Source organism: Lithobates pipiens, unplaced genomic scaffold (genome assembly GCF_037356315.1).
Source record: "Lithobates pipiens isolate NorthernLeopardFrog02 unplaced genomic scaffold, aLitPip1_a1.2 Scaffold_8, whole genome shotgun sequence".
Lineage (NCBI taxonomy): Eukaryota > Metazoa > Chordata > Amphibia > Anura > Ranidae > Lithobates > Lithobates pipiens.
The window spans coordinates 233,960,333-234,087,514 of NW_027507903.1; the positions used below are offsets into that span (position 1 = coordinate 233,960,333).

General features: G+C 43.9%; 2 protein-coding genes across 4 annotated transcripts in view; both read left to right on the forward strand.

Moving 5' to 3' along the window:
* E2F7 (E2F transcription factor 7) overlaps positions 1-10,902 on the forward strand; it is a 16,499-nt gene extending 5,597 nt beyond the window's left edge. The window contains exons 6-13 of the mRNA XM_077474105.1: positions 2,230-2,388; positions 2,473-2,610; positions 2,719-2,904; positions 3,420-3,504; positions 5,760-6,171; positions 6,283-6,487; positions 8,054-8,463; positions 9,244-10,902. Coding sequence (XP_077330231.1) covers positions 2,230-2,388; positions 2,473-2,610; positions 2,719-2,904; positions 3,420-3,504; positions 5,760-6,171; positions 6,283-6,487; positions 8,054-8,463; positions 9,244-9,411 — 1,763 coding nt within the window. The 3' untranslated portion in view covers positions 9,412-10,902. The remainder of the gene's footprint in view (positions 1-2,229; positions 2,389-2,472; positions 2,611-2,718; positions 2,905-3,419; positions 3,505-5,759; positions 6,172-6,282; positions 6,488-8,053; positions 8,464-9,243) is intronic.
* A 47,597-nt stretch (positions 10,903-58,499) lies between these two features.
* CSRP2 (cysteine and glycine rich protein 2) lies at positions 58,500-121,517 on the forward strand. Of its 3 annotated transcripts, none has more exons than XM_077474109.1 (6): positions 58,500-58,628; positions 104,814-104,932; positions 110,282-110,450; positions 116,110-116,239; positions 118,326-118,419; positions 121,097-121,517. In XM_077474109.1, the coding sequence occupies exons 1-6, from the start codon at positions 58,621-58,623 to the stop codon at positions 121,171-121,173; spliced, it is 597 nt and encodes a 198-aa protein (XP_077330235.1). In that variant the 5' UTR covers positions 58,500-58,620; the 3' UTR covers positions 121,174-121,517. The 3 variants fall into 3 exon arrangements, with proteins under 3 accessions (XP_077330235.1, XP_077330234.1, XP_077330236.1); XM_077474108.1 differs by lacking the exon at positions 58,500-58,628 and adding an exon at positions 67,996-68,158; XM_077474110.1 differs by lacking the exon at positions 58,500-58,628 and adding an exon at positions 102,102-102,124.
* Positions 121,518-127,182: the final 5,665 nt, after the last annotated feature.

A 127,182-nucleotide genomic window follows, 5' to 3' on the forward strand; every position in this document is an offset into this window, starting at 1 on the left:
AGGGACAAACTCCAAAATTGTTCTTGTATGGGAACAGAGCAAAGGATTTTCTTTCTGTGTACCATTTCCAGGAAAAAAAAAAGTCTGCACATGATAATAAACAAAAAAAAAAAAAAAAAACTTTGGCGTACGAGAACTTTTGTACATTTTCTTATAGTGTGTTCCCCACTTAACTCTTCTACTTTTTGTCATTGTTTTGTAAACAACTGTGATAAACAAGAACACCACTGCTGTTTTATGGATGCTCAAAATAGTGTTCATACCGAGGCCTAGCCGTTTAACATCCCCTATGCATGGGGGACCCTTCATTTCTAAGAGTCTGATCTTGGTTTAACATAGTTGATGGAAGATAAATTTGGGCAGCCTCTGCCTATTTTGTACAAATAGTAAGGTGTATAATGGAGCAGATGGTTGGACGTACAGGTACTGATCACCTGCCCACAAGCTGCAATGTACCTTATGGGGCTCCCAACCTGCTGGTCGTAAATTATCTCAGTAATTGCTGGTTTGTTTCCTCTGTAATTGCCGCTCCTTCTGTCTCATGCCACGTTTGATTTCTTTAGTTTACTTTGTCATCACACTAGCTGTCACAACCCTTGGCAATTTAAACAGAATGTGATGCAAATAAGCAGTGGTTGTCTGACAATGATCAGTAAATCTAGAGATGCAAGCGGGGGAAGAAGAGCCCTGTAACGTCAATGACTGGTATCCTCGATGACCAATGGGAAGATTCAGATCCAAGCAATTAAACTCGATTTGCATATCATTTCAGAATAGTATCTCTTCTCTACTCGTTTTGACATGTGGTGTTGTTTTTTTTTGTTTTTTTTTCACTGATAACCTATACTTATGGTTTTTGTTTTCGTCTTAATATTCAAGTTAAAAGGCTTCAAAATTGCTGTAGTTTATGGTCATTGGTCACTTGTAAAGTAATATTAGCTTGTTATAGAGGACCTGGTATACGAGGCTTTCCTGCAATCAGTATGTTCAGACTCCAGCACTGTGATGCACCCTGGCCACTGCAGTTATTCAACCCTTCCAGGTGATAGAATACTTGCCAGAGAACCAGAATACGACCCGACAAGATGTACTTCACCATGTGGCTGGTTGAGAAGGTGTTCATGCAACAATAAGGCTCCATTCACACTTGTGAGACTTGTCATGCGACTTTGGACATAAAAATTGCATGCCACATCGCAGCCCATTCTTTTCAATGGCACTCGTTCAAATTGGAGCGCCTTAAAGTTGCAGTGATTTTGAAAAGTTGCCTGCACTACTTTGGTGCAACTTTTGATGTGGCTTTGGTCCAGAGAATGTAAAGCCTGATCCGGCTTTACGTTCTCTGGCCCAAAGTCGCATCAAAAGTTGCACCAAAGTAGTGCAGGCAACTTTTCAAAATCACTGCAACTTTAAGGCGCTCCAATTTGAACGAGTTGCACTGGAAATCGTACATCTTTGGAGACACGCTAATGTGAATGGAGCCTAAGGGTTGGATTTACTAAAACTGGAGAGAACAATATCTGTGCATAGAAACCAATCAGCTTCCAGGTTTTTTTGTTCTGTTTTGTCAGCTTAATTGAACAAAATGAAAGTTTTGAAGTTAGAAATGCTCACTATACCCTGTAAAACTTAAGGTGCTTTGGTAGATCCAATGTCTCACAGAAATCTAAGAGTGCAGGCTGTCTTGTGCTTAATGCAGGAAGTATAAGGGAGTGAGAGACCCCACACACAATTAGCTCCACAGGTGAAAAGAGACATGAACGGTCGGAACCTTGAGGTCCTTCTGAGCCCCGTCTGATGCATTAGGGCTTGATTCTAGAGATATCTCTATGTTTAAGCCCCGATGGGCGGGGAGCGAAATGCATCAGTGATGGGGCTTAGACCATTCACATCTCTTCACCTGTTGAGTGCTAGTGCTGTGCAGTGCCTCTCATCCCCTCAAGCTGAAGTTAGTAACTGATTGGCTACCATGCAGAGCTGCATCAGATTTTGCACTTTCCAGTTTTAGTAAATCAACCCCTAAGTGTGTAATACATTTAATCATAAAAGTGCTGGCGTTTTAGCACACGAGCAACTAAAAATGTATGCATGCCTGCTCTTTTTTATAGGCTCTGCTTACTTTACAAATGACACATAATTTTACACACTTCCATAAAGAGATTATATTCGATCTTTCAAGTACTGATGTATTAAAATCATTTTTTAAAATTTATAATTATTTTACCCTAGCATCTGCCAGCAGTCGCAAGGACAAATCACTTAGGATTATGAGCCAGAAGTTTGTCATGCTGTTCCTTGTATCAACCACCAAGATTATCACTCTTGAGATAGCAGCCAAAATCCTCATTGAGGAGAGTCAAGACATTTCTGATCACAGCAAATTTAAAAGTAAGCAGTCCTTTAACACGAGAACGTTTTGTATTCAGTACTAGTGTGGACGGCATGTATTCATTCTTTGTTTTCTCTCTGCAGCCAAGGTACGACGACTTTATGATATAGCTAATGTCCTAACCAGTCTTGGGCTGATTAAGAAAGTCCATGTAACAGAAGAGCGTGGAAGAAAACCTGCATTCAAGTGGATTGGCCCTACTGATTTCAAGATGGAATGTGGTAAGTTTTGTGTTCTATCTTATCTGCCTCTTTGCTCATTACATAATTTTGTAGAACAGCCAGTGAATATCCAGATTCATTGATGAAATTCTGTTTTATGATTTGTAGACCAGAAGATGGAAGTCACAACTACTACTCCGTCCCCAGATTCTAAAAGAGAAGGCTGTATTTCCACAGCTGATAGCAGTAGGCAGAGGCTGCTACGTCATTCCTCATTTAACCACATTCAGGCTATTAATACTGTGAAAAGAAAGGTCTGCTCTGAGCCCAGTAGCCCTCACAAGTGTCAGAAAGGTAAATCTTCTTTTTGTGCTGTTGAATCAAAAGCAGCAACTCTTTAGAGTTACAAAAATGGCAAAAGTGAAACCCTGTGAAGAGAATGGCTTATCACTTGACCAGTTTGCAGGAACTTTTCCCTGTTGCAGAGCTTCCGCCACTCATTATATTCAACTCCTTGGCCCAGACCAATAGCGGGTCCCTACTGTGGTTCCTTCTGCTGACCTCTTGTTACTGCAGGAGGTTGCCAAGAGGAACCAAAGCAATAAGCAGGGGAAATACTACTTCACAAAATTGGAAGCTAGCAAACTGGACAGGCAAATATAAAACCATTTTTTTCACAGGGTTGCTTTATTTGGATTTGTATACAATGTGGGTAGTCAAATGGTGAGACCTAACCAGAAGACATGAAGGCCAGCCAAAAAACATGGGACTATGATAGTCTATTACATTGATCTCAGTAAAGTACTGAAATTGATCTATTTCCTGAATCCTAATGCTATGTTTAAACAAATATGTTTTTCTCATTTTAGTTTCTGTGGAGAACGTTGATACTTATTCTTCCAAGATGGCACATTTAGCAGCTATCTGTAGACAACAGATTGAAGACGACTGCAGGTAAGTCAAGCATTACGAATTTCCTTTTTAAGGGTATGTAACGTTGGCTATAGACAGAGGCAGTGACACTTTGGGTACAACCTGATTTACCCTTGAGCATCTGTATCTTCTAGCAGGGTCCTAAACACAAATTGTCAACCTAGAAAACTATTCATGATTTCACCTATGCACAGGGGAGAGGCAGAAGCACTGCAGATGCCCCTGAAGCCAGATTATTGGTAGAAATGCCAGTGTTTGACTTGGGTTTTTGCTTGATCCAGGTTAGAATGGGCAGGTCTGAAACCTCCTTTTAATGTGTATGCTACATCTAAGCACCCTAGGTTTGTAGCAGGCAGACCACACAAGCTTCTCAGCCTCATGGGAGAGGTCCCCCAGATGTCTTCCTTTTTTATTCTCCACTTCATCAAGTGAAGGTTGGGGGGGGGGGGGGGGTTAGCACTTCTGCTAAGATGCCTGTTCTCTCTCAATGGCTGTGGGTGGTTTTGCTGGATCTGGGGAGTTCAGACGATTCCAAGACCATGGCTTGTGCTCATGATATGGCGACTTCTGCAGAGTTCTTCTGCCAGGTCCTAGAAACACCCCTGAGTGTTAGGGAGGATGTTTTAGCTCATCCTAAATTGTTTCTTTTTCACCGGTGTAGGAAAAACTTCCATTTCTGGCTACCATTATGTGGGTGCAATCTATGCCTCTTGTACCTTCAGTCAGGTTGACTTTGTGAGGCCAGATTGTTTTGTTGTATAGTGGTCTCATGAGCCTCTTCTTGCCCCTTGTGTTGTGCTGATGCCATAAATTCTCTTATATTTCACTTAGTGATTTTGGTTTTCTGGCTAGGCGAGTCATTCCTTTTCCTTTTTGTTACAAGAATCCATCATTTTACCCTAATTATTAGTGGTGCAGGGCCTAGGCCTTCCTATGTAGACAAGCTGGTCTTTTCTTGTTTGAACTCATTCTTTTGTACCTGCTGGGTGTTTCCCCTAGTTTTCCGTTGCCCATATTAGTTTGGGGGGGGGGGGTCCCACCTTATCCGGCTTTAGGTGTTGGTCCTTCAGGTGGTCTGCTTTGAACAACCCCAACCTGTATCTGAAATCTGGTGTCCCTCAATGGAGCCCACATAAAAGGGATCTATTATTATTCATGATTTATATAGCACCAACAATTTGTACAGCACTTTACAATACAAAGGGGACAGTACAATTACAATACAGAAGGGATAGGAGGGCCCTGCTCATGGAGCTTAAAATCCTAAAGGATTTAAAGTGGATGTAAACCCTCACATATACCCAGTGAAGTGAACAGCCTCAGATGATACACAGGGATGAAACCAATCTCCCTACATAAGTTTTGTGTGTGTGTGTGTGTTTATATACTGTCTTCTGCTTTTATATACTGTTTAGAAAGTGCACGTGCTATTAGATTTTTCTCTTCCTAATTCACCTGTGGGTGTGGATTCTTGCCTGAATGAAGGAAAGGCAAGCACCCCTTCTTCACACAAGAAGAAACCATGCAGAGCTGTGCTATGAATAGACCAGCTATCTGCTAATCTATAGCACCCACCCTGACACAAAATTCAGCCTGGTTTTATCTGTTGTCAGAGAACTTGTCAGCTGTTATGCTGATAACAGAAGAACTGAGCAGGAGACATGGTGCTTTGGGGAGAGATAAAAAAACACTGCAGATATATGTGCCCAGCTCAAATTTCATGAATCACTTCTACTTCATCCTTTATAACTCTCATAAGCAGCCTATTTACATAAAAGTAACGTGTTAGTTTACTAATTCCTTAACATGACCTGTAAAAGCTTTTGTCCTTTAATGTCACCTTTGGGGTGTGTTTCCACTTTTACAGGCAAATTTGACTATGTTTGTGTTCCCATTCACATACCATACAAAAAAATATATTAAAGTGTGTGTGTATAATTTCTCACTTTTTTTTTTTTTTTGTTCATTTTGATTCCCATACTGTGCAAGAAGCCCAGCTTCTAAGTCTTTAACACTTTGTTAGAATAGATAAGGTTCAAATCTATTTTTTTTTCAACTGATGGCTAAGCTCTGCCTGCCCAATACAGACAGGGTTATTTATGGCAGACACATATGCCTACCCTCCTAAGGGGTGTTTTTTTTTTTCTTGGTCATGCTATGTGAATTAGAGCATGTAACAAATATAAAGTAGGTGTTATCTCAGGTTGGCTGCAAGCATGGTGCCATGCATTATTTTGTTTCCTTATCATTTTTTTTTTTTTGTCCATGTCTTTTAGGACTCAGAGGGTTACTACAGATAAACTGTCCAATGGGAACCTTGGCCCGGTGCCATTTTCAGTTGTTGTGCCGGTGCCTGTGAATTCGGAGTATAGTGTCAGGCACCATGTTGACCAGGAGGGCTCCATTGCTCCGAATGATATGAGTGCGCTAAAGTTTATAGCCCCCTCTAACCTGGATCAAAGTTGTCATGGATTTTTACCTAATCAGCCATACATGTATGTTCCATCTACATCTGTCTTAATGCTCTGTGGCAATCATCCTGGAGGGAAAGGTTTGGATACACATCACAGAGAAGGAAGTACACCTCCAATTCTAGATCTGGGGAACATGTCTGAAAGCAACCAACCAGCCATAACACAAAGGACTGACAGTAGCGATGAGGCCCCTCTTTCTTTGGTCAAACCAAAGGTAAGGATAAGCACTTTTCTGTTATGCTAAGCTAATATGTTTTGTGCACTTCTTTCATGTAACCAGTATTTAGCATTAATGGCAAATATCAATGTGTTTATTTTTTCTTAGAGCATTTGGGCACATCAAACTCCTTTTTATGAGACCAGTATTCAGCATAAATCACCAGATCGTGTTGGAGAGGAAAAGCATATAGACTCCACTCATACTGTACAGAATGCATTTGAGCCAAATGGCATTCAACATGTCTTAAATACAAAAGATGAGACCCTGCAAGCTGCACCACCACAGTATCTGTATTTTCCTTCAACACCTGGTAAGTTCAAGCTCCAGTTTGTATTTTTGTAACTCCTATAAAAATATTTTGTAGTAGTAAAAGGAATTTAGAAGTTTACAACTTTCTTTTACACTGATGGGAGGTTTCTGCCCTTTTGATTCTGAACAGGGAATGCTCCTCCAGAGAACAGTGAGATATCACACCAGCACAAACTTTTCAGTGTGTGTGTGTGTCCTTAAGCCTTGTACTTTTCTGACGGGAAATGCATGATGACAGGCTGCTCCCATCAGAAAATACGATCGTGTTTACGAGGCTTAAGGACACACACACTGAAAAGCTGGTGTGGTATCTCACTGTTCTCTGGAGGAGCATTCCCTGTTCAGAATCAAAAGGGGAAAATCCGACTGTGTGTATGCTCCACCGGACAATTGTTGGATTTTCCTCGGACAAATGTTGGATAGCATGGTTTTTAAATTTTTGGTGAACAAATGTGTGTTGTCGGATTTTCCGAGCATGTGTACACAAGTCCGTCGGACAAAAGTCCAAAGTAGAAACACGCATGCTCTGAAGCAAGGACAAGCCAGAAGCGGTCGGTCTTTTAAACTAGCGTTTGTAATGGAGAATTAACATTAGTGACGTGGCAAATTATGAAATCTCAAAATGCAGCACACATTCTCTTCTCTAATGGGGTAATAATGAAGTTGCTTTGCTGGTGATACTGATGGAGTTTTTGCAAACGAATTTTCAAGGCGCTTTTTTTTTTTTTTTTCTTTCTTTCTTTCTTTCTTTCTTTCTTGTGATATCAAGAATAATATGCTTGCTTTTTTTTTTTATTACCACAAAACTATTATCCCATAGTTTTTAAGATCAAAGATACAACTATGTTGGTGTCCCTTGTTCATTTTACATTGTATGTATTTTTTTTAAAATGTAACTGCCCACTCCCAAAATGTAATTTGAAGTAAAACACATAGCCATGTATTATTCGCCACAATTTTTTTATTATGCATTAAAAAAAGAAAACAAATAAAATTAGACATGCTATCTGCCAATAAAACTTAACCAAAAAGTGCATTAGCAAAAAAAAACATTTAGTACGTCACTATGTTTGTGATTGTTGGCCAACAATAGTGTGTAGTGTGTGTATGCAAGACAAGTTTGGGCCAACGCACTTTGGACAAAAGTCCACGGTTTTGTTGGCGGAAAATCCAATCGTGTGTATGAGGCTTAAGTCTTAAGCCCCATACACACTATTAGATTATCTGCTGAGTTTTTCCTTCAGATTTACCAAAACCATGTAGTAGAAGGGCCTGCCTGGTTGCATACACATTGAAACTCCTAAGGTTTGTCCTCATATTATATGGTTTTGGTAAATCTGAAGGAAAAACTCAGCAGATAATCTGATAGTGTGTATGGGGCTTTACTCCTGTTCAATTTCATTGCATAAGCAACTTTAACAAAGTAATACTTTGGGGGTGGGTGGGAGGGGGAAGTTCATGCAGGATGCCACAACATTGATTCTACCTAATTTATTTCTAGTTGTGCATTGTTTGCATATACTGATTTTAAATATTTCACTTTTTTTTTTTGTTTGTTCCTTTTTAGGATTAAATGGGTTTAATTTCTTTCTTCCTGCAAGTCAAGCTACAGGAGCAATGGGGCTTTCTCAGAATAATCTACCGCAGGTTAATGTTCCCTATGTAATGGTGCCATCAACCGCTCTTGCTGCATTGCCATTCCTCTGCTCTTCTGCAGTTGCCAACCAAATCTCTGCTGTCTCCAGTGGGTCTGCTGTTAGTCCTGGCAGCATGAATTACAGTCTACCTGGCGTGCCTTCTTCACATATCATGTTTGGTGCTTCACCCGTAGTATCTCCTCAATGTGAAACTTCCCTGGAACCAGCACCAGCTCTTCCCCCAGTGTGTGGGAGTCCAGTGCCTGAAAAACTTGCTAGTTCTACAGCCACAGACCCGCCTGTGTGTGTGGTCCAACCTGTTCCTATCAAACCAAACCAGGTAAGGAACCCTTTGTTTGATTATAGAAGAAAATTATCCGTGCTTGAAACTATATTGGCAAATGAAGATGGTGACTGCCCCTGTTGAGTTGAATAAAAGGTGAATGCTGTGGAAATGTCATGCTTATCCTTGTATTGTCTAGTGAGTTACTACCCCTAAAACAAACATATGCATGCCAGTTGTACAACTGCAGACTCCTGGGTATGTGTTGTCCAACCTGTTTCTCTCAAACCAGCACGTTCTGGGTTAGTGACTCATTAATTGGTGAAGAAGGGATAAAACCGATAGACAAGGAGCATGCACCTTCAAACCCAATAGCTTCTATATTTCTGTTCTCTTTTAAAGGACGTTCTAGTCCCTGGTGTATATGGTTAGGCCCTGCATTTTATTTATTAGCCAATCTTATATGAAAGCACATGTAAAAGGCTGTCTCTATCAATGAAAAGTTTGTGAATAAAGCTGGCCATAGAAGAAGCTATTTATTTTCTTCTATGCAACCACGGTTAGTGCTGATGAGGGAATCCCCTCCAGCAAAGCCATTGTGTTCTATAACAGCCGCTAGCAATAATTGCATGTAAAATCCGATAGGCTGGTTGATCGATTGATCAACTGGGGTACGTACCAGCCTGCCACTACATGGTTTGAATCTCAGCCAGTTCAGCAGGATTCGAATCGTCTATGGCCAGCTTTAGTTGTGTTAATATTGTTTAAACTGTAGGTCTTTTCAGTTGTATTAACCTTTTTTTTTTTTTCTTTTTTTTGTTCCTTCTCTCAAATCAGTCTCCATTAACTCCAAAGAGTTTACATCCAGTTCATAAAGACACATTCTTCATGACGCCTGGCAGTTTAGGAGTTTCTCCAGCTCTTCAGAAGAATGAGAGGTCCCTAGCCAGGAACTCAAGCTCTGCCCAGAGGAGATTGGACATCTGCAGTAGCTCAGATGATTGAATTGATATCCTCCAGACTTTTTCTCTAGAACTGTGTGGCCTTTGGAACACTGTCCTCTGCATTCCATAATTGTATAGGTGCCAGAAAATCTCTTCCTTTTTTACCTAGAAATTAGGTAGAACTTCACTTATTATCCTACTTGTGTATGATAATCAGTGTAACATTTTGGTGGGTTTTGAGATACCTGGAAAAACCAGCCAGCACTTAACCAACACTGACTTGACCAGTTGTCTTGATTGCTGGATGTCAACAAGTAATTGTGTAAGGGTCATTGAGTTTACATGTTAAAATTGCTGTCTTATTCAAATGGTGTGAATGGGAGCATATGTTAAAGCTGTAAATTCCACTTGTCTCCATAACAACACACTAACTGTTATATGGTTTGGGTGAGATACTGTTACTAGTCCCAGATGCTCTTAAGAGCAGTTGCTTTGCTACTTGAAAATGAATTGATTGTAGCTTATTTGTTATATTAGAAAACTTCAGTATCTGAAGTTAAAGGAAAAACTACACAATTGTATTTTCACACCAAATAAAATGTGATTTTATATATATATATATATATATATACTTTTTTTTTTTTTTTATCCTAGATGTATTGGTGTACAGCCTTACAGGGCATATATAACACTTCTGTATTGTAACACTTCTACAGTACCGTGTTCACATGGTAACTTTGTAATTGGATATATTTAATTTGTTTAAATTGTGGATTTTAGGGGTTCAGTAATGATAAATATTTATAATCAGTTAGTGTACTTGTCACGAGCAGGATGGATCAAATGTCCTCTATCATTATTTAACATATGTTTTTGTATGTCCAAAGCTTAAGGGCTCCATGGCCCAGAGTCCTGTCATGTGTTCACGTTTAAAGGGGCACAGTGAACAGAATATACTGTGTTTCATAGCTATTAACACTACAGTAGTAGTTATGACCTTTCGTGATGGACTTGAATAGTATTTCTAACAATGTGTTTTTTTTTTTTTTCTTCTTATGTTCATTTTAGATATTGCTCATTATTCCATTTTTGAAGGAATTCTTAATGCTGAAAATCTTTTGATGTGCCTATATTTCCCAGTTTTACTGTGGTCACTGTTTTTGTAGCGGTAATACTGTTTTTGTAATAAGCTGATGCTTATTTGCACTGACTGAGTTGCATATTCCTAATGTGACAGGTTATATGATTTACCAGTTCTTTTTATCTGTTAAATGTAAATGGGCTATCTAAATACTTGAATGTGTTTTTTTTTTTTTTACCATGTTTACACAAATCACATGGTGCTATTTTTTCCATATTCAGCGCTGCTTAGTGTAATATATTATTGCACTGCTAGTTTTTATGTATTTCTGCTGCTTGTAACCTCTTATCCTTTTAGGTCTTATTATATGTGCTTTCTAGCTATGTTTGTCATAGCTCTAAACAAATGAATTTGAATGTACATGGTGTATTATAATGTTAAAAGACCAATAAAACACTTGGTACTAAATGATTTGTTTGGTATTGTGCGAACATTACAATTGGGGTTCTGTGGAAACGAAGAAATGCATGTTTCTCGAACAACTGAATTATGTTGAAATAGATTTTATGATCGCTTACGCATTCAGCATATTTGTACATTGTTTTACAATACATTCTCTACATAATGACTAATGCTTCGTTTTAGAGCCACTGCACTAATTACAAAACATGATCATATATGGATGGATGGATGGAGAGAAGAAAAAAAAATATATATTTATATAAATATTCTAGCCATTTAATTGTCCAAAGAGATCATTACAAACTATATACTGAAACATTTCTTATTCATAAGCTACCACACCTGGATAAGACTTCATTTAGTTGATCTCTATTAACGTGTGTGGTTTTTATAAAATATGTACGCACGCACATACAGTTGTGCTCATAAATTTACATACACTGGCAGCATTTATGATTTATTAGAGAATATGAATGATGATAACACAAACTTTTCTTTCACTCCATGGTTAGCATTTGGCTGGAGCCATTTATTATCAATGAAGCTGTTTACTCTTTTTAAATCATAACGACAACAGAAACAACCCACATGACTCTGATCAATAGTTTACATACCCCAGTTCTTAATACTGTGTATTGCCCCCTTTAACATCAATGAAAGCTTGAAGTCTTTTGTGGTATTTGTGGATGAGGCTCTTTATCTTCTCAGATGGTAAAGCTGCACATTCCTCTTGGCAAAAAGCCTCCAGTTCTTGGGCTGTCTTGCATATGAAATGCACGTTTGGGATCTCCCCAGAGTGGCTCAATGATATTGAGGTCAGGAGACTGAGATGGCCACTCCAGAACCTTCACTTTATTCTTCTGTAGCCAATGACAGGTTGATTTGGCCTTTTGTTTTGGATCATTGTCATGTTGGAATGTCCAGTATGTTTCATCGGCGGCTTCCTGGCTGATGAATGCAAATTTTCTTCCAGTATTTTTTGATAACATACTGCATTCAACTTGCCATAGATTTTTACCAAATTTCCTGTGCCTTTTTGTAGCTCACACATCCCCAAAACATCAGCGATCCACCTCAGTGTTTCACAGTAGGAATGGTGTACCTTTCATCATAAGCCTTGTTGGCTCCTCTCCAAATGTAGCGTTTTTTATGATTGTGGCAAAAAAAGCTAAATTTTGGTCTCATCACTCCAAATGACTTTGTGCCAGAAGGTTTGAGGCTTGTCTCTGTGCTGTTTGTCGTATTGTAAGCGGGATACTTTGTGGCATTTGCGTAATTATGTCTTTCTTTTGGCAACTCGACCATGCAGCCCGTCTTTCTTCAAGTGCCTCCTTATTGTGCATCTTGAAACAGCCACACCACATGTTTTCAGAGAGTCCTGTATTTCACCTGAAGTTATTCGTGGGTTTTTCTTTGCATCTTAAACAATTGTCCCGGCAGTTGTGGCTGAAATTTTAGTTGGTCTACTTGACCGTGCTTTGGTTCCAACAGAACCCCTCATTTTCCACTTGATTAGAGTTTGAACACATATCTTATATCCCTTTCCTGTTTTATACAGTTCAACTACCTTTTCCAGCAGATCATTTTGACAATTATTTTGCTTTCCCCATGACTCAGAATCCAGAAACGTCAGTGCAGCAATGGATGAAAGATGCAAGGGTCTGTCATGAGTCCAGAAACTCATTGACCCTTTTTATAATTTTTTTTTATTATATATACACACGTTACAAGCAAGCAGATCACAGGTGAGGTTAGCCATTCAAACCCTTTTGTGTCAACTTGTGTGCATGTTATCGGGTAAAGAATCAACAGGGTATGTAAACTTTTGATCAGGGTCATTTGGGTAGTTTCTCTTGTCATGATTTAACCACTTCAATACCAGGCACTTACCCCTTCCTGCCCAAGCCAATTTTCAGCTTTCTGCGCTGTCTCTGTTCAAATGACAATTGAGCAGTCATGCTACACTGTACCCAAACAGAATTTTTATCATTTTGTTCCCACAAGTAGAGCTTTCTTTTGGTGGTATTTGATCACCTCTGCAGTTTTTATTTTTTGCTAAACAAAAAAAAAGGCCGAAAATTTTGAAAAATAAATACATTTTTTGTTTCTGTTATAAACTTTTGTAAATATGCAAGTTTTCTCCTTCACTGATGGGCAATGATAAGGTGGCATCAATGAATGGGCACTGATATGTGGCACTGGGCACTCATGGGTGGCACTGAAAGGCTGCAAAGAGGGGTACTTATGGGGGCACTGATAGGCATCTCCGGTGGCAGTGGTAGGCATTGTGAGTGGGCACTGATTGGCAGCTGCCTGGGCATTGATTGGCAGCTGCCTTGGCACAGATTTGCATTTCCCTGGGGGGGGGGGCATACCTGGTGGTCCAGTGTGGATGGTGGTCCTGGGTGGGATTCGAGGGGGGGCTGTGCTGATAAACAATCAGCACAGACCCCCCCCCCTGTCAGGAGAGCAGCTGATCGGCTCTCCTCTACTCACGTCTGTCAGATGCAAGTGAGGAAAAGCTGATTAACGGCTCTTCCCGTTTACATTGTGATCAGCCGTGATTGGACACGGCTGATCACGTGGTAAAGAGCCTCTGTCAGAGGCTCTTTACCGAGATCGGTGTAGCAATGTGTCTGACTGTGTGTGACTGACACACTGCACCACCAATCGCCGCAATGGGCACGCAGCAGCTATTATCCTGCTTTACGTCATATGACGCCCAGTCAGGATAACTGAACCACCGTCCGGCCATCATTCTGCTATAGGCCAGGCAGGAAGGGGTTAAAGAGTAAACAGTTGATTGATTAAAAAATGGCTTCAGCCAAGCACCAACCATGAGTGAAAAATGTTTTTGTTTTATCATTCATATTCTTTGAAAAATGACAAAGAAGTCATAAATTCTGCCAGGGTGTGTAAACTTATGAGCACAGCTGTGTGTGTGTGTATATATACACACACTATATTAATAAAAGTATTGGGAAGGACTGCACCAGAGAGGAGGAGAGCCAGCCCAATATGTACACTATAATAAAAGTATCGTGACGCCTGCCTTTACATGCACATGAGCTTAAATGGCATCCCAGTCTTAGTCCGTACGGTTCAATATTGAGTTGGCCCACCCTTCGCAGCTATTTTACCTTCAAATCTTCTGGGAAGGCTGTCCACAAGGTTTAGGAGTGTGTCTATGGAAATGTTTGACCATTCTTCCAGAAGCGCATTTGTGAGGTTAGGCACTGATGTGGATCAGATTGCCTGGTTTCGCAGTCTTCACTCTAATTCATCCCAAAGATGTTCTATCTGGTTGAGTAAAGGACTCTGTGCAGGCCAGTCAGGTTCCTTCACCCCAAACTCGCTCATCCATGTCTTTATGGACCTTGTTTATGCACCGGTGCACAATCCAGTTGGAACAGTGTAATGGATTAGAACTATAAATCAGTTCTTGGTTATCTGCTGCTATTCCTAATTAAAAAGTATAAATGTGCATGCACATTAGAAGTAAACACTCTCTGAGATATGTTCAGCTCAGGCTACTTCTAAATACTGATTTATTCGTGGGCGGTGTTAATATTTTATACAGAAAGATACGTCATTACTATGTCAGTCTAATTGGTACATCTTATTGGTTACAATACAAGAGAAATGAAGAAACTTGATGCTTGAAGTTTGGTTGAAGCTGGTTCCCTTATCTCGAATGCATTCCTCTAACGCGGGGGATGTAGGGGGTAGACGCCATCTTGGCTCCGAACAGAAAGTCAATCTGTATATTACATAATAAGTAAGGAACATGTATATACATAAGCAAATAGACATTTTCTGATTATCATTATGTACATTGGATTCCTTAACAGTCCCCCCTAAAATGGCTATTTTCTTCTGTCCCTCATCTAAAAGGTCCTACTCACCTGGCTCATTCTCCTCAGCAACTCTTTTAGGCTGTATATAGAGTTGGGCAGCAACTAGTTCACTACCCCCCTCGATACAGCTGGAGAAGGGCAATCAGGTGCTATCTACCCCTATAACCCTAGAGGATTGTGAGATTTTGGACAGAGAGTGACTGTAGAGGAGTAAAGGGTTTGTCATCCTCCATCATAAGAGGGTCCTCTTCTTCTTGGTGGAGAAATGTAGGTGGGCTGTTGTCTACAGCCTTGCTCATTAACTTCTTTACGAAAGGTGGAATACAGCATACAATCGGGGGGTAAAAGAACCAGGATTATTAGTACCGTTACCCCTATCTGGGCGACCACCTTCTGCCACCCACTCATCCAGCTAAAATATTGATCCCACGGGTCTGTAATACTGGAGTTCTTCTTCAACTCCAATGACAGATCCTCTAATTTCTTTATAGCTAAAGTTACTTTACCATTTGGGCCGGTATTATCAGGAATGTAGGTGCAACAGGTTCCCGTTTTTTCTATTTTTACAGACACTTCCTTTCTCAGCTAACAGCATGTCTAAGGCCATCCGGTTCTGGAATGTCATGTAGGAAGTGGGGGGTAACTGGCCAGCAATTCCCTGGCTTTGAATTCATCAGGGACCCCCCTTGGGACCCCTATAGCATCTATGTACACATGAGGGTCAAAGCTTCCGGAGAGAGCTGCTCGCTTCCTCCTCTGACTGTGTGCTGGGTCAGTGTATGTATCAGGGGTATCTTCTGCTAGGATATGGAGTGGGATAATCACCTTTTCAAGGGCACATTCACCGGTCCAGATACCCTCTAATCTGGTCCTATGTTCCAACCCACTGTCCCTCCCAGGAACCACAATTCTGGCCCCAGTAACTGTCTGTAAAACACACATGTATATCCTTACCATCAGGGATGTCACTGTACCAATGGCATTGCCATGAAAGAGTCAAACGGACAAGGTACTATGTCACAGTAATCAAAGGTAAAGGTGGTCACATGTGTACCTGAAGAGTTGTACCAAAAATGTAATTATGTTATCATTTTTTTGTGATGACCCCCTCCTGGGCCTCCCCCCTAGACCAAACAGAAAAAGGATATGCAGCATGGTCGTCATGAAGTGGGAGGGATCTTGTCCTCGGGGGTGGAGCTTTCTTGCAGTGGGAGGCGTGTATTCAGGTATTCTTCCCGGCCAATTCCACTGAGGTGGCTGTGGTCAGCAAAACTTGGAATGGACCATCATATCTGGGTTCAAGAGAATGTTTTCTCACAAATTTCTTTACCAGCCCCCAATCTCCAGGCAGTAGTTGGTGTGTTCCTGTATCTAATTCAGGATCTGGAATGGAAGAAAACACCTGGACATGCATTTGGGTTAATTCTCGTGATAATGAGGTCACATAATTAGTCAACACATCAGATTGCAACTGTAACTGTTGTGGAAAGTGACAGCCAAGTCTGGGGGCTGAACCAAACTAAATTTTATAAGGGGATAGGGCATATTTCCCCCGGGGTGTGTGTCTGACACTGAACAGGGCAATGGGCAAACTGTCTGGCCGACTCATGTTAGTCTTTTGGGCCATCTTTAACATCCTGTTTTTCTAGTGTCCCTTTCATCCTTTCTACCTTCCCGCTACTTTGAGGGTGGTAAGGGGTGTGTAGAGCCAACTGAACCCCCCAGTGCTGCCCTAATCTTTTGTAAGGGTTGCTGTGAAGGCTGGGCCTGATCGCTCTCTATCACCTCTGGGACCTCAAATCTACATACTATCTCACTCAGTAGTTCCTTAGCTGTGGTCCTGGCAGTCATGTCCACCTCCACTAGGGGGCGTATTCGAATCTGTCACTCCTTTGGCATTTGGGAGTGATCAATTTGTATCCTCTGGAAGGGGTATAGAGCTTTTGCCAGGTGCTTCTTCTGTGCCTTTTCTGTACATTCTGGGTTACATTTGTCGCAGATAGTGCATGATCTGCAGAAGTTGTTGGTCAATGAAGTAACTCATAAGTTCATAAGAGTCTTTGTCAAGTGGGCAGTTCCATTTCCCCATTGCACCATGGCTGGGTACATACTCCTGGGTAGACAAGGCTTCTTGTTGCACTCGCATAGTCCATCTCTGAGAGTTCCTCCTCTCCGTTTTCCAGCTTTTCTTCTCATCCGGACTTGCTACTTCCTGTAATTATTTCAGATAAACTCTGTCCACTGGGAGAGTCTGTAGGATAAGCACAGGGTGGTCTTCTTCTACCACCCTGCTGTCCACTTCCCGTGGAACACTGCCTGTCTGTTTGGCAGCTGAATCGTCTAGATTGCCTCGAGCTTCCTTCGAGTTTAGTTTGTCGTGTGCTTTACTTTAGAATAGTCACTTGGGTTGGGAGAAGCAGGGCGTCCAAGTCCTTGATGGCTGAGCTATGTTTCACAGGTGTTCCTGCAGCCATCAGGAACCCTCTGTCCTTCCAGATAACACCAAAATCATGGGCAACGCTGAAAGCATATCTTGAGTCCGTTTGAATGTTGGCTCTTTTTCCCTCTGCCAATTTACATGCTGTAGTAAGTGCTTGCAGCTCTGCCACCTGTGCAGACATCACCGGCGGTAAGGTTTCAGTTTGGAGAACCGAGTTTTCAGTGGTGACCTGGATCCTGCAGGGGTATTTCACTCACGGTGGGGAGATGCGTGGTTTCCAGCCGCATTAGTTCGATGCAGTCATGGGGTGACAAGTCAAGACTCGACTCCTCCTCCTTACCCCCCTCGAGAAGTGGAAGAAGGGTGGTAGGTTTCGGTGTTTGACAACGTAATAGAGTAATGCTGTCTAGAAGGTAGAAACACAGGAGTCTCAAGTGTCTGGCAATGGACAGATGTTTCGGCTGGATCTTGGTGGAGTATGGGAGCAATGTCATGGGAGCAAGCAGAACGAGGCAGAGTCCGAGAGCCAAGTCCAAAGTTTTGTCAAACAAGGCTTGTGCAGCAAAGACAGCTCACAGACACGATGGGCCTCCTCTTGCTATCGCATCCAGCCGACAGGAATAATATCCTATAGGGCGTAGGCAGATGCCGTGTGATTGGGCGAGTACACCTGTAGCATGTCCCAGATGTTCGGATACAAAGGGCTTGAACGTTTTGTCGTAGTCTGGGAGCCCTAGCGCCAGAGATGGTGTGCTTGAAGGCCTCAAAGTTGGATATTGCTTCAGGAAACATCTGGAAGGGGTCTGATTTCAGGGCATCATACAAAGCTTGCATCAGTAGGGAGCCTTCTGAAATCAATGCTCTGCAATACGAAATTAGTCCAAGGAAGGAATGAAGGGGCTTCTGGCCTTGTGGCAGTGGGATGTCAGAGATTGCTTACACCCTGTCTTCAGTGAGGTGTATTGTCCCATGGGACAAGACAGTGTCCAAGAACAATTACAGATGTTGAGCACCACTGCAATTTGGGCTTTGAGGTTTTGCAGCCCTGTTTGGCAAGATAGCACAACTGGCTTTCTGAGGTGACTTCAACAGTGGGTAAGTCAGCTGCACAGTGGAGAAGGTCATCAACATATTGGAGGAGAATCACTTCCAGGTGATCCTCTTGTTATGTGTCAAGGATGATAGCCATAGCGTTTGCAAACTAGCTTGGAGAGTTCTGTGCCCCTTTTTGGCATAACTGTCTGGGTACGTTGCTGCTTCTTTTCGTGGGAGAAGGCAAAGAGGTACCTGCAGGAAGGATGCAGGGGTGCACTGTAGAATGCATTTGCCAGGTCCACCACAGTGAAGTACTCAGCCATTGGAGGTACAGCTGATAATAAGGTATGTGGATTTGGCACAATTGGGGTGTCCAACACTGTGACTTCGTTAATTGCTCGCAGATCCTGCACCATCCTGTATCTGTCAGGTTCTCCCTTAGGTGTTTTCTTCTTGACAGGAAAAAGAGGTGTATTACATGGTGAGGTACAGGGGATCAAGGCCCCATTCTGGATCAAGGCAGCTACATGTTTCGAGATAGCTTCTGATTGCGCCAACTTAAGTGGGTATTGTGGTTTCCGGGGCAATGATGCGCCCTCTTTGAGCTTGACTGAAACTGGTGGCACTTTTAAGTGACCAATGTCTTCCGGGCCTGTGGACCATAGACACGCAGGAATTCTGTCAAGTACTTCTTTTTGTATTGAACTTGGAGTTATTGCTTCATGAAGTGTCATCAGGAGAGGCAGAGAATACAAAGCAGATGAGTCTTCCAAGGATAGGGGAGTATGTAACTTCACCCCCCCCCCATAGGTGTGAAAATGATTGACGCCTGTAGTCTGGACAGCACATCAGCTCCTTGTAGATTCAAGGGACATGTAGAGGACACCACAAATCTGGTAAGCAAATCAGGAAATGTCCTCACTTGGAGAGGCTCAGTGAGTGGACTGGAGCGGGGCACCCCATCCACTCCCACGCAGGGAACATCAATAGTGGAAAGGAAAGAATTATCAGGCAGGTCCTCAGCCCTCAACACACTCCTGGCTGCACTCATGTCAATGAGAAAAGTGGTAGGTTTTCCTTGTATAGGTAACGTGACCTTTGCTAGGGGTCCCCCAGTCTCATTTGAGGACACTGTCATAAGGGGTGACACGGGTTTTCTCATTTCCTAGCATGAGTTGGGGCGTGGTGGTGGAGGTTCATGTCCACGTTGCACTTCGCGGGGATCCCTGTCTTGTCTCAGATGTCTTGGGGCTCTGCGTACTCTTCTGATGTGACCCCGCTTCCCACAGTTGTAACAGATGATCTTTTCCCTGGTATTGGGCAGTGGTGGTGGACGAGTGTAGGCAGGATCTTCGTCTTGTGTTACCATGAGGGGCGTTGTTTTTTTTTCCTTTTTGGTTTTCTATCCCTCTGGCCACCAACAGTAAATTGGACATTTTCATTGAGTGATATTCAGGGTGGGCCACCATCAGGCTTTTTTCTGATATCCTCTCTGAGTCCTGAGACAAAAGCAGATGATAACGTGTGTGTGTGTGCCTTTTCATAGAGGGAGAAGCCCAGATCATCAAAGGCCTGTATGAGTCTAGCATGATACTTCTCCACAGACTCCCCTTTATCTTGGGCAATATCTTGGAGTGTGGTGGTCTGATCTGCCAATTTCTCCTTTGCCCAGTCGCGGAGTTGTGCACAGAACTCCAAGCCTGAGGTATAAGAAGTGGCACTTGCCAGGCAGGCATCATTGAAGGCTGTCTGCATGACTGGCCAAAAGACATGTCCTGCTTTAATTTGGCATAGGCTGATCAAGTCTCTCCAGGCAGCTGAGTAAGCTTCTTGTATCTGCACTATCCTGCGGTAGAAGGGCATTGGCTGTTTCTCTGGGTCAGGCAGACTTGTCACTAAGATTGCTGCTTGTGATGGGGTAAAAGCGACATACATCACCGGTGCCCCTTCTGGTAACCGAGACTGGTGTTGGGGCAGGGAAGGGGCACTGTTCCTTATGGTTGTCAGCATATGTTTGAGATCCTCCCGGAACTGTGAGTCCGGAGCCGGATTAGGGATTAAATCAGCAGGTGGCCTTGCTGCCTGTTGTTGGTCTTCCCACTCGGACGCTTCTTCATCATTAACATATCCGGCCTGTGAAGGTAGTGCTTCCATATTAGGGAAGACAGGTGTGTGGTAGGAACCATCCTGGTTTAAATGGGAAGAACTGGTTATATGCCACGGCTGGGCCTATTGGGTGTACCAAGATGGCCGCCGGCAGTAAGTGCACTGGGCTGTGCCTGAAGCGAGGGCTTGGGTGTACCAAGATGGCCGCCTGGGAGTGGTCACAGTGGGTTATGCTCGGGTTGGGGTGGTGAGAAGGGAGTGGGCGTTAGTTGTCCCTCTCCTCCTTCGTTCCAGTTTTTTTGTATATGGGGGCGGTACAGCCACATTTAACTCTGTGATACACATACATAGCACAATTTGCATCTTTCTTGATTTCCTCTTCTATCCAACCTTCTTTGTGCAATGACCTTGCCGTCCTGTACCATGCTTCTGCCACATCCAATAAGCCGTTATCACACATAGCGCCTCTTTTTTTTTCTCTTATCAGCACATGCCATTCCTCTGCTTCTTGCAACAACTTCTCTCCTCTTCTAATATCACATTCTAGCATTCCCTTCTCTCTCTCTCTCTCTCTCTCTCTCTCTCTTTCAGCGGACGGCTTAAGAGGAGAATACAGGCAACAAAGTGGTTAATACTCCTCTGACTGCTGTCTTATCAAAGAATTCCTAGGGTGGGGGCTCGCATCCCTGCGAGAGATCTGTCTCCTAGCACACTCCTGACTATTCTATCTCTTCGAGGGTCAAAACTAGCACGTCAGTGGTGGTGTGGAGCAGTGGCTTATGGCCCAACTGAATCTCCAGGTAGCCACCTTCTCTCCAACCCTCTTCGTGTATATCAAACAGTAATGGACAAATACACACAGGACATGACACCTGACACTCTTTGAACTGCAAAGATAGCTCTCGGGAAAAGCTCACCTGAGTCACAAGACTGCCAAATTCCAGCTAGCCTTCTTTCAAACTGCCCTCATTCACAGTTTGAGATAAACCCTCAGGAACGCTTTCCCGAGCAGAACATTCATAGACGGTTGCAAGACTGCCACATCCGCAAGTCTTCTTTCAAACTGCCCTAATTCACAGTTTGAGATTAACCCTCAGAGGTCCTACACAGCCAACCTCGATTAACCCCGTCTATAAATGCCTGCAGAATTCCACCCCACCACCAGAGATACAATCTAGGGGTGAGGATGGACACACGCCTGCAGCTGCACTTTCAGTCTGCTAAATTTGCAGCCCTTCAGAATGACAGACACTGAACAGATAATAGTCAGCAGAAAACCATTAGCAGGTTCGTTAAAACGGCTTCAGGCCAGAAATAAGTTACCTGCCTCTTTGAACAATCGAAAGGAGCCAACAAGACCAAATCAACCAGGCAAACCAGAGAAGTCGTACAAATGGTAAGGATAAATATGCTTACCGTACTGTTAGGGCTGCGCGCTTAACCCCCTTCTCTGATCTGGCCAGCCGTTCAGTCCTGGAATGCGGTCTCCCTTCGATTGAAGCCTGAAAGCCCCCACAGATTTGGGCGCCAGTTGTAATGGATTAGAACTATAAATCAGTTCTTGGTTATCTGCTGCTATTCCTAATTAAAAAGTATAAATGTGCATGCACATTAGAAGTAAACACTCTCTGAGATATGTTCAGCTCAGGCTACTTCTAAATACTGATTTATTCGTGGGCGGTGTTAATATTTTATACAGAAAGATACGTCATTACTATGTCAGTCTAATTGGTACATCTTATTGGTTACAATACAAGAGAAATGAAGAAACTTGATGCTTGAAGTTTGGTTGAAGCTGGTTCCCTTATCTCGAATGCATTCCTCTAACGCGGGGGATGTAGGGGGTAGACGCCATCTTGGCTCCGAACAGAAAGTCAATCTGTATATTACATAATAAGTAAGGAACATGTATATACATAAGCAAATAGACATTTTCTGATTATCATTATGTACATTGGATTCCTTAACAACAGGAAGGGGCCATTCCCAAACTGTTCCCACAAAGTTGGGAGCATGAAATTGTCCAAAATGCCTTGGTATGCTGGCACATTAAGATTTACCTTCACTGGAACGAAGAGGCCAAGCCCAAACCCTGAAAATCAACCCACACCATAATTCCCCCCCTCCACCAAATTATTTGAACCAGTGCACAAAGCAAGGTCCATAAAGACATGGATGAGCGAGTTTGGGGTGGAGGAAGTTGACTGGCTTGCACAGAGTCCTGACCTCAACCCAACAGAACACCTTTGGGATGAATTAAAGCAGAGACTGCAAGCCAGGCCTTCTCGTCCACATCAGTGCCTGTCCTCAAATGTGCTTCTGGAAGAATGGTCAAACATTCCCATAGACACACTCCTATACTTTGGACAGCCTTCCCAGAAGAGCTGAAGCTGTTATGGCTGCAAAGGGTGGGCCAACTCAATTTTGAACCCTACGGACTAAGACTGGGATGCCATTACAGGCCATTTTTTTTATATATATATATATATACCGGATAGAGTTGAGAAAGTCAAGAACTTATCCAGGTGCTATAAAATTAGCTTGTGTTCATATAAATCCTATATAAATAAAAACACGGGGTGCAAATTTGGTGTCCAAAGTCGCATGACAAGATGCACAAGATTGAATGGAGCCTAATGCCACGTACACGCAATCAGAATTTTTGTCGGAAAAAGCTCTGATGGTTTTCCCGATGGGGATTCGCTCAAGCTGTCTTGCATACACACGGTCATACCAAATTCCGACCATCAAGAATGCGGGGACGTACAACATGTACGACGGGACTAGAAAAAGGAACTTCAATACCCAGTAGCCAATAGCATCCATCTCGTAGTTGAATCTGAGCATGTGTGAGGTTTTTGCGCATCGGAATTACATACACACAATCGGAATTTCCAATAGAAAGTTTTTCCTTTGCAAAAATTGAGAAAATGCTCTCAAATTTTTGCTGGCGGGAATTCGGCCAGCTAAATTCCGATGGAGCATACACGGTCAAATTTTCCAATGAAAAGCTCTCATCGTTCTTTTGCTGGCCGAAATTCCGATCGTGTGTACGTGGCATTAGTCCTGACAGGAAAAACATGGATTGGCTTGTGTGGGGCTTCCTGTCACTGCTGTGGAAAAGAGTAGGGAAGTATAGGTAGTATACAGTTTAGAGTTTATGTAAATTTATTGCTATACTATACATGGGCAAATCAGAGGTTTGACTACACACAAAATGCAACACCCTGCACTGCCACCTACTACAGTCTCCAGTGCTACTGGAACTTATCTTATCATCAATTATTGTAAAACACATATACAGCATTTTCTTAAAAGTACCTTGATCCTATTAGAATTTTATATTCAGTTGGGGGGGGGGGGGGCAAAAAAATCTGTAGCAGAAAAGTAAAGACATTTGGTACTTACAAGAAAGGTGTACATATTGTATGTTGTGCGGTTTACTTGTAGTATAATTCTAAGTATACAGTTTTTGCTGGTGCCCAACCTGCTTCTCTTTGTTGGCTCTACTGTTTGGCCTTTAAGGGAGACAATGGTATGTTTTGGTACTAAAGCTGGCCAAAGATGGATTATTTTTTGATCAGCTAATCAAAAAAGAAACAAATTCCCATATTTGAAGTGGAAAGAGGAATCCTCCCCACTGTTCTTTTGTATTCTGGCGGCGGGGACTCCTCCGCTGTTGGGATACACTGATCAGCTGCATCGCTGATCGAAGGAAAAGTTTCAAAATTTCCAGTTCGAGAGAAGCCGATCATTAGATCAACTTTCTCTTAAGCGGGAACAGCCATATATGGATTGAAAATCGTCTGGTCCTTGCCAGCTTTAAGCCTTGTACATACGGTCGGAGAATCCGTCGGAATGTGTCGTCGGATAATCCGACTGTGTGTGGTATGCATCGGACTGATTCCGTCCGAATCTCCGTCCGATCCAATTTTCCAATATGTTGGAAATATTTCCCGACCAACTGGGCCGGACGGACCTAATCCGATCATGTGTAGATCATTTTCATCGGACCAAGTGCCACGCATGCTCAGATCAAATTCCTACATCAAAGCTATTGGCTACTAGCCTGAATCTAGTCCCATCGTAAAAAAATTACGTCATCACGTTCTGAAAGATCGGATTTTTCTACAACTTGGCCCGACTGTGTTTATGCAACAGTTTCGGACACAATCCGTCGGACTAAATCCGACGGGCAAAATCCGACGGATTTGGTTGGCAGAATCTCCGACCGTGTGTACAGGGGCTTACTCAGACTCAGATGAAAAAGTAGACTCTAGTACAGTGATACTCAACCAGGGTTCCTCCAGAGGTTTCTAGGGGTTCCTTCAGCATTGGGCAATTTCTGCCTCTCTGATAAGTTCCCACTGACACCATGGATCTTTTTAGCTATCTGTAAGGAGGTAATTCTTCCCAATGACCACAAGTGTAAGGACCATTCATCTCACTGACCATCACACTAATGTATCATGAATTGTAGATTTAAAATTTTTATCAAGGGTTCCCTGAGACCGTAGAACTATTTCAAGGGTTCCTCTGTGTTGAAAAGGTCGAGAAAGGCTTCTCTAGTATTTAATGGTTTGTTTTGCTTTTTACACTATTACTTTTTTTTTCTGTGCTGTCCAAGCGTTTTTGTTTTGTTTGATCTTTTATAATAGATTTTGATAAAACATATCAAATCTTGCACAAGTACCTTTTTAGGGGGCTATAGGGAGCACAAAGGGGGAATAGTTAACTTGTAAAGGGGCAGTAATAGCCGTGATCTTTAATAGTCTCATGTAACATGTCTCCAACTACTTCTATAGCATGGTTCGTCTCTGACCACCTCCTGTTGTATGTCTTTAAACTCAACACTTTTGTGTAGCCTATTAAAATGATGTCCAGGCCTTTGGCGATGTCAGGATGACAAGTTGACCACCACTATTTTGTCTTGCATGTTTTTTCCTCCTACGCCACATGATGGCAGCATTGCTTTCTTTTATAGTTAGTGGCAAAGTACTGTAAACTGTCACATGATAATATAAATACCTAACTGAAATTCATTACTGATATTAACTAGTAAAAGAGTTGTACATGTGTGCTTAATCCATAGCACCCAGTTATTAATTAAAAGGTCCTGGACATAAGAAAGATAAAAGGAGTTAATCCAATCTCTTTTTGTATTTACATTTTTTAATGTTGCAAATATAATTCAAATTGTACACAGAAAATACATTATCATTATATTTGAATGTACTTATATTAATATAAAATTGGATTTAACTAACAAAAATACATTTAGGTTTAGTTCTACTGACTTACAGTGGCTATAAAAAGTCTACACACCCCTGTAAAAATGGCAGGTTGACCAAAATAAATCAATTCAGATTTTTTTCCCACTTTTAATGTGCCTATATAATTAAAATAAAAAACAAACTGAAATTGTTTAGAGAGGAAAAAAAAAACTAAAATAATGTGGCTGCATAAGTGTACACATCACTTGTATTACAAATGTGGCTGTGTTCAGAATAAACCAATGAAGTGTCAGTTCACACTTATGCGAATTCTATGAGGATCAGATGTGATCCGAAAAGCATAGATTTGCATGTCATCTAGAAAAGCATTATTTACAATGAAGGCTGTTTACATACTGTATATGTGGTGCAAATTTGCTCTGGTTCAAAAAATGGGTCCTGTGCGAGTTTAGTGCGGTGTGATGCGAATTTAAGCTCCATAGACATCTATAGGACCGAGTTGAAATCACAGTACAGTGTTCACATCACTGTAAAAGATTTTATTTTATTTTTTTGCCTAGATCTATAGAAATAAAATCGCAAGATGTGACCACTCCCCTCACAAATTCACACTAAATTTGCAATGAAATCGCACATGGCAAGCAGAAATTGCAATGCAAATTTGCATTAAAACTGTAAATTTTCACTGAATTTGCAACGCATAAGTGTGAACTGGAACTCCAACTATTGTTAAGCCCAGGTTCAAATTGAGGCCGGGTTTGAAACCGTGCGAGTTCAGCTGTACTCACACAATTTCAAACTGGCAATGCAGTCTGACTTGGGGGGGGGGGGGATTTGACAGACATCTGTGCGGCTTCATTCACAGATGTCTATTAAAATCGCCACTGAAGTTGCCAAAAGTAGTATAGGAACTACTTTTTGGAATCGGTGCATGTCAAGTCGCATGTCAAAACAGCCCGATGTGAATGTGGGCTAAATAATAGTACACACCTGCCATGAATGAAATTGACTGATTAAGCTTATATCATGTCCAGCTGTTCTAGTAGGATGTTTCCGACATAAAGCTTAGGTTCACACTGACAGCGGGAATGAAATTGTGTGCGTTCAGCTGAGCTTGCACGATTTCATTCCCACATGTCAGTCCCGATTTTGGGGTGATTTCAGAGACATCTGTGCAGGTTTCTGCACAGATGTCTATTGAAATCGCACCCCGAAGTCGCCAAAAGTAGTACAGATACTACTTATGGGAATCCGTGCGGCGCTGCACCGATTCAGACGCTGAGTCTCTGTTCACATCTAGTGATTTGGGATCGCGGGCATGACTGTCTTCACTGTGTTTCACGGTATATCTAATGGCTTGGAAATCCTTTTAAACCCTTCTCCTGACTGATACTTTCCAACAATAAGATTGCTTTGTAAGTTGTTTACGCACCATGGCTTTTGGTGTAAGAGGCAACTGAGTAAGACCCCTTCTGGCGATTTGGGATCATGGGCAGAATCGCAGCGAGTCCAAGACACCATACGTGTTTGAGGTACCATTAAAAATGAATGCCATCCAAACGCAGTGTGGTTTCGACATAATTATCACGTGGCTATTTTTGGAACATTTGCAAGAAGTTTGTCCCCAAAAACGAGCAGGAGCTCCTTTTGGACTACAAACTCTGTGCAATGCGCTTTGCCGTGCAACAATCATGGCAAAAGCACATTGCATTTGAGTTACCATTAAAAATGAATGGCATCCAAACGCGCAGTGCAATTTGGAATCACTGCAATTCTGCCCATGATCCCAAATCACCAGAAGGGGTCTTAATCAGTTGTCTCTTACACCAAAAGCCATGGGGTGCAAACAGCTTACAAAGTGATCTTATTGTTGGAAAGTATCAGTCAGGAGAAGGATTTAAAAGGATTTCCAAGCCATTAGATATACCGTGAAACCCAGTGAAGACAGTCATCAAAAACTGAAAAAAATATGGTACAACTGTGAAAATACCAAGAACTGGACATTTCCTCCAAACTTGATGAAATAAAAGAGGCTGGGAGGCTGCCAGAAAGCCTTTAGCAATGTTAAAGGAGCTTCTTTAAATAACGATGTGCCCATGCAATAAAAACATAAGTAACAAGCCAGCACACTTCTGTGTATCACCCATAGATGAAAAAACAATATGACATATCAAATAATTTTGTGCAGTGCCAAACAATAGACGTTAATAAATTATATATGAGTGTCCTTAATGGGGTTGTAAAGGTAAAATAATTTTCACCTTAATGCATTCTATGAATTAAGGTAAAAAAAACATCTGACAATACTGCCCCCCCCCCCCCCGTTATACTTACCTGACCCCTCGAAAGTCCCGCACTCTTCCCCGCCGGGTGTATCACCGGAGCGCGCCCGCAAGCAACTCCACATCGTGTGAGGGAGCTTGCGTGAAGTTGTGGAGTCCTTGCGGGAGGGAGCCGAGACAGCCGCCGAGGGACCCCAGAAGACCAGGTTCGGGGCCACTCTGTGCAAAACGAGCTGCACAGTGGAGGTAAGTATAACATGTTTGTTATTTAAAAAAAAAAAAAAAAATTCCTTTACAACCCCTTTAATCAAAAGTTCAATTTCTATCTTCCAAAATCCTCTGTGTTACAAATAAAGGAGTTGATTTAGTAAGTAGAGCACCAAATTTGGTGCAGCTCTGAATAGAATCAGCTGCCAGGTTTTTTTAGTCAAAGCTGACTTGAACAAGCTAAAGATAGAAGCTGATTGGCTACCATGCACAGCTGCACCAGATCTTGAACGCTCCAGTTTTAGTAAATAAATCACAAAGTGACATAAAAGTTCATTCTTTATAGACTAATGCACTTTTACAAATCTGTTTGTGACCAGGTGAGTACCTTCTCCAACACTCACACACACACGTGTATGTGATTCTGCTCATCTTGGATTTGACCTCCAAATCAAGACAGCACCATATATATATAAATTAACCAACACTCCACGCTTCTGCCTTCAATGGTGACATGGATTGACGCTCCAACTCTCTTCCACGTCCGCTCCATTTCAATTATAAAAGGTTCTCAAAACAATAAAGCTACATTTAGTGCTCTCCATATAATCTTTAATTCCTCAAGTAACAAATACACATACTAACAAAAGAAATTGTCAGCCAGCATATAATTCAATCCAGAAAGAATATATCCGCTTCCCCTGGTGATTGGGACCAATAAACAAGGACACCTGATAAGAGAACCACCACTTTGCAATACACAATGCGAGATGATGTCAATCCATAGGCCCTGCCCTTACGTGTTATGTCCCTGGAAAGGGGACTTTTTCATAGGAATTTCAGAGTTCTTTGAATTGCAGTGCTGGCTTACATTTTCCTATATGTCTGCCTGTTGGTTTTTCCATGTTTTTTTCCATGAAAACATTGGCACCTTTAGAGTGCCAGAGCACCATGCTGGGCAGGGATGGCCTTCTAGACAAAATGATGGTAGCTGGGTACCTGCTACTATTGTGTAGCACAGATCATAAACTTGCAGGAGGGGCTGTTTCCATGAACTTTAGTGGGAGCAGCCATAAAACCAACAGCTTTTTCAAGCTGACATTGAGATGCTGGGCATGGGGGTAATTTACTTAAAATTACTCAAAATCAAAATGTAGGGACATTAATTCTTCTCATCTGGCAGCTGCAGAAGAGGCACCTGCCTTGGGGAGGATGCTGCTGAAGACAGTGAGATAGGTGTAGGTGAAGTACTTGAAACATTTGCCAGTACTCAAGATGGCCACAGCCAGGAATGCCTTCCTTAGCATAGAACTATGATCTTCTTCTTATCACTGCCTCTTGCTGCTGCCTGCCTGATGTCCCATCCCTCTATGGTCCTGGCACTATCTCCCTCATCCTCAATATCTGAAAGGAGGGATGCATGTGCATGCCAAAATTCATCATCCTGTTGGAAGTCGGTGATCAAATAATTTCACTGATTCCTCATTGCCAGTTTTCGGGGCTATGGTGGGATTAGCAGAGGAGGACAAAGAAAATTGTACATTAGTAGCAGTTGCCGACAACTGGCTCCTCTATGCCTGGGAGAAGAAAGAAGAGGAAGGCTTTGCCAGCCATGCAACTGCCTCTGCCACTTTCTGTGGCTGTATAGCACAGCCGCTCTGAGATAGAAAAGGCAAAAATGCGCTGCCTCTAGATGGTGCAGCCCAACTACAGCTTTGTTTACCCCCTACTACATCTGTGTATAGGACCTCTGCCTCTCAATTCAGGCCTGCCTGACATTTTTAGTCAAAAGGATTGCCTAAACTTACAGGGCAACTACAATTTTGTTGGGAAAAAAAGCCAATAAACATATAAGTTTGGGAGGGGGGGGGGGGACAACAGTTAGACAACAACAACAATTATTGCTTCAGTCCTTAAAAGGACTGTTGGGTCTCTGAACTGTTGTTCCACTGGACAATTTATATGGTCAATTAGAGTAATCTTGTATTTTTTTCAGCGATATGCCAGGATATCTGACAATAAGGTGTTAACTTTCTCAGTTGGATAACATGAACTTCGAGCAGCTAAAACTTTTATTCAAATATATTCCTCAGTCACAAGGGATATAAACCCACATTGTGCTCAACAATTACTTTTATAAGGCTGGATATTACCATGTAAAAGTATCAGTGGCATCATCACTGTACCTGCGCGGAGAGCAGAAGTGTTGGTGGGACCCAGCAGGACTTCCCACTACAGTCTGATTGCAGAAAACAGAGGGGGCAGATACAAGACCGGTCAGTGGAAATGTTTAAATGGTAACTGTATTGCCAATTTTTATTTATTTTTATCCAAACAGCAGCGCTAGATCTATGACCTCCACTGCTATTTGGTTATACACACTGGCTCCTGATTGGGCAATGAAGGAGCTGCAGCTCATTTATGATGTAATCCTTGCATGGAACTTAATTAGAGCCTGATTGGCTGCCAGTGCTGGACACTTCCTTTCAGTCTGAGCACTACTCTAATTTAGGTTGATTCATGCTGAATTAGCTGAAGTAATCAGTATTCTGACTTTTGTTGAAGGAGTCAGGTGGCAACATTGTTTGTTCTGATTGTTTCAATCAGATCAAAGCAATGTTCAGGTATTCTGAGAGTTGGCGTTGCTAGCTGTCAGAATACAATAGCCTGCAACTCACAGGCTGAATGACAGAAATCTATATGTGTGGGGCCAGCTTTACAGAAGGCTGGTGTCCAGAAATAATCAGTTATTTATGTTATTTGCACTTTCAAAATACATTTAAAGTGGTTGTAAAGGCTGAAGGTTTAAGCAGTGTGGAGCCCCCCATTCAGCCCCCTTAATACTTACCTGCACCTGATTGAGATCCAGCGCTGTGCACGAAAGCCTTGGCTCTCCTGGATCTCTCTCACCTCATTGGCTCCCGCTGCTGTCAATCACAGCCAGTGAGGAGAGAGTGGGGGCAGGGCCAAGCCATGCTCTGTATGTCTTATGGACATCCAGGGCCGGCTCAGGAGCCAGCGCGCACAAGTGCCCTCAGAGCAAGCAGCTTGAAGGGGCCAGGAGCGCCGGTGGGGGGCCCAAGAACAGAAGGATTGGGGCTACTTTGTGCAAAACAATTGCACAGAGCAGGTAAGCATGACATTTTTATTTTTATTTTTAAAAAAAAGAAACGGTAGGGGGACCGGAGGGAGGGCCCTCTCCCTTACCCTACCTTGTCCCCTACCCCCTCATCCCCTCCCCTCCGAGACTTTCCCACCTTCACTTCCCTCACACTACCCCTCTTCTTTTTCCCTTTCCCTTCTTTTCTCTAGCTCTGACCTTGGTTCCTGCCTTCTTAGCCCACGTACACACGGTCGGAGATTTTGCCAACCAAATCCGTCGAATTTTGCCCATCGGATTTAGTCCGAGGGATTGTGTCCGAAACTGTTGCATACACATGGTCGGGCCAAGTTGGCGAAAAATCTGATCTTTCAGAACGTGATGACGTAATTTTGTTACGATGGGACTACATTCAGGCTAGTAGCCAATAGCTTTGATGTAGGAATTTGATCTGAGCATGCGTGGCACTTGGTCCGATGAAAATGCTCTACACATGATCGGATTAGGTCCGTCCGGCCCAGTTGGTCGGGAAATATTTCCAACATGTTGGAAAATTTGGTCGGACGGAGATTCGGACGGAATCAGTCCGATGCATATCACACACAGTCAGATTATCTGATGACACGGTCTGATAAGACTCATTCCGACAGATTCTCCGACCGTGTGTACAAGGGCTTAGGGTTCTTGGACCCTCGGGTCAAACCTGGATACATGTCTAATACTGAAAATTCCAAACTATTAGTATGGGAGACGTGAATCGCTCGGAGACTTAGTTCTCTAGCTGGGGGTACGGAGGCCATCGGCCCACAGTTGAGAGCACTTAAGTTTCCAGTTGGTACCAATGGGCTGAGATTAACCCCCCCCCCCCCCGGCTTACATAATTGGGTTGTCCCCTGCATGGGAGTATGCAAAACTGTTACCATACTGTTATTCTATATACTGTTATGTTTCCAACATAAATAAAGAATTTATAAAAAAAAAAGAAAAGCTTTACAACCACTTTATTTCATTTGCAGACCCAACTCCCTGAGTGACAGCTTTTGACATTTTTTATTAAAGTATTTGAGCAAAAAAACTTTTATGTCACATTCAGTTAAATGTTATTTTCCTATATCATGCCAAAGGGTATAGGTAAGATATGCCTTCTAGCATCCACAAAAGTTGATCATGGCCAAAGGTGGACAAAGATGGGTTGAAATGGGTGGGATGAAACAGGAGTTGAAGACTCTGGAGCAGACACCTCCTCCACATTTGTACCCTTAAAATATCGTCTGTGCCCCTTATAATTTTGTCACTGGTCATAGCCATCCCTAAACATATTACTCCAGATCCAGCTGTACCTGTCTGGGCACAGAGATTCTGGCTCCATCTCTTTCCTTTTGCGCAGTAACCCTGGTAAACATTGCCACTGGGACAGGTGTACACACTAACTAACTCACTAACTTACTTATTTGGCAGCCCTATGGGTCAGAAACACATAAGATACTACTACCAACCTGGAGGATATTTTGATTATTGCTACAATATTATAATTACTTACTGTCATATTATAATTACTTTATTCATGGGTAATTATTATAGTTTATAATTGGGGGAGTAGGATGATTAATTGATGTTTTGAGTGTTGTTGTGATTAAACCTGCTGGCTTTTTTAGGGGGACCTGCTAAAATTGTGGGGTTATGTTTAATTGTTGCCTTGGGGTAAATTGTTAAAATTCTTACCTGGAGAGTGCAAAATCTAGTGCAGCTGTGCATAGTAGCCAATCAGCTTCTAACTTCATGTTGTTAAATGAAGCTTTTCCAAAAAAAAAACTGAAAGCTGATTGGTTTCTATGCAGAGCTGCACCATATTTTGCACTTTACAGTTCTAGTAAATCAACCCCATAATATACACCAATAGAGCATTTTGTGTAACATGTTACCTCTGTAAAATGGCTTAAACCATATAATGCTGTAAAACATGGTGCCACTTTAACATAGTATAGAAAAGATGGCACACTAACCTATGGAGATGGAAAAGGGGGGGGGGGGGGGGGGGTTGCCTTCATATATAGATAATGCAATTGCCTTCACACATTGGGGATCATTTACTAAACCTGGAGAGTGCAGAATTTGGTGCAGCTGTGCATGGGAGCCAATCAGCTTCTAACACAATTTTTATCAATGAAGCTTTGACAATAAAACCTGGAAGCTTATTGGTTTTTTGCAGAGCTGCACCAGATTTTGCACCCTTCAGTTTTAGTAAATAACCCCAATTGCTTCACTTGGACATTGTGCTATATGTTCTATACTGCACACCTCTCCATTCTACCTATGGTATGCTTACCCTCCACTGTGCATTATGCTGAACATTATAAGCCTCATGCACACAATACTTAAAAAAAGCCTCTGTTACAAGCGATTTACTTTTTTTTTTAACAGTATGTAAAAGCACCTTTATTTTAGCTTGCGTATGTGTCTGTGCACACATAGGCGCTTAAAGCCGAGGTTGAGGAGCATTTACAGGCTTATATAAACATCACCAACGCATTCAGGAGAGGAGCTTTTGGGCAGAAAAACGATTGACGCACATAAATGTGTCTAAATGCCCCTAAACGCTATACACATTTAGTCCTTAGCGTTCATTTAATACAATGGCCAGAATAAATTATTATTCTGCCCAATGGAATCCATAAACACTCAAACTCTTACCCCTAAAGAGACACAGTTACCTTGCCCATGCAAGGCAAAGGGGCCTCCAAGATCCCTTATACTTACCTTGTCTGCGGTCTTTGCCACTCCTTCCTCCATTGAAGCTGGTGCTGAAATCAGTGTTGGCGACTTGGGGGGTCTCCTTTGGTCATGTAACTGTGATTGGCTGCTTGGCCCAAGCATTGTTGATAAGGGAGTAAGTCATATGCTTCACTATAGCTGTATGTGCCAGGTAGAGATACCAGCTGTGATACAGAAGGGAATGTTAACGGAGGACAGGTAAGGTGAGTATAAAAAGGCCAGACGAGGTCCTTTGCCCAGACACTGTTCCTTTGCCCTGAATTTGCAAGGTGATAATGTCTTAAAGGAAATGTTTAGTTGTGTGACTACTATGATTAATGAAATGCATACATTCATTTTGTGCTTTTGTGTCCATTGAATAAAAGTAAAGTTTCATGGGAACAGTTCCTGATTGTTGACCACTTTTGGTCCAGTTATTGTTTTACTCCTGAGGACATTGGTTGGTGGGGAAGAGATTTGTTATAAGGGAGGGGTTGCTGTCCTTTCTGTTTGTAGACCTACAGTATAGCATAGGTTCTTCCACTGTCCATTGTCCCTTCTCTGACTTCTTAGACACTGGATTGCTTTCATTGCCACGGTCCCTCATGTGCTCAAATGGGCACACTTTTTCTAGTTATAAATGAAGGCTATTGTTGCTTGTTTGGGAGTAAACCCACAACATGGAAAGTTTTATTCTTCTGGTTTGAAAGAATAAATTCTCATTGTCACTCACTGTTTGTTAAAATAGAAAACGACCAATGCCACATATTCCAGAAGATTCTGCTGCTGTTCTCGAGTTATGATTCCTTTTATACAGCCCTTGGCTGTATCCTATGAAATTTTCATGCGAAATAAGCCAGATTCAAACTATCGGGTCAACTATGGGTCGAGTAACAAGTGTTAAAAAGAGCATTTGGGTAAATAAAAAGTATTTATTACAGAACGTGCAAATATTCCAACAATATGCATAAGTTTAATCTGCTGAGAACAATTGTAAAAAGATATGTTAATTTTGAGTTATGAATCCACAGCTTTGGCATTGTTACAGGAAAAGGCAGCTGTCAAAAGATTGGCACCTGTGTGTCAGACCGAAGACTAAAGCAGTATGACTGCCAAAACTTGTTTTACTCCCACAACAACCATTTGCATATCGTAAGACAGATATGAGCGCATTTGTCAATACGTTTGACCTGTGAGTCACATAAACTGAACTGAGAAGGCCCAGTAATAAAGTTCTGGCTGAACTTTCCATCACTCTTGGTTTTCTCCAGTGGTGCTATTCCATTGCTGTCTATAACTTTTACCACTAATGCGCAATCAGTATTAAATTGTAAGGTATAGTCCACTGGAGAATTGGTGGGCTCTAAAAATCTAAATTGTAGCCCACTAATGGCCTACATTTTCAAATGAAACAATATATATTTACATGATAGTTGCAATGATAAAACATGTATGTATTTAACTGTACAAGATATGCAGAGTTTCTCTATATCACTAGAACATGTTTCCCTATAGGTATACATATGTACAGTTATTCTTGCAACTAAGCTGATCTTTGGCAACATGAGTACTGTTAAATGTATCATTGGCTCATATCTGTGTTTTTCATTTTTGGGGTCATTCACGCACAAAACAAGACTCAGAACTCATTAACCACAGCTTTTTGGTCACTCCAGATCACCGCTGTTATGAATTTGGCAATAAATGTGGACACCTACTGGCAAGCAGTCCTATAGGGTTTGTCACCACTGTTATGAATTTGGCAATAAATGTGGACACCTACTGGCAAGCAGTCCTATAGGGTTTGTCACCACTGTTATGAATTTGGAAATAAATTTGGACACCTACTGGCAAGCAGTCCTATAAGGTTTTGTCACCACTGTTATGAATTTGGCAATAAATGTGGACACCTACTGGCAAGCAGTCCTAGAGGGTTTGTCACCATTGTTATGAATTTGGCAATAAATGTGGACATCTACTGGCAAGCAGTCCTATAGGGTTTGTCACCACTGTTATGAATTGGGCAATAAATGTGGACACCTACTGGCAAGCAGTCCTATAGGGTTTGTCACCGCTGTTATGAATTTGGCAATAAATGTGGACACCTACTGGCAAGCAGTCCTATAGGGTTTGTCACCACTGTTATAAATTGGGCAATAAATGTGGACACCTACTGACAAGCAGTCCTATAGGGTTTGTCACCGCTGTTAGGAATTTGGCAATAAATGTAGACATCTACTGGCAAGCAGTCCTATAGGGTTTGTCACCACTGTTATGAATTTGGCAAAAAATTTGGACATCTACTGGCAAGCAGTCCTATAGGGTTTGTCACCACTGTTATGAATTTGGCAATAAATGTAGACACCTACTGGTGAGCAGACATACCCCCATTGCCGCCTACATCCTTTCCATTCTTACCCAAAGAAAGAAATTTGTTTATAAACCTAAGGAGGTTTCCCATGTTTTTAAAGACATTTGCATGTCCTTCTACCACACTATAGCAAAATATTCTGGTTTGAGGAGAAGGGACCTTCAAAAAAAATAACTTACATAAGACTATCACACCGCATTACATTAGTCAAAGTCTCTATTCCCCCTTCGCTCTAGGAACTCAAGGCCACAATCAACAACCTTTCAACAGGTAAATGCTTTGGCTCTGATAACTATACAGTTCAATTTACAAAGTGTGTAGAATTCTAGCTCCATTATACATTAAAAGGTGTAGTGGCATATCTGCTACCTGCTCCTTCTAACCAAAAACCCTTGCGGCCCACATCACCTAATTCCCAAACCAGGAAAAGACCCAACTATGTGTGGGAGCTACAGAGCAATCTACCTCATAAATCTAGATGCCAAATTATTTGAAAAATTGATCATCATTCATCCCTAACCCATTTTAATCCAGAAGAGAGAGGCAAGAGATATCAAGACTAGAATACATTTGACCTCTGCTCTCTTATACCTGACCTTTGCTCTCCATGTGTTATTTATATCTGACCACTTCTCTCCTTGCTTTACTTACACCTGACCTCTTCTCTCCTTGTGTTACTTACACCTGATTTTTGCTCTCCTTGCGTTACTTACACCTGACCTCTTCTCTCCTTGTGTTACTTACACCTGATTTCTGCTCTCCTTGTGTTACTTACACCTGATTTCTGCTCTCCTTGCTTTACTTACACCTGACCTCTTCTCTCCTTGTGTTACTTACACCCGATTTCTGCTCTCCTTGTATTACTTACACCTGACCTATGCTCTCCTAGGGTTATTTTCACCTGACCCCTGGTCTCCTAGTGTTACTTACACTTGACCTCTACTCACTGTGTGTAACTTACAACTCATCCCCGACACAGATGCTAAGTAACTATTTAATTCCACAATAAAAAAAAATATTATCAAAACAAGATTTTATTTTAGTTTATAAGAAAAAGATTGAGTCCCTTGGGGCTCTGTTGCTGCTATTAAATAATGCTCCTCTAGGCAAGGATAATAATGGGATTGCTAATTCACATACAACAACCTGTCCTGGGACTACATATCCCGGAGGGGTTGGACCAAGAGACATCAAGGCTTGTGAGCTCTTTCTACAAGGAATCGTGCCCCTATAAATGCCATGAATACAGAAATTATATGTACTTATATGTAAGCATATTTATCTCATAAATGTGTTGAAAATATACACTGTATACTGTGTCATTTCTGCAACAGAGTTTGAAAATAGACAATAAATTGAAAAGGTAAATGGAAGGCAACATTACATCCTCCTAGTAGCAGGCTATAGAAGTTACGTGTATATTTTAGAACAACAAAAATATCTAAAGGAGTACATCAAACACAATTGATTCTTCATATATTCATGCATGCCAAAGCTTTTAAAGTGTCTTCTAAACCAGTCATCAAATGCATTAAACATCATTAGATATATAATTTTAAATAATATAATCTGTCTGCTATGGCAAAAGTAAATGTAAAGCACATTATGCCATGTCACTGGTGCTTTTTAAGAATGTGACCGCATTGCTTCTGAATTCCTAGGGACCGGTTAAATACATAATGCACAGCACCCCCACGGTTTGTAAAAATAAATAATTTTAGACAAACTTCAATACACCTGAGAGTCTCCCTGCTAGATAAACCAGATTGGAATAGTGTGTCTGGGGTGACTACCACCACTGCATTGTTTCAGATACCAGAAGTACAGGAACAAAACAGTGGCAGCGCCGCTAATTCATGGGAGCAAAGCTTCTTTTTTTTTCCTTGATTCAGACCTAAGTCTTGACATAAAGTATGACCACACAAAGGTCTTAACCATCTTAAAGGGTCCCTGGCTTAATGATAAAACGCAAATAGCAGTAAAATAAATTTCAGTTCAGGAACATTCCTAGATCACATTAATCTCTTATCACAGTCAGAAGAAGAGAGGGTATTTCTGAATGCAGAGTACTTAACCACTTTAGCCCCGGACTAATTTTCAGCCTAAGGACCAGAGGTCTTTTTACAATTTTGCACTGCACTGCTTTAACTGGTAATTGCCCGGTCATGCAATGTTGTACCCAAACGAAATTTGCGTCCTTTTCTTCCCACAAATAGAGCTTTCTTTTGATGGTATTTGATTGCCTCTGCGATTTTTATTTTTTGCGATATAAATGGAAAAAGACCGAAAATTTGGAGAAATAAATATATTTACTACTTTTTGTTATAAGAAAAATCGAATAAACTCAATTTTAGTCATACATTTAGGGCAAAATTTATTCAGCCACATGTCTTTAGTAAAAAAAATGGCAATAAGCGTATATTTATTGGTTTGCGCAAAAGTTATAGCATCTACAAACTAGAGTACATTTTCTGGAATTTACACAGCTTTTAATTTATGACTGCCTATCTCATTTCTTGAGGTGCTAAAATGGCAGGGCAGTACAAACCCGACCCAAATGACCCCATTTTGGAAAGTAGACACCCCAAGGAAATTGCTGAGGGGCATGTTGAGCCCACTGAATATTTTTTTTTGTCCCAAGTGATTGAATAATGACACAAAAAAAAAAAAAAAAAAGTTTACAAAAAGTTGTCACTAAATGATATATTGCTCACACATGCCATAGTTATATGTGGAATTGCACCCCAAAATATATTCTGCTGCTTCTCCTGAGTACGGGGATACCACATATGTGGGACGTTTTGGCAGTCTAGCCGCGTACGGCACCCCGAAATCCAATCACTGCTTTCAGGGTTTCTAAGGGTGCAAATCTTTGATTTCACTCCTCACTACCTATCACAGTTTCGAAGGCCATAAAATGCCAAAATAACACAAAACCCCCCCAAATGACCCCATTTTGGAAAATAGACACCCCAAGCTATTTACTGAGAGGCATGTTGAGTCCATGAAATATTTTATATTTTGCCACAAGTTGCAGGAATTTTACAATTTTTTTTTTTTTTTTGCACAAAGTTGTCACTAAATGATATATTGCTCACACATGCTATGGGCATAAGTCAAATTACACCCCAAAATAAATTCTGCTGCTTCTCCGAGTATGGGGATACCACATGTGGGGGACTTTTTGGGAGCCTAGCCACGTACGGGACCCCAAAAACCAAGCACTGCCTTCAGGATTTAAATATAAAACGCTACCAAAAAAAACTGTTAGCGATCGCAGGGATCAGGCCTGACTCTGCGAACGCTGCAGTTATGTGTTTAGTGTTTTGTAAGTGACAGCGATCGATCGATACTGCACTTGGGTGGGCTGGGCGAAGGGGCAAAACGCAGGTGCTAGCAGGTATCTGGGCTGATCCCGCTAACAATGCGTTTTTTTGGAACCCTAAACTGCTGGGGACGCTAGTATAGATCTGATCAGATCAGATATTGATCTGTTCAGATTCTATACCACTACGGGAGGTTTATGCTTTGCGCGTGGGTGTTAGCGGTACTGGCACTAACCTAGCGCTGCCTGGGGCGACTCAGACCCAGACCCTAAAACCTAATTGATATCACCCGCTGGGTGATCAGGGGGTTAAACCTTTATTGGGTAATAAATGGTGGGTGCCCTGATGCTATAAAAAGCAAACTAACTAACCAGAGTCACCCGTAACACTTATACGGTGATCACCGGTGAAAGGGTTAACTAGGGGCAATCAGGGGGTTCAAATTGTTATTAGGTAGTATATGGGGGTCCCTGGCGCTATATAAAAACCTGACGGGGAACCTAAATAACTAACTGGATAACCAGCATCACCAGTGACACTTATACGGTGATCGCTGGTGAAAGGGTTAACTAGGGGCAATCAGGGGGTTAAAACCATTATTGGGTAGTATATGGGGGTACCTAGCGCTATAAAAACCTGGCGGTGAACCTAAAAAAATAACTAGCTACCTAGCGACACTAGTGACACTAATGCAGCGATCAGAAAAATGATCGCTTAGTGACACTGGCAAAAGGGGGTGAAAGGGTTAACTAGGGGCAATCAGGGGGTTAAAACCGTTATTGGGTAGTATATCGGGGTACCTAGCGCTATAAAAACCTGGCGGTGAACCTAAAAAAATAACTAGCTACCTAGCGACACTAGTGACACTAATGCAGCGATCAGAAAAATGATCGCTTAGTGACACTGGCCAAAGGGGGTGAAAGGGTTAACTAGGGGCAATCAGGGGGTTAAAACCGTTATTGGGTAGTATATCGGGGTACCTAGCACTATAAAAACCTGGCGGTGAACCTAAAAAAATAACTAGCTACCTAGCGACACTAATGCAGCGATCAGAAAAATGATCGCTTAGTGACACTGGCAAAAGGGGGTGAAAGGGTTAACTAGGGGCAATCAGGGGGTTAAAACCATTATTGGGTAGTATATCGAGGTACCTAGCGCTATAAAAACCTGGCGGTGAACCTAAAAAAAAAACTAGCTACCTAGCGACACTAGCGACACTAATGCAGCGATCAGAAAAATGATCGCTTAGTGACACTGGTAAAAGGGGGTGAAAGGGTTAATTAGGGACAATCAGGGGGTTAAAACCATTATTGGGTAGTATATCGGGGTACCTAGCGCTATAAAAACCTGGCGGTGAACCTAAAAAAATAACTAGCTACCTAGCGACACTAGCGAAACTAATGCAGCGATCAGAAAAATGATCGCTTAGTGACACTGGCAAAAGGGGGTGAAAGGGTTAACTAGGGGCAATCAGGGGGTTAAAACCGTTATTGGGTAGTATATCGGGGTACCTAGCGCTATAAAAACCTGGCTGTGAACCTAAAAAAATAACTAGCTACCTAGCGACACTAATGCAGCGATCAGAAAAATGATCGCTTAGTGACACTGGCAAAAGGGGGTGAAAGGGTTAACTAGGGGCAATCAGGGGGTTAAAACCATTATTGGGTAGTATATCGGGGTACCTAGCGCTATAAAAACCTGGCGGTGAACCTAAAAAAATAACTAGCTACCTAGCGACACTAGCGACACTAATGCAGCGATCAGAAAAATGATCGCTTAGGCCGCGTACACACGGGCGGACTATCCGTCCAACTAAGTCCGTCAGACAATCCGACAGACAGTCCGTCCTACTTTTGAATGAACGGACTTGACCACACACGACGAACAGACAGTCCGCTGAAAGCTTGCACGATGACGTGTACGGCACGTACGACGGGACTAGAAATTCGACGTCCAATACACTGCAATGCAACCTTCGGCCGTGTAAATCCGTCGAACTAGCCTACTCACGAGCGGACTGTCCGCTGAAACCAAGTTTGGACGGACAATATTACGGAAATTCCGAAAGACTTAGTCCGCCAGACTGTCCGCTGAAAAAGTCCGCTGAAGCCCACACACGAGCGGATTGTCCGCTGAAACACGTTTCAGCGGACTAAGTTGGACGGACAATCCTCTCGTGTGTACGCGGCCTTAGTGACACTGGCAAAAGGGGGTGAAAGGATTAACTCTAAGGGCAATCAGGGGGTTAAATCTTTATTGGGGGGTGGTAGGGGGCTACCCTGGACCTAACACTAACTGCCCTGACAGTTTTTACTGTAAGGCCGCGTACACACGGGCGGACTGTTCGCCCAACTTTCAGCGGACAGTCTGACGAACAAAGTTTTTCGGAATCTCCATAAGACTGTCCGCTGAAACTTGGTTTGAGCGGACAGTCCGCTCGTGTGTAGGCTTGTTCGTCAAACTAAGTTCCGCGCATGCTCAGAAAGGATTTACACGCCGAAGGTTGCATTGCAGTGTATAGGACTTCGAATCTCTCGTCCCGTCGTACGTGCCGTTCACGTCATCGCGCAAGTTTTCAGCGGACTGTTCGTTCGTCGTGTGTGGTCAAGTCCGTTCATGCTAATTTTGAACGGACTGTGTTCTGCTACATGTCTTTGGTAAAAAAAAAATATTAATAAGTTTATATTAATTGGTTTGTGTGAAAGTTATGGCGTCTACAAACTAGGGTATACAGTATATACTGGAATTTACACAGCTATAGATGCTACACTAGAATGGCAGTGATCAGCAACTTATTGTGGGGTTATGATAGGGTGGCAGACAATCTGGCACTAACAGACTCTATCTGGGAAGGTCACTAACTGACACTGACGTTGCTAGTGATACTAATAGAGTGATCAGTGATAATACTGTACACTGACACTGTACTGACACTGGCTGGGAAGGGGTTAACATCTATAGGCAATCAAGGGATTAACTGTGTGCCTACAGCCTGGTACATACAGGCCGAATGTCAGGAGACATCGGCCAGTTAAAAAAAAAAAATGCCTGATATTTGGCCCGTGTGTATGTCGGTCTGTCAGATGTGCATGCTGGTAAACCAGCAGCTGACCGACTCCCGATCAATGGACTTGGAGCGATGATCAGAGTGTTCTGGCGGGGGCATGCCTCTGTCTGTACACAATAGCTCAACGGGGGCGATCGCTATACTAACTTTGCATAGTTAATATAGTGCCTCCAACTGGAGCTGACAGTTTTTTTTTTGTTTAACCTGCTAGTTTGAATGGAAAATAATTAATAGTGTGTACCAGGCTTAAAAATGTATAATGTGTATAATGTGTGCTGTTTTAAATTTACTATCTGGCTGTTTTTCCTCCCTGATGGAAGTAGCCATCAGAAGATGGGTACACTGTAGTCATAAAGGGATAGACATGGTCAGCAACAATACTCAGGTAGGCCGTGGAGTTTAAACGAAGCTCATTTGGTACCAAGGCACCCAAAGTATGTCAAGAAAATATCCCACACACTATTACACCACCAGCACCAGCCTGAACTGTTGCCACAATTCAGGATGGATCCATGCTTTCACATTATTTGCGCCAAATACCGACTTTACTATCTGAATGTTGCAGCTGAAATCGAGATTTATCAGACTAGGCAACGTTTTTCCAATCTTTTATTGTCCAATTTTGGTGAGCCTGTGCGAATTGTAGCCTCCGTTTCCAGTTCTTAGCTGATAGGAGTGGTCTTTTGCTGCTTTAGCCCATCCGCTTCAAGGTTCGATGTGTTGTGCGTTCAATGATGGTATTCTGCATACCTTTGTTGTAACGAATGGCTATTTGAGTTACTGTTGCCTTTCTATCATCTCTTAACCTGTCTGCCCATTCTCCTCTGACATCAACAAGGCATTTTCGTCCACACAATTGCCGCTCATTGGATATTTTCTCTTTTTCAGACCATCCTCTGTAAAACCCAGAGATGATTGTGCATGAAAATCCCAGTAGATCAGCAGTTTTTGAAATACTCAGACCAGCCCATCTGGCACCAACAACCATGCCATATTCAAAGTCACCAAAATCCCTTTTCTTCCCCATTCCGATGCTTGGTTTAAACTTCAGCAAGTCGTCTTCACCAAATCTAGATATCTAAATGCATGGTGGTGATGCCATGTGATTGACTGATTAGCAATTTGTGTTACCAAGCAATTAAACAGGTGGACCTAATAAAGTAGCTGGTGAGTGTATGTCAACACACTGATATCTGTCCCATTCGCAGGGGATCTGCTCACTGTACTTGAAGAAGTAAATATATGGGATTCTTCAAAAAGTCAATTTTTTTACTTTAAGATCATTCAGATTAATTTAAGTTGTCTAGAATTAATTGAAACTCAATGCTGAAATGAATGTATGATTTAAATACTTGACCATTGATGCACTTTAAAAATGTGTTTGACATGCAGAACCTATAAAAAGTATTTTTGAAATACTGAGGTTATTTCTAGGATCTGTAATAGAATAAATATTTAACAAAAAAATAAATGACTTTCAAAAAATGTTACATTGTAATTTTAAGCTTAACTTTTTTGTTTTGATAGTGCCGGGAAGGGTTAAATCATCTGCCTGGGGAGTTCTCCTTTCATGCACTGGTGAACGTAGTCACTGGTAAGGAAAGTATGGAGACTCTCCCTTACAGAAGTACACACGGATAAAAACCTGTGTGTTTTTAATAGCCATTCAATGCTGCAGAAAGGGAGAATTTCAGAAATGTCAATCAGTGGAAAAAGTCATAGCTAAGAAATGTGTCATCATTCTTCTACAATGTCCAGTAGCACAATACTGAAAGGACCAGGAGCTGCTTGTGGTTTTGGTTTTGGGCGCTCGGTGACATACGCTTATATAATGGAATGTGACTCATGGAAACATTATTGTATGGAATTCCAGCAATTATGACACATAACATCCAGCCAGATTAAGTAAAAATGTAACGTGTACACGTAAGGAAAAAGGGAGTAGCGATGTAAATGACAAGAACATCGGTTCAGAAGAAGTAGTGTTTATCAAAATGTTACCCAAAAGGGATATTTTCATTGCAGGTGGAGCTTGTTGGGCTTTTTTATGTCTTTGAAACACCAATAGTGAGATCTCCCTGCCGTAGTTTCCAATCTGTTTCTGTCCATCTGAGTGCTTTTTTGTATCACTGTTTGTCTTTGCAGGTTATATCAACTTCTGTTGATATAACCTGCAAAAATTCAAAACGGAAACAGGTCGAATAGGAACCTCTACTAATGGCAGCAGGAACTTGTGTACATATATCTAAACAATCCAGTCCAGTGCAGATAAAATAAATTATTAAGTGGCGTCAACTAGAAGTGTATTTATTAATCACTAGCTGCCCAAGCCAATTTTGACCCTTCTCTCATACATGCCTAGTGCACCCCTTAAGGAGCCACAAGTAGAATGGGATCCCCCACTCTGCACAGCCAGGCACACCACATTTTCACAGCACACTTTGAGGCAAGGAACAGTGCAGTGCTTTGTTTTGTATTTTTATTAGGGGGTTAAGCTTGGGTAGGGAGAAGGGTAATATGGGATGCCCACTTGACTTTAGCAGAACTTTCAGGGACAAACTTCCTCTGTACATCTATTTACACTCCTCAGCTTCCTCCGGCAAAACTCTTGCTTGAAGCACTACAACTCCCAGGGCCAGCTGGCACTGTTGGATAGGTAGCAAATGCCCTTTACAGGCAGGAACCATGGGTCCCTTGTTGGTGTAACAAAGTCCTAGTGCCCAGCTGTCCTTCTGTGGCTACTGATCCCAGCACCACCTCTTCAGGCACTGTCAGCCCACCTGGCTGCAGCTGCCCCTTTCTCCAGCCCCCTTGGCTGAACTTCCACAGTGCTCCCAGACTGACTCTGCATCCATCTCAGACTGCTCCCACCCAGTCCTCTCGGGCTGCCTCTCAGTCCTTCCTGGCTGTAACACTCACCAGCTCACCCAGCTGTCTTCCCCCCTGGAGATTTGTCCAGTAGTGTTCTCCTGCTGCTGTCCTTCTCCTGCTCCTGTTCCTTCAGTTAGGACACCCCTGTGGGATGTGAAGATGTGTTGTGCAATCACCGTTTACATATGCGTGCGGGATTGATGTATTAAAGTGGTTGTAAACCCTCCCCCACAACTTTGTCCCATGTAAATCAGCATAAAAAAACCCTAATGAACACTGCTTCTAGATATCTCCTTACTTGCTTAGTATTGTTGTAATCCTTTTTGTTCTTTAGAATGAAGTCACTGAGCATGCCCAGATCTCCCCTGATTTACGGCACACTCTCTGTCTTATCTATCTGTTATCAGGACTTCCTACGGCACAACCCTTAAAGAGGAGGGCCGGTTAAAATAAAAAAAAATAAAAAAGTCAGCAGCTGCAAACACTGCAGTTGCTGACTTAATAAACACACTCACCTGTCCAGGGCGCCCGCGATGTCGGCCGCCCAAGGCCGACCCGTCCCTCGGCTCTCGGGTCCCGGCGCCGCCATTCCCTGTAAGGGAAACAGGCAGTGGAGCCTTATGGCTTCACTGCCCGTTTCCTACTGCGCATGCGCGAGTCCCGCAGCTACTGCGCATGCGCGAGTCCCGCAGCGCTTTCCGAATGGGACGCGCTGTGTTCTGGAACACACAGTTCCCAGAACACAGCGCGACTCATTACCCAGAAGACGCCGCGACGAAGACAGAAGACAGAAGATCTCCGCGGAGGAGGAAGAGGAAGATTAGGATAAAGTGCCTAGCAACAGGCATTTCTGGTAAGTAAAAAAAAAAAAAATTTTCATTTTTTTTTTTTTTGATTTTTTTCTAATTTTTAAAATGTTTTTGTTTTTCAGGGTGGCCCTCCACTTTAACTCCCAGGAGACTTCAGACTCATTCAGAGCTTCCTCCTACACACCATGTGACCATGTGGCATGACATACAATGTAAACCTGGCCATTACTGCAGTCTTATCAGCTGAAGCTGATAAGACTGACAAAGGAAAGCATTAGACATCGGCACAAGTAAATACTATGAAACAAAACAAGTCAGCTATGAACAGGGAAGCAGGGATGCCATAGAAACATTGGATTGAGAAGGAGGCTTGGTTAACAGTACAGGAAGTGCTCAATGTAAGGGCGGAAATACACTCCACTGTGGACTCAGAAAACAATACTTAAGATGGTGCTGCCTAACCCCTGGAAACAAGTTTTTTAAAGTTTCTTTAAACAGTAAGTAATATGCGATTTGGGCTGGATTACAGTGGCTATGTTCTGATAATTACTTATTATAATGGACGAAATGAAGAGAAGCATCAGAGTGGGAGAGTTTACTTCCTCTTTAATTCGCCTTAAGCATTGGGGGGGGGGGGGCAGGACGCTTTTTTTATTAAGTTTTTTAGCAGTTTTATTTCTATTAAAAGGGATGAACAACATCTCTTCTGATATCATGGGCTGTGACAGGTCCTCTTTATGAATAGATCTGGGCTTGATGTTTGAATGGACACATGGAACTGTGTCTTGGCTTGGGTGCCCCCATAGCAAGCTGCTTGCTGTGGGGGCACATGTCATGGGGAGGGGCCAGGACAGACAAAAAGGGACCTGAGCAGTGGCGGCTGGTGCTCCATTTTTTCGGGGGGTAAACAAACCCCCACACCGCCAGCCTTATCCGCCCGCCAGCCCCGCTTGGCAGCCCCAAGTGCCCCCGCTCACCTGCCCCAAGCGCTCCTGCTCGCCAGCTCCAATCGCCCGCTTGCTAGCCCTGCTCGCAAGCCCGCCTGTCCCACACTTTCCTCATCGAGGTCCCAGGGGGGGGCTTTGGCGGCTTCTCCTCACGGCCAATCTAGTCTCAGGACCTGCTTCCTGTCCTGATTGGCTGGGATGAAAAGCAGGAAGACAATATCGAATGCACCCTGAGCCCACCCTTTCTGAAGCCAATTAGAGCCGTAAAAAAACAAAAAACTTAGAACTCTATGCGTCCAATACCCTGTATGGAGATTAGGGGCTGGGTGCATACAGATTAGGGGGCAGCGCCCCTGTGCCCCTTATGTTCGGGCCACCGCTGAACCTGAGAAGAGGAGGATCTGAGCTGCCCTGTGCAAAATCACTGCACAGAGCAGGTACAGTAAGTATGACAGGTTTACTATTTTTAGGCAAAAAAAAAACAAGACTTTAGTATTACTTTAAGTAATCATTCCAAAGTCAGATTTCACCACATTCAGTGGCGTTGCTATGGGGGTGCGGGGGGGGGAGGCTGCAAAAGGTGGCACACGCCAGAGGTGTGACACTGGGGGCCACCGCTACACGGTACTATATTGCTTCTGCTTGCAGAGCTGCGGTGGAGCGGAGCAAGCAAGGCACCAGGCTGCCTGTAACACTCCCCCATGTTAAGCTGTCCCTCAGGGATCTCCAATATCTCCGGAAAATGCCAGAGTTGGTGGGCGGAGCTGGGCGTGTGGTTGACTCCTCCCACAGACTCCTTCACTTCATTCCTTCACTGATCCTGCAGCTGGAGGAGAAAAAGGGGAGAACACAGCAGCCCCTGGGTTCCTTTATCTCTGGGCATGCTGTAAGTTACTGCACACTGTCTGGCTCTACATAGAGTCCTAAACTGCCCTATGACACCCCAGCCTGCCCCACAGAGCAGGTACAGTAAGTATGACATGTTTACTATTTTTAGGCAAAAAAAAAACAAGACTTTAGTATTACTTTAAGTAATCATTCCAAAGTCAGATTTCACCACATTCAGTGGCGTTGCTATGGGGGTGCGGGGGGGGAGGCTGCAAAAGGTGGCACACGTCAGAGGCGTGACACTGGGGGCCACCGCTACACGGTACTATATTGCTTCTGCTTGCAGAGCTGCGGTGGAGCGGAGCAAGCAAGGCACCAGGCTGCCTGTAACACTCCCCCATGTTAAGCTGTCCCTCAGGGATCTCCAATATCTCCAGAAAATGCCAGAGTTGGTGGGCGGAGCTGGGGGTGTGGTTGACTCCTCCCACAGACTCCTTCACTTCATTCCTTCACTGATCTTGCAGCTGGAGGAGAAAAAGGGGAGAACACAGCAGCCCCTGGGTTCCTTTATCTCTGGGCATGCTGTAAGTTACTGCACACTGTCTGGCTCTACATAGAGTCCTAAACTGCCCTATGCCACCCCAGCCTGCCCCATGCCACCCCAACCTGCCCTAGGCAACCGCAGCCTGCCCTATGCTACCGCAACCTGCCCTATGCCACTCCAGCCTGCCCTATGCCACCACAACCTACCCTATGTCACCGCAACCTGCCCCATGCCAGCACAACCTGCCCTATGCCACTACAGCCTGCCCTATACCACCCTAACCTTCCCTATAGCAACCTAACCTGCCCTATACCAACCTATACTATCATTTACAGGGGTTGTTTGGGAGTGCGCCTTGTGACCATGCACTGCCTGCAGGGTGCTGGGTAGGATAGACAGGAGGGGGGGGGGGGGGGGTGACACTATGTTTTGCTGTACCAGGTGATACCAACCCTAGTGACACCATTAACCACATTCACTAAATTTTGGAGCAAATCCCTTAGCAAAGTGCAACTTCCCTTGCAAACTGAACAGCCTATTTTCCTTTAGTAAATTAGCCCTAATGTTTGGGATGCTGGGTGAGAGCTCTCACCCTAAGATTTAAAGTTTTGTGCAAATTCTGCATTAAAACTCCATATGATGGTGTTAACAAATTCTTCATAATGCAAAAATGTAAAAATAAATGTTCAGTTATGAGAGCATTACATCTCTTTATGGCCCTGTGGGAGCATTACAGACATAAATTATGTGCCATTACAGTACTTGAGCAATACAAAAAAGTCTGCAGGCTACGGGCTGCACCAATGCACACATAAAATTAAAATATCAGTTTAGGGCAGAGTTGGCATTTAGCTGTTTCCCAATCAGCACAGCGACCGGACATTGTTCTTTTTATAAATTCTTCATTAGCTGTGAATGTCATATAATCAGCTATGCACGTCCACAACATCATTTCTCTATAGACTGTCTGCAGAGACATAATACATCTCTACTTAAAGGTTATAAGGCTATTGCTTATCTTTTGAAAAAAAAACAGCTTGTACAGTTTCATGGAATTAATGAAGTGAAGCAGTAAATAGCGATAAGCTGATAGCAAATATCCCACTTCTCCAGATTATTCAGATAAAAATAGATTGAAAAAGGAGAGCAGCAAATCAAAGGTACCTGCTGTGTATACAGGAATTTCTACAGTGCATCATGCAGAGTGCTTTCTTCAGTCACTCTGCCTCCCTTAGGCCTCATTCACACGGGCATACCGATCTGTACACCCATACAAAGGGCTGTCTTTAGCTGCCTGGAATGCACAGGTGTTCCATGCAGGTAGCTGGTAGAAATCAGTGATAGGTAGCTGGCTGGACAGACCTCCACACACATCCATGAAAGTCTGATGCACAGGCGAACACAGTCTGCCTTCCTGAGTGGGGCATCAGGCCTGCACGGATGTGCACTCCAGGATGCGTATGGAGGTCCATACTCCTGACTGCCTGTCATTTATTTCAACAGGCTGTCTGCAGTGCATGCCCTCGCATGGTACACCTGTGCATCACGCGACAGCTGAAGACAGCCTTTTGTATGGGCATACAGATCCCTTGTTGCCATCTTGGTACTCCCTCAGTTATCAGAAGCCAGCTGCCTCCAGAAGTAGATGGCCCCCAATGACCTATGCAGTTCTGCCCAGTACCAGGACAGGGTCGTCCAGTGCCCAGGTCAATGATCCAGAATTGCACCTCCTTCTCCCAATGTTAATACATACTGTAAAATGGGTGTATCACCCTGAGTCCATTTTTTGCCCCTTTGCTTCACTGCACCCAGGACAGCTTCTCCCTCCTGCCTACCCCTTTTCCCATCCACTGGCCGATGTCAATCTCTATACCTGCATTCCTCTGGGATATGTGATGTGGAATCCTGGGAGGCTGAGGCAGCAGGGACAAGTAATTCTCATCTAGGAAAGAATGGCAAGCTGGGGTAGTGAGTCCAGGAATAAAGTGTGAAAAAAAGCAACAATCAAACAAAAAAAAGTTAAAAAACGCTCAGGAGTGCAGGTAGCTATAGGTGGTCTGGAGATAAGCTTTAAATCCAAACAATTATTATTATTATCTAGGATTTACAGTGCCTTGCGAAAGTATTCAGCCCCCTTGAACTTTTCAACCTTTTGCCACATTTCAGGCTTCAAACATAAAGATATAAAATTTTTATTTTTTGTGAAGAATCACCAACAAGTGGGACACAATTGTGAAGTGGAACGAAATCTATTGGATAATTTAAACTTTTTTAGCAAATAAAAAACTGAAAAGTGGTGCGTGAAAAATTATTCAGCCCCTTTACTTTCAGTGCAGAAAACTCACTCCAGAAGTTCAGCGAGGATCTCTGAATGATCCAATGTTGTCCTAAATGACTGATGGTGATAAATAGAATCCACCTGTGTGTAATCAAGTCTCTGTATAATGGCACCTGCTCTGTGAAAGTCTCAGGGTTCTGTTGAAAGCGCAGAGAGCATCATGAAGACCAAGAAACACACCAGGCACGTCCGTAATACTGTTGTGGAGAAGTTTAAAGCCGGATTTGGATACAAAAAGATTTCCCAAGCTTTAAACATCCTAAGGAGCACTGTGCAAGCGATCATTTTGAAATGGAAGGAGTATCAGACCACTGCAAATCTACCAAGACCTGGCCGTCCCTCTAAACTTTCAGCTCAGACAAGGAGAAGACTGATCAGAGATGCAGCCAAGAGGCCCATGATCACTCTGGATGAACTGCAGAGAACTACAGCTGAGGTGGGAGAGTCTGTCCATAGGACAACAATCAGTCGTACACTGCACAAATCTGGCCTTTATGGAAGAGTGGCAAGAAGAAAGCCATTTCTCAAAGATAGCCATAAAAAGTCTCGTCTAAAGTTTGCCACAAGCCACACCAAACATGTGGAAGAAGGTGCGCTGGTCAGATGAAACCAAAATCAAACTTTTTGCCCACAATGCAAAACGATATGTTTGGCGTAAAAGCAACACAGCTCATCACCCTCAACACACCATCCCCACTGTCAAACATGGTGGTGGCAGCATCATGGTTTGGGCCTGCTTTTCTTCAGCAGGGACAGGGAAGATGGTTAAAATTGAGGGGAAGATGGATGCAGCCAAATACAGGACCATTCTGGATGAAAACCTGTTGGAGTCTGCAAAAGACCTGAAACTGGGACGGAGATTTACCTTCCAACAAGACAATGATCCCAAACATACAGCAAAATCTACAAAGGAAGGGTTCACAAATAAACGTATCCAGGTGTTAGAATGGCCAAGTCAAAGTCCAGACCTGAATCCAATCGAGAATCTGTGGAAAGAGCTGAAAACTGCTGTTCACAAACGGTCTCTATCCAACCTCACTGAGCTCGAGCTGTTTTGCAAGGAAGAATGGGCAAGAATTTCAGTCTCTCGATGTGCAAAACTGATAGAGACATACCCCAAGCGACTTGCAGCTGTAATCGCAGCATAAGGTGGCTCTACAAAGTATTAACGCAAGGGGGCCGAATAATTTTGCACGCCCCACTTTTCATTTTTTTATTAGTTAAAAAAGTTTCAAAAATCCAATAGATTTCATTCCAATTCACAATTGTGTCCCACTTGTTGGTGATTCTTCACAAAAAATAAAAATTTTATATCTTTATGTTTGAAGCCTGAAATGTGGCAAAAGGTTGAAAAGTTCAAGGGGGCCGAATACTTTTGCAAAGGCACTGTATATATAACGCCAACAGTTTGTGCAGCGCTTTACAATATGAGGGCAGACAGTAGAGTTACAATACAATTCAATACAGGAGGAATCAGAGGGCCCTGCTCGTTAGAACTTACAATCTAGAAAGGAGGGTTATATATTTTGTGAGAGCAGAGGCCCACATGATATTTGCAGAACTGTTGATCAGATCTACTTTTTTCAGGAAAGAATACACTAAATTAGTTTTAGTGCACACAAGCATTATATAATACCAAATTTTGGTAAAATATAAAAGGTGGATTGCGTTGAGTAAACAGGTACCAAATATGTCAAGCCTTAAAGTGATTGCAAATGGAATTGCACAGCGCTGCCCCAAACCTCCTCTTCTCAGGTTCTCCACCAGCACTCCAAGCACTAGGGCCAATTTAGACAGGATCCAATTAACCTACCAGCATGTCTTTGGAGTGTGGGAGGAAACCAGAGTACCCGGAGGAAACCCATGCAAGCACAGGGAAACCATGCAAACTCCAGGCAGGTAGTGTCATGGTTGGGATTCGAACCATCGAGTCTAGTGCTGCTAGGCGAAAGTGCCAACCACTGTATTTCTGATTACATTTTTAGATCAGAGAGAAATCGTTAGGCTTCTCTTCATCCTCTTGAGGGTCATTCACACTACCATGATACAGTTGTAGCACCTTCTAGATAGGTGCTAGCACTAGTTAGATTTAGTGCTGGCTCACTGTGTTCAGTGAAGCTGGGTGTTATTTAGTAAATGTATCTGTGTTCAACCCTTCTGGACCTCCCACCAGAAGGGTTGGATATTCGCACAGTCCCACCACACGTGTATCATGGTACCCACCCCCAACCCACATCTCCAGCATGTATCAGGAATGCTGGGTGAGAATTTGTGAAGGCGCGATGGGGTTCTATACCACTTAGTGATCACCTTGTATCCATTTTCTTGGATTTCCACATTTAGCGAGCCTTTATGTGCATATTCGTAGATAGTGGTCCAGTCTTTCGTTGACAGAAGTGTTTGGAGATCTCTATTCCAGGAGTTTTGGGCAGGGGCAGGAGTCTGCGTTGGGGCCTCCGAGAGGAGAGTGTAAAGAAGGGAAATTAAGTGTCGTTGTGGTGTTTTGCGGTGACACAAGGATTCAAAGGGCGTAAGTGGACGTGTCCAGGACGTCTGACTGGTGTGGGATGTGAGAAAGTGTCAAATTTGTCTGTAAGTCCAGAAGGATAGAGAAGACGTCTTTAGGGTTTCAAACGGTAGGGGTTTCTCATTAGAATAGAACTGGAGTGCTAGAACATCTTCGAATGGCCATTCCTATTTTAAAAAGTCCTCAGAGATCCCTGGAGAGAAGTCAGGGTATCCCCGTAAAGTGGTTAAAGGGCCCGGGAGGGGAGTAGGTGACCCCTGTATCCGAGCCATTCTGAAGGCCAGAAGTGTAGGGTAGATTAGCGGGTGAGCTGAGAGGGCGTTGGGCCAGTTCTTAGAGGGTAGCCACGGGAGGAGGTGTAGCGGTCCTGATGAGAAGGCTTTCTCTAGGAACACCCATGCCTTTTTTAATGTTCCAGTCAGCGATCCTTGTGAGGTGGCAGGCGTTGTGGTATTTCTGGGGATCCGGCAAGCCTATACCCCCTCTAGACTTAGGAAGTATGAGATGGGAGAACTTAATGCGAGGCAAAGTGCCCCATCCTAGGAAGGTGGCAAAGGCTTTCCAGTAAGATGTAAAGAAGCCTGTTGGTAAGGAGATGGGAATTGAGTGCATGAAGTAGAGGAGGCGTGGTAGAACGATCATTTTAATCAGGGCTGAGCGCCCGAACCAAGAAACGTTCAAGCCCATCCAATCATTAAGATGTTGTTGAGTTTGAAGTAGGGCTGGGTGGAAGTTTTTTGAGTACAAATCTTTTAGGCGAGCTGGGATACGAATGCCAAGATAAGTGAGAGTATCTTGTTCTCATCGAAATGGAATTGACTCTTGGCAATGTGTCACTACATGAGGGGGGGGGGGGGGGGAGAGTGCCTGTGATTTTGCGTGGTTGATTTTGAGATTTGATAATGAGCCAAAGTGGTCTATATCCTTGAGGAGATTGGGCAGGGAGATATGGGGCAATTGTAGGGAGAGCAGAATGTCACCAGCGAAGGCTGCAACCTTGAATATTCTGTCCTTCATGGTGATCCTTTGAATATTTGTGTTACCTCTCAGCCTAATAAGGAAGGGCCCCAGAGAAAGTATGTATATCAGTGGTGAAAGTGGGCATCCCTGGCGTGTGCTATTGCTGATGGGAAAGGTGTCCAACAGGTGGCCATTGATCTTCACTGCTGCGGAGGGGCCCGTGTACAAAGCCATAATATATGATAGCATGCGGGTCCCTAATCCAATAGGGGTGAGTACCTCTTGCGTGTAATCCCAGGCCACCCTGTTGAATGCCTTCTCAACAACTAATGAGAGGAAGAAGCCATGTTTTTTGTACCCAGTAAGCCAATGATGCAGTGTGCGTATGACGTTGTCCCTGGCCTCATGTCCAGGGACAAAGCTAACCTGGTCCAAAGAGATAAGGCCAGATATCAGGGGAAGTAATCGATTAGCTAAAATCTTCACATTACATTACATTTTAATGTCAACATTTAAGAGGGATATCGGTCAGTAAATTGCGACCGAGGAAGGTTCCTTACCCTCTTTAGGGATAACCACGATGTGTGCTGCTAGCAATCTGTCTGGCTTGGTTTGGGAGTTTGATAGGGCATTAAATATGTCCAAGAGATTTGGGGCCAATGGCTCAATGAAGGCTTTATAGTACTGGAGGGAAAATCCATCCGGGCCCGGAGATTTTCCCGTTTTCATTTGTTTCATAGCAATGACAAGTTCCAAGTACGAGATAGGATCTTCCAAATTTAGTGTCTGTTTGGAAGAAATCGGTTTAGGGCTGTAGTTGGAAAGGAAGTCCTTAATAAGTGTGATGCGTGACTCAGCGTTGTCCTGTGAGGAATTTGTAAGTTGCAGGTTGTATCGTTTGAAGTAAAATTTCTCAAATTTTTTAGCAATATCCTCATTCTTAACCAGGAGATCTCCACCAGGGTTATGCATGTGATGAATTGTGGAGGAAAGTTTAGAATTTTGTACTGTGCGTGCCAGAAGGCGATCCCACACATGTTGCCCTGTTCATAGAAGATCCTCTGGCCAAGGACATATCGCCTCCTGGAGCGCTTGTCCAGCTCCTCAAGGAGTAGAGCTCGATTATGTGTTAACTCCTGTAGAGTGGCTTGTGCATGGGTCAGTTTGTGCAAAATTTCGAGGGATATGATAGGCCTGATAAGAGATTTTATGTACTCTTGGTGTTGTTTCTTAGCTTTTGTGGCCAGGGCGATCAGCTCCCCTCATATCACACACTTGTGTGATTCCCATAAGGAGACTGGAGTAATCTCCGGGTTCGAGTTTTCCAGGAAATATTGTTGTAGTCTTGCATGTATGTGCTCTTTCACTGAAGGATCTTCAAGAAGGGAGGGGTTCAAACGCCAGATCTTTAATCTGGCGTAGGATTCAGGAAAGGATAGGGTAAATGTGATCGGGTGATGGTCTGACAGAAACATTGGTTCTATAGTGGAATGCTGGAGTATATGAAAGTCTGACTGAGAGAAGAAGAAGTAATCTATCCTGGAGTACTTTTGATGTGGGGCCGAGAAAAAGTTATAGTCTTTAACTGAAGGGAATAGGGTGCGCCAGACAACATGCAGAGTCAGGGATTGTAGTTGTAGATTAACGCTTTATAGGTTAGGGTAGAGGAGCCTGTGGAGGAATCCAGTAAGGGATTTAGGGGAACACTGAAGTCTCCTCCTAGGAGTACTATACCTGATTGGAAGGAGGCCAATAGATCACATGTTTTCCTAAAGAAGGCAACCTGTTGGTCGTTTGGGCAATAGATATTGGCTAAAATGATTGGTTTTGAGGCATACGACCCCTTAAGGAAGCTATACCTGCCTTCTGGATCGATGAGAGAGTCTGAAACATGAAATTTAGCATTTTTAGATAAGATAATCGAAAAGCCTTTCATTTTAGAGTCAGGATTAGTGGAGTGAAACGCTGTTCAGTAAATGTGATTGGAAAGTTTAGGGACAGCATCCGAGTGGAAGTGGGTCTGCTTCAGGAAAATGAAGTGGGCCCTGTGTTTGGTGAGGGATGACAAGACTTGTGGCCTTTTTTCTGGCAGGTTAAGACCCCTCACGTTAAGGGATAAGCACTTCAATGTCAGGGAAGGCATGGTTTATGCACAGGGCTGCAAAAACATATGTGACGGTAATTTGCGGGGCTGCAGGTTTTCCCTTAAGGTGAATTGTATGGATATGAAAACGGTGGCAGGGTACCACCAGAAGGGGCAGGGGTGGATCCAGCCAGTGATAGGCAAGCAGAATCGGATACAAGGGGTGGTGGGGAGGACAAGCGGGGAGGGACGAGGAGTAGGGGAAAAGGGGAGAAGATGGTGGACAGGGGAGGTAGATGAAGTGAGACGAGGAGAGAAAGAGAGAGAGAGAGCGGAAGGTAGGGAGGGGAACAGGGGAGAGCTGAAAAAGTAAGGGGAGGGTAGAAAGAAAAGGAATAGATAGAGAAGAAGAGATATCGACCAGAGGTGATGTTAGTCTTGCTAAGCCACCTTAAGAGAGGCAAAATGGGTGCCTGCTAGTGTTGAAACTTTAGGCTAAATCTATCTCAGCTGCTGACAATTCCCACACCTCCCCACAGTGAGAATGACTGAAAACTGAATGTATTATACACCTGTGTATGTACACATATGTATAGAGTGTCGTGCTATTAATTGCAAACTACTTACGGTCACCTAATTGTGATACTCTTTAAAATAAATTACAATATAATAGTATATATGTGCAAAATCCATATACATACAAAACATATGCAACTCCTAAAAAGTGCTTGTGTATCTGTGAATTTCAAAGTGATAAAAATGTGCATATATATATATATATATATATATATATATATATATATATATATATATATATAGTTATCAAGTCCATATATTTAACAAAAGTCAGTTTGAACAGATAAAGTGACAGGTGCCTTCATGCGTCAGTGCTCTCCTCCCCCATCAGATGTACCCTCACCTTAAGGGCTTCGGATTTAAGCCTGAAATGTTAACAGTGGCTGATCTGGATCTCTCCTTATCCCCGGCTGCTGCACATGGATCCTTCTCACTGTGACTCTCTTTCTACCATAGACTCCACAGCTGTTTCTTAAAGCGGGAGTCCGCCGGGACTCCGCGTTTTTTTTTTTTTTTAAAGCCAGCAGCTATAAATACTGCAGCTGCTGACTTTTAAAATAGTGACACTTACCTGTCCAGCGCGCCCGCGATGTCGGCACCCGAAGCCGATCTCTAGATCGTCTCTCGGGTCCTGCCGCCGCCATCTTGGGTATGGGAATCAGGAAATGGAGCCTTTCGGCTTCATTTCCCGGTTCCCTACTGTGCATTCGCGAGTCGCGCTGCGCAATAAGGACGTTCCCCGCTGCCTCTGGGATCTGTGTGTTTCCCAGCAGGCAGCGGGGCACTTGCGGAAAGGGGCGGGCACTTCCGCAGAGAGCTATCCCGAAAGTGGGTGCAGATACCTGTACTGTACAGGTATCTGCACCCCCCTCCCCCCTGAAAGGTGCCAATTGTGGCGCCGGAGGGGGGAAGGGTTCCGATGAGCGGAAGGTCCACTTTAGGGTGGACCTCCGCTTTAATTATATCCACCAAGCCTCCCCAGGTTCACATATAAAAAGCAATGAGGCATACCATAGTGTAATATTGCTTTAAAACTTTAATCCTTTAAAACACGCTATACATTCAACTCACATTACCACAAGTAAAAACACTCATGTAGTGCATGTAGCGGTGAGGGGGGGTAGGAAAAACCTATACTTCGGATCTGCAGCCCCGGTGTATTCAGCGTGCGGACTCTCCTATTCCTCCTCTGCTCTCTACCAAACTCCTCGTCAGACAGATTCTTACCGGTTTCGTCACACACCTCGTGACTTCTTCTGGGATTTCTCGTCTCTTCAGAAATCCCAGAAGAAGTCACGAGGTGTGTGATGAAACCGGTAGGAATCTGACTGTCTAACGAGGAGTTTGGTAGTGAGCAGAGGAGGAATAGGAGAGTCCGCACGCCGCATACACCGGGGCTGCAGATCCGGGGTATAGGTTTTTCCTACCCCCCCTCACCGCTACATGCACTACATGAGTGTTTTTATTCATGGAAATGTGAGTTGAATGCATAACATGTTTTAAACAGCGATTGTTTTGCAATGTGTTAGATTTTTCATTCTTGTTTATGCAACACAAACAAAAAAAATCACAAATATAAATTCATAAAAAAGAACATTAATAGTTATTAAGACAAAAAAAGAAGAAAAAATCAGCAGAAAAATAATTGTTAATCTGATAGAAAGCATTGCAAATGCATTTACAAATGGAAAAAAAAAACATAAGGTATGAACATTTAAACAAGTAAGTTTAGATATTAATAATAATATTTAAAAAAAATAGCCTTAAAAAAAGGGGGCGGGTGATTTGAAGCAGTATTAAACCCAAAAGAAAATGTTTATTATGTTGCAACTTACCAATTCTTGGCTACATTTTTTAGGCTTTCTTTCTTTTATTTTCACCTTGTGATCCAGCCAGTAAGTCTGTTGTTTTTTAACAGAACAAGCTCTCCTGCAAATGTAGCAGTTAGAGTGTTGAGAAAGACCATTTACTGCTGACAGGGGTGTTTACAATGATTAGAATTTACTTTATCATGTAAAACCTTTATCTCAAAAGAAAAGAAAAATCTGTTGCTGTAATTGCTTGTGTAACTGAAGTGTGAGCTGGAGTCTGGCTTCAATTTGTTAGTGTATTTAAATCTGCTTGTTCATCTAACACTTTTCTCTTCCCAGACTGACAATGCTGCTGTTCACATGTGCCCCCTATGCTCCTTCATCCAGAATGGGGACACTCTAATACAGGAAGGTGTTACTGGCAAGATCACCAGGTGAAAACAGAGGGAATAAAACTACATAAAGAGATCAAATGCAGCCACCACATCTAATAATTGGCGAGCTGCAATTTGTTTCATTTTTTGGTTTTGGGTTTAATGCTGCTTAGGGCTGATAAGGGTAAACTAAGGGTAAAAAATGTGTTAAATACAGTGGTGGCTGGTGCTACACTTTTTTTGGGGGCGGCAAACAAGCCATGCCCCCTGGTTGGTCGGTCGATCGATCAGTCACCCACCGCTGCTTGCTCATTCGTTTGCCCACCAGCCCCGCACTTATCCCATCTAGGTCGCGGGCAGCTTCGGCTCCTTCCTGCGTCTCATGCTCTGCGATAGATTCACCATGTGTCTCCGGCTTCACAGCTTCCTCCTCTGTGGTTTGGCTTCCCTCCTCCTTCTCTCGGCGGCCAAAACGATCGCTTCTCCTCTCGGTAAAATCGGGTCTTATGACCCGCTTCCTGATTGGCTGGGAGGAGAATCAGGAAGTCAATAGTGAATATTAATTCGCTCTTGTCACATAACTGGGTGGGCTCGCTACCTGAACTCATCCTTTTTTTAAGCCAATTAGAGCCTCAGGCTGTAATCATGTGCTTCTAAAAAAAAAATGGAATCTGTGCATCTGGTGCCCTGCATGGAGATTAGGGGTGCGGCGTATGGATTAGGGGGGCGGTGCCCCTGCACCCCTTATGGATGGGCCACCACTGGTTAAATAGAGAAAAATATTGTATAAAAAAATACTTTTTTTATCTTTCAGGTTGCTTTGCCTAACATCATATGCAGATGACACTCAGTCCTTTGATCTGCAGATGATTGAAATAACAATGTTACTTTGTATCTCTCTATTTTGGATATGAACAGTGTTGATTGATATTCTCTCAGATGATATTGTTTTTGACAGCAGGAGGTTCTACAGATGCTGTATTTACACACAAACTTTCAACTTTCATATAAGGATAAGTTCAAAAATAATAATAATAAATGTTAATTTTTTTTTCAGTTAAAAAAATGTGCATTAATTATTATTTTGTTTTTACTAGGAGCCTGCAAAGCATTATAATGCATTTCTTGCAATGCAAGACTCCTGCAGACTGTCAGTGTAAGTCAGCTGTCTGCTCATACCTTGCGCAGAGCTACATACTGAAAGGAAGAATCAATGACCTACCAGAGCGCTCAACACAGCCCTAGTAACTAATTGAGAACTGCAAGCCGACAACCGCAAAGTTTCTCCCATTTACAGGACTCTGTGATGAAATTGTGACAGCGAGATCAGGGAGAAGATCCCCAGCTCACTGTCACTACATGCAGCAGATTGGGGAGACCACAAAATTAACACTGGATGTGCCACAGTATAGTTGTAATGCGTAAGATAAAAAGGTTCATATGCTTTATAGGGCATGTTAGGATGTTTTGGCAGCCCAGTTATTTTGACTTAACACATATTAACACACTGCAGAGGTAAAAGGGACCTAAAGCAATTTGGTTAAGTCTCTCTCAATGGCAGGAATCTGGGCAGGAAAATGCTGCTCAAAAAAACACAGTAAAAGCCACATGTGTTTAGCATTTGAGCATTAATGTATTCTATTGGCCAGAATATTATCTTATTCTAGCACCTGGAAAGCATCAAAAACTAAACGCTCCTAATTGCATCTAGCGTTTAGACGCGTTTACACTCATCATTTTTTTTTCAAAAGTTCCTCTCTTAAGCGTGCTGATTTTTTTTTCAGCCTGTAACAATCCTATTCTAATATACTTGTAAACGCCTGGGTCTGCATGGACACATCAGCATATATAGAGGCGCTTTTACATTCTGTAAAAAAGAAAAAAAATGCTCAATGCCTGTAAAGCTAGCTTATTTAGGCTCTTTGTGCATGAGGCCTAAATGTTCTCATATGAAACATAGTAAATATTCACTTTTTGGGTTTAGCATCACTTTAACATGCCCCATGTCTGTAAGATTGATCGAACTCCCAGCTGATTCAGAAACCTATAAAAGTGTGCTAGTCTACCTAATTCACATCGCAGTCTTATTTGCAGGCTATAGGCTCTAGAGCAGGGACCGCCAAACTTTCTAAACAAAGGGCCAGGTTATTGTCCTTCAAACTTTAGGGGGGGCGGCACTGTGGCCAGTGAGAGTAGAAAATATCCTGGCATCAGAGGGAGAAAACAATGCCCTATCATTGATATCAATGGGAAAAATAGTGCCCCATCACTAGTGTCAGTGGGAGGAATAGAACCCCGTCATTGGTGTCAGTGGGAGGAATAGAACCCCATCATTGGTGTCAGTGGGAGAAATAATGCTCTTTCATTGGTGTCAGTGGGAGGAATAGAGCCCCGATGTCGGTGTCTGGAAGTAATAGAGCCCCGATGTCGGTGTCTGGAAGTAATAGAGCCCCGATGTCGGTGTCTGGAAGTAATAGAGCCCTGATGTTGGTGTCTGGAAGTAATAGAGCCCTGATGTCGGTGTCAGTGGGAGGAATAGAGCCCTGATGTCGGTGTCAGTGGGAGGAGTAGAGCCCTGATGTCGGTGTCAGTGGGAGGAGTAGAGCCTGATGTCGGTGTCAGTGGGAGTAATAGAGCCCCGTTATTGGTGTCAGTAGGAGGAATAGAGCCCCATCATTGGTGTCAGTGGGAGAATAAGTGCCCCATCATTGGTGTCAGTGTTAGGAATAGGGGCCAATGTCAGTGTCAGTGGGGGGAATAGGGCCCCATCATTGGTGTCAGTGGGAGGAATAGAGGCCAATGTCAGTGTCAGTGGGGGGAATAGAGCCCCATCATTGGTGTCAGTGGGAGGAATAGAGCCCCGATGTCGGTGTCAGTGGGAGGAATAAAGCCCTGATGTCAGTGTCAGTGGGAGGAATAGAGCCCCGTCATTGGTGTCAGTGGGAGTAATAGAGCCCCGTTATTGGTGTCAGTAGGAGGAATAGAGCCCCATCATTGGTGTCAGTAGGAGGAATAGAGCCCCATCATTGGTGTCAATGGGAGGAAATGAGCCCCGATGTCGGTGTCAGTGGAAGGAATAGAGACCAATTATTGGTGTCAGTAGGAGGAATAGAGCCCCATCATTGGTGTCAGTGGGAGAATAAGTGCCCCATCATTGGTGTCAGTGTTAGGAATAGGGGCCAATGTCAGTGTCAGTGGGGGGAATAGGGCCCCATCATTGGTGTCAGTGGGAGGAATAGAGGCCAATGTCAGTGTCAGTGGGGGGAATAGAGCCCCATCATTGGTGTCAGTGGGAGGAATAGAGCCCCATCATTGGTGTCAGTGGGGGGAATAGAGCCCCATCATTGGTGTCAGTGGGAGGAATAGAGCCCCGATGTCGGTGTCAGTGGGAGGAATAAAGCCCTGATGTCAGTGTCAGTGGGAGGAATAGAGCCCCGTCATTGGTGTCAGTGGGAGTAATAGAGCCCCGTTATTGGTGTCAGTAGGAGGAATAGAGCCCCATCATTGGTGTCAGTAGGAGGAATAGAGCCCCATCATTGGTGTCAATGGGAGGAAATGAGCCCCGATGTCGGTGTCAGTGGAAGGAATAGAGACCAATTATTGGTGTCAGTAGGAGGAATAGAGCCCCATCATTGGTGTCAGTAGGAGGAATAGAGCCCCATCATTGGTGTTAGTGGTAGAATAAGTGCCCCATCATTGGTGTCAGTAGGAGGAATAGAGCCCCATCATTGGTGTTAGTGGTAGAATAAGTGCCCCATCATTGGTGTCAGTAGGAGAAATAGAGCCCCATCATTGGTGTCAGGGGTAGAATAAGTGCCCCATCATTGGTGTCAGTAGGAGAAATAGAGCCCCATCTTTGGTGCCAGTGGTAGAATAAGTGTCCCATCATTGGTGTCAGTAGGAGGAATAGAGCCCCATCATTAGTGTCAGTAGTAGAATAAGTACCCCATCATTGATGTCAGTGGGAGGAAAAGAGCCAGATGTCAGTGTCAGTGGGAGGAATAGAGCCCCATCATTGGTGTCAGTAGGAGGAATAGAGCCCCATCATTGGTGTTAGTGGTAGAATAAGTGCCCCATCATTGGTGTCAGTAGGAGAAATAGAGCCCCATCATTGGTGTCAGGGGTAGAATAAGTGCCCCATCATTGGTGTCAGTAGGAGAAATAGAGCCCCATCTTTGGTGCCAGTGGTAGAATAAGTGTCCCATCATTGGTGTCAGTAGGAGGAATAGAGCCCCATCATTAGTGTCAGTAGTAGAATAAGTGTCCCATCATTGGTGTCAGTGGGAGAATAAGTGCCCCATCATTGATGTCAGTGGTATAATGAGTGCCCCATCATTGATGTCAGTGGTATAATGAGTGCCCCATCATTGGTGTCAGTGGGAGGAATAGAGCCCAATGTCAGTGTCAGTGGGAGGAATAGAGCCCCATCACTGGTGTCAGTAGGAGAATAAGTGCCCCATCATTGATGTCAGTGGGAGGAAAAGAGCCAGATGTCAGTGTCAGTGGGAGGAATAGAGCCCCATCATTGGTGTCAATGGGAGGAATAGAGCCCAATGTTAGTGTCAGTGGGAGGAATAGAGCCCCATCATTGGTGTCAGTGGGAGGAATAGAGCCCAATGTCAGTGTCAGTGGGAGGAATAGAGCCCCATCATTGGTGTCAGTGGGAGAATAAGTGCCCCATCATTGGTGTCAGTAGGAGAAATAGAGCCCCATCATTGGTGTCAGTGGTAGAATAAGTGCCCCATCATTGGTGTCAGTGGGAGAATAAGTGCCCCATCATTGATGTCAGTGGTTTAATAAGTGCCCCATCATTGGTGTCAGTGGGAGAATAAGTGCCCCATCATTGATGTCAGTGGGAGGAATAGAGCCCAATGTCAGTGTCAGTGGGAGGCATAGAGCCCCATCATTGGTGTCAGTGGGAGGAATAGAACCCCGGTGTCAGTGCCAGTGGGAGGAATAGAGCCCCATCATTTGTGTCAGTGGGAGAATAAGTGCCCCATCATTGATGTCAGTGGGAGGAATAGAGCCCCATCTTTGGTGTCAGTGGGATGAATAGAGCCCGATGTCAGTGTCAGTGGGAGGAAAAGAACCCCGGTGTCACGGTGTCAGTGTCAGTGTCAGTGCCAGTGGGAGGAATAGAACCCCGGGGTCAGTGCCAGTGGGAGGAATAGAGCCCCGATGTCGGTGTCTGGAAGTAATAGAGCCCTGATGTCGGTGCCAGTGGGAGGAATAGAGCCCTGATGTCGGTGTCAGTGGGAGGAGTAGAGCCTGATGTCGGTGTCAGTGGGAGTAATAGAGCCCCGTTATTGGTGTCAGTAGGAGGAATAGAGCCCCATCATTGGTGTCAGTGGGAGAATAAGTGCCCCATCATTGGTGTCAGTGTTAGGAATAGGGGCCAATGTCAGTGTCAGTGGGGGGAATAGGGCCCCATCATTGGTGTCAGTGGGAGGAATAGAGGCCAATGTCAGTGTCAGTGGGGGGAATAGAGCCCCATCATTGGTGTCAGTGGGAGGAATAGAGCCCAATGTCAGTGTCAGTGGGAGGAATAGAGCCCCATCATTGGTGTCAGTGGTAGAATAGGTGCCCCATCATTGGTGTCAGTGGGAGAATAAGTGCCCCATCATTGATGTCAGTGGTTTAATAAGTGCCCCATCATTGGTGTCAGTGGGAGAATAAGTGCCCCATCATTGATGTCAGTGGGAGGAATAGAGCCCAATGTCAGTGTCAGTGGGAGGCATAGAGCCCCATCATTGGTGTCAGTTCAGTGGGAGGAATAGAACCCCGGTGTCAGTGCCAGTGGGAGGAATAGAGCCCCATCATTTGTGTCAGTGGGAGAATAAGTGCCCCATCATTAATGTCAGTGGGAGGAATAGAGCCCCATCTTTGGTGTCAGTGGGATGAATAGAGCCCGATGTCAGTGGGAGGAAAAGAACCCCGGTGTCACGGTGTCAGTGTCAGTGCCAGTGGGAGGAATAGAACCCCGGGGTCAGTGCCAGTGGGAGGAATAGAGCCCCGATGTCGGTGTCAGTGGGAGGAATAGAGCCCTGATGTCGGTGTCAGTGGGAGGAGTAGAGCCTGATGTCGGTGTCAGTGGGAGTAATAGAGCCCCGTTATTGGTGTCAGTAGGAGGAATAGAGCCCCATCATTGGTGTCAGTGGGAGAATAAGTGCCCCATCATTGGTGTCAGTGTTAGGAATAGGGGCCAATGTCAGTGTCAGTGGGGGGAATAGGGCCCCATCATTGGTGTCAGTGGGAGGAATAGAGGCCAATGTCAGTGTCAGTGGGGGGAATAGAGCCCCATCATCGGTGTCAGTGGGAGGAATAGAGCCCAATGTCAGTGTCAGTGGAAGGAATAGAGCCCCATCATTGGTGTCAGTGGGAGAATAAGTGCCCCATCATTGGTGTCAGTAGGAGAAATAGAGCCCCATCATTGGTGTCAGTGGTAGAATAAGTGCCCCATCATTGGTGTCAGTGGGAGAATAAGTGCCCCATCATTGATGTCAGTGGTTTAATAAGTGCCCCATCATTGGTGTCAGTGGGAGAATAAGTGCCCCATCATTGATGTCAGTGGGAGGAATAGAGCCCAATGTCAGTGTCAGTGGGAGGCATAGAGCCCCATCATTGGTGTCAGTGGGAGGAATAGAACCCCGGTGTCAGTGCCAGTGGGAGGAATAGAGCCCCATCATTTGTGTCAGTGGGAGAATAAGTGCCCCATCATTGATGTCAATGGGAGGAATAGAGCCCCATCTTTGGTGTCAGTGGGATGAATAGAGCCTGATGTCAGTGTCAGTGGGAGGAAAAGAACCCCGGTGTCACAGTGTCAGTGTCAGTGCCAGTGGGAGGAATAGAACCCCGGGGTCAGTGCCAGTGGGAGGAAGAGAACCCTGGTGTCAGTGCCAGTGAGAGGAATAGAACCCCGGTGTCAGTGCCAGTGGGAGGATTAGAACCCCGGTGTCAGTGCCAGTGGGAGGAATAGAACCCCGGTGTCAGTGCCAGTGGGAGGATTAGAACCCCGGTGTCAGTGCCAGTGGGAGGAATAGAACCCCGGTGTCAGTGCCAGTGGGAGGATTAGAACCCCGGTGTCAGTGCCAGTGGGAGGAATAGAACCCCGGGGTCAGTGCCAGTGGGAGGAATAGAACCCCGGTGTCAGTGCCAGTGGGAGGAATAGAACCCCGGTGTCAGTGCCAGTGGGAGGATTAGAACCCCGGTGTCAGTGCCAGTGGGAGGAATAGAACCCCGGGGTCAGTGCCAGTGGGAGGAATAGAACCCCGGGGTCAGTGCCAGTGGGAGGAATAGAACCCCGGTTTTAGTGCCAGTGGGAGGAATAGAGCCCCGATGTCGGTGTCAATGGGAGGAACTATTCCCTACTATTGCTGACAGTGGATTGAATAATGCCCCAGGGGCTGATTAAGAGCAAGCAAAGGGCTGCAGTTTGGAGTAGGGTTGCCACCTGTCCAGGATTCACCCGGACAGTTCGGGTTTGGAAGCATGCGTCCAGGTTTCAGACTGCCTGAAACCCGGACACATTATTCACACTAGACCATGGCTTCCCAGCAGGGTTACTGGCTGCAGTTATCTAAGCTGAGAGTGTCTGTTACACCCTCTTTCACACCGCCTAAAGCCAGCACTCCCCCCCCCACCCCCACCCCCCAAACACACACACACACAGGAAAGGAGAGAGGGCTTGATCTGTATCTCTTACTCTCTTAATTAGAAGTCCAGCAGCCTTAGCTACATCTGGATGAGAGGTGCTGACTGCCAAGGGGTGAGTGAGCTCACCATCCATCCCTGTCTGTGACTGAAGTCTCCCCCCTTCTTTCTCCTGCCTCTGAGAGAGTACAATTAGGTAAATCAGGGTTCTCGGAGCACCCTTTACATCAGAGTTCCCCTTTACACCAAAGAGCACAGTGTTCCCTCTTACATCAAAGTCCTCTCCTTACATCCGAGTTCTTAGTCTTCCCCCTAAATCAGGGTTCCCAGAGCATCCCTTATGTTAGAGTCCCCAGAATTCTCCCATACAGTGAAAGGGAACTCTGCAAGTTCAGATGTAAAAGGGGAACTCTGTGGACTCTGATGTAAAGGGGAACTCTTGTTTTTAATGTCATATGATTAGAAATGTTATTTAATAGCAAAATATATGTATAGTTTATAAAAAATAAAAATAATTCCGTGCGCTGATAAAGTGTTCGGGTTTGACTTGAAGAAAAGGTGGCAACCCTAGTTTGGAGACCAATTCCCTACAGCAGGAGTCTCCAAATTTCTAAACAAAGAGTCAGTTTACCTCCTTCAGACTTTAGGGGGGCCGGGCTGTGGCTATCCAGAGTACAAAATGTCCTGGCATCAGTGGGATTAAAACAATCCCCTATCATTGTGTCATTGGGCCCCATTGTTGGTGTCTTTGGGAGGAACTGTACCCATCAGTGTCAGTGAATTAAATAGAGCCCCAAGGGCCGGATAAAAGAAAGCAAAGCACAGCATCTGGCCCTCGGGCCACAATTTGGAGAGCACTGCTCTAGAGGACTGCTGTACATTACGATCTGTCAGGTTGGTCAGAAGCCTCAGCCAGCACAGAAGAGGTTACGGTGTGTGGGAAGATGCTGTGCAGTGACGTCATACTGAGGGCTGGGATGGAGAGTATGTGGCAGAGCAACAAAAATGACATTGGATCGCAGGCTCCGCCCACTCCGCTCACAGCCCATGCCTACCCAGCCAGTACATTGCTCGCCGACTCCGCCCACCCGGGCTTTGTACGGAGTGATCTCTGGCTGCGCTCACTCTCGTCGCTGCTGATTGCTCGGACCGGCTACTGCGCCTGTGTGTGGTAAGTTGGTGTACGGCCGGTCAGTGTGTGTGGGGATGGAGGCCCGCCCTACTGCTCATTGTGGAGGATTGCAGTGTGTCTACTATTTGCTCTGTTATTACTGGAGTCTACAGCAACCTGCGTTGGACTGACCGGAGTGGTTAATGAGTACAGGTTGTCTGATCCCTGTCGCTGGTCTCCCAGTCGCTCCCAGTCGCTGGTCTCCCTGTCGCTGGTCTCCCAGTCGCTCCCTGTCGCTGGTCTCCCTGTCGCTGGTCTCCCAGTCGCTCCCAGTCGCTGGTCTCCCTGTCGCTCCCAGTCGCTTGTCTCCCAGTCGCTGGTCTCCCTGTCGCTCCCAGTCGCTGGTCTCCCTGTCGCTCCCAGTCGCTGGTCTCCCAGTCGCTGGTCTCCCAGTCGCTCCCTGTCGCTGGTCTCCCTGTCGCTGGTCTCCCAGTCGCTCCCAGTCGCTGGTCTCCCTGTCGCTGGTCTCCCAGTCGCTCCCAGTCGCTGGTCTCCCTGTCGCTGGTCTCCCAGTCGCTCCCTGTCGCTGGTCTCCCTGTCGCTGGTCTCCCAGTCGCTCCCAGTCGCTGGTCTCCCTGTCGCTGGTCTCCCTGTCGCTGGTCTCCCTGTCGCTGGTCTCCCTGTCGCTGGTCTCCCTGTCGCTGGTCTCCCAGTCGCTCCCAGTCGCTGGTCTCCCTGTCGCTGGTCTCCCTGTCGCTCCCAGTCGCTGGTCTCCCTGTCGCTCCCAGTCGCTGGTCTCCCTGTCGCTCCCAGTCGCTGGTCTCCCTGTCGCTCCCAGTCGCTGGTCTCCCTGTCGCTCCCAGTCGCTGGTCTCCCTGTCGCTCCCAGTCGCTGGTCTCCCTGTCGCTCCCAGTCGCTGGTCTCCCTGTCGCTCCCAGTCGCTTGTCTCCCAGTCGCTGGTCTCCCTGTCGCTCCCAGTCGCTGGTCTCCCTGTCGCTCCCAGTCGCTGGTCTCCCTGTCGCTCCAAGTCGCTTGTCTCCCAGTCGCTGGTCTCCCTGTCGCTCCCAGTCGCTGGTCTCCCAGTCGCTGGTCTCCCTGTCGCTCCCAGTCGCTGGTCTCCCAGTCGCTGGTCTCCCTGTCGCTCCCAGTCGCTGGTCTCCCTGTCGCTCCCAGTCGCTGGTCTCCCAGTTGCAGGTCTCCCAGTTGCTCCCAGTCGCAGGTCTCCCAGTTGCAGGTCTCCCAGTCGCAGGTCTCCCTGTCGCTCCCAGTCGCAGGTCTCCCTGTCGCTCCCAGTCGCAGGTCTCCCGGTCGCTCCCAGTCGCAGGTCTCCCGGTCGCTCCCAGTCGCAGGTCTCCCAGTCGCTCCCAGTCGCAGGTCTCCCAGTCGCAGGTCTCCCAGTCGCTCCCAGTCGCAGGTCTCCCAGTCGCTCCCAGTCGCAGGTCTCCCTGTCGCTCCCAGTCGCAGGTCTCCCGGTCGCTCTCGGTCTCTCCCTGGAATGGCTGCTCTTTATTATTGTATCAAAGCTGAGGTTTGCAGCTGTCTTGCAGGCTTCAAGGAACAATCCTTTTCTTCATGCCCTTGTACTGGTCAGAGCGCTGACCTTCTGGGGCTGCAGGTGTTAACAGCAGTGACCGTGAAGAACTTGTGCCACTCGCCCACCCCCTCTGCCATTCACAGAACTGGTCTTATTATTGTCCTACAGTGCAACGTGTTCTGTGAATGGGCAGACGAGGATCCTGTCATTCATCCACTCCTCCTCTGTCCAACAGGAGAATAATAATACAAGTTGTGTGAATGGCTGAGGGGTGGGGCAAGTTGTTCAGTTGCAGCGCCCCCAGCTGTCACCCCCTGCAGCCACCCCAGAAGATCAGCACTCTGACTAGTACAGTATTCAGGGGCATGAAGGAATATTGGGCCATGGGCTACATTATAGATAAAAAGTGTGATTGGTGCTGTATCCCAACAATAACTGTACTAAAAGTCCACTTCAAATATAGAGATGTGTCGGATCTCCCTTAGCCACTTGTAAATCTTCGTGATTTTTCACCTGAATGCATTCTATAAAGGTTTCCTATTCAGAATAAGCTGTCAGGTTAGTAAAACTGCGATATCAGAACTCAATCATACAGTTTGTAGTGTACATAGATTTGAAAAACGATGGATAAAGGAATATTCATGTTTTATCTCATGGTTACTGTGAAATTGTGTGAATGCATCAATGCAGTGCATGTTATCTCAACTTGCAGAGCTTGGATTCATTGAATGAGTTTACCAAAACTGTAAATATTTCAGAATATACAGCCTCATGCTTCATGGCAACTAAGCTCAATTTCATGCTGAATAAACTAAATTATTAATGTATCTTAAATAGAAGACTATAGATCTTTAAAAAGATTTTTACTCCAAAAGCATCTTTTTAATAAAAAAAATTTTGATAATCTAAAAAAAACTTTTTTTTTATTTTTTTTTTTACCACTTGATCACTGGCCACTTAAACACCCTTCCTAACCAGACCAATTTTCAGCTTTCGGTGCTCTCACACTTTGACAATTACTCAGTCATGCAACACTGTACCCATATGAAATGGTCTCTTTTGGTGGTATTTAATCACCGCTGGGTTTTTTATTTTTTGCGCTATAAGTAAAAAAAAAAAAAAGACTGAAAATTAGGGTTAAAAAAAAAAAAAAAAACAGTGACCATGCCGATTACTGACTTTTCATTTTTTATTTTTTATTTTTTGTAAGTGGAACTCTGCTTTAACCATTAGGGATCCGTGCTATACCCAAATGACGACAACAGCGCGGACCTCCTTTGCCGGGACTACGTCTATGAGACTCTCCTGATCACGGATCGAAGCAAGGGGTCGATCCCGACCCCTTACCACGTGCTCAGCTGCCAGCCAATGACAGCTGATCATGTGATACAACGGAGCCGGTAATCGGCTATTTTTCCTCCTCGCGCTGACAGTGCGAGGAGAGAAAAAAAAAAATAGCCGATCACCGGCGGCCGTGATCGGGACTGATGTCCCGATCACGGCCAGCTTACCAGTGCCCACCTGCCAGTGCCACCTCAGTAATTAAAAAGTGCCACCCATCAGTGTCCACAGTGCCACCCATCAGTGCCCACAATCTGCCTCAACTGTGCTGCACCCTAGTTCCACATATCAGTGCCCATCAGTGTCATCTATCAGAGCCACCTATCAGTGCCCATCAGTCCCATATATCAGTGGTACCTATCAGTGCCCCTTAGTGCCACCCATCCGTGCCATCTTATCTGTGCCCATCAGTACTGCCTTATCTGTGCCTATTAGTGCCGCCTTAACTATGCCTATCAGTGCCCACCAGTGCCGCCTCATCAGCGCACTTCAATGAAGGAGAAAAATGACCTGTTTGCAAAATTTTATAACAAACTATTAAACATGATTTATTTTTTTTTTTTTTATTGATTTTTTTTTTTTGTTAGCAAAAAATAAAACTCCCAGCTGTAATTAAATGCCACCAAAAGAAAGCTCTATTTGTGGGGAAAAAAATGATAAAAATTTCATTTGGGTACAGTGTTCTATGGCCGCGCAATTGTCATTCAAAGTGCATCAGTGCTGAAAGCTGAAAATTGGTCTGGGCAGGAGGGGGGTTTAAGTGCCCAGTAAGCAAGTGGTTAAATCATCAAATTTTTATCCATCCTGGTCAGAAGTCGTGTTTTTTTTTTTTTTTTTTTTTTTTTTTTTTTCTTAATGCATTCTATGCATTAAGATAAAAAAAAAAAACTTTCTACTGATTGTACAAGTGCTTTATTTTTTAAATAAAATCTTTATTGGGGAAAATAAAAATATGAAAAGCAACCCCCCCCCCCCTAATACTTATCTGAGCCCCATCTAGATCCGGCAATCTTGCACACGATACTTGGCTGACTGGGACTCCCCTCCTCATTGGTTGAGACAGCGGCGTGACACCATTGCTGTCAAAGTCACTTAGCCAGGCTGATTGGACACGAGGTATTATGAAGATTATATATCAAATATGTCTAACTTTCTAATGGAATCGAGGCTTTTCACTCAACAAACCCAACATTCACATTGCAAAGCCAATTAGGGAAATACACAATCACGTGTTGGTAAAATGCCGGTTTTAATTTTTTTTTTTTTTTTTTCTCAGCACGTGATTGGATATACAGAGTGATCAGAGTAATTGAATTACTACCATTCACTATGCAAAGTGAACATAAGCTTTCCAGAATGACTAACCTCTATTCCTGGATGAGAAAGCTTTGTACAAAAGTGTGTTGTGGGCACTTTTAGTTCAAAAGTCTCTTCACTTCTTTCCTCCTCCTAATCCATTTAGTTCTGAAGGACTTACACAAATCCCTTTCCCACAGCCCACTGAGTGGAGGGATCTGAAAATTAGAGGGAAGATTAAACTCCGAATGGGTGTGCATGGCTAAAGCAAATCCTTAACGCATCACGTCAGATTACAGCTTTCAACTTATTACAGTTTATAGAGGTTTGGTTATGTGCTCATTGTTTTACATTGCGGGTCTTGTTGATTCTTGTCAGTATTCTGACAATTGGTCCTACAATTGTAAATAAAGGTACCACGTTTGTTTTGTGCCATCCCATTCACAAGCCAGTTAAAGTGATATTAAAGGCAAAAAATAAAATAAAAATAGAAAATAACAATCATGTCATATTGCTCTGTGCAGTGGTTTTGCACAGAGCAGCCCCAATCCTCCTCTTTTTCGGTCCCCCGTCTGTGCTCCTGGCCCCTTCCATCCTGTTGAGTGCCCTGGAGAAAGTAGCTTGCAATGGGGGCACCCAAGCAGACATGCTCCCGAGCCGCTGCTCTGCATGTCCATTCAGAAATGGAGCCACGGCTTGACACCCCCCCCCCCCCCTTCTTCATTGGCTGTTATTGGGAGCAGTGCTGTCTCAGCCAATGAGGAGCACAACACTGGATCCAAGGGGAGCTCAAGTAGTAGGTGACTGCTGCACATATTTTTTTTTTTTTTTACCTTTTATGCATAGAATGCGTTGCAGTAAAAAACCTTCAGCCTTTATAACCTTTTGGTGGTATTTGATCACCTCCTGTGGTTTTTACAGCAGCAAAAATATAAGCATACAGCCTAAAGCTGCCTACCCTTCCTTTTTTAATCTTCAGATTTGGGAATGAAACAAATTCCAGAATGTAATCTTATTGTATGTACTTTCTTACAATTGAGTTTAAACTTTTTAAAGCGGAGGTCCACCCTAAAGTGGACCTTCCGCTCATCGGAACCCTCCCCCCCTCCGGCGCCACAATTGGCACCTTTCAGGGGGTAGGGGGGGTGCAGGTACCTGTACAGTACAGGTATCTGCACCCACTTCCGGCATAGCTATCTGCGGAAAGGGGCGTAGATTCTGCAGAATCTACGCCCCTTTCCGAAAGTCCCCCGCTGCCTGCTGGGAAACGCACAGATCCCAGAGGCAGCGGGTCCATCCTTATTGCGCAGCGCGACTCGCATGCGCAGTAGGGAACCGGGAAATGAAGCCGAAAGGCTCCATTTCCTGATTCCCATAACCAAGATGGCGGCGGCAGCACCCGAGAGACGATCTAGAGATCGGCTTTGGGGTGCTGACATCGCGGGCGCGCTGGACAGGTAAGTGTCACTATTTTAAAAGTCAGCAGCTGCAGTATTTGTAGCTGCTGGCTTTTAAAAAAAAAAAAAAACGCGGAGTCCCGGCGGACTCCCGCTTTAAGTTACATTTTCATTTACTTTACAAGGCTATCCCCACACTGGTAAAGCAAACGCATGGCGCGATGGCAATGCAAGATAGATATTACCTTAATAAAAAGTTGTAGTAAAGGTTTTTTATTTGTTTTTTTAAATAACTAACATGTTATACTTACCTGCTCTGTGCAGTGGTCTTGCACAGAGTAGCTCCAATCCCCTTTTCAGATCCCCTGCCAGTGCCCCTGTCTCCTCCCTCTCAAGGGGTGCCCCCAAGGAAAAATTGCTGCTTGCCCTGGGGGCACCGCTGTGTACTCACTCCCAAGCCGCAGCTCTTTGTATCCATAAGACACACACACCCACGGCTTGACCCTGCTCTCTCCTCTTTGGCTCACTGGCTAAGATTGACGGCAATGGGAGCCAGTGGGCTCCCGCTGCTGTCTCAGCCAATGAGGGAGAGTCCTAGGATGGCTGTGGCTATTGTGAACATCGCTGAATCCGAGGGGGGGGGGGGGTGTTTACCTTTTGTGCATAGAATGCATGAAGGTAAATGTTCAGGCTTTAGAACCACTTTAATAAAAAACACATCCAAGGACTAATGCCTCTTTCACACGGCTGACCTGTTCAGGTCCGCCTGTTCGTTTTTTTAGGGGGACCTGAACAGATGCTCCATAGAGGTCTATGGAGCATCGGTTGTCAGCAGTGACATGTCCGCTGACATCTGACCCGCTCCGATCCCAAAAAGTGTGACGGAGGAAAAACCTACTTTTCCATCTGTCATCAGATTGGGTGACGACGGACTCTGCGGTCCATCCTCATCCGAGCCCCCATAGGGGAGAGCGGCAGTCTGACAGGTCTGTCCCTGCACAGTGTTCAGAGATGGACCTGTCATCTTCCTGCTCAACAGGGTTCGACGGAGCGATCCCCACTGAGCAAGTGGATATCCACAGGGATCATCACTGATCCACCCTGTGTGAAAGAGGCCTAAAGCACTCCCTGTAATTTTTAGGGGCAACGGCTACATTGGCACAAATAATCGATTTCAATAACTAAACACAGTGTGCGTGTGCTTTAAAGAGGAAGTAACCCCCCCCCCCCCCCTTTTTTTTTTTTTTTAAAACACCCTGCAGGACTGAGGCATACAAATTACTTGCCTGAGATCGAAGCAGCCCTCATTCATCTCCTCCATCGCTGACATGTTGACTCAGCGAGCCTTCCGGGTATCGCTGCTCTGGCCAGTCACAGCGCTGGAGCAGTGATACCCGGCATGTGCGCTGGTACCGCCACTAACGGCATGATGGCCGTTAGAAAAAAGCACGCTCAGTGCACATGCGACGTAGACATCGGTGCTGCTATTTCTGAAAATATCTCCTAAACCTTTTAGTTTTGGGAGATATTTCTTGCACCTACAGGTAAGCCTTAATCTAGGCTTACCTGTCGGTTAAAGTGGTTGTATTGTGGTAGCATTAGCTACCTACAGTAAGTAATGCCATGTTGCAGTTCGGATGGCTACCCATCTGCTGCCAAAAATTAACACAAGCAAGACTGCATGCTTCTCCGCTATTTAAGAGATGCCTTGTATTTTTCTCAATGAATATAAGGCTTTCAGTGATTGGCTGAGATAGAGCTTATGATGTCATCCACCCACCTCTCCAATCAGAGGAAGCGCTTGCATACAACTGCCAAAACACAATTCCACTTACTATATGTAGCCCATAGTACTACAGTACGTTACAGCACACACAGTGACCTCATCATTATGTAATGAAAAAAGTAAATTTGGTCAGAAAACTATTTGAACTTCATTGAAACCTGTAATTCTACTTTTTAAGGAGAACATTTAGTATCCTACTGTGATTAACAAAATGTAAAATGCAGTTAAAATATTTGCTCTAGGATATTTTTCTGTATAAAACTCGGGGTTATAGGATGGAAGTCTATAGTAAGGTATACTGATGACTGTGCATACTAGTTTTAAAAAGGTAACCAATAGAAAAACCATTTGGTGAGAGAGTTTTGAGTTGGAGTCATATGCCAGTCAAACCTACTGTATATTTAGCAGGCACAGGGACTTCTAACCTTGCTGATGTGATTCTGTCTTCAGTCTTTGGTTTTAGGAATGCCTAGAACCAAACTATGCTGACTACTTTAGCTTCTTCTCCTGTATACTCCCTACGGTTCAGCGATGGGCCTGATAATTTGGAAAATACTTCATTAAAATCAGATACCCTAAAAATTTCATGAGACAGAGGTTGTAAAACAAATCTGATTTCTTTTTATGAGGGTGAGCAATACCTTAGACAAAGGAATGGCTGTGGACGTAGTATAGTTGGATTTTGCAAAAGCGTTTGACACAGTTTCCCACACACGGCTAATGTGTAAGGATAGAAAACTGGCTCAAAGACTGTATTTTGAGTGTAGTGGTTAATGATTTATATTCTGAATGGTCTAAGGTTATTAGTGGTGTACCCAGTGTCGGGACAAGGTCACCCAGTGCAAAGATGCCAAACTGCGCCCCCCTTTCCGTTGGGGTCAGGGTGCCCCCTACCCCTGCAATAAACCATTGCGCCAGGGGCAGCCGTCCCTCCTGCCCACCCCTTGTCCTGGCAATGGGTGTACCCCAAGGTTCAGTGTTGGGACTCTTACTTTTTTAATATCTTTATAAATGATATTGGGTCTGGGATTAAAAGTACCATTTCAGTCTTTGCAGATGACTCCAAGCTATGCAGTGGAATAATGTCCTTACAGGATGTCCCCAATTTTCAAGCCGACCTCAATGCACTGTTTAATTGGGAAACTGTGTGGCAATTGAGGTTTAATGTCGATAAATGTGAAGTTCTGCACTTGGGGGTGAAGACTATACATACTAGGGGGAATCCATGGTGGAGAAGGATCTAGGGCAGGGGTCTCAAACTGGCGGCCCTCCAGCTGCTGTGAAACTACAAGTCCCATCATGCCTCTGCCTGTGGGAGTCATGCTTGTAATGGTCAGCCTTGCAATGCCTCATGGAACTTGTAGTTTTGCAACAGCTGGTGGGCCGCAAGTTTAAGATCCCTGATCTAGGGGTTCTTGTAGATCATAAGCATAATAATGGCATGCAGTGCCAAGCAGCATTTTCAAAAGCAAGCAAAATGCTTTCTTGTATTGAGAGCTATGAGCTCCAGAGAGATATAATTTTGCCCCTGTACAAATCGTTGGTAAGACCCCATCTGGAATATGCATTTCAGTTTTGGGCACCAGTTCTCAAAAAGGGATATTGGGAAAGATTAGCTGACTGAACTTATTCTCTTGAGAAGAGGAGATTTAGGGAGGGTTATGAGATATACATATACATACAGTGGGGACTGAAAGTATTCAGACCCCCTTAAATTTTTTACTCTTTGTTATATTCCAGCCATTTTTTTTTTTTTAAATCATTTTAAGTTCATTTTTCCCTCATTAATGTACACACAGCACCCTATATTACCAGAAAAACATTTTGACAGATTTATTAAAGAAAAACTGAAATATCACATAGTCCTAAGTATTCAGACCCTTTGCTCAGTATTTAGTAGAAGCACCCTTTTGATCTAATACAGCCATGAGTCTTTTTGGGAAAGATGCAACAAGTTTTTCACACCTGGATTTGGGGATCCTCTGCCATTCCTCCTTGCAGATCCTCTCCAGTTCTGTCATTTTGGATGGTAAATGTCGGTGGACAGCCATTTTTAGTTCTCTTCAGAGATGCTCAATTGGGTTTAAGTCAGGGCTCTGGCTGGGACATTCAAGAACAGTCACAGAGTTGTTGTGAAGCCACTCCTTTTTGTTGTTTTAGCTGTGTGCTTAGGGTCATTGTCTTGTTGGAAGGTAAACCTTCAGCCCAGTCTGAGGTCCTGAGCACTCTGGAGAAGGTTTTCATCCAGCATGTAGCTGTACTTGGCCGCATTCATCTTTCCCTTGATTGCAAAAAGTAGTCCTGTCCCTGCAGCTGAAACACCCCCCCCCCCACAGCAATGCTGCCACCAACATGCTTCACTGTTGGGACTGTATTGGAGAGGTGATGAGCAGTGCCTGGTTTTCTCCACACGTTCTGCTTAGAATTAAGACCAAAAAGTTCTATCTTGGTCTCATCAGACCAAAGAATCTTATTTCTCACCATCCTGGAGTCCTTCAGGTGTTTTTTAGCAAACTCCAGGTGGGCTTTCATGTGTCTTGCACTGAGGAGAGGCTTCCGTCGGGCCACTCTGCCATAAAGCCACGACTGGTGGAGGGCTGCAGTGATGTTGACTTTCTACAACTTTCTCCCATCTCCCGACTGCATCTCTGGAGCTCAGCCACAGTGATCTCTGGGTTCTTCTTTACCTCTCTCACCAAAGCTCTTCTCCCCCGATAGCTCAGTTTGGTCAGACAGCCAGCTCTAGGAAGGGTTCTGGTCGCCCCAAACTTCTTCCGTTTATGGAGGCCACTGTGCTCTTAGGAACCTTAAAGCGGGAGTCCGCCGGGAGTTCCGCCGTTTTATTTTTTTTTATTTTTTTAAAGCCAGCAGCTACAAATACTGCAGCTGCTGACTTTTAAAATAAGGACACTTACCCGCCCAGCGAGCCCGCGATGTCGGCACCCGAAGCCGATCTCTCGATCGTCTCTCGGGTGCTGCCGTCGCCATCTTGGGTATGGGAATCAGGAAGTGGAGCCTTTCGGCTTCATTTCCCGGTTCCCTACTGCGCATGCGCGAGTCGCGCTGCGCAATAAGGACGGACCCGCTGCCTCTGGGATCTGTGTGTTTCCCAGCAGGCAGCGGGGGACTTTCGGAAAGGGGCGTAGATTCTGCAGAATCTACGCCCCTTTCCGCAGATAGCTATGCCAGAAGTGGGTGCAGATACCTGTACTGTAAAGGTGCCAATTGTGGCGCTGGAGGGGGGGAAGATTCCAATGAGCGGAAGGTCCACTTTAGGGTGGACCTCCGCTTTAAGTGCAGCATAATTTTCTTTTGTAATCTTGGCCAGATCTGTGCCTTGCCACAATTCTGTCTGAGCTCTTCAGGCAGTTCATTTTTGACCTCCTGATTTTCATTTATTTTGGCATGCACTGTGAGCTGTAAGGTCTTATATAGACAGTTGTGTGGCTTTCCTAATCAAGTCCAATCAGTATAATCAAACACAGCTGGAATCAAATGAAGGTGTAGAACCATCTCAAGGATGATCAGAAGAAATGGACAGCACTTGACTTAAATGTGTGTCACAGCAAAGGGTCTAAATACTTAGGACCATGTGATATTTCAGTTTTTCTTTTTTAATCTGCCAAAATGTCAACTATTCTGTGTTTTTCTGTTAATATAGGGTGCTGTGTGTACATTCATGAGGAAAAAATGAACTTAAATTATTTTAGCAAATGGCTGCAATACAACAGAGTGAAAAATTTAAGGGGGTCTGAATACTTTCCGTCCCGTGTGTGTGTGTGTGTGTGTGTGTGTGTAAAATGTATAATTAGTCCATATAGTGAACGGGTTGCAGGAAAAAAAACTTGCATGATTCCCCCATCAACACAGGCAGTGCTGACAGAGGAATCCCTACTGCCAAGCAATTGTCTTCTTCTGGTGGGGGGCAGGGGTGGATGGGGTTTATTAGTAGCTATAGCAGACAATGGCGATAATCGCAAGAGAATCCAGCGGGCTGGTTTTGCCTAAGTTGATCAGTCGATCAACTTGGTACATTCAGCCTGCCCATTAACAGTTTCAATAAGGCCGGCCATACATGGTTCAAATCTTGGTCAGTTCGGCAGGAACCGGTTGAGATTTGAACCATGTATGGCCGGCCTTATTCACCTTAAGGTCATCAGAGGACAAGGGGGCACTCTTTACGTTTGGGGGGGCAGGGGGAAGCGATTTAATTTCCAAATGGGGAAAGGCTTCTTCACAGTAAGATGTAGAATAGACTCCCTCAAGAGCTGATTTTGGCCAGCTCAGTAGATTGTTTTAAAGGCCTAAATGTACATAATATAACTGGGTACTATCATTTATAGTTAAAGTTGATCCAATGAATATCCAATTGCCTCCTCTGGGTCAACTATGGATGGATGGAGGTTTTAGTGTGTGTGTGTGTATGTGTGTGTGTGTTTGTGTTTGTTATTTTTCTATGTTGTTGAACGGGATGGACTTGTTTCCCCTCTTTTCCAACCATATTTTCTGTAGATGAAAAGCAACTTTTTTGAACCAAAAAGCTTTTTATTGGATATATCACAGCAGTTTCCATTGTACACAAACTGTCAGAGATTACACTCCACAAATATACATCAAAGGAATGCCTAAGTGCAGCACTACAACATTGCATAAAATTCTGGACATCACTAGCTCCCTGGGGCTCAGACCGGGAGTATCCAACCATTTGGACCATATTCTTTCAAACCTGCCCGGGCTTCCCCTTTGCTGAGATATATATATATATATATATATATATATATAATATATTTTTTTTTTTTTTTTTTTTTTTTCCCATAATGAGAGTATTCCCCATGTGGGCTATCCAGAAGGCGGTGTTTGGTGGTAAAGTTGACTTCCATCCCATCAATATCATCTTCCTGGCCTGAAATGGTGCTCTAGAGACTGCGATTCTGGTCAAGTCCTCAGAAATCACATCCTCCAGGACACCCAACAAACCGCATATAGGGTCTATGGGGATTGTTTGAAATACTCCGTTAAATGTACCTACAACCTCGCTCCAATACCTATGGAGCTTTGAACACCTCCACATGAGATGGATAAGGTCCCCGCTTTGTGGGCTCGCCATCTGGGCCCATGCTGAAACTTGGCCAGCTCCACATACGACTTGTTGTCCCAGATCAGGCTATATTCTGTGAATCCCTGCACTCCCTGAAGTTGTCGGCTCTTATTCCAGATCTTTTGTATAAGCGAAAGTGTCGGGGTCTGTTTGTTGGACTTCGAAAGCATTTGCGCATCCAGTCCCGTCGGGGTGGACTCAGCCCCAGTGGTTAGCAACCTCAGCCGTGCCACCAAGCTCCCCGGATCCCGGGACATAGAGGCAATCAAATGTTGTAACTGGGCAGCTATATAGTACAGCCAAGGGTTGGGTACCGCCAACCCTCCACTGTCTTGGGTTGTTGTAACTGCTCCAGTCTAATTCGAGGAGACCTAGTATGCCACGAGCCTTCTGAATAGGGTGTTCACCACTCTAAATATTTTCAGGGGTATTACAACTGGCCCGTTGTGGAGAAAATAAAGCAGTTGGGGCATTAATATCATTCTGATTGGCCTTGCCTGCAAGTGACATTTTAAGAGCATTCCAAGTGTTGATTTTATCCCTGAACCGGGAGAGCAACGGGTGCACATTAAGGAAGCAGTAATCCCCAAGCCTGGGCGATATCTGCACCCCCAAATATTTAAAACTGGACACCACCGGGATGGGACAAGAGTTGGGGAGGGTCACCACCCCACCACCCAATCCTCATTCCGCATCATCAGGGCTGACTTTGAGCATTTGATGGTCAAGCCGGAGTAGTGTCCAAACTGTTATACTAGACATAACCCCTGGAAGAGAGGTTGGGCCCCCTAGAAAAAGTAGCATGTCATCTGCATACAACATGATCTTTTCCTGTAATGTGCCATATTGGAACCCTTGGACTTGAGTGCTACCCTGCACCAGGGCCGCCAGTGGCTCTATTGCAATCGCAAAGAGCAAGGGGGACAGTGGGCAGTCCTGCCTTGTCCCCCTGCCGAGCGAAGGCTGGTGACATCCTGTTGGCTATCCTAATGGTCGCCTGGGGAGAGGCGTACAACAACTTGATCCAGGCGATGAATCTTTCCCCAAAACCAAATTTTTCCAATATTACCCAGAGAAATCTCCAACTGACACTGTCAAATGCCTTGTTGGCATCAAGGGACAAGAGAGCCCTGCGGCCCCCGTTATCTGCCTGTAATTGCATATTTAAAAATAAGCGTCTTAGGTTGGTGGCCGTGGACTTCTGCGGCATAAAGCCAGCCTGATCCTGGTGGATTATGCTGGATATTATCCCATTGACCCTACACGCCAGGACATTGGCAAGGATTTTCACATCACTCTGAAGTAGTGAGATATGTCTGTAGGAGCCAGGGTCAATAGGGTCTTTCCCCTGTTTCAGCAATAGTATTATGTTTGCCCTGGCCATGGATTCTGGGAGGCGTTGAAAATCTTCAGTTATTCGGGCAGTAAATGCTCCCCATGTTTAGTGTACACCTCCCATAGGGAGGCCGTCCTCCCCGGGTGCCTTACAGGTGGGGAAAGAGCAGGCTGCCATCTGGAGCTCCTCTAAAGTAAGAGGGGCATTGAGTTGTTCTCTAGCTACTTCTGAAAGTGAGGGTAGATCAATGCTAGACACATATGTTCCCAGGTCCTCATCTGAGTAGGCATCCCTCGACCCATAGAGGTTTTTATAGGATGATGCCAGCTCTGATAAAATGGCCTTGGGGGAGTTAACCACCCTACTGTTAGAGGCACGTATGGCACCAATGGCTGGGGAGTGTTGTTGGGATCTTGCTATTTTGGCCAGTAGGTGGCCCGTCGGCTCCCCTTCCTCATAAAATGCTAGTTTCGTAAAGAACCGCTTTCGCTCAGCTGTGGAGGATCTCAAGCGGTCCAGAGAGTCCTGGGCCAACATCCATGCCTCCCGTCAGTAGGTCACATATATGCAAGTTCCAGCTGTCTCACCTGATCGCCCACCTGCTCCAACAGAGCAGAATAATTATGCTTAACAATTTATATTTCTTCTATGAACACCCCTCTAAGATATGCTTTTAGGGTTTCCCATTTTTGTAGTAAGTCTGGGTGATGTCTGTAATTCTATGCGGTCTTGTGATGTGAATAATTTGAGCCAAGAAGCGTTTAGTTTCCATGGGGCCTTGGGCAGTGAGCTGGGCGGTTGGGCAACCAGCCACAGCACCGGTGGGAAGTGATCTGAAACCCCTTGTGGTAAGTATTCCACCTTTTGGAGGAGTGACCAACCATATTAGGGGTGCCCATGCAAAGGTCTATACGGGATAGCGAGCCGTGAGTTTTGGAGAAACAAGAAAATTATTTGCAGTTCCGGGTTACGAACGCGCCATATGTCAACCCACCCCACCTCTTCTGATGAAAAGCAACTTGGGACAATTTTATACCACAAAAATCATGCTATTTGTATAAAGTGTGGTGATTGTTTATGCAGTGTGCGTGGGGTGTTTTTTTTTTTTTTTTTTTTTTTTTTATTTATTTATTTTTTGTATAGTACCTAAACTCTGTTTATTCTTAGTGCTGTGATTTCATAGGAGTTTCTGTGTGATTTAAAGAAAAAAGAAATTGAGGCTGAGATCTTGCATAAATGGTTTTTATTTTTATTTTTTATTTTTCTCTCCTTAAAGTGGTTGTAAACTCTTACAGACCACTTTGTGCTACAGGTAAGCCTATAATAAGGCTTGCCTGTAGCTACCCAGGATATCTCCTACCTCTGCACGGTTTAAGAGGGATCCCCTGTATTTGCATGTGCCAACGTCATCGGCACATGCGCACTGACACAAAGTGAAGCAGCGGCTTGTATGTGCCGTTGCTTCAGTGAGTGTGCCATTACCGCACGCATACTGATGTAATCGTGGCTCGGCAAATCGCAGCGCTGGAAACCAATACCTGGAAGTAACCCCCAGGAGTGCTGTTGCTGGCCGGTGCTCTGCCACTTATCTGCAAAAGAATCCAGTGATGTCCCCTGTGTAGGCAGCAGCCATCTTCTGGCCCCTCTTCCTTCCGGGCTGCGGATTCCGGCTCTGTGATTCGCCGGAGCCACGTGACCTCACTCCCGCGCATACGGCACAGGCTAGGGAAGAAACGACACTTGGTTTAGTTTCTTCTCTATGCATGCGCCATTGGAATTTTTGGCAGACTACAAGTGAAATATCTCCTAAACGGCACACGTTTAGAAGAATTTCCACTACCTATAGGTAAGCCTTATTCTAGGTTTACCTATAGGTAGAATTCCAAAAAGTGAGGTTACATTCTCTTTAACTGCCTTCCTTCCCCATGTAAGATGTCGCCGAAAAAAATAAATGAATAAAACTGGAAAGACTCATTTGCTCAAAGTGTATTCTTGCCATCTTGAGGTGGCAGTTAAGTGACTATTCCCTTTTTTTTTTTTTTTTTTATTTTTTTTTTTTTAGGTGGAGGATAGCACAAGCCTGAGTGTTATGCATACAAGTTTATCTTCCTTTTTGTTAGGTGAGGTTCTGATTTTGAATTAAGAACATGCATTTTGAATCTTTGGAGCACTTATAAACATGTTGGGATTCAACACTGGAAGCCTTGCTTGATGTCCTAAAATTCCATATGTTTCTAAACTGAGTTCTAAGAGCCAGCTCACACCAGAATGCGGTGCAGGGAAACCTGCTCTCCAGTCCATGCACACTTCCCTCACCACATTCAAAATGGACTGCACTTACAATATGCAGCAGGTGTCGGTGTTAACTTGACGACACTCCAAAGGCAGGTCGCAGACCTGCACCGGAACGCATGTTACTGTAGTACTATGCGATCTGGTTGCTGTGTCTTAGTGTATGCGCTACTTTTGGTGCAGTCTGGTGCGATTTCAGCCAATTCAAATTAATTTAAATTGCATGTGAATTGCACAGTACGTTACTGTGCAATTCATGGTGTGAACCAGCCCTGACCTGAAAGAGGAACTGGAAATCTTAGGTGTATAAGGTGTTCCATCATAGTTCAGTCAGTGGCTGTAATATGCCTCTATTTTCATAAAGTATGTGACATCTCTTTGGCTGATGTAGTTTGTTGATGTTATGGAAAAGCATAGTTTCTAAAGGTTATATTATGTACATACCGTAATCGGATTCCTACTAGTTGTACATTGTATCAGTAGGTGCAGGCTCAGTCACTCCCTATATGACTTATGACAACAAAAATCAGTGTATGCATAGCCAAAACCCTTATTTTTATTTTTTTGGATACGTTTAATTTAAGAAAGGGGTTTTAAAGCGGAGGTCCACCCTAAAGTGGACCTTCCGCTCATTGGAATCCCCCCCCCCCTCCGGCGCCACAATTGGCACCTTTCAGGGGGGAGGGGGATGCAGGTACCTGTACAGTACAGGTATCTGCACCCACTTCCGGCATAGCTATCTGCGGAAAGGGGCGTAGATTACGCCCCTTTCCGAAAGTCCCCCGCTGCCTGCTGGGAAACACACGGATCCCAGAGGCAGCGGGACCATCCTTATTGCGCATGCGCAATAGGGAACCGGGAAATTAAGCCGAAAGGCTCCACTTCCTGATTCCCATACCCAAGATGGCGGCGGCAGCACCCAAGAGACGATCGAGAGATCGGCTTCGGGTGCCGACATCGCGGGCTCCTCGCTGGGCGGGTAAGTGTCCTTATTTTAAAAGTCAGCAGCTGCAGTATTTGTAGCTGCTGGCTTTTAAAAAAGAAAAATAAAAAAAATAAAAACAAAACGGCGGAACTCCCGGCGGACTCCCGCTTTAAATTAAAAACAACCAAGCGTTGAGCAAATCAAGATAATGGTGTGCATGGCAACTTACTAGATAAAAATAAATGAAAATAAAACATTTTTAGATTTAAAATGTTTTTTTTTTTGTTGCATAAAATTTGTGTTTGCATGAAAAATATTTTACATGAAAGCCAAGTTTAGACCTCATATGTGAAGCTGTGGTGTATGCTTCTAAAAATCACATCTGCTCACAAGTTGCAATTGGTTTGAAATGCGAAGATTAAAGCGGGAGTCCGCCGGGAGTTCTGCCTTTTTTTTTTTTTTTTTTTTTTTTTTTTTTAAAGCCAGCAGCTACAAATACTGCAGCTGCTGACTTTTAAAATAAGGACACTTACCCGCCCAGCGCGCCCACGATGTCGGCACACGAAGCCGATCTCTCGATCATCTCTCGGGTGCTGCCGCCGCCATCTTGGGTATGGGAATCAGGAAGTGGAGCCTTTCGGCTTCATTTCCTGGTTCCCTACTGCGCATGCGCGAGTCGCGCTGCGCAATAAGGATGGTCCCGCTGCCTCTGGGATCCGTGTGTTTCCCAGCAGGCAGCGGGGGACTTTCGGAAAGGGGCGTAATCTACGCCCCTTTCCGCAGATAGCTATGCCGGAAGTGGGTGCAGATACCTGTACTGTACAGGTACCTGCACCCCCCTCCCCCCTGAAAGGTGCCAATTGTGGCGCCGTAGGGGGGGGGGGGAGGATTCCAATGAGTGGAAGGTCCACTTTAGGGTGGACCTCCGCTTTAACCCTATTTAGCTGATTTTTGCTTTGTTCCACTGGAAAGATTTTCTTTACTTTTTCTGTTCAGTAGACGCAATAGGCAAATTGCTTTAATGTGCCCCCATTAGAAGATTTACCTTCCTCCTATTCTGGTTATAACTTTTAATTTCCCCTTAGGCTCCTTTCACACGTGCGGACAGTATGTCCGTATTTCATCCAGCCATTTTCGGATGAAATATGGGCATACGTGCATCCCTATGGGATAGCGGGTGTCAGCGGATGGAGCGATCCCCGCTGAGTAAGCGGATGATCACTGGGTGGATCATCACGGATCCGTCCCGTGTGAAAGGACCCTTATTCTCTGTCTGACAAATACAGAAGGTGAATCTCCCCAGTGGGGAGACTGATGGAAATAAAAACTTATCAAAGACTTTTAATCATTCCTTGCACTTTCCAAAAGGGTGGAAAAAAGAGCTTTTGTCTGTATATACGCTCTAGCTCCAAAGGCCAGAAGATAAATGATTGACTTATGCCAAGAACACTTGAGTGGAATTTCCTGCGGAAAAACTTGGATGTTTTTTCCGACGGAATTCCGCTCAATCTTGGCTTGCATACACATGGTCACACAAGTTCTCTGAACTTTCGACCGTCAAGAACGCGGTGACATACAACACTACGACAAGCCGAGAAAATGAAGTTCTATGCTTCCGAGCATGAGTTGAATTGTTTCCGAGCATACATAGGAATTTTGCGTATTAGACTTTGTACAGACGATTGGAATTTCGGATTGGAACGTTTTCCGACCGAAAAATGGAGAACCTGCTCTCAATCTTTTGCTAGCTGGAATTCTGCCAGCAAAAGTCCGATGGAGCGTACACACGGTTGGAATTTCAGACCAAAAGCTCACATCTGACTTTTGCTGGCAGAATTTCTGATCGTGTGTATGGGGCTTTACAATAGCTTTCACATTCTGTGATCTTCACACTTCTACTTCATCTCCTGCACCTTCCATCATATTTGACTATTTTTGTTTTTTACAAAATCTGATGTACAGTATATCGGGACCTCTGCAGTAACAGTCAGATTTCCATGTTGTGGGTGGTTGTAAGCCATGTTCAGAATTGGTTGGATACTTTTAGTTACTATCCATCAAGGCATTTGAATCCTGGAAATGTATGTGGGGGTGTGGTGTTTTTTTTTTTTTTTTTTTTTTTTTTTTTTTTTTTTCTGGGGCCAGTCATTGTGCTGTACTAACCACATTTGCATTTTTGTCCCAATAAAAAAGGGTATTTTCTTAAAGAGGAAGTAAACCCTGATGAGTTTACTTCCTCTTTTTTTTCCCCTGCAAAGGTAAAGCATAATGGACTACTATGCATCGCATAGTAGTCCATTATGTGTCACTTACCTGACACAGGAGCCAGCGAAGTCGCCGCTGTCCCCTGTAGTCCGCCGCATCCATCTTGCTTGTGGTGTCTCGCAGCTCCGCCGAATGACAGCGGCGAAGCCGCGATGACGTCACTCCCGCGCATGCGCACGGGAGTCGACAAATGCGGCAGCTCCATTCTTGGAACTGCCGCGTTTAGTGCGCCTGCGCGCCGCTGTCTACGGCGCATGCGCCGTAGACAGCGGTGCCCGTTTTCGGGCAAATATCTCCTAAACCATATAGGTTTAGGAGATATTTCTTGGACCTACAGGTAAGCCTTAATCTAGGCTTACCTGTAGGTCAAAGTGGTTTGTAAGGGTTTACTTCCTCTTTAATCTGTTCACTGTAGCTGCTGTTTTAAATCTTCAGAGCTCAGGCAGAACATTGCTGACTGCCTGGAGTTTTAGAAAACAAAGTCGTTATTTAGTATGCATGGCATGGCTTCTTTACTGCAGAGACGTCTGCAAGACATTGAAAAAGGGCTCTATATCTTGAAGCTCTGGATTTTGTTATTTAACAGGTATGGCATTTTCCATTACTCACACAACTACAGTGTATAGAAATATATGTTACATTTGAAATAGGCCTTCAGGACAATACAAAGAACACGCAAGGCCCAATGCAGTGCTATAATAGTACTCTTTCCAAATTCTTTTTGTACTTTGTGATCTTGTAGTGAGTTTTCAGTTTAGCTGTGTGGTGTCTCATGTTCTGTAGTGTATTCTCATTGTCACTTGTGGTGCAAGTGCTCTCCAGCAGGGTGAGCTAGATATAACATTCTATAAAACCCTGTTTCCCTTAAAATAAGACCTAGTGTGATTGTCAGTGATGGCTGCAATAAAAGCCCTACCCCCCAAATAAGCCCTAGTTAAAGTCCTTGTGGGTCTTCTTTTCAGGGTAGGGCTTATTTTTGAGGAAACAGAGTAGGGCTTATTTGGGTGGTAGGGCTTATATTGCAGCCAACACCGACAATCACGCTAGGTCTTATTTTAGGGGAAACAGGGTAGTAGAATTCTAGCCTAAACTAACTTGTCTTAAAAGACAAGTTCACCTTTCATAACCTGTTATACCCATATTCAGGGTGTAACATGTTATGAATACGCCTGCTCCCACTCCCTGCTGTGCCAACTCGAGGGGGATCTGCTAACTGCCAAAATTAAAAAAAAAAAATTACCCACTCAGCTGCGTCATTCATTCACAGCGCTCTTTGAATGGAAAACGACAAGGTCCGGCAGCCTTTGCGGCTGTCAGATTAAGTTTTTAATGAACTACCATGGCACTGTGTATCGTACGAGCAAGCCTATACACTGACAGGTCTGCAGGAGATCTGCATGAAATCAGAGATCTGCTGATCGCTGGTGCATTGCTTTACAGGCTACTGCAACAAAAAAGAATAAATGCTAATTTTTTTTTTTTTTTTTTTTTTTCTGAAAAGCTGAACTTATCCTTTTAAACATCCATGCTGGCTAACCTGTGTTTATTAAAAAAATAAATTAAAAAAAAAAAGTTTTTATTTCCCTTTTCAGCCTGCTCCAGTCTGTTCTCGTGATCCTATGTAAACCAGTGTCAGCTGTTTTCAGCACAACCTCTTCTTCCCTGCAGCTGAGACATGGATGCTTATGGGTGACCTCACTGCTTCTGGATTTTCCAACTGTTGTCGAGTTAGTCAGCATAAGCGTCAGGAGAGGGAAGGGACATTTTAAGACTGGTTAGGTTTAGGCTGGAATTCTACTTTAATACCAGTTCAATCAGCAGGCTTGTGGAGCTTGATGGTGCATGCTGGGACATATATTAATCACCAGAGGTACTTTATGGCACATGGGTCTTCCTTCAGGACTTCTACAGTTGCACCACATATCTTACCCTAGGCTTTTAGGCTAGGTTCACACTGCTGCGATTTCCATGATCGGATGTGATTCGCACTGCAATGCAAATCACATGCAATCTCTGTGCGATGCGATTTCAGCCATACAGATAGTATGGCTGAATTTGCATCGCATCCGGCCCAAACTCGTACAGGACCCTTTTTTTTTTGGTCCGCAGCAGAATCGGATCGCATGGGTGTTCACACCATGCGATCCGATTCCTGTACGAGTTTGCAGATCGCACTGAGATATGCAAACTGATTTGGAGGTGTCAGTAACTTTTAATTGACACTCCCAGCAGTTCGCATCGGGCAGTGTGAACTGCCGCCGGGAGGCATGCAATGCGGGAACCCGCAGTAGATTCGCAGCGTTCCCGCATCACAGCAGTGGGAACCCAGCCTAAAGCCTAGGAATCTGGAGTGTTGCAAGGAGGCTTCTTTGAAGACACTGGCTCCTGTGAAGTGGTACTTTATGCCTCGAGGAAGTAGACTGCAGTTGTCCCCCACCTGGAGGTGGTAAGAGACCAACTAAGGAGGAAAGCCACATAGGAACCCTTTCACATTGTCCTGAATTGAATACTAAGGCTGGCCATACATTATACAATTTTCTTATTTAATTTTCTTTAGATTAACCTTCAACTATGTAGTGTAAGGGCCTGCCTGATTGCATACAAATTGAAAGTGTTTAGGTATGACCTTACGTTAGGTTTTTGGTAAATCTAAAGGGAAAATTGTATAATGTATGCCCAGCCTAACCTGAGAAATCGCTTAACCACTTGCTTACTGGGCACTTAAACCCCCCTCAGTCCCAGAGCAATTTTCAGCTTTCAGCGCTGATGCACTTTGAATGACAATTGCGCGGTCATACAACACTGTACCCAAATGAAATTTTTATCATTTTTTTTCCCACAAATAGAGCTTTCTTTTGGTGGTATTTAATTACAGCTGGGAGTTTTATTTTTTGCTAAACAAACAAAAAAGGATGCAAAAAAAAAATCATGTTTAAAAGTTTGTTATAAAATTTTTCTCCTTCATTGAAGTACGCTGCATTGGTGGGCACTGATGGGCTGCATTGGTGGGCACTGATGGGCTGCATTGGTGGGCACTGATGGGCTGCATTGGTGGGCACAAATAGGCACAGATAAGGCGGCACTGATGGGCAAAGATGGACACATAAAATGGCACGGATGAATGGCACGGATGGGCACTGATGGGTACCACTGATAGATGGAACTGATGGGCACTGATAGGTGGCTCTGATAGGTGGCACTGCTGGGCACTGGTAGATGACACTGATGGGCACGGATATGTGGCACGGGTGCAGCACCTTTGTTAAGGCAGACTGTGGGCACTGCTGGGTGGGCACTGCTGGGTGGCACTGTGGGCACTTTTTTATTGTTGCACTGGCAGGGGGCAGGTGGGCACTAGCAGTGCTGGCCATGATCGGGACTGATGTCCCGATCACGGCCGCCGGTGATCGGCTTTTTTTTTCTCCTCGCGCTGACAGCGCGAGGAGGAATAATAGCCGATTACCGGCTCCGTTATATCACATGATCAGCTGTCATTGGCTGACAGCTGATCACGTGATAAGGGGTCGGGATCGACGCTTGCACGGATCGGCGATCAGGCGAGTCTCGTAGACTCGCCGATCACAGAGCGCGCCGCGCCCTCAGGGGGCGCGCAGGCCTCTCGTGCACGGGACTACGTCAATAGACGTAGTCCCGGAAAAGGAGATCTGCGCTGTAGCCGTCAATTGACTATAGCGCGGATCTCAAGTGGTTAAACTTTGGTTGCAACGATCCATCTTTACAGTTTGAGTCCAGCCATCATAGATCTGCAGAAGATGGACTATTTTTTTTGAGTAGAATCTGCAGGTATCCTGTGCTCCCTTCATGACTGGACTTCTACTTGTAAGAAAACACTCTATAACAGCGTGCATCTGCATTCTCAAGGGTCACAAGTCTGGGCTTTCTTAAAGATCCCAGCCTTTCATACCTTCCTAACACACTTTCTACTGCAACTGATTATTTTTGTTAAGGTGACTGTTATGATCCTAATTTTTCATGGTTGCACAGAGCCTTTTTTTTTTTTTTTTTTCTTTTTTTCTTTATTTCTTTTTTTTCTTTTGCCTTAACAAAATGCTGACCGTTCCTGTAGAAAGTACTCCACTGTTTAAAGTGGTTGTAAACCCTTACAAACCACTTTGACCTACAAGTAAGCCTAGATTAAGGCTTACCTGTAGGTCCAAGAAATATCTCCTAAACCTACACGGTTTAGGAGATGTTTGCCAAAAGACAGGCACCGCTGTCTACGGCGCATGCGCCGTACACAGCAGTGCACTGAGCGTGCCACTGTCAACGGCGATATGCTGCGAGCGGCGGCTCCCGTGTGCATGCGCGGGAGTGATGTCATCGCAGCTCCGTCGAATGACAGCGCCGGAGCAGCGCGACCCACCAAAAACATGGAGGCTCAATACACAAGGGGACAGCGGTGACATCCTTTTGTTTTTTACCTTTTTTGTGGCTATAAAGCATTCCTTTTCATTACTCCCAGACCTCCAGATCAAGTCAGTAACCAGTTCCATTGCAATTTTGTACTACAAAATTTTTCTAGTCTTCACTGCAATGTGTAGAATGGGGACACTACTTCTCAAAGTGTGAGGATGTCTGTTTTATGTGCCCATCTGGACCCCAATAATCTTGATGGCATGAGTAAGATATGGTTTTCAGTGGCTACAAGTTTGTAAAATTGTAATCTCTACCTCTGCTCATGCTGCTCTTACACACCTCTCACATAGAATTGTTGTGGTCTAGAGAAGGGAAAGGTTTACCAGTTTCTGCTCCAACCTACAATTCCCAGAGCCAAAGGGGGCATGCATTCTGGATCTAAAGAACTTGGGGGGTTATTTACTAACGGAAAATCCACTTTGCACTGCAAGTGCACTTGGAAATAAAGTCGCTGTAGATCTGAGGGGGACATGCAAGGAAAATGTACAGCATTTTAGCTTGCACGTGATTGGATTATAAAATCAGCAGAGCTTCCCCTCATTTCAGATCTACCCCTTAGCTTTAGAGCGATTGCGAAAATCCACTTGCAGTGTAAAGTGGATTTTCCTTTAGTAAATACCCCCCTTAGTGTCTTCATTTGCGTGTAAAAAGTTTGCTTGGAATCTACTAGGTCAGTCATTGCTTGACTACTAACAGCTTTTATGTTGGCATAAATTTATGGATTTTAACTTTTTAAAGTAAGTCAATGGAGTGTTTAGAACCTCTGTAGCCTTGCCTTAGGATATAATGAAAGACCCCAGAGGATTAATTGAGAGAAGAGTGGCTATTTTTTTTTTTTTCTAAGTAAATCAATTTTCTATGATGTATGTCAGCTGCTGTTGGTAGTTCAGCCAAACGCTTGCTTAAAAGAAAAAGAATGTTAATCTTTGAGTTGTATGTGCTTGCCAAAAATGATAGAACATTGAGTCACATCACTAAAAGTTGTAGACAAGATTTTCCATCTACTCTAGTTTTAAGTCTCTTTCTGACATACAGAGACATGCTGGTCACAGAAATCTCATTCATAATAAACAAGGGAGCAGCCATTCACGTTTGTGCGTGTTAAACATGCATTTTTAGCATTCTGCTGTGTTGCTTGTGTTTTTAATGTTTTTAATTTGCCAAATTTTAGTACTATTTTTTTTTTTTTTTTTTTCCTCTACCAATATGAAATTGAACACTACATAGCAAAGAGGGAGAATGGGTTTTGGGACTTTGGGTCCATTCACACGGGGCGCCCCGTGGATATCCGCTTGCTTAGCGGGGATCGCCGGAGCGATCTCCGCTGAGCAGGAAGATGACAGGTCCGTCTCGGCACACTGCGCAGGGACGGACCAGTCACAGCGCCGCTCTCCCCTATGGGAGATCTGGTGACGACGGACCGCAGTGTCCAACGTCATCTGATGACGGATGGAAAAATAGCTTTTTCCTCCGTCACACTTTTTCGGATCAGAGCAGGTCGGATGTCAGCGGACTTGTCACCGCTGACATCCGACGCTCCATAGACCTCTTCAAATTCTATAAAAAAAAGTGCTGTAATGGCAACCAAAAATATGCATAGAACACAATGCAAAATTGATCAAGTCCCTTTCTATGTGAATGCAAGAGTGTTGTCCTCTCCTCCAAAAGTCACATTGTGGAGTACAAAATTCTTCATGAAGCAACGCTCCAATCCACTCACCTTAGTGATATGATCTCTAGAATGATATGAAGTCAAAATGGCTTGTTTCCCATGCAGGGGTTAATGATTTGGGCCGGTCACCTCCCCTAATCGGGAAAAGTGCAGCTCAACTTGCTTCAGTGTATATACCACAACATTGAAGAGGGGAAAGTCTTGGTGCTCATTGAATTCACATCGACTCCTTTATGGCGACTCTGTTCCTACTGAAGTTCCGCTACTGGACGTAACGTGTACAGGGGTGGAGCCTTCCTGGAACCATTGTAGAGGATTCAAGCTGCATTTTTTTTATTTATTTATCTGGATAATAAAAATATTTCTGTCATTTTAATTTTATGTTAGTCATGTTTTTTTTTTTTTTTCCCCCATCGTCTTTGACATGACCACCAGCACATGTTGGGTTTGATTTGGATTGTGTAATGTATCTTGGACACAAGTGTTTTGTAGTTATTTTATTATTTGCACTTTTTCATAGTGGGCAGTGCTGCACTATTTGGTTATTGGATATAATTGAACACGTATTTGTTCTGTGAGCGCAAAAAAAAATAAAAAATACCCGTTGATCCTGGCAGAAGTCATCTTGGCTGCCAACTTCCAGGGCATTCTACTTCTGCTGCATTTAGCACTGTTCAAAGTAGGCTACACAACACCTACCCAATGCTATAAATAAAACAAATTCAACCACCACATCTAAGGACTGTTGAGTAACAATATGAGAATGTGTTGGTCTGATTTTGACAGAAAAAATAAAAAAAAAATTCTGTTTTTAAAGGTGATCCCTGAGCTCCCCCCCCACAGCCCTCTGATTGCTAGCATTGCTGAAAAAAAATACCCTTTTTGCTCAGTTAAAGCTGCAATCACATTAGCTCCAGTCCCGGGTCTGCAAGACTGGATAAAGTGCCCCCCACCCAGGAATGTCACCAGTAAGGGACCTGGATGGCAGTCTTGGTCAGTATATTTTTGCTTTACAAGGTAAGAAAAACATGTGGGATGGGATAGAGGTGTGTGCAAGGAGGGAGGCTAATATTTGCTCAGGGATGAGTTTTACATTTACGGGTCAAAGGCACTGGTAGCAAAGTAACTCCAGTGTGCGGTTTATACATTATTTGTCATATTAAACATGCAAAGTCCTTTGACATGTCTGTCGGTTTCAATTGATATCATAGTTGCTGCCTGTAAATCCTGAGTAATTACCACAACCAATCATAATTGTTTTAAGTACTGTCCACTCATTCGTTGCCAGACTTTTCAGGGGAAAGTTGACAACATATTTTATTTTTCATTATACAGGTCCATCAAAAAGATTTGTATCGGTATATGTAGCCCTCTGATTCCTTCTGTATTGTAACTACTGTCTGCCCTTGTGTTGTAAAGCGCTGTGCAAACTGTTGCTATTCTATAAATCCTGTATAATAATGATATGTAACGGTTTGTCATGTAATGTTCTATAGTGAGTGAAATGTGTGGGTGGCCTATGATAAATGTGACTGTGTCCGCTCCTAAATATAATATAATGGACCACTACGGTAGTTCAAGGCCTAGACTGAAAGTAAGGAAATCCTCACATCTGCCAGGGTCTACCTCCTGAAAGTCATGTTTCCTGTTTTACATGACAAGGTTCCTTTTCTGCTGTGGAGAAGGCATCTGTGTATTGGTTTCTATTAGTTATTGACCACATACAAGTGTACGTGAGTTTGTACTTTGCACTGTTGAAGCCTCCTGTAGTGGTGGAAGTCACACAAGTTACCTTGGTCACAAAACATACTTTACTATCCACTGTTTGTTGTTGTTAGTGGTGTTTTGTGTAGGCTAGCAATGGTTTACCTTTTGCGTGCCTCAGTTCCCGGTAGTATGTTTTTTTTATTTTTTCAGGTGTAGCCTAGAGCACTGCAGGTTTGAAGTTTTTCATTCAGCGTAAAAGGAGCATAAATAAACCACAAGTTTGCAGGGGAATTGCTAGGATTGTAAACGGCCTGGGGCACCCAGAGGAGAGAAATAGCGTTGTGCTGTGCCAAATGGTGGGTGTGGCTTTAGGAATTTTGGGTAAATAAAATCTGAGCCTATTCAGAGTATATATAGTGCAGTGTTAGAAGGTTATAATGTATTTAGAGTGCAGTGGTTAGGAACATGTCTGATGTAGTCCAGCGTACAGAGTTCGGTGGTCAGGAGTTATGTACAGCATGGTGTATATAGTGCAAGGCTCAGGAGTATTACACAGCCTAGTGTGCAGGGATCAGGTGTGCGTATTGCACTGGGTGGGGGTGTGCGTATTGCACTGGGTGTGGGGTCAGGAGTATGTCATACAACCCAGCGCACAGGGGTCGGAAGGTGCGTCATACAGCCCAGTTTACAATAGTTAGCAAAAAGATCCAGAAAGTCGACAAAACAAACAGATTACACTGCTCCAAGTCAAAACCACTGACAGGCTGCTAGCTCTCCAAATGGATGGGGGTTCCAGGTGCAGGCTGATTGCATAAGCCAAATGTGTAGAAACAGAACGAAACTCTGGATAGCCGCACTCCGGATTGTGTAAAAATTAGATGCCTTTATTTCTTCAAAATGCAAGTGCAAAACTCCATTGAACAAAAAAAGGATTTTTGAATAAAATTGCTAACGCGTTTCACGCTACAAACAGCGCTTACTCATAGCTAGCTTATGTTCTGAATAACAAACAAATATATACTGTTCATGTATAAGCACACCACAGTGAAATCAGGGGTAAAACCATGACGGCTGATAAAGCTATCATCATAGATTGTCCACACATGCATTCCACACCCAGTTGTTGGTTGGTGAAAATAACTGGGAAAGGGGAAAAGGGTGAACATATCTGTGTGTTGAAAAGTATAAGTGTGTGTGTGTGTGTGTGTGTGTGTGTGTGTGTATATAAATATATTGGTGTAAATGTGATAATAATACTTGTAATTGTGCACTAGTGCAGAGTAACCTTTTAATGCATAGATAAAGAATATGAATAAATGTCATACAATTCAAAGTGAAACAGTATTGAATGTGTATATGTATGTAAATAAACTCAAATATTTAGAGAATAAACTGTGATATAAAAGTGACAGGGATGAACATGCACTAAACCAGGGCTCGACAAACCCCGGGCGCCAGATCGCATTGGCGACTAGAATTTGTGATCTGGCGCCTGGGGCAGCACAGCGGGGGTATCCTGTCTCCTTCCACCCCCCCCTGGCGTGATCGTGTCGGGCCGCGCCGCCGCCGGCCGGTAATTGAGGCCGCGGCTTTGAGGCCTTCTGTGGTCCTATGTTTAGTTCTGTAATCTGGCGCCATCTAGTGGTGGCTGTTGGTATGACAGCCAGCGATGCTAATGAAGCTTTCACTGCCCACCCATCTCACCTTTACTTAGAATAATAAAAAAAAAAAAATGTGTGTGTGTGTGTGTATATATGTATATATGTATCACAGCTTTCATTTCAATTGCTGTGTGTTCCCGGCCGCGCGCCGTCACACACAGCCCCTCCCCCTTGTCGGGGCACTTAGACATCATCCGCAGGATTGGACGGATGATCTGTCTATCAAAGTGCCCGGACAAGGGGGAGGGGCTGCGTGTGACGGCGCACGGCCAGGAACACACAGCAATTGAAATGAAAGCTGTGATGTTCCCGGCGCTGTTATCAAACAGGCGGCGGAGGCGGCTCTCTTCCCTGCACACAGTGCACAGGCTGGCTGCAAAATGACACACTGGCTGCAATGGGACACACTGGCTGCAATTGGCTACAATGGGGCACACTGGCTGCAATGGGGCACACTAGATGCAATTGGCTGCAATGGGGCACACTGGCTGCAATGGGGCACACTGGCTGCAATTGGCTGCAATGGGGCACACTGGCTGCAATGGGGCACACTGGCTGCAATGGGGGATGCCTCCTGTACCACGTCCTCTGTCTCTGACCATCTCCTGTACCATGTCCCCAGTCTGATCATCTTCTGTACCATGTCCCCAGTCTGACCATCTCCTGTACCATGTCCCCAGTCTGATCATCTTCTGTACCATGTCCCCAGTCTCTGACCATCTCCTGTACCGTGTCCTCTGTCTCTGACCATCTCCTGTACCGTGTCCCCAGTCTCTGACCATCTCCTGTACCGTGTCCCCAGTCTCTGACCATCTCCTGTACCGTGTCCCCAGTCTCTGACCATCTCCTGTACCGTGTCCCCAGTCTCTGACCATCTCCTGTACCGTGTCCCCAGTCTCTGACCATCTCCTGTACCGTGTCCCCAGTCTCTGACCATCTCCTGTATAAAAATATTTTTTAAAAACAGTCATTTTCGGTATCGGTGCTGTTTCGGTTTTCGGCCTAGTGTATTTTTCATTTTCGGTATCGGTTTCGGCACAAAAAAACCCATTCGGTGCATCCCTACAATCTATGATGATAGCTTTATCAGCTGTCATGGTTTTACCTCTGATTTCACTGTGGTGTGCTTATACATGAACAGTATATATTTGTTTGTTATTCAGAACATAAGCTAGCTATGAGTAAGCGCTGTTTGTAGCGTGAAACGCGTTAGCAATTTTATTCAAAAATCCTTTTTTTGTTCCCTTTTTGCTGTGACGTTTTGTTCAATGGAGTTTTGCACTTGCATTTTGAAGAAATAAAGGCATCTAATTTTTACACAATCCGGAGTGCGGCTATCCAGAGTTTCGTTCTGTTTCTACACATTACAATGGTTAGCCATACAAATATAGCCCAGAGTGAAGGTTTAGGAGTGCATATCGAATAGGGTGCATGGGACCAGAAATATGTCATATATATAGCCAAGTGTGCAGGGACCAGAGTGTGCAATGTGTAAGGGTCAGCAGTATGTCATTTACAGCTCAATGCATTGGGGTCAAGAGTATGTATTGCACCGTTTGCAAGGGTCAGGAGTATGTTTCGTCCTCCTCTCACTCAGGACTTGCATACATGTGTACAAACATTTACAAAAAACCTAAACAAATGTAAAAATGCATCAAACAAAAAACCTGCATACGTACGCACTTAAATAAGTGCTTACTTGGTGTAAATGCAAGCTATATCTGATGGAATAGTTGACACAAAAATATAAAATATAGCACAATGATACTCAACCTTTTTAGCTCTGCATCAGACACCTTACATGAATGATATTTAACTTTTTTAAATTAAAAATAATGTTGCAGTTTATACTTGTATGAGCTGTTATAGTGTTTGAAAATAAAATTGTCCCAGATTTCGTTTTTTAGAGTTCCCGTTTTGAATATATTGTGTTATTGCATTATTTCTAATACATCACATCCTGTAATAGGATTGCATTTAGTTGGCCAACAGATACAGCTGACTGATTAACACTGTAGGTAAATGAAACCTGCAATTATTATAATGTTCATCTCCAGTACTTGGACTTGGAAGATTCAGAAAGTCACATTTTATGTCTGTTCATTCTTCCATTAGAAAGATTCCACTTCCTAGTAACTGATATCACTAAGGCAGGAAGTTGGGGAAAATTCTTGTAACATTGACAGACAACAATAAAAATCTGGAAGGTACTGATAAGCTGTGAGATTATCAGTGAAATGGTTATAAATGCAATTTGGAGCCAACAGTAATAAAAATGTATGTGTTTGCAGATAGGCTATAAAAGACTTAAGCAAAGTGTACTTGATATACAGCCATGTCACTTTGTTCTGATTTAATAACATAACTTCATACAGATGAGCGAGATCACAATTTTTATTTTAGTTGTTATTTATTAACTTTAAAAAGAATCTTTGATTTTAATAAAAGTTAAAGCTGGGTCCAATGTAACGCACACAAAGTCCTGGGACAGGGTACACCCCATTAAAACTGTTGTATTTGAACAGGAAAATATTAAATCTTAATAAATATTCTTTACAGATAAAGGTTATATTTTGGATACACAAGGAAAAGTTTGCCTTTTCACTCATTTATTCAACAAAATATAATTAGATGTAATTCTGTACTGTGGAAAAGGTAAGTATACTCTTGATCTCAGAAGCTGAAACTACTACTTTCGGTTATTTTGCATACCTTCCTACTAGTCTGGGGGGATGGGGAACGGGGACCTGTTTGACAGGTCCCCTTCCCCACTTCCAGGGACGGGCTGTAGCCCGATCTCCCGGAAGTTCGGCCCCCCCTCCTCCTTCCCACCTGCCACCAGGCCAATTGGAAAGCGCAGAGCGCATGCGCGGTAGGGAACCAGCAGTGAAGCCATAAGGCTTCACTGTCTGGTTCCCTTACCAGGAATAGCGGTAGCAGCACTTGAGTCGATCCGAAGATCGGCTGTGGTGCCAACATCGTGGGCTCCCTGGACAGGTAAGTGCCCTAATATTAAAAGTCAGCAGCTGTGGTATTTGACAGCTCAGGTTGGAGTCACTGTACTAATACAATGTTAGTACAGCAATCCCCCCCCCCCCTTCTGTGCAATTGTGCTTTTAAAAAAAGGTGCGGGGCCCCCTGTCAGAACACTCTGGTCAGCGCTCTAAGCCAGTCTGCAGACCTTTTTCTGAACAGCTGGCTTCTTTGACTGGCTGCTGTACATATATTGAACCAGCTGATGCCGTCCGACTTTTGTCCCATGTGTACTAGGCTTAAGCAATTTCCACAACCACGCTTATCAGTTTGTGTAAAGTTCTTTTCCTGAAAGGCTGTTCCTTCTTTTCTTCTTTCCTCCTTCCTCCTTACTTTTTTTTTTTTTTTTTTTTCTTTCCTTCTTCCATCAACTTGTGTCTTTGCCTGTATGTTTAATACCAACCTATAGTCTTGCTCAAATGTTTTTTGGACAGTAAAAAGTGTATGTATGTATGTATGTATTATAAAAAAAATTTTTGTTACCTGCAGATCCCTTGATTAAATTTTTAGGGTTCTTGGAGGCTTCTTTTGGCATAAAACAGTCAGCCCTGAGACTGAATGTCATGGCCAGCTAGGCTTGCATAAGTGAGCATGTCTTAAGTTTCCCCCTAACTTGGAATAGGCATCTATAGATTTCTTCCTTGGGGTCTTCGAGCTCTTGATCTACACCCTAAATATTTGGGGTTTAAATAGGACCCATTCCACCTGTATACTATCCAGGGAGATTATTTTATGAGAATACACACTGCATGTACATTTTTGTCATTTTGTTCAAGGGCACCCTTTATCTGTAGGCATCATTTGAATAGTTTTAATGTTTGTTCAAATATGTTGGGGGGGGGGAACAACATTTTCCATTGGGTGCACTTAATTTTTCACATGACTATACCTGGTGCACTGGGCTGTTCTGACAAGCAAAGGTCCAACGCTTTCTGATCATTCTGAAGTTTTCCTGCCTCTTCCTGTCTTCTGGACATTCCTATCGGCAAGTGAGGCTGCCCATCATGGTGATTGGTCAATGGCAGTGGCGGCCCATCCATTACGGGCGCTGTTGGGGCCCCCCCCCCATCCATGTGCCTGGGCCCCCTGATCTACATGCAGGACACCTGACGCATGGATTCCAATGGGGGGGGGGGGGTGTTTTGTGGTGTGTGTTTTTGTGTTTTTTTTTTTTTTTTTTTTTTTTATTAGAGCAGGAGGCTCTAATAGGTTTCAAAAAAGGGGGGGGGGGGGCTCAGGGCACTGAGCCCACCCAGTTGTGTAACAATAGCAAATGAATATTCGCTTTTGTCACCCTGATTCTCCTCCCCAGCCAATCAGGAAACGGCCCGTGAGATTTGTTTCCATATTGGCCAAAAGGAGAAGCAATCTTTTTGGGCAAGGGGGAGGTGGGAGGAGACGCACGGCCACAGGAGAAGCAAGGGAAGACCGTCTGACCCACCCCCCGCCACTGTGACTCCAGGGATGGCTCAGCCATCCAACACTCCCCAGCTTGGAGGGAGTAGAAGGGGAGATCGGAGTCATCCCAAGCAGAACATCTGCCTCTTAATGTAAGGAGGCTGTCTGTCCCCCGTGGGTGGTGTTCCCGCAATACGTGTCCGTCCGGGGGTGGACAGCCTTGTCGGCTGCCGAGGGGGGGGGGGGTGGCATTGGCTTATCCCAACTATTGAGCACCAGCCACCACTGGTCAATAGGATTGCAGGGTGAGTCTTGGGCAGGCCATACATGATTCGCCCCCCCCCCTTATTTATTTTATTCAGCCAGCAGGTTGGATAACAGAAAATTAATAAATTCTCTCATCCCTTCCGCCGTGCTATTGTATCATGACAGCAAGGAGGCTTCCCCACCATCAGAATAGAATACACTGATTAGCACTGACAGCAATAGTGGGTAGCCATAGGTGTGCGCAGCCTGTTGCATTAGGGTGTGCACCCAGAGCTCCAATACATTTGCATGTGACATATTTACTGGCCTCTTCCCCGCTCTCCATCCTGAAACAATGGGAGGAAGGGGGAGCAAGTGAGCACATGGGGGACCCGGGCAACAGAAGGAAGAGGAACAGGGAAAGGAGGGGTGGCATATATTAGTACTGATCCCCCCTATATTTTCCTCCTTTGGCAGCTGAATGTTGACAAAAGGGAGAGGAGGAAAAGCCTACTTTCAGCTGCTGGAGGAGGAAAATGCAGATCGGATCCACTAAATTCCACCCCGCCACTTCTCCTGTCCAGGTTCTGAGGGTCGGCAAGGTAGGATTGTGATTTATGATAAAAGTATCCCTGCGCTATCAACAAGAGCATAAGCTATCCCTAAAAATAGCTTGCAGCAGGCCACCTGCAGGGGTATAACCCTACCCCCTAAATAATACCTATATATAAAATCAAACAAATGGTGTTGCGCTACCTCATCAAATTAAACTCCAAATTCCGACGCGTATCGTCACCGATCACGTGATAGGTGGCGATACGCGTCGGAATTTGGATACCGGACGTGACGTTCGTATTACGAGTGGAACGCTCAGTTGTGTCTGAAAGCTGTTTTTATCTAACGCTGTGTGAGTACCTGTTCAATGTATTTATATAAATACATTTTTAATACATACTTCACTATTGGAGCATACTTCTCTCTTTCCTATGGAACACTTATGGAATAACATTGAGCAATGAGACCTGTGTGTAAACTATAGAAATCGAAAACATCAACCGTGGGGGCCAACACTTACCTGCCAGGAAAGGGGATACAATCCCTGGATTTTTCTATTGGGTTGTTCTGCTGTTTATCTTTCAGCAGTAAGGTAAGGGGCCACTTCACCTGATGTGCCGTGAAAACACTGAGAATAAGGACTAGACACGTTTTTTGGCAACCCTTTGGAGAAGCACTGAATTAATCACTTGTACACTTTATTCACCCCAAGTTCACATATAGACTCTATTTATTGAGCTACTTTGTTTCTTTTTGTTTGCTTTTTCTTTTAATTTGTTTTGTTGATTTTGCATGGTGTGTGCCACGCTTGTAATTTACACAGTTCTCTGGTTGAATTACTGTAGAGATGTTTTGTATGCACAAGACACTTTGATATTTATTGCTGCTATTTAATTTCAGCACTGGACACTTTATATTCACTTATTTGATTATTCATGACTGTATTTGTCTGAGGCACGTTATATAGTTGGAATTATTTTGGATACACTGTGCAATATATAATTGTTTAATTTAGGGTATACCCACTTAATAGGCAGAAATTGCATCTTTGTTAGCACAACTTTTAATATATATTTTTGGTATAAGAGATTATAGTATAGTTTAATTTTGAGGTAGCGCAACACCTTTTGTTTGATTTTATATATAGGATTGTGATTTACCTGTCGCCTACTCACCAATGACAGGTTGCCAACCCCAGGATTAGGGTGTGTCCAGATACAGCTGGCACACCCCTTGCTCACGCCTATGGATGGCACTGATAAATTGAAGATTTACTTACCGGCTGGTTGTACAGACATCGATCCAGAGATCAATGTCTGTACAATCAGCCTACCCATACTGTAAATGGATGGAAATTCAGCTGGTTCAGCATTGCTCCAGTATGAGAATTTCGATCATCTATGGCCGGCTTTTGTTGCAAACTTCAGCACTACCTCAGGCTCTGCTTGTCAGTACCAACTGAGAATGTTTTTACCGTAGGGTTTTGAAGGCTGCTGCAAATATATACAGGCAGACGCAGACCACCATCTAGGTTCACACACTTTATATCTGTAGCAGTTTTTTTTTTTTTTTTTTTTTTTATGATTAGGCGGTTTAAACATAGCTTGCATCTATCTTTCATGCTAGATTCACAGTGATGTGTGTTTGCAGATCTGCATAAATGCACTAATACTACATTTAACCTCATTTCTTTTTGGACCTCGTTCATATACAGCATATGCAGTTTCCTGCATTTGGAAAGGTGGTGGTATTTTTTACACGCAGCGCAGTGCATTTTTTTTTTTTTTTTTGCTCCCTACACTTCAATGGATTTGCACAAAAATGCATATACATGCATTTGACATGGTTTTTCCTGCATAATAGACACTTCCACCCATCAACATCATCACATAGCTTGCCATTGTTCAAAACAAAAATGCAAAATGCATTAAAAACACATTAAAATGCAAAATATTCCAGAAAACATGCTGCAAAAACACACCAACTGCACATGCATAGATGTGAACCAAGCCTTATAATGGCTTCCTGTGATCCCCTATACAGGGGCAGAATTTGGTTTTGGTGAATTTCACTGTGCATACTGATGGCCTCATTAAAGCAGTTCTGTTCCATCATTGTAAGGTCAGAAGGCCGGGATGTGAATTGGTGAGTTGGCTGTATTGCTTACCAGCAGTAAAGAAAAGGAAGGTCTCCAATTTTTATTCTGTGAAAATGTCAGGACTGGCTGGGCCATTCTTTTAACCGTTAATATGGCTTTGATAGTAACAGTAATTTGCTTAGGCAGAATGCTCAAAAAAATATTTAGTGGTCTATAAAAATCTAACCATTATAAAATGTAACAATTTGCTATTAGCAGCATGTAGGCATGGATTGGATTGCAAAACGGGCATAGCGTTATCTGTCTACACAGTAGACATAACCAGCTAAATATCTCAATGGCTTTTTGAACTGTTACAGGTGGAAACCTGTGATGGAGCAGGAATATGTTTTATAAAATAAGAAGCAGATGTGGATTAAAATCAGTCAATGATTTCAGCACCAAGTTTGTCTCCGTTATACCACTAATTCTTTTCATTGGCTGTTGGGAAAGATTTACTACATTTTTTCCACAAAGGAATGTGTTGTATAATTCTGCTTTACAGATTGAGTGATAGGGTGGATCTAGTGCATACCTTTTTTTTTTTTTTTTTTTTTTTTTTGTTGCTTGTGATACTGATGCATCTGTTTATTTTCTAGCTACAACATGCCTAACTGGGGAGGTGGAAACAAGTGCGGTGCATGTGGAAGGACGGTTTACCATGCTGAGGAGGTGCAGTGTGATGGAAAGAGCTTTCATAAGTGCTGCTTCCTTTGCAGTAAGTTTCCAAATGTGTTTAACTTAATAAATCACAAACAAAAGTGCAGCATTCTCTGTTTTTATAGTATTTGTTTTACTCATTTATATATTGCACTGTTTCTTTATCAGATTTTCTGCTGATTTTTGTCTTTAGATTTACCAAAACCATGTTGTGCAAGGGCCTGTCTGATTGCATACACATTGAAACTCTTAAGGTTTGACCTCATATTATATGGTTTTGGTAAATCTGAAGACAAAAATCAGCAGAAAATCTGATGGCTTAAAAGGTGCTGTTAAGCCCCATACACACTATGTCCGTGTATCAGAAGTAGCTTGTAGGTAAGTTACACTAACGCATGCTAAAGCCAGTTAACCCACCAGTAGCACCCTAAGGAAAGCCATACAAACTCTATGGATATAGTGGGAGGAAAATCCAAGACGCAGGGCTATGAAATAAGAGCACTAACCTCTTAGCCATTCTGCTACCCTCTATATACATGGGATTAAGAATTGTGCCCAACTCCTTCCAAAATGAACCTCCATACAGAACTCCAATAGCTGAAATTTACACACAACTGGCAAGGCTCTATCCAGAGGCGTACCTAGGCGCCATGTATGGCAATACAGTGGGTGCTGCATTCATGGCAATACAGTGGGTGCTGCATTCATGGCAATACAGTGGGTGCTGCATTCATGGCAATACAGTGGGTGCTGCATTCATGGCAATACAGTGGGTGCTGCATTCATGGCAATACAGTGGGTGCTGCATTCATGGCAATACAATGGGTGCTGCATTCATGGGAATGGAGTGGACCAGTCCATTGCCATGAATGCAGCCAGCACCGACCCACTGTATTGACTCCCTCACAGGCTCACACACACTCACCTGCCACACTGCTGACAGGGAATGATTTCCCAATCCAAGTCCCAAACGAAGTCCCAAGGCAGAGCAGCCTTCGCACATGCGCCACCGACATGCAAGGACTGGCCAGCCCCGCCGCAGGACAGCACATGACCAGTGACCACCGCATTCGTCCAATCACAGGGTGCAACATGGAGGCCGGATCGCACTTGCAGGGGACACGGCAGTTAAATTCAGAGAAGTGACACACAAACTGGTGCGGTGCGGGACTTCGATTTGCACCCCCTGCCTCGGCCTGCGCCCCTGGCGGGTGCGAGCCTCGCCAACCCCTTGGTACGCCCCTGGCTCTCAAGTTTCATTGCATTTGTTTGAACATGCTGTGGTCTCACTTTAGAAAAGCATGGTGCTCTGTATATTTTTAATTATGGCTGTAATGTGTATTAAGTATTTGTGAAAGTGTGTGTGTGTGTGTGTGTGTGTGTGTGTGTGGCTGTGTGTGTGCGCCTTTCTACTTATGCTTGACCAGGCCACCTCTAATTTCGCTCAGCCTTTTCACAGCCTAATCGAGCTCTGGAAGAAGACCTTGCACCAGCCAGGGTAGTACTTGCCATACACTTGGCTAAGCTCTACAGTAGATCCTCTTTATGTGACAGTTTGGCTCTGTTAATTATTTGTGAAAATTGGCAAAAGTCTTAGTGAAGCTTTAGCTCTGTTACAATAGCCTTAAACATTTTGTGAATAAATCAAGTGTTTTTGAATGGCATACGTTGTTTAAGGAGGGGCAGGAAGATTTTCACAAAGACGCAAGAAGTTTCCGGTTTCTGACATCACACGGTGGGGGGGGGGAACAACATTCGTTCCTCACTGTGTGTCGGAGCCAGATGCTGCCGGTCGTTTCCCTGCCCAGGACAATTTTCGGCTTTCAGCGCTGTCACACTTTGACAATTGCGTGGTCAGACAACACTGTACCCAAACTAAATTTTTTATTTTCTTCCCACAAATAAAGCTTTCTTTTGGTGGTATTTGATCACCTCTGGAGTTTTTCTATTTTTTTTGATAAACAAACTAAAATAGACCAACATTTTTGGGGAAAAAAAAAAGTTTTTATTTTTGTTATAAAATTTTGTTTTCCCCTTCACTGATGGGCACTGATCAGCTGCTGTGATTGGCACTGTGGTGGGCACTTGAAAGCTTTTTTTTATTGGGGGAATGCCGGGCACTGATTGGCCGCTTATTTACACATCTGAGGGGGCTGTGCTGATAATCTATGTGCTGATTATAAGCACAGCCTCCTCTTCCCCCCCCCCCCCCCCCCCCCGTCAGGGAGAGCCGCCGACCAGCTCTCCCTGTCGGCACAAACAAAGGAATGCCGTTTACCAGCACTTCCTGGTTCACACTGATTAGTCACAGCTGATCACGTGGTAAGAAGCCTCTGACAGACGATTAGAGATGCAGCGTGTCAGAGTGACACGCTGCACTCGCAGTTGCGGAGCTGTACGCCCCCATGGGAACGCGCCAGCATGTTATCTTGCTGGACGTCATATGATGCCCAGTCAGGATAACAGAACCACTTCCCGGCTGTCATCGTGCATACGGCGAGCGGAAAGTGGGTTAAAGTACCATTTAGCTTCAGTTTGTAAACGTTAAACACAGATCCTAACAGGTGTGCTGCTTTTCACTTTAAGCTGCTTGAGGGCTTTAGTACTACTTGAGACTTATCGGGGGCCTGCTGGAACCTTCTAGCAGCTTGTTTAACCACTTGCTTACTGGGCACTTAAACCCCCCTCAGTCCCAGACCAATTTTCAGCTTTCAGCGCTGATGCACTTTGAATGACAATTGCGCGGGCATACAACACTGTACCCAAATGAAATTTTTATCATTTTTTTCCCACAAATAGAGCTTTCTTTTGGTGGTATTTAGTTACAGCTCGGAGTTTTATTTTTTGCTAAACAAACAAAAAAAGATGCAAAAAAATAAAAAAAAATAAATCATGTTTTAATAGTTTGTTATAAAATTTTGCAAACGGGTCATTTTTCTCCTTCATTGAAGTGCGCTGATTAGGCGGCACTGATGGCTGCATTGGTGGGCACTGATGGGCTGCATTGGTGGGCACTGATGGGCTGCATTGGTGGGCACTGATGGGCTGCATTGGTGGGCACTGATGGGCTGCATTGGTGGGCACTGATGGGCTGCATTGGTGGGCACTGATGGGCTGCATTGGTGGGCACTGATGGGCTGCACTGGGGGGCACTGATAGGCATAGTTAAGGCGGCACCGATGGGCACAGATAAGGCGGCACTGATGGGCAAAGATGGGCACATAAGATGGCACGGATGGGTGGCACGGATGGGCACTGATAGGTACCACAGATAGATGGGACTGATGGGCACTGATGGGCGGCACTGCTGGGCACTGATGGGCACTGATGGGCGGCACTGCTGGGCACTGATGGGCGGCACTGGGGTGCAGCACCTTTGAGGCACTGTGGGGTGGCACTGTGGGGTGGCACTGTGGGTGGCACTGTGGGCACTGACGGGGGGCACTGACGGGGGGCACTTACTTTTGCGTTTTATTTTACTTCAGGATGGCACTGCGGGAGGCAGGTGGGCACTGGCAGGTGGCAGGTGGTCCCTTGTATTGATGGCCGTGATCGGGACTGATGTCCCGATCACGGCCGCCGGTGATCGGCTTTTTTTTTTTTTCTCCTCGCGCTGTCAGCGCGAGGAGGAATAATAGCCGATTACCGGCTCCGTTCTATCACATGATCAGCTGTCATTGGCTGACAGCTGATCACGTGATAAGGGGTCGGGATCGACCCCTTGCACGGATCGGTGATCAGGCGAGTCTCACGGACTCGCCGATCACAGGGCGCGCAGGCCGCTCGTATCCGGGACGACGTCAATAGACGTAGTCCCGGAAATGTAGGTCCGCGCTGATGCCGTCATTTGGCAATAGCGCGGATCTGTAGTGGTTAAAGTGACAACCAGCACTCCTGTTAACATCTGTGTAGAACGTTTTTCAAATACAAACTGAGTAGCACTTTAAAGGTTTAGAGAAAGTCGGTTGAAGTTTGCAGAAAGCTCTGCAAAAGCTTGCCGAAAGTTACATGAAAGCTAGCTATTCACTCTGCTCTTACGTAAGCTGAATCCTGTGTGAAACAGGCCTTACAGGGGGTAAGAATACATATACAGGCATACTCCACTTTTAAGTACACAATGGGGTTTATTTACTAAAGCTGGAAAGTGCAAAATCAGGATCACTTCTGCATAGAAACCAATAAGCTTCTAACCCCAGCTTGTTTAATTAAGCTTTGTTAATAAAACCTGCAAGCTCATTGGTTTCTATGCAGAAGTGAGCCTTATTTTGCACTTTCCAGCTTTAGTAAATCCCATTGTGTACTTAAAAGTGGTGTATGCCTGTACTACTTTTCTTCAGCTAAAGAAGCTTGGACTGTAACCTAGGGGAAATTTCTATGAAGCCAAGAAGAGTTACTGTCATTGCTCCCTAGCTTCAACTTCCAAGAACAGATCCTAGCCAGGAGCCTGGTTCAACCAAATCCTACAAATCTGCAGACAAGAAGTCTTTGACATTGAGGGATGCACCGACATTTTTAACCTGGGGGACATTTATTGGCCTTTGCAGACACCTGATAAAGCAATAAAGAAAAAAGCACCCAAGAGGTGCTGGAATATGAGTTCATGCAAAGTGGTGAGAGTGCAAAACATTCAAAGCGCTCACTGGCTCAGGTTTGGCTGCTCACAACAAACAAGGCTGCCCTCCAGTGGGTACCCCAGCAGGTTACCAGTAAATACATGCACAAATGGAAGGCGTGCCAGACCAAAGGATTGGAGTCCAAATTAATTTATTAGTTTTGTACTAAGACGGCAAACGTGTTTCGCGGTCAGACTCTTCCTTCATCAGGGTTACAACAAAACACAATCTATTTTAAATGGGACTGATAAAATCATAAGTATGTACATATGCTTGCATGCATACATACACACGGACACAGGCATAGAAATGAAGATAAAGAACTATCAGATGGTAACTAATGTGTAATAGGTTCATTTTAGGAATTATCAGATGCTACATCATGTTTGGTGCATATACTTGTACCTTGAACATCTAAATGAAATAATACACTAGATAAAACCATTAAATGTAAAATTTAATTCATCAAGCACAGATGTCTTTAAAAAAAAAAAAATTTTTGCAGGCTAAAAGCTTTTGTTAACTATGTCATTAATAGTTCTTTTTAACCTGTGAGTTTCTTCTTCTTCTTCTTCTCCTCCTTCTCCTCCTTCTTCTCCTTCTCCTCCTTCTCCTTCTCCTTCTCCTTCTTCTCCTTCTCCTCCTTCTCCTCCTTCTCCTCCTTCTCCTTCTCCTCCTTCTTCTCCTTCTCCTTCTCCTCCTTCTCCTTCTCCTTCTCCTCCTTCTCCTTCTCCTTCTCCTTCTCCTTCTTCTTCTTCTGTGTGTGCATTCATATTTATCTACTTTGTTTCTAGTGGTATGCAGAAAAAACCTGGATAGTACAACAGTGGCTATTCATGATGATGAGATTTACTGCCGATCCTGCTATGGGAAAAAATATGGACCCAAGGGCTATGGCTATGGACAAGGCGCAGGCACCCTGAACATGGACCGAGGAGAGAGACTGGGCATTAAACCAGAAGAGTAAGCATAATTACTTAATATTCCTTCCTGACCTGCTCCTCCACAGCCATTTATTGTAAAATGTGACAAAGCTTTGTATTCACATGACCAGGAGTTTAGGCCAACAGTATACTGAAGCAAATGGACAGATTCCGGCACTAGAAAAAGTTATGCAAAACACGAACCATAAGCAAACAATCATTACATTATGTGGAAAAGATAATGGTGCACATTCAGTGAATATAAGTAAGGAGTTTTGTGACCCCCCACAGTAGCAAAATACTGCAGGAAAATTACTGTTATGTAAGGCATACAGGACCGTCTGTGTCCAGGGCTGATAGTCTGCGCTCAGGGCAGATCATTCACGTGTATGGTATGTGTGGAGAGAGTACCATTTGACACAGGAAATCATTCAGGCCTGCTTTTGGTAGTCTAAGACCTGTTTATAGACAAATGGAACAAAATCTAGCTAATCCTAAATTATTCAGTTAATTACTTAGTGGTTGTAAAGGCTGAAGGTTTTTTACCTTCATGCATGAAGGTAAAAAAAACCTTCATTGGGCAGCTCCCACCTTAGCACCTTCGATGCTTGCCTAAGCCTGATCTCGATCCAGCAATGTGCAGGAGACCCGAGGCTCTCCCGGGTCTCTCCCTCCTGATTGGCTGAGATGCAGGAGCCATTGGCTTTCGCTGTCAATCCCAGCCAGGGAGTTGGGGCTGAGTAGCGCTGTGTCTTATGGACACAGAGAGCCGGCTCAGCAGGAAGAATGCACACGTGCCCCCACAGCAAGCGGCTTGCTATGGGGGCACTCGGCAAGGGGGAGGGGCCCAGAGCGCCGGCTGGGGACCTGAGAAAAAGGATCTGGGCTGCTCTGTGCAAAACCACCGCACAGAGCAGGCAAGTATAACAACATTTTATATATTATATCTTTTCATGTGACAACCCTGGAGAAATTACACTTTGCTACAAAGTAGTGAGTGTACAGCTTGTATACCAGTGAAAATGTTGCTGTCCCCTCAAAATAACTCAACACACAATCATTAATGTCTAAACCACTGGCAACATAAGTTAGTACACCCCTAAGTGAAAATGGCCAAATTGGGCTCAAAATGTCAATTTTGTGAAGCCAACATTATTTCCCAGCACTGCCTTAACCCTCTTGGGCATGGAGTTTACCAGAGCTTCACAGTTTGCCACTGGAGTCCTCTTCCACTCCTCCATGATGACATCACGAAGCTGGTGGACATTAATGACCTTTCGTTTTTGAGGATGCCCCACAGATGCTCAATAGGGTTTAGGTCTGGAGATATGGTTGGGTAGTGGTTGTCTTTGGAGGTGTGTTTGGGGTCATTATGTTGGAATACTGCCCTGCGGCCCAGTGTCCAAAGGGACGGGATCATGCTCTGCTTCAGTATGTCACAGTACATGTTGGCGTTCATGGTTCCCTCAATGAACGGTAGCTCCCCAGTGCCGGCAGCACTCATGCAGGCCCAGACCATGACACTCCCACCACCATGCTTGACTGTAGGCAAGACACACTTGACTTGTCTTTGTATCCCTCACCTAGTTTGCACCACACACGTTTGAAACCATCGGAACCAAATACGTTTATCTTGGTCTCATCAGACCACAGGACATGGTTCCAGTAATCCATGTCTTTAGTCTGCTTGTTTTCAGCAAACTGCGGGATTTCTTGTGCATCATCTTTAGAAGAGGCTTCCTTCTGGGATGACAGCCATGCAGACCAATTTGATGCAGTGTGTGGCGTATGGTCGGAGCACTGACAGGCTGACCCCCCCCACACCTTAAACCTCTGCAGCAATGCTAGCAGCACTCATACGTCTATTTCCCAAAGACATGTGCATTCAACTTCTTTGGTGGAACATGTCCTGTTAAACTGCTGTATGGGCTTGGCCACTGTGCTGCAGCTCAGTTTCAGTGGCAGTGGTGGTGGTGTGGGGATCAGTGGTGGTGGTGTGGGGATCAGTGGCAGTGGTGGTGTGGGGGGGATCAGTGGCAGTGTTGATATTGAGGGACGGGTGCCACTCACTTGCAGATCACTTGGTTCCCCCTCCTTGCTGGGTCTTGCTTGGGTGAGCAGAGGATAGGCGGGGCTTGTGAGTGCAGGCGGAGCCGAAGAAGATGGGCAGGGACTGTGCCCATGAGTGCAGGCAGGGAGTATGGGTGAAGCGGGCGGGGACTGTGCGGAATGGGTGGAGAGGATGGGCGGAGCCTGTGCAGTGTGCCCCTGAATGTGCTTGGGGAGGATGGGCGGATCGGTCGGAGAGGATGCGTGGAGCGGACTCGCCTGAATGACTGTTTACCGTGAGTGTACTGTACTATCTCCCAGGCGGCAGTGGGCCCCCCTACAGTGGCGGAACCCGAGGGCCCAGTCGCAAATGCGTGTGACGCTGGTAATTCCGCTAATGGGTCTAGGGCATGTCCCTCTCCTAACCCTTCCCCATTGCATGAATTCTCAACAAGCAGTCTACTTGATGGAAGCAAAAATATCAGCATTTGTTACTATTTCATGGACAAATAATGGCTTTAAAACTCTATGCCTCTTCTCTTACTCCTTCTGTTTCTCAGATCCCAATATGCCTGCCCTAGATGAGGCAGACACAGAAGAGAATGAATAGGACATTGAGGTAGTATTGGAGGAAGTTGTAGAGTATTTTTCATATAATTTGAAGAGGAAGCTACACGCAACATGCTTGCTAATGTAGAAAAGCTCACTGCTTCCATCCACAAAAGCCTTTGTACTGTGCAGCTTGATTCTCTTCCATCTTGCCATGCCCTGTTGGGTAAAAGACCTGTAAAACTCTTGCATTCCCTGTTTGTGAACAGTTTGTAATCCTGTGACAACTGAACCACTCCAGAAAGGATTTATACTCTTCCCAAAATCTTTGCCGTGCTCTATCCGGTGGAATAAAAAGTTTACTAAACAATGGCCTATTCCTGTAGTTGATCCAGCCATCTCCATCTTAATTATCTAACTGTACATATTGAAGATGTCCCTTCTTCAAAGAGTCTGCAGATTGAAAGTTTGAGACACTTAAAGGTTACTTTGGCAGGCCCAACCCTGCAACTCTCACTGCAAATTAAGTGTCAAACTGCAGCCAACTGGACTAGGGCTGTGAACAATCAACCTGACCCTGTTTTCCAGGATCGTTGTTTAATAGCGAAATTACAGCAATTGCCTTCTGCACAGCTTTTTTTTGTGTTGATGCCCTAAAACATGTTATGAGACAAATTTCCAGAATGGCTCTAATCTCCGTTCACATATGATAAAGCCACCAGCAAAAGACACCTCACACGCATTCCTGTTCAAGGAAGACGTCTTGCCTGTGGCGGCCCTTGACCAGTTCATAAAGGATGTCTAGTCCATCCTGCTTTTCAGACTTGAGATAGTGATCTCTGAGTGTGTCATTCCTACCTTAAAGAAAGAAAAGCCTCTTCCAGGAAGATCTATCATTGCATCCAAAAACACTTTTTTTGCCTCATGTGAACATGGGCACTTTAATCCCAGAGACTACTCTGTGCCTTGCATTCTGGCCTTCCTATGACCAGGTCTTGACCAGAACTTTTGGCTTTAGGCACTCTGAAAATTTAAAGGACTGGTTTCAGCCTTGTCTATTCTAAGATTTCTGCTTTCGGTCTCCCTTGTGTGTAAGAAAAAAATAAAGGGGTGATTTCTTCAATATATCACGCATTTTAGCCCCCTTGGAAACCAAGGATATTCACTTGGGCTCCATTGCAAAAGAGGTCCTCTTTTTGGTTGTCATGCCTGTCGGACATGTTTTCTGAGTTGGCAGCTTTCTTATAAGGGGCTGTTCCTCATACTTCTCAAAGACAAGGTTGCCCAAGACCTTTTTTTTTTTTTTTTTTTTCCTTTTTCTTTCATCCAAAGGTGGTATCAGTCTTTCATCTCATTGAGGAAAGTCCTTTTAACCTTATGCTTCCTGCTCCAAAGCATCCAATTAAATCTCTTTTCATTGACTGATCATAGAGTAATTCGTCTACCTCCAAAACTACAACTTAGATCAGACAGACTAATTTCCTATTTGTCCTGTCCTCAGGACCTCGCAAGGGACACCCTGTTTCAAAGTCCATCATCATGATATGGATAGGAAATATGGTTGAAAACTTGCTGTCAAGGACAAATCTCCTCCTGCACTATTCCACCAGAACATTGGGTGTTTTCTGGGCATTTTGGCACCAGTCATCTGTAATCCTGCTGTGTAAGGCCACTACCTGGTTCTTTGTTTCATAATTTTCAAAGTTGCAGCTTTTGGCCTCAAAGTTATTGCAACAGCACTCTGAAGTTGGGGTATTATGGACCCTTGTTGGGCCAGTTTGCACAGTTCTGTTTGCCTTCTTTTGTTGTCCACTGATCTCATTCATTGCTTGGATGTCCCATTGTCTATGAATACTTTGTACTGTACTTTACAATTTTTAAGGTAGACAGAATTTTGACTTGCCTGTGAATTCCATATCTTGGAGTATGTAATAGAACACAGGCCACCCTCCCTTCATCCCTTGGTACTCTGCATTTCTTGCTACAAAACTGGCCATTCATGGGGGGGGGGGGGTATAGGGGGCATGCCCTCAAAAGTTGTTCAGTGACATGGAGGTACAAGCCTGCAACCCATATAGATTCATAAAAACTTTGCCTGTGTCCTGTACTCCAAGATTTGGAATTTACAGGTAAGTCAAAATTCCTCTTATCTGTTTCATACAGCTTAATGTGTTTTAGGCTGCTACTAAATCGGGCCTCATGCACATGGGACAAATACAGTTTTCAAGTCTTGTAGTATAGAATGTCTATTTACAAGCAGCTGGCCATGTCCAGTCATTCCCTTGTATGGGAAACTGTACGCAACAATGAGGCTCCCCAGGCACAAAAAAACCTTTTAGGTTATAGGATTCATGAGTGTGTAAATGCCCATGTGCTTTACAGAAAATACAGCAATGTAAAATTGACCAGAAGGAGGACCATTTTAATCAGGGAGTATAAGCCTAATCAGGGTTATGCCTACATTTTATATCTTAATCGTACAAGACACCGGCTGGATATTTATAGACTACAGAAGCAGACATCTGTCTCTAGTAGCAGGTAACCACTGGATGTGTGGATACATTCTTGCAGCCCCTGGCCCCTTTCAGCCTATCATTCAAATGTACAGGCTTAGCAGCTGCCAAACATTGGAACACCTGTGATCCCAGTTGCAGGTATTGGCAATATAGGACTTTTTTTGCACGTGGGAATGAGACCTGATTTGTGCACAGCATGGGTTACTAAATAAAGCATTTAATTAAACAGCTCTGTTTATCCCTTTTCCCATTCTTATCAAGTTCACCCCTATCCTAACCTATCTTATAGGTTTATACTTGGGGTGAAGTTATAGCTCTGTGTTCTTTAAGTCATGTCATGTGGTGTTTGCCCTATGCAAGATGCTTGAAAAATATTGCATGAAAGTCGCTGTGGATTTACAAAACAAAGTGCCACACTAGAATATATTTTAACTGCACCTTATGATTTTTAATAATATTGAAAGCATAAACCCCTTTACAGTTGTAAGTAAATAGTTTCTAATGAAAAATTTGCTATGCTCTGGTATTTATTTCTCTAAAATATATCTGCAAGATCACACAGGCTTTATGTACGTTTCATTACAGAACACAACAGGCACGTCCAAGTACCAATTCAAATCCATCAAAATTTGCCCAGAAGTTTGGAGGTGCTGAAAAGTGTCCTAGATGTGGTGAATCGGTCTATGCTGCTGAGAAAATAATGGGAGCTGGGAAGGTAAAATTAGATTGCAAATTTGTTTATCTGACTAATATCACGTGTTGGTAGGTTAATTTGCTTTTGTCTAAACTGGCCCTTTGATGTGTGTACAGATCTAAAAATTCCAATGGCAGACTCCTGGTATCACCACATTGAGTGGCTAATGCAGCTCTGGTACTCCATGTTGGCCGTGGAGCTTCTGGTCTGGTATGGCTTTTTAGAGGAAACCCACGCTAAAAAAAATAAAAAAGGCATGGGCCCACCTCCACCCCCTCCTGTACCATACCAAGCCACATGACCTCAACATGAGGGGGGGGGGCTTTGGGTCAAGGGGGGCTCTGCCCCTTCCCAAAGCACCTTGTCCCCTCAAACCTGGCCGGTGGTTGTGGGGGGCTCAGAATCTGGAAGCCCTCTCTTGACAAGGGGTCCTCTGGATCACGGCCCCCATGTGAATGCGTATAGGGGTACATAGTACCCCTACTCATTCACCAAAAAAAGTGTAGTTTAAAAAAAGACATTAGAGCGGTTTTGACAAGTCCTTTTATTTAAAAAATTCAAAACCATGTCTCCCTGCATGTTGGGCCTCTGTATGTGGCTGGGCTGTGTAAAAGTCTCACACGTGCATTGCCATACTCTGGAGTAGCAGAATGTATTTTGGGCTATGCATATAACGTGCATGAGAAAAAACCTGTTAAATATGACAAATTGTGCAATAAAAAAGATTTTAGTTTTGCAAAGAATTGTGGGGAAAAAAATACAACCTCAAAACTTACAATGCCTCTTGCTAAATACTTTGTAATGTCTACTTTCCAAGAAGGGGTCATTTGGATATTTGTACTTTTCTGGCTTGTTCTTGTCTCAAGAAATGAGATGGACCATCAGTACTTCAGGTGTGATCAATTTTCAGTGATTGGCACCATAGCTTGTAGACTCTCTAACTTTCACACAGACCAAATATAAGGCCCATACACACGATCAGACTTTTTGACAACAAACATGCAAATTGGCTGTTTTGGAGCAACATCCGACCGTGTGTACGCGCCATCAGACAAACTCTTTTGGTTTTAATCAGACTTTTGTTGGCTGTGCGAACGGACAAACTTTCTGGCAACAAAAGTCTGATGGAGCAAAGTCTGATCGTGTGTACAGAAAACCATAGGACTTTTCTACAAAGTACAAACAGGCATGCTCAGAACCAATGCAAAAGATCAGCCAACAATACAGAAGTTGACCAAAGGTGGCGGTAAAGAGCAGAAAAACCACATGATTTGGTGAAAGTTGGCTGAAAAAGTCCTGCTGTGTGTATGCAATACAAGTTCTCGGCTGACGCCCTTTGTACAAAAACTTTTCTGTGGATTGTGTGTATGAGGCTTTACACTGATTTGGGTTATATTTACTTAGGATATGTAGCAGTATACATTTTGGCCAAAATTTATGAAGAACAATTACTAATTTTTACAATTTTATAGCAGAAACCTCATTTTAGACCCCTTTCAGACGAAAGACGTTTTTCGGGTGTCTTGGCTCTAAAAATAGTGCCTCTAAAGCACCTGAAAAATGCCTCCCATGCCACCCCAGTGTGAAAGCCCAAGTGCTTTTATACTGGGGCGTGTACTTGCGGGATGTTCATGACTGGGCAGCACTGCTGAAGCGCCTACAAAGCACTTCGGCAGTGCAGCAACACGGGCATTTTTAACTCTTTATTCGGTAAATCTCCACCAAAACTAGTGGCGCTGTACCGTTGGCTCCGGGTGCTTTCAGTGTGAAAGTAGCCTTATAGCGCAAGAAAAAAAAAACTGTGGTGATTTGAATACCACCAAAAGAAGGCTCTACTTTTGCTAACAAAGACAAAAAATTTCATATGGGTACAGTGTTGTAATTGTCATTCAGAATGTAGAAGCACCGAAGGCTTAAAATTTGGCCTGGTTAGGAAGGGGGTTTAGGTGCAAGTTGTTAATTTCTCCATGCATTTAATTTTCTTATGTTAATGGATTTTAATGCATTTTCATGCAGTATCTACTGAGCATTTTCAGTGTTGTGGGGACAAGTAATGTGCAAGTTTGACTACCCTCAGAATGTATTAAACATGGTCTCCTTTCTGCAGCCTTGGCATAAGAATTGCTTTAGATGTGCTAAGTGTGGCAAGAGTCTGGAATCCACCACTCTGACTGAAAAAGATGGAGAAATATACTGCAAAGGTAAGGTAAACTACTGCCTAGTGTATTCCAGAATGTTCCTGATGTAATGTAGCCTGTAAATAGAAAGGGAGCCAGCTGGAAAATGCAGGAAATTGGAAAATAACAAGGTAAAGACAGGCCATGGCCAATATCAGGAAATGTATGTCCAGAGAATATGGTCGCTGTGATTTATTGATATACAAACAATAAATACATGGTCTAGTGAAGGAATTTTTTTATTAGGGTAACACGTTGCAGCATATAAAGGTGAAGCCCAAAATATATGCTAGTTAGAGGTAAATGTAATATCGTGCCTTTTACATTTCCAGCTTCCTGAAATGTATCCTCCTGTTCTATTTACAACATGAAACTATTGAAACCCAGCAGGATGCTCCTAGACAGGGGAAAACCAGGACTATTAACAGAAAAGGAACTTCCTTGGAAGACGTGTGAAATACACAGGACTTCTAGTACAAAAATTCATCCTTCACATCTATTGTGAAAATACTCGTATTATCAGCTGTTCACAGCAGCCTGCTCTTTTATGAAGGACAGAATCCCATAAAGTAGACTCATAACTTTTCAGTCTCCAAGAATTACACAAATTAACATTTTACTGAACCTTTTGTATCTTTGTTTAAGTCTCCATCTTTAGTTGTCAGTTTGTGCAACTCACTGTGATTATTGCAGTGAATATGGTTCGCGTTACATGCAGCATCCCTAGACTATACTTCAGAAAACGGTTTTATCTGTTTTGCTACTATTATTTTTTTTTAGATACAGCACTAAATGCATTCATACAGTGATTCCTGAAATCTCCTATCCCAAGTCTTCCAGTGCTGTTAAAGGCAATTTTTTATTTTTTTTTTCATTTTGCATAGAGTAATGCCTGATACACACAATGAGATTATCGGACGAATGATTGTCTTTTTTTTTTTTTTTTTTTTTTTTGCATGCTATTCTCATACTGAAAGTGAAGTTTACTAAAGTTATGAAAATTCTAGTATGACAGAATAAAAATTTGGAAGTAATGTAATGTGGTGTTCGACAATACAAATCCCCTACGATGGGACTGGTTAAATGAAAATTGTATGATCTGGTATTTTACCAGAAAAAAAATGTTGTGCTTGTCCCATCAGATGAGCTGTCGTTATCCGCTCTTGAAAGCTGTTTACTATCAATTTATCGTATGATCGCTTTGAAAGCAATATTTTTCGTATGACTTTCTGATCATGTGTACGGGTCCCTAAGGGAAGATTATAACCCCTATCATGTTTGTATTTGCCTGTATTTATCTTTCTTTGCCATAGCCAAAACCAGAAATGAGAGGTAATCCCTCCAAACTGAAGGAATCCCAGGCTGTCACCAGAACTGCAGTCCCCATTAGTAGATTTCAACCTTATTGTTGTTGTCCTGGAGACAACCCAAAACTTGGGATGTCCTATCACTTTTGAAGATAAGGACAAATGGGGTGACTCCCATGATCGGGGACACAGCAATAAAAACTAAAGTTTTGCCTGTATACTTAGCAGCAGCAGCTACAGAGAAAAGTTGCACCGTTTGCCCACCCCTTCTGTCTTCTCTGCCATTCACAGAACTCCTCCTATTGTCTCAGAGTACTTTGCGTTCTGTGAATGGGCAGGGGTTATCCTGTCCTTTATCTTCTCCTTCATAAAGAGAATGCTGTTCATTGTGAGACCATAATAGGAGTGCTGTGAATGGCGGAGAGGGCAAAAGGGGCGGCCAAGTATAACTTTCTTCGTCGCGGTAGCTGCTGTTAACCTTCGAAGTGCCACAAGAGTGCTGTATTCCCAAGAAACCCAACCCCCCCCCCTAAAAAAAACAAAAAAAAAAACCTTAGCTTTAACTAGTTCCAGCCTTTAGGCATGCTAGGCACACCCAAAAAAAATTTCTATCATTGTACATGTGCAGCTTGTCCCGTGAATCTACCCCGCTGCTGGTTTTGATTAATTAAATACGGGATTGCTGTGTACTCAGGAAAGGTATCGGCAGCTGTCAAAAAAATAAAAAATCAGTCTGAATTTACGGTTTATAAACATGGCTCGACACCAATATAGAAAGATACCAATAACCTAATGTTACTTTTGTATTGTTTTGTTTATTCATCTGCAGATCCAAGGAATGAGTTTTTTGATTTGCAGATAACCTCAGTTTAAGCAACCTGACAAAGATATTGCTGAATAAACAGGTCCATGGCAGAAATGACCACATTTAGGGTGTAACGTCTAACATGCTCCAGCACCTGTCCCTGCATGCCCCCCCCCCCCCTTTCCAGTGACCGTGATTCTCTACCCACACATGCTGTCATATTTCAGAAACCGCATGGATGTGCGAGCCCCTGCCACATCCACATAGCGTCAAGCTTTCACTCCTCAACTAGGCTTTTGATTGGTTCTTAGGGGGAACCTAAAAGTTATAGTAGGAAAGGCAATATTTGTTTCCTCTCCCTCTCCCCCCTTTTAAATGAATTTACCATTGATTCATTACTTGTTTGTTCCAAGCATCTGTGATTCTAGTGACTATATTCACACCCTCAGTTAAGTCATTCCTGAGTGTATGGTGGGACAGATTTTAAAACATGATGGGTATCGTATTGACTACATATGTGAATTATTTAAAGTGTTTATCCAAAGTAAATATTTCACTTTATTTTTTTCCCTCTTTTTTTTTCTGCTAGCTTGCTATGCAAAGAATTTTGGACCAAAAGGGTTTGGCTATGGCCAAGGAGCCGGTGCCCTTGTACATGCACAGTGAGGAGAAAACAGAAGGATGATTCTAGAACATCTGAGCGTGACCCCTCTTTGTTACTAAGCAGAGTGATAGTCTAAGCTAATACTAATCACTGTGAAGTCCATGTGATGTCTACTCCATAAAATGGAGTAGGATAACTGTGCTTTGTATGTTTTACTGTAACATTTTCTGACTGGAGGATTATCTGACTTTTATAGTTCCTGTATTTTCTTTCTAATAGAACAAATCTGTGCTTAATGAGAATGTGTTTTTTCTATTAAATAACTGTATATTAAAAAATTAAGTGAAGTTGGATTGTATGTTACGGAATTGGGTAAGCACAATAAAAAAAGTTGAAAGTTAAATAATGAATTGTCAGATATGACTGTATACTGAAGGAATGATTTCTATAAGGATAAATGATTTGCTGTGACCATAGGGAATCTATAGTTGTGTGGGGACCATATCAATTTAACGGTTCTTGGCATTGGTGGCACAATCACATTTTATGCCTCAGGCATTGGATTGGTAATCCTTTTCAGTTGTTTAGACTCAGTGGCCTCAAGACTGCAGTCGGTTTCAATCTGTAAACTTCTGTCTAAAGCCATGTGGTCTGATGATTAATGTTAGTCTCCCACACTAATGCTTCTTTGTAATGTCTTGTATTGCCCATATATTTCTTCAGCTGTGCTGGCTGAAGAAAATCCTAAACTATTCATAACACATGAAACGGTGACCCAACTCTGTCCATCACCAGACTTCCAAAACATTACCTTTGTGGGAAATTCGTTTTTTTTTTTTTTTTTTTTTTTGTCAGTACATTTATTCTCCCATAATAGAGAAGCAAAGGATACCTACAGTATGCTGAATATACTAAAGAATTACAGGGGCTGACATTGATAGATAGATCTGGCAGGCAGCATTTGAAGCAGGTTACCCAGTCACTTACTGCCTCAGGGATCCATAGGTACAAAAAATATCTACATTTTTATTATGGATGTAAAAGGATACAATAAATATATAATTTGCCCTTGAGAAACTACATTACATATACATTTGTTTAACCTATGGATCCTAAAGGTACTGAAAGACGAGAACAAGGTGGCATGCACCATATAGTGCCTACAAAACGAAGCGGAAAAGCTCCTGTATCCAATCAGTTGCAGTCACTGTTTTGGGTATGTGATGTCTGGCTCTTAAAATATTAGCACCACAGCAGGAGTTAAAGTAGAGCTCCACCCAAAAGGGGAAGCTCACTTGTCTGCCTCCACCCCCCATCAACTGCTACCACATTTTGACACCTTTTGAGAGCGGGGGGGGGAGGGTGTTACCTGGTCTTGACAAGTACCCTCTCCCACTTCCAGGTCAGTTTGCGAAAGGCAAACTGAGTCAGAGGTTCGGCCCCCCTGCTCCTTCCCCAGCAGCCGGCCCACTTACAGAATGCAGTGTGCTTTGTGCATGCACAATGGTGAAGCATCAAGGCTTCTTTGCCGGCTTCCCTTACTGAAAATGGCAGTGACATTGCTGGATTCCTGGACAGGTAAATGCCCTAATATTAAAAGTCAGCAGCTACATTTTTTCTGAAGGAGCCTGGTGCTCCTCTTTAATGTTAACGTTTTAATAATATATATATATATATATATATATATATATATATATATATAAAAAACCAGCTTTAATAATAGGAGTAAATGTATACTTGATCTGTCTAATATATCAAATGTAAGAATTAATAAACAAGGCATATTACATTTTACTTGAATTGGAAAACAAATTTTAGTATAAGGGCTTCCAATCAAACAATAGTAAAAAATTGGAAAAATCTGTGCTAGGTTATAAAGCAGCTAGTAAAAACATATTTGTGCAAAAATAACTCTAAAACGCAGCGCTTTACAGAAGATGTGTGCATATATACATTAACAAAAATGGAAAAGTTAAAAAAAATTTCAACAATCCTTTATAAAGTGCAAAGGTGCAATTAATATCGATGTGCAAAAGGGAAAATGTGAGATTCTCAACAATGTGCAAAAGTACAAATTATATCTGTAATGCATCAACTAATTAATGGGTAAGTATAGGCCATATGTAAAAGTCCAATCACAAATCATTCATTGAAAGATGTTCTAAAAGATATCCTCTGTGAATACAGCAGAGACCTCTACCATCAGGTAGTAGGGAATACTACGAGCCTCTTACCAGAAGAGTTGTCTTGAGGTTGCCCCACCAGCATAAATATCTCGCCAGTGTAGCTCAATCGGCAACAATCTGATTCTTGCTAGTGGCAGCCCCTGGCCACCCATGTGAACGCAGCCTTATTGGATGGGTTAATTCTTGGGCCGAGTAGAATTAAAACACATTTCACATCTTGCATGTAAACAGTCCTGCTTTAGCTGTGCGGTTGTCGCCACACAGGCTTGAAGGCTCTCCTCTCTTCCCCAACTGAACATTTGAGCTCCTTATTTTACAAATACTCAACTTTGCAGTCAGCCACTCTTACACAACCAGCCACTCCTTCTGTCCAGGTTCCAGCATATTGCCATAGTCCTTCAAGCAAAGTGCACTTCTGAGCCACACTCTAAATCGAGAGAAATGTACTATCGATTCAGAAACTCTGCAGCTACAAACCAATGAGGGGGGACTAGCTGTGCCACATTCCCAGTAATTATTTGGCGGCACAGCTGCAGCATGTAGGGGGGAGTAATATTCCGGGAGGGGGGTGACGTAAGTATTAGCATGATGTTATTCAAAACCCCTCATAATACAGTAGTGGATGCAGATTATTTTTCTCTTAGGAATCCAACGCATGATGATCACAAAAGTGTGGGAATCGGTCAAGACATTAATAGGGTATAGGGGGTTCAGAGTATTCTCCCCTTTGGAATAATAAGAATCTGCAAGAACTCCAGATAATGGGGGAGAGCAAAGAGTGGGAAAACTGGGGTATAAGCTGCCTTGCCCATTTTATGTGGATAGCAGCACTTTAAAATCATTCTCAAATCTTAGGAGAGAGTATGGTATATCAAACCAATCTTTTTACAGATCTCTGCATATTAGACATGCTCTGGGTGCACAGCTTAAAGCCTCCTACACACAATCGGATTTTACGCAGACAAAACCTCACTTTTGTCCGAAGGCCGTTGGCCAGGAACTTGTCTTGCATACAGGCAAAGAATTGTCAGCCAACAAACACAAACGTAGTGACATACTACGTGGTTTTACAGCTCTTTAGCGCCACCCTTTGAGCTCCTCCTGCTAATTTTATGTTGGTAGAAGTTTTGAGTGTTGATTCGCGCTTTTCAGTTAGATTCTGAAAGGCCGTTTGTCAACCAGTCATGTTGCGGAATCGGAGGCCATAACGTGTTATTTATTGGCCTTGGAGTTATTGCTTTGACCCAAATCCAGTCCAGGAGGAGGATTTCTTGGACCAAAAATTGGTTGCTTTATTATTCATGACCAATTATGTCATATGCCTTTGCTGCGGGAGCTCCAGGAGAATAATCCAGATGATTTTTGGAATTATCTCTGGACGACGGACCCCTGCTTTCACCAACTCTTGGCATTGTTGACCCCCTATATTAAGAAGCAGGACACATGCATGAGGCTTTTATTAAATTTTTTGTTTGAATAATGATTTGATATAGTATATTTTTGGATGCATAGAATACACTTTTAGGTTAAGTTCTATCGGCAGATGGCATGTGTAATTTTTTATGCACAAAAAAAGTGGAGAATAATACTTGGCTATGTGTTTTACTTCAAATGAGTTTGTATTTTTTTTAAATGCAACTGCCTACTCCCAATGTAAAATTAACAAGGGACACCAACATAGTTGTACCTTTTTTGATCTTAAAAAATTACGGGATAATAGTGTTGTGGTAACTTGCACCAAAAACAAACAAACAAACTAGGTACTAGGCTTTAGACACACGGATTGGAACGAAGTAAGATCCCCTTCTTCAAAGGGTATTTAAGCCAAGTTTTTCTATGGAATTTTTCTGGGTTGTATGTAAAGATAAGCAGGAGAGCAATAGAAGGGTTGCAAGCTCTTCCCAGCAAGAGGAGATGAGAGGAAGACCTAGGGGAAATAACAGGAGAGCAATGGAGGTGGATATTGGAACTGGGGCAATTGGTGTCTGTGCCCCCCTCTTAAAGTTTCACACCTGTTTTTGTTGCATAAAGCCTATTATACCCCGAAAAGGCCCATGAAGAAACTGCAGTTTATAATGTAACCATGGTATACAGATCCAAAAAGGTATATAGTGGCAATATTGTAAAAAGATTTATAAGCTGTGGGGGGTGGATGAACAATTTTCATATTGTGTTTAGTAACACTTCAACTGCTCTAACAGTAAAGAACCCTTCCCACAATCTAATATTAGACCTCTTTTCTTGTATTTTTGAATCACTGCCATTTATCCTTATGGACTGTCTGGTAAACTGTTCAGTACCATTACTGAAGTCACCCCTTGATAAATCTGAATTGTAATAACCTCTCCTCTTAGGTGCCTCTTTTCTAGAGTGAATAACTAATTGTGGTCATTGCTGAGGTCCTCCACCCCCCCCCCCCTTCATTTCCCAGCACTATTTTTCACAGTATCATTTCCTTTCCTCTAAACACAAAGCAGTATTACGTAGGTCTGCAGATCTACCACTCCAGTAGACACACAAGTTCACAAGCGGAACATCACATGTATTGTATGCACTCTACTGCTTTCTAGATCCCTAAACTTTCTTCTGAAGGAGGAAGGAATGACTGAACTATATAGGAGGAAGTGTAGTATGTGCTGCAAACAGGTACTGTCACAAACTTTTATTGCTCTATAGAAACTGGTCTGCACCATCATTCACTAGACCTGAGCTCCTTCTCTGGCTTCAGAAACCTGTAGAAGATTAACTGAAAGACTGAATGTGGAGTGGCACTCTAGACAACTGCAATAGAGTAGGATGTACATACATGATCATTACTTGCTTATATTTCTGATATAATTTTTTTTTTTATGTGCATTACATGTGAACTTCTGTTCTATTGGAACCTTTTGAATGTGGTTTCTCTCTGTAAGTGACAGACTTACATTAGAGTGGGAAATCTGCAGACTTGGGTAACATTGTTTTTAGTAGGGGAAAGGGAATTCTATAGTAAAAATAGTGCTGATAAGTGATTGCTGTTGAATTTTGTGTTATTAACCACTTCAATACAGGGCACTTAAACACCTTCCTGCCCAGACCAATTTTGAGCTTTCAGCGCTGTTGCACTTTGAATGACAATTGCGCGGTCATGCTACACTGTACCCAAATGAAATTTTTATCATTTTTTTTCCCACAAATAGAGCTTTCTTTTGGTGGTATTTGATCACCTCTACGGTTTTTATTTTTTGCGCTACAAATAAAAAAATACCGAAAATTTTGAAAAAATTTTTTTTTTTGTTTCAGTTTCAAAACTTTGTAAATAAGTACGTTTTCTCCTTCACTGATGGGCACCAATGAAGTGGCACCAATATGTGGCACTGATGGGCGGCACGGATGGGCGACACGGACGGACACTGATTGGCATGGATGGGCATGGATAGGCGGCACAGATGGGCATGGGTGGGCACAGGTGGGCACTCATAGGCAGCATTGGTGTTATACTATAGTAATGGATGCAAATCAGTGCCAAACAATAATGCATGCCAATCAGTGATGCCCATTGTGGGCACTGACTGGCATCCATTATGGGCACTGATTGGCACCCATTGTGCTGACTGGCATCCCTGGTGGTCTAGGGAGGATTACCTTTTGTCTGGTGGCGTCCCTGGTGGTCCAGTGTGGGCATCCTCAGGGGGGGGGGGGGCTGTGCTGATAATCGATCAGCACAGACCCCCCCTGTCAGAGGAGCAGCTGATTGGCTCTCCTCTACTCGCGTCTGACAGACGTGAGTGAGGGAAAGCCGATCACCGGCTCTTCCCATTTACACTGTGATCAGCCGTGATTGGACACGGCTGATCACGTGGTAAAGAGTCTCCGTTGGAGACTCTTTACCGAGATCGTAGTTGC

Coding starts and splice junctions, on each gene's coding strand:
- CSRP2 (XM_077474109.1), top strand. Junction 104,933..110,281: donor TAAGTGCTGCTTCCTTTGCA/GTAAGTTTCCAA, acceptor CTTTGTTTCTAG/TGGTATGCAGAAAAAACCTG. Junction 116,240..118,325: donor AAATAATGGGAGCTGGGAAG/GTAAAATTAGAT, acceptor TCCTTTCTGCAG/CCTTGGCATAAGAATTGCTT.